Raw genomic sequence first — 137,653 nt, forward strand, 5'->3', positions numbered from 1 at the left:
TTAGATCTAGTAATCATAGGATGAACATTAACAGAAATGGGAAGAGGGCGTGGCACAGGTGGTGATGCATCAGAACTTGCAGGCAGAGATGCAGGTGGTGAGACATCAGGATTTGCAGTTGGTGATACAGCAGGACTGGCAGGCATAGAGGCAGGAGGAGAAGCACCTGGTGAAGAAAGAGACCTCGGGCTAGAGGAAGATGAAGTAGCAGCACCTGGATTAGCAGGTTGAGTAAACTTGCTAAAGTAAAGGTCCATGGAAGAAGAAGAAACTGGAGAAGCAGTGGCTGACCGAGAGTAATGAAGAGGCAGGGACTGAAAAGGATATGCGTCTTCATGAAAAATTACATGTCTAGAGATGTATACTCGGTTGTCAATAGGATCAAAACAGCGATAGCCTTTGTGTTGAAGACTGTAGCCCAAAAATATACAGCTCTTGCTCTTAGCATCCAGCTTACTATGCACATAAGGTTTGAGCCATGGGAAGCATTGACAGCCAAATACTCTGAGTTTGGAATAATCCGGCGGCTGAGTAAATAAAATTTCCCAAGGAGAGATTGGAAGACCAGAGATGGGCAGGCGATTGATGAGGTATATGGCAGTCGAGAAGGCTTCTACCCAAAACACATGAGGTACATGAGAAGCAACAAGTAAAGTACGAGCTGTTTCAACAAGATGGCGGTGCTTCCTCTCGGCACATCCATTTTGTTCAGGAGTATGCGGACAGCTAAATTGATGAAGAATACCATGTGTGCGAAGAAAGGAAGCAAAAGAGTTACCAGTGAACTCACCCCCTGAATCTGAACGCAAAGTTTGTATTTTATTTCCAAGTAAATTTTCTACATAGTTTTTGAAGATAACAAATGTAGAAAATACATCAGACTTTGCTTTCAAAGGGAAAAACCAGCTATATTTACTAAAATCATCAACCAGAAGTAAGTAGTACTGGAAACCACTACTAGATTTAACAGAAGCAGGTCCCCACAAATCACAGTGCAACAGTTGAAGGCTGCGAGTTGAAGTTGAAGAAGCCACTCCAAAAGGAAGCTTGTGGTTCTTAGCTAGAGCACAGTCTGAACAGAAGAAGTCAACCGAAGATTTACCATGCACTGCAAGCTTATTAGTAGAGATGACCCTGCGAAATATTGAAGAAGATGGATGACCTAAGCGTTGATGCCACACTTGGACAGGAGCTTTAACACTGAGAAAGGCAGAGTGTAACGAAGGAGAAGAGGTACTGGAACTTTGCAGGGGATAGAAACCATCTCTAACCGGTCCCCGCAAAAGCATCATCCCCGAAGTACGATCCTTGACAGTGGATCCATAAGGGTCAAGAGTTAATTCACAATCATTATCCTTAAGAAATTGATAAGCAGATAAAAGATTATGTGCCATGGAAGGAACATGAAGAACATTCTGCAGCTTAAAAGAATGATGAGGAGTATACAGAGAAGAGGAACCAACATTATGAATGGATAAACCTTTACCATTTCCAATATACACTTTGTCCTCTCCAGTGTAGGGAGTAGGAGAAGAGATGTTAGCAACATCATTGGTGATGTGAGATGTAGCTCCAGAATCAATTAACCAAGGCTGAGATGGTTTAGCAGAATGATGTACACACATGGCAGCAAGTTTAGCCGGAGGAATACGACCACAGATCTCGGGGTTCATGCGATCAAAGCAGTCAAGGGCCTCATGACTGGTAGATCCACAAATTTGACATTGAACTTTGAAGGTAGAAGAACCGGGATGATTGCGCGAGCCTTGATAAATCCGATTACCACGATTAGGATTGAAATTACCACGAGAATTGCGATTTCCTCGATTGGAAATGAATTGACTCCTGGGAGGCTTGCCACGATTGGAGTTGTACCGAGAGGCAGAGTGAAGTGGTAAAGACTGAGCAGCAAATGCCGAGGGAGTAGGAAGCAGAGGAGGCTGAGACTGCACAGAAAAAGCCTGAAATGGTTCAACCACAGATGCTGAAGCGACTGTCTTCCGTCGAGCCATAGAAAGCTCCTTGGTAAGTAAGAGACCGTGAAGTTCATCCAGAGACGTCGAAGACAAACGAAGCATTATAGAATCAATGAAGGACTCAAACTCATCAGGCAAACCATGTAAAGTAGCAGCAATTAGATCACGATCAGAGACGGAAGCACCTGCAGCATGTAAGGAATCTGCAATTTCCTTGATTTGCTGGAGATATCCCGAGATAGAATTGGAGCCTTTCTGTACCGATTGAAGGCGTGAGCGCAATTGATGAATATTAGCCTCCGAAACACCACCAAAACGCTGTTCAAGCTTCACCCAAAGCTCGCGAGAGGACGAAACGCCAACCGTGAACGGAATAATTTCTTCAGAAAGTGTGGAATTCAACCAGATCAGCAGATTTTGATCTTTTTCATACCATTCTTCAAAAGCTGGATTCAGTGAGCGATCAGCCAAGAGAGGCGGTGGACAGATCTCAGTGCCTTCAATCACACCGAGAAGTTTATAACGCCGGAAAATAGGAGCAAACAACGCTCGCCATGGAAGATAGTTGGAGCTTTTCAGTTTAATCGGCACCATACTACCAATGTTGTGAATCGTCAGAGAAGTGTACGAATTCAGAAAAGGAGGATTAGAAGAGAAATTAGGGTTTGGAGTCGGAGAAGATCCAATTGGGGACGAATCTGACGGAGAAGCCATGATCTCGAACAAGAATCAATCGACGAACAGAAGAGAAATCAGAGAAGAAAGAGTGAAGAATCAGAGTTGAAACACCAAGAGTCGATCAAGAGAAGATCGATCGATGCGGAAGATGGATACGATGCTGTGAAGCAAAAAGGCGAGATACCATAAAGAGAAACAAATCTTCTTCTGTAAGATTGTTTTTCATTGACTGAATAAACAATTACATGGATGTACATATATATAGCCTTTTGGCTCTTTACATTTATACCCTTAGCTTCCTTAACTAAACTTGTACAATCCTAACTAACCACAACTAATAGCAAAACTAACTACATTTAGTTTTTCCAAACTATTTATCATTAACAGAAATGGATGATGTATCATCTGTCCTAATATTTACAACTCTCTCTCTCTCTCTCTCTCTCTCTCTCTCTCTCTCTCTCTTAATTAGGTGTGCTCTGGCTTTTTTAATTTGGCCCAGCTATTATCTTAATTAATTAAAATGATGAAGGGATTATTTGCTTAATTATTAAGTTGACAAAAATGAAGGCCTTGAAGGTGCAAAAGCATATTTGAGCTGAAATGCAGTTATGGGAGGGACCAAATAAAGGCTCTGAGCCCCGAGCTTGAAGAGCTGCTGAAATACAGATACAACTTTTCTTTGCGCACCCATGTATATTTTTCCTTAATTAGACAAGTGGATTGTCTACATTATGCTTCAAAGTTGAAATTAATGGGGGGGGGGGGGGGGGGGTTAATTAATATAATTAAGCCGAATTAAGGCCCGGATGATGAGAAGTGGATTGCCTTTTTGAGTCAAGTGGCCTTATTTAGGGTGGATTGCCTTTTTGAGTCAAGTGGCCTTATTTAGAGAGAGAGAGAGAGAGAGAGAGAGAGAGAGAGAGAGAGAGAGAGAGAGAGAGAGAGAGAGAGAGAGAGAGAGAGAGAGAGAGAGAGAGAGAGGGGGGTGTGAGTGCATTTTTGCTCACCACCATGTAGTGTGGTGTATGCTCATCACCCTATTAATTACCGTTAGATGAGTTTGAATTTTGAGATTCGTGCTTATCCACTACACGAATCTCGAAATTTAAACTCATCTAACGGTAATTAATAGGGTGGTGAGCAAAAAGGCTCCCGAGGGGAGGGGGGTGCCTTCATATGCACTTCTAGGTTGAGTTAGGGACACAATTATATTGTGACGATATGTCAGACCAATCAAGTCATGTTATGTGTTTTAACTTTCCTACATGACATGCTTCATTGTTTTAAGATAACGCCAGCGTCCCATTTCTAGGTAATTACGTATGCATAGATCATTGTTCTTCTAGTCCAACTAACGTGATCCATGCAGATTCATTGTCATAAGGATTCGATGTAACTGTGGAGTGCCGGCTGTCGACTACCTGACGCCCTCCCCCTCCTCCTTTATCCAGGCTTGGGACTGGCAATGTAAGATAAACTTACATAGGCGGAGTTAACGTGATCCATGCAGATGCATGCAAATAATTGTACTGCATTAAACACTTATCTGTAAATTCTCGCGCCATAGCTGCATTCACGATGGTTGAATTTTGTTCATCAGTAATTAAGGGAAACATGTTTGGTTTAATACCATAAGGCATCAATATTGAGACAATAGTTCGCCTTATAAAAGAGCGATTTAGGTTGTGAGGTTTCCTACTCCCAAATGGAAAACGAAATTACATATATTGCGAACCCTCTTACGAATCATGAACCACGAACGCCACCATTTATAGAATTCGGTTGCATTTAACCCATCCAGATTACCTATCGCACATCATTCTATGTTGTAATATGCTAACATCATATGTGAACTCTTTTCCAATTGCTAGATTCATGGTGGTTGGATTCAGTGGAAAAACTGGAGCAACTTTGCAGCTTATAGTAATCAAGTTAAGTTTACAACAGGAAAAAACATGTTTATTAATGCTTAAGTAATAAACCAATCATCAACTTTCGTGTCCTTTAGTTTTCAAAATTTTGTTTACAAATTTAGTCTCCCTAGCATTACCTAGAAGAAAAATAGTGGCGTCTAGAAACCAATAAAAATAGCGATGCACAAGATATTTCATGCACTGCTGTAGATCGATGCTGGTAGATTTTCTTTTGGGCAATTAGCTGGAATGATCAGTTTTTGACATTAGAAAAACGAACCCTTGTTTCCTTTATTAGGATTGACGATAAGATAGACTTGCTCCTAAGTAATGTGTCTTTGCTGGTTGAGGTATCCATGGATTGTTTTACCATCGACTATGTCGACGGCCTTAGTCATTCCTTCACCCAACTCTCATGCTGTGTTTCTCAGCTAGACACGCTCATGATGAATATTTATAGAGGGGTTAGTATTTACAATTGATATATTTGTTTTTATTTTTTGTTGGATTATGCTATTACTCACCCTTTTGTTGTTTCTCAGGAATACAATGCTGGTCTTGTCTTTCCTATATTAACAAAACTCAAGCATTTGGAGTTGGTGGATTATGCAGATCACTGGTTGAGTCGAAGAAATGCTGTTGAACTTGTCATGTACTTGATAGAGATTGTTGTTGGCCTCGATAAAATTGTTGTAGATTCTGTCAAGCGGTGTGTTATTCATCCTACTGGAGTGAATAGGACACAGAAAGTTATGGAGGAGGAAGGAGAGCAAAAGATCATGCTATGAACCGGCTTAAAAATAGAGTGCCTTCGAATATAGAATTTGTATGCCTATCGAAAGTGGCAGCGCTTAATCTATCTAGAGAGTAGAGATTTGTGTCAACTCTCGTGTTCTAGACTATCTGATTCGTATAATGCAAATGTTACTATGATTTTCTCTGCGATTGAGCGTTACTGTAAAAAATATATCACAGTTTGAAGGTTACTTAAGTATGTTTGTGCAAAACCTGCATATCTTTCCAGTTACAGATTCTGTTAAAAACCTGAAGCTCCGTTGCAGCGTTTAGTAATCTAGTTTTTATAAGGAAAATAACCGCTTTCAGCGAATATAGTGAAGCAGATACATAATGCCGAAAGAATATGAAGTGAGAAATGATTACTGAGAATATACAGACTGAAATTTATTGATTTGGAATAAATAATGGATAATGCTGAAGATTGAAAAGAACTAATGGAACATGTTCTGCTAACTCCACAAATGAAATCGTATGACGAAAGATGGCATACAAGTAACAGCAGCGCCACCTACAAAGTTACAATTTTTCTTCCATGTTGAACTACAGGCTCGATCCGTCAGAGAAAATATTGCTGGTAGGAAGTGCTTTTGCCAGAATGCCATCGTCTTTCCATCTTCCAGATTGACCTAAGTAGTTTTTCTCTCTTTTCTTCTACCATCTCTCGTGCTACTTCAAACGCTCGGGCTTTTGTCGTGCAAAACCTGGCTGAATGGTGCGTAATTGATGATGTGCGGTCCAAAAAATATCACAAACCAGAAACATAGATAGGCAAGCTGCATCAGTTGCAGAACTATGAAACTTATACATAAAAGATTAAAAAGGTAGGAGAGGCCACGAGACTTTCGGGGGAAGGAGGCTTTGTTGTGAAGTTTCATACACACATGCGATTCTTTGCTACAATTTTCTTTTATCAGAAACAAGATGAAGGAAAGGAAGACGATGAGAACAATTAGATTACCTGAAGAAGCATGGAGGGAGCTGCAGCAGGTTCAGAAATGACATGGCTTCTAGTTTTTCTTCCATTTAATGTAGCAACTGATGGGCTGTTTGCAGTTGTTATGTCCCAAAAGCTTCGTTTTTTAGCTGTTGGGACTGGTGACCTGAAACGGTGACTTGGGCTCTTCAATTCACCAATGCTTGCCTCCTGTTTTCTCATGCTAGCTCTTGTAACGATCCTCTTTGTGCTCGGCTCCTGCGGTCTCAAGCTAGTCCTTGTCACTGCCCTCTTTTCCCCACCCTCCCTCCCTGCTCCTGGTGTTTTCTCACTTCCCCTCAAAAGCTCACGAATGAGATCATCTTTCTGCTTTAGCTGTGAAGTGTGATCTTTCTTCATCCTCTCTATTTCTGCCTCCAATGTCTTTACAGTCCGGCGAAGATCTCTAACTGCTTCCTCAGCCCCTCTTTTCTTGGACTCTGGTGTGAAGCAAGTCCGGGTCAAGAAAGAGGGTCTGGGTTTCCGCTTGTCATTTGCTTGGGCAGAAGTTGGAGGAGTCAAGAGGGATGCAACCGAAGAAGGCGTTGGAGAGGCATTTGCAGCGAAGGACTGTGCTTGGACAACTAATAGCTTCTGTTTCTGGTGTGCAAGTTGTACTCGCAGTTCACGATTCTCCTTCTGTAATTCAAGCAATAGCTTGGCTTGATCAGTATCAGTTTCCGGTAATTGCAGTGTCTCCTCATTCACCTCGCACGCCTGCAATTGTGTAAAATGACAAGGAAAGAGACATTATCTAGAGTTGCCATGAAAGTATGAAATTTCAAGGACAACAGAAACCAATGTCTGCTGACAAGCAAGTAATGCAGCAAAACAAAATTTCCAACAGCTTATGCCACTTAAAAGATTGGATAAGTTAGGAGGACTGACCTTAGTCCTGATTTCCTTTGCTCGATCTGCCCAATGAAGCGTGTTTTGGGTTTCACCAAAGGTGAGATTGCATGGGCTGATGTTCGCGATCATCACAGTGTTACAAGCTCCTCCTAAAGAATCCTTAAGAAGTTGGGTTAACTTTGAGTTCCTATAAGGTATGTGCTTCTTTCCTTCCACAAGAGCATTGATGCAGCTGCTAAGTGCTAAGAGTGACCGATTTATATTGGCACCCTCAAGAGATCTAGCTGTTCTCTGGTCCGTGGCAAGGGCTCTCTCTGACCCGGCAAGATCAATTAGTGAGAGCTTCCCTACTCGGTTGACCACATTCATAGAAGCATCTTTTACTCGGTATTCAATCACAACCTGGATATACAAGGAAGAAACAATCAAATTGAGTCAGAATAATTGCAAGTTTTCAGAACTCAACAAGCCATATCTCAATTGTTACCTGCAAAATGGCATGGGACCGTGAGGAAGTTTCATTAGCGCGAGTTGGTTCAGTAGTTCGGTTTTGGTTTCCTTGCTGAAGTAATGCCATAACCTGCCACAAACCCAGAGTACGACCGAACAATAGATTAACTTCTAAGCAAAGCATCTAACTTTTCAAACCATCCAAAAAGGGACTAAGAAATTACTTCATCGGCGGAATAAGCTCTGTATTGTGTAAGACCGGCTGCCACTATTCCCTGCAACACATTTGAACACAAATTGATTTTCACTAACATCATTAAGAACTTCACCACATAATAAAAATAAGACGCAGATGCGTTTGAGATACCCGTATAGAAACAGTATGTTCTAAGATTGGATTGGTCGAAATAATGCAGCTAGTTTCAATTTAAGAAACTACATAGCTCTTAGATTTTCCCTTCTACATGTTTTCGCATACACACAGCAAACACATACTATATATGACATTACTATTACTCTTACATCAAATCCATTTCCTTATGAGTTGTATGCAAAGTAATGTGAGATGCAAGATAAGAGGCAGACCTGTTTGTCTTCTCGAAGTACAAGAGGCCTTCCGGGGGAGAGCAGATCCCTCACAGTTTCGTTATAGACCTCAAGATAGGACAGATGAACCACATGGTTTCCATCACAGCTCCTCTGCCTTATCTTGGTGAAGAGGTCCTTGATTGCCAAAACCATCACTCCCGGATTCTCCAGCGTGCCGAGCATTGTGTATGTTTTTCCAGCTCCAGTGGCACCATAGCAGAACACTGATCCATTCCTCCCCTGCAGTACTGCCTCCACAAGCTCTGCTGTACTGAAAAAACAGATGACATACCGGTTTTGTTAAAATTTACAAATTTAAATGGAAAGGATTACTGAGACAAACAACATTAACACCAGTTCATTCACAATTCACAACATTGTTGGTTGCTCTTTCTGTTTGGTTACTGAGAAATTTTACGGGACACGAAAATTCGAAACTAACACCACCACTAGCATAGGCTGCAGAGTATTTTCCATTTCTTGGGATCCAATCCAGCGCAACAAGAACCATGCTTTTTCTCAGCAAACAAACACGAATATTGAATCAAACCAAACACGATTACGACTGTAATGATGAATTCGAACATTTTTATATGCAAAGTTCCAAGATTTTTTCAAGCAGAAACCAAAACACCAATTACATCCAATCAATCACTGATTAATAATATCCAATTAAACCAAACTCACGTGGTGGAATAAACTTCTTGCTGAGAAGTGGAATCAGGGAAAGAAGCATCGAACATGAAATGCCGTCCCCGCAGCCTCTTCAGCCGCAGATAATCGTTCTCGTTCGCAAACTCCGTCAGGTAAACATCCCGCCGGTTCACAATTCGAACGCAGCATCTGGAACCCGCCTCCTTTTCCTTCTTGGCCATCGGCCTCAGCCTAACAAACACAAGAATCCGACTCGTGGGTGTCTCCGAAACCGAAGGGGTCTCCGATTCTTGCACATTCCTAGCCCCCTCCGCCACCCCACTGGACTCCCGCGGCGGCCCCGGCACGTGCTGCACGTGACCTCCCATTGACAGCCTCCTCGCCACCGGGGTTGAAGCCTTGCTCTTTCTTGGACACGAAGTAAAGCTGAGAATCCGGTCATTTAATCCAGCCGCCGCCACGTTCTCCTTGGCGTGGGTCGGCGGCGGCTGTGGCAGAACGTAAGTTCTGGTAACGGTGGAGTTGTGCATTGCGTTGCTGTTGTTCTCTCTCATCACGTGGTGGCTCCCCTGCTTCGGTTCTTCTCTCTCCTCTTTTTTGCAAGAACCGAAAAGCTCGACGCTCGGGTGGCTCGCGAATCGGAGCTGCTCCGGATCGGATTTCGGATTCGGGTTCCTCAGCGCCGCCGCGGCCTGCTTCTGCTGCTCGTAGAGCAGCGTCAAAGCTCTCATCTTTTCCTTCAATCCATGATGTGGGTTCCTTAGCGGAAGATTCGCGTGGCTCGGTTCTTGATCTGAACCGGGTTTGCTTCTCTCCACTGAGTTGGTCTGAGACCGAGTCGACACAGGCATTCTGTAATTTTCTCGGCAATTTTCTCGCTATCCAAACATACCCAGAAGATTTTCCCGCAGACCCAATTGAAGAAACTGCTTAAATTGTCAGAAAGTACAAATCTTTTCGTTGGAAATCAATTGAATGTTCCTCCTGTTGAAGAAATGGAAATCGCGATCAAAGATTATGACTTGGTTATTAATTTAAACCTTGGAGGGTTTTGACTTTTGAGCCGTTGGATTGAGGGAGATGAACGGTGGGCAGTGTCAGCTTTTGAAAGTAGTTGTTACTTCCACTCCAGATTCTGCTTCTTGCTGGTCATGATAAAGTAATTTGATTTGAATTTTTAGGGTAAATGGGGGTGGAGGAAGCAATCAATGTTTAGGGTTGTTGCTTTTGAAAATTTTGAATCGTATATCGTAACGGTCAAAATGTTGTCAGATTTTGTAGCCGGTAGGAAGAGAGATGTGGGGTCCACTTTTAGAAATTTCATATTGCAAAGGGAAAGCCTTCTGCTTTTTATACGGTAAAATCATAAAGATCTTTTTTTTTTTTTTGAAAGGAAGGAAGGGGTAACAGAAGCATTGTCTTTCTGTAATTTGGTATCAATCATCATAGAATATTTGATATATCGAACGGTTCAAATGCCCCAATTAATAGATAATCAACATAAGATTAATGTGTAATCATCGACTAATAAAATGAAAAGAGGTCTACGACTCAAGATGATGCTTCAACTTCATATGTAGCATATGGTGAAATGGTGAAATGGTGAAATGGTTAAATGATGAAATGATGAAATGATCATTTGTCAAGTCATATTGCACGTCTGTTGACAGATGTCAACAATTTTTGAATGAGCATGTCGACTGATGCAATAGGTTTTGAGTAAGCATGTCGCTAAATGTCAACATATACCGACATATGCCAATAGATGTCAACATATGCCGACATATACCAATAGCAACGCAAGCAAAGGCTTAAGGCTAGCAGTTAACATGCCCAGCGCTCATAGAGGCAATTCATCGAGCTGTTAGAGAAAAACTTTCAAGCACATCTCAAATTTTCAAAGTGCAATACCCAGCTCTTCCGTAAAAGATTTCTAAGCTTAAGGGGTTTTTTTTTTTTTTTTAAAAAAACAAAATCTAGAAGCCCCACATGGAGGTTGGTTGGATAATGATAGATGAACTATATTTTTGTGTCAAAACCTAAAAAAATAGTCTATGTACTTTGCCTTTTACTAAAAAGAGAGACAACATTATAAACTAGTAATATATTTTTGTTCATACCCACATAAACTACTCTTACTTAAGGTTTCCTAACTTTTAAGTAAAAAACTCTTGACATGGCATTGTCTTCTACTATTTTATAAAGCATTGAACCACTAAGCTTCTACCATTGAATAATCAAATTAGGGCAGAGATTGTGACAATGCTCCCGTGTCCATAGTCTAGTCACAGGCCATCTGAAAACAATAACAAGTTATCAAGTTGAAGGATGATAGGCCATAACAAGTTCAATGAGTTACTTGCGTAGTAGAGACGGAGCCATGAAGGAATTAGGATGGTTCTAGGTCCATTTTGATTTTTTGGACAAAAAATTTTAGTATTGTTCTTATAATTTTTAAGGTTTTATCGTAGACTTAGGCTCTTAATCCAACTTTTTAACTTTAATTTCGTTGCTTGTGAGTTTTGAGGAGGACTATGATCTGGAAATCAATGGAAGAAGAGAAGAAGATGACGACGATGACATCATAACAGACCCAAACGATGATAGTCGGTTGCTCACCACATATCAGAGTCATTTTTGTAAAATCAAGATGACGTTTTGAATTGAAACTTTTGGATCATTTCTAGGCTAAAATTTTAACTCCGTCACTTATGCATGGAAGAAAGTTTGGATGTGAGTCTGATGTTTTCTCACAAGGGGCGGAACTCACATGCAGGAATCATTCTATGCGAGAGGACGGATGTATGTACTCGTACAACAATATTTCTCCCGATCAAGATGTAGTGGGTGAGACTCGATGACAAGGGTCACTTCTTGTATATATTTGATGGACAAACGGCGGATCGACCACCTTTTGCTGCATATTTGTGAATACTTTCTGTTAATTTAGCTTTATAGTCAATGAAATTTTGGTACACATGTTTTTAACTAGGATTTGGTGGAGTGAGTGGAACATAATTACACTCATGGATTATGATTTTGTTACTATTATTTTCATAAAATCTGCCTTCCAAGGAACGCCATCTGAGATCAAATCTTTTGCATTCATTTTGTTTTTTGTGATCTTTATTATTAATTGATACGTGTGTTAAGTTTATGACAACCAAGTTAATGACAGTTAAATTTATTAACAGGTGTCAACAAAGTTGAAGACATTTAAGTTTATTCACACATGTTAAACAATGATAAAGACCACATAGAAGCCACACACACAACGGGTGCAGAAGATTTGAACTCAGGACGTCAGGCAACTGAATTATGAAAATTCATGAGTATATTAAAGTGGGAATAGTAGGTCATAATCATATTTATATTTAGTAATTTGTGTGTAATTTGAATAGAATAAAATGATTCCCTTATGATTAAAGCATGGTTTGCTTTCAAACAAAGTACCATTATTTGGTGCGTTTTTGGTGCCACCACATTTTTCATATATGCATTCAACTTTTCCCCACCAAATCATAAAATGGTATGGTATGTTATGAATGTGCTAATTAGGAATAAGAAAATGATTTTTAACACGCTTTTTTCTCACCTTGTACACACTCTGTTAGTTTTGTAATCGTTCATAAAATCAACAATGAAGATTAATAGAAAATAGGCATAACGTAAAAAAAGGAGAACTTTAACGAAAAGTTTCATGTACGGTTCACTTTAACGAAAAACCACATTTTTACACTAAAAAATCAATTATAGTAATATTCACTTTACCTTTTATTTTGTCTTTACCGTTAAAACTCAAAGTTTTCAAACCATTTTTATTAGTTTTCTTTAAAAAAGGCTTATTGAAGTCACTATCCTACATATTTTATTTTTCACGAGTAAATTGTTGAGATGGCTAAATCTCAGTTAGTTAAGGCCATCTCCAACCGAATGGTCCATAGGGCCGAAAATAGCCATAAAACCGTCTTCAACCGAGGGCTAGGCCAGAGGGCTCGAGAATCTGGGAGGGCCCCACGGAATTTCAAAGGGCCAAAGGGCCAAAGGGCTGGCTGCTTCCGGTCAGCCAGCCAGCCCCGGGCTGGCTATTTTTTATTTTTTATAGTTTTGTTATTCCTGTCGGTTATAACCGACAGGAATACATGCTATTATTTAATATACTAAATAATGGTGTAATCCTGTCGGTTATAACCGACAAATTTTTTTTAAAAAAAATTCAAATGAAACGGCTACTAGCCGTTGCATTTGATTTGATTTTTTTTTTACATTATTATTATTATTTTTTATTTACAAAATTTTTCATATAACTTCTATTTCACAAAATTTGGTTCATATATTTTTTTAAATTCCATTTTTTTCCTATAACTTCTATTTCACAAAATTTGTTTCATATGTTTTTTTTCCTATAACTTCTATTTCACAAAATTTATTTCATATTGTTTTTTAAATTCCATTTTTTTTCCTATAACTTCTATTTCACAAAATTTGTTTCATTTTTTTTTTAATTCCATTTTTTTTCCTATAACTTCTATTTGACAAAATTTGTTTCATATTTTTTTTAAATTCTATTATTTCCTATAACTTCCTAAGCCATTATACAACATTAAATTAAATTAAGTAACATGAAACAACATTAAACAATATGAAACAACATTAAATAACATTAACCAACATAAAAATTATACAACATGAAACTTAAACAACATTTTAGTTGTTGTTTTTAAATAATAAATTATGTTTGGCCCTATGGTCCTTTGGCCCTCGGTTGGAGACGGTTTTTTGTGACAGGGCTAAAACGAGCCCTATGGCCCTTTGGCCCTCTGTTGGAGACGGTTTTTTGTGACAAGGCTAAAACGAGCCCTCTGGCCCTTTGGCCCTCGATTGGAGACGGAGGCAAATATGACCATGTACTGTTCATTAAAATATTAATATCTTGGAGAATCTTGGAGGGCCAGAGGGCTAAAACGAGCCATCTGGCCAGCCCTCGGTTAGAGATGGCCTAAGAGCTTTCGTTGGGTCCTTTTTGCTTCAAAACTTGGAAAGTTAAACACCGAGTGAGGCCCAAATTACTAGTTCTAGTAACAGGCTGAGGCCTAGGGCTTTTGGGTTTGTGGCTGTCCGAGTTGAGCGAGTACAGTCGCGGCTAAACCCTAAACCCTAAACCCTTAACAAATAGCGCCCAAACCCTACTGATATCTCCACGGATTCTCAACGTCTCTGTGCTGCGAGAGAAAGCTCGTCTTCTTCCTCTGCGCCTCCTGAAACTGTGAAACCCTAATTCAAACCCATATTCCTTAGAGAGCTAGTCGGCATGACAGACCCAAACCTTCACGCGCATTCGGAGGACGAGACGAAGAAGAAGAAGCGCAAGAGAAACAGAGCGAAGAAACCGTCGGAATCTGCGGGTGTGGAGAAAGAAGAATATACAGAGCCTCAAAACCCTAACGGCGAACCGGCTAAGGGCGAGAGTGAGAAGAAGAGGAAGAAGGTGAAGAAATTGAAGGGAGAGGAAGTAGAGGATCAAAGCCCCGTGGAGGACAAAGATGAAGAAGATGAGGAGAGGGAAGAAGCAATGGAGGAGGAGGAGGAGAAGAAGAAGAAGAAGAAGAAGGTGAATAGTGGCGGTGGAGGGACTGGGATTATGACCACAGAGTCGTTTGCTTCCTTGAACTTGTCTGAGAACACTTACAAGGCCATTGAAGAAATGAAGTTTCAGTATATGACTCAGGTAATTTGCCGTCTCGAATTCGATTCGGTAACTTCTAGCCTAATTTTGTTTATGGGATTTCTTATTATGAGTTACTTGATCGAAAAGTATGTTTTTTTTATACGAATTGAGAACTTACTAATTTCAGAGAATTTTAGGGTTTGTACTTGATGAGAAATGTGTGTGTTCGTTGAGATATCTTTCAGTTTTTAGTTCTAAAAAAGTTGTTGATGATTTGGGATGAGTTGAATTTACAATATATTACTAATGCAGATTCAAGCTAGAGCAATCCCACCGCTCTTGATTGGAAAAGATGTCCTCGGAGCTGCAAGGACAGGGTCTGGTAAAACTCTTGCTTTTCTCATACCAGCTGTGGAGCTGCTATATAACACACATTTTGCTCCTCGTAACGGAATGGGTGTTGTTGTGATTTGCCCAACACGGGAACTTGCAATACAGGTGAAAACCCCTGCATTTTGTTCTTTTTTGTAGTGGCATGTTAAATTTTCTTCCAATATCATGATGGAGCTTGGTCCAGTTCAAGAGACTTTTTTATGACGTCGCATCGTGGGATATACCATTGAACCCCTTTATTCGTCTCTGACTATTTCTCTTTTCCAATTAATTTAGACCCATGCTGTGGCAAAGGACCTTCTAAAGTATCACTCTCAGACTCTTGGCTTGGTTATTGGAGGTTCAGCTAGGAGAGGGGAAGCAGAACGTATTGTAAAAGGAGTAAATTTATTGGTTGCAACCCCTGGTCGACTTCTTGACCATCTTCAGAATACCAAAGGATTCATATATAAGAACTTGAAGGTGCTTCACATCTATTCGTCGGAAATATTGTTTTAGTTGTTCCAAAAAGTTTTTCAGTGGTTATTTTCTGAAATGGTTCTGATGGGTACAGTTGACTTTCTGATTCGAAGCAAATTCTAACTACTGTTTCCCTGACTTCGGAATATTCTGCTGTTGTTGTTAATCCTTTTACTGAAATATTGAACCGTATTTTCTGATCCTATTGCAGTTTGTGTTGTTATGTTAGAGAAAAGAATTAGCTTCTTGATGTGGTTAAGCTAAATATCTTTGATTGAGATGTAGCGCATCATGACATCACAGAAATTTGTCAATCTTTGATTTCATTGTTGTCCTGGACTTGCAGTGCCTCGTGATTGATGAAGCTGACAGGTTATTGGAAGCGAACTTTGAGGAGGAAATGCAACAGATTGTCAAGATTCTGCCAAAGGTAAATTTATTTAGGAGGGTGTATTCAATTGAGAATTTGAGAGATTTTAATGGATTTTTATGGAGTTTAATTGATTTGTAGAGATTCCATGTAAAATTTTGATTCAATTCCCTCGAAATCTCTTGGGGGGAGGTGAGATTTGTGAATGCTCAAAATACACTACGAAATCTCTCCAATTCCCTCTAATTCCTCAACTTTCTCAAATTCTTTAAAATCAAATTCTAATTGAATACACCTGGAATGTTATAAACTTCTTTAAAATTCTAATTGAATACACCCGGATTTCTAAGGATTTTCATAAACTATCTTAAAATCCTGATTGAATACACATTGAATTTCAGAGAATCACTTAAATTCCTGATTGAATACCCCTAGATTCATTAAAAGAATTAAAATCCCTCAAAATCCTAATTGAATACACCCCCCTTAGTTTTCTACCTCTTCTGTGACAAAGACTCGAGTGCTGCAATCCTTAGCTGTAAAGCAACATATGCTTCTGTTTTTTTTTTTTTTTTTAATTTTTTTAATTAAGAGGAGCTTGAAGTATGGTTAGTTGAGTTTGATTTTATTCAGAAATCAGCCTGGATATATTAGTTTTATGGTTTAGGTGCTATTTCAAAATGAGTTTTACTTGGTAATATGCGTTGGCTAATCGAATTGCTAATGGATGTGCAGGATAGGCAAACAGCTTTATTTTCAGCAACCCAAACTAAGAAGGTTAGTGTATTGTATCCTTATTGGATAGTATCCAATATCTTGCTTTCTGCATTGTTTTTAAATGTTTTTGGCTTAAACACAGTTAAATAGTTCTATAACTTTTGTTTCTTTGAGTCAACAAATCTTTGTGTGCCCATTTGTTACACGAGTGCTTTGTTCTGATAAATCTTTTCTTGTTAAACCTATAGGTTGAAGATCTTGTTAAGTTGTCATTTCGAAAAGATCAGAAACCTATCTATGTTGATGTGGATGAGGGGAGGTCAAAGGTAGGAATCCAGTTTGATTATGTTTTCCTCATTTTACATGCATTTGATGTTCATATCTGTTATGAATTAAATTTTACTTTGTACTCTCTCCAAATTTTTTATTTCTTGTGATTTAGCCCTAATCAGTGGAATGACGAGATTGTGTGAACTGTAGGTCACCAATGAAGGGCTGGAACAAGGCTATTGTGTTGTCCCAAGTGCTAAGAGATTTCTTCTCTTATATTCTTTCCTGACAAAGAATACATCTAAGAAAGTTATGGTCTTCTTCTCGTCTTGTAACTCAGTGAAATTCCACTCCGAACTTCTTAGATACGTTAATGTGGAATGCTTTGATATCCATGGAAAGCAAAAGCAGCAGAAGAGGACAACTACTTTTTTTGACTTCTGTAAAGCAGAGAAAGGAATCTTACTTTGTACTGATGTTGCTGCTCGTGGACTGGATATTCCTGCTGTGGTAAATTTCCTTTTCCTTTCTGTAACAGGACAGGATTAAACTTACGAAAATTATGGTTATCATTAGTTTTTTTTTTCATCATTCAATTATTTTATGTACCAGTACCGCAACGAGTATGTTTATTCATTTCACCACAATGGCAACATTCATCTTGATCTATCAGCCCCTTCCCAGACATCTCCCTTGCCCACTCCTCTTTATCCTATTAACAATATTTACAATTACGAATGCTCACGGTAATCTATGCTGCTTCTTTCTTTTCTTTTCTTTTCTTTGCTTGTAGGACTGGATTTTGCAGTTTGATCCTCCAGATGAACCGACGGTATCTATTATTCCTTCTTTTTAACAGATTTCTAGTAGTTTGAGTATCTAGCGATTCTTCATCCATGCTGAATAACAGCGTATCATGGGATATGTACTTGCAGGAATATATCCATAGGGTTGGTCGAACAGCTCGAGGGGAAGGTGCAACAGGAAAGGCATTACTTTTCCTCATTCCCGAAGAGTTGCAATTCATTCGCTATTTGAAGGTATGATTTGCAGCTAAAATGTTTTACAGAAGGTTGTAAGCAATATCTAGCTTTTGTTTAGGTTTTCTATCTGCGGTGTGATGCTTTTTCTCCATTTCAATCCATATTCATTTTTGTTTCCAGGCTGCAAATGTGCCCGTTAAACCATATGATTTTAATGAAAAGAAGCTGAAGAATGTGCAGTCAAAACTGGTAATTTCGTGTTCGATTGTTTTCCATCATCATGCAATAACTAGGTCCATGGAAACTTATGCATTGCTTCGACTGATGCAGGAGCAGATGGTTCAAAACATTCACTACCTGAATAAATCAGCAAAAGAGGCGTATACTTCTTATTTATTAGCATACAATTCACACTCTATGAAGGACATCTTTAATGTACACCGGCTTGATCTGCAGGTACCCGTCTTTTTCTTGATATGAAGTTGTTCATCTTTTCATCTAAACGTTTACTGTGTAAAGATAAAAGAGATTTTCGTAGGGAAACACGAATGTTATCCATCCTGACATCTCAATGTTTGATGGAATTTGGGCAGGCGGTTGCAGCTTCTTTTTGTTTTTCTAATCCGCCCAAGGTGCATTTGAACTTAGACAGCAGTAAATCGAAGTTCAGGAAGAAGACGCGTAAAGAAGGAAGTCGAAATGGATTCAGTGAGAGCAATCCTTACGGCAATCGAAAAGGCGGAGATGATAGACAATTCGTAAGGCATTAGAGGAGCCTTACGTGTGCAGCAATTCTGCTCCTTTCTTTTCTCTTGCAACAGTTTTGTTATTTTCTACCGAGGTTTTGAAGCCGAAACTGAGACTGTAAAACGCAATTTTGATCGATGGCTTCAATGCGCTTCGTCTTCCCGAGTTATTACTGTGTAAATTAAAATTGATGTTTTTATACATGGATTTGTCTTTTGACATGTTTTGATAGTATCAATTCGTATTGCAATCCCAAATCGTTTGATTTTTCTATGTGCGGTAACTTACAAGATTATTATTATTTTTTTGGTCAAGGGGATGATTTTATTCCAACCAAAACATAAACTTACAAATAGACAAAAGGCCCAACAAAACTTATAAACAACCAAAAAGGGCCTAAACGGAAAGAAAAAAAAAACAGAAACAGAGAATGAGCCCAAAAGCCCAAAACCAAAGAACATCCAAGAAGCGCCCACTGCCTTCTCCACCAATGTTCTAAGGAACTACTAGCTAGCCAATTCTCCGACCATCACCGATCATCTCCTTCACTGACGTCTCTTGCGCACAGCCATAAGTTAGAGGTAATCGCCATCCAAGCGAAAGAGGCCAATCACCAGGTGGAAGCTCATAACAAGTCCCGAGCAACACTGCCGCAAGTGGCAGACACAAAGGAGAACGTGGTGGTGTGGAAAACACCCGAGCCGGTGCAAGCGCCAGAACTCTACACATGATCTCGACAGAGGACATGGCTGAAAAACAAAGCAAGGAAGAATTAGGAAGAAGAAAACCCACGGAGTTGGAGGAATTGGATAGGCCGAATTGAAAATTGGGGAGAACCAACAGTAGATGTAGGGAGAAAAGAAGGAGAAAATGGAGAAGAGGACACATCACCTGACCCCAGTCGAAGCTAGGGTCGGTGCCACCGAAGAGTCTGGAAGAAGGTCTCACAGAAGCACTCTCACAGCGGAAAGAAAGAAACTCTCACAGAGGAGAAACTTTTTCAGCACCACCTTCAATCAATTACAAGATTGCTGTTGCAAGGTTGCAAGTGTTGGATTGTGGCTTTTCTCTCCGACTTGTCGAGTTTCGGGTTTAAACTCTCTCTTTCCTTTATATAGCTTGGAAGAATAATGTCGATTGTAATAAAATTTTGGGTAATCTCACTTTACTACTCGTCTTGCAATTCACACTTTGTTACATTTAGTTATTTTCGTCATAGTTTCATAGCTAAACTTTGATGTTTCTTAATATTTTAATACTTCCGTTAAGTGATGATACTGAATCTCTCATCACTTGACAAATATGGTAGACCAAAGTTATGTCACTTCATCAATTAATGTAGAACTTGACGGAAAACATAACGGAAGTACTAAAGTGTCAGAAACATCAAAGTTTAAGCATGAAACTGAGATGAAAATAAATAAGGATATCAAACTCCGAATTTCACGATACTTAAGGTTAATAAGGTGAGAATCACCCTAATTTTTTTTTGAAATTATGTGAGAACGATTGAGGCATCCATCAACATTTATCCTAATCTATGGAAAAATTATCATACTTCCAAAAAAAAGATTAAAATTCTTAAACCCAAATTAGTTCAAGTCTACACTCTTTTAATCTCAAAAGACCAAAATCTGATTAGGGGTACGGAAAAACACAGAAAATTAAAAACCATCACGTATCACTGCAACTAGAAGAAAAAGACCACAACAAATGACACCATGCAGAACACAAGAGTTGCTGCAGAGGAGATGGCCGCCGTTGCAGCCGAACCATGCTTCGGCTGCGACGGGTCCGTTGCGTTCTGATCAGCGGATTGAGGCGGGGTTGCCGGCTCCAAGACCTTGATGATCATCTTCTGCCCTCTCTCGCAGTGCCCGGCAACTCCGCTGATGAAGTAGAACAAACCAGGCCGGTCCAGTGTGAACGTAGTTGCACCGTTGTTGGAGTAGAAGATGGGATGGGCAGAGTGGCATTTTTCGTACTCGTCCTTGGTCACCACCATCACCGAGTCTTTCGTGTAATTGAAAGCTAAGTCCATGAAGAAAGCATAGCAAAACGTTACTTAAAACAAATTAAACAGGAATCTTATCTTGGCCAAGAAGCTTTAGATTTCAATAGAAGAAAACCCGACCATAGTTACTAACATTAGTTGCGCAAAACGAGGTGGGTAAAAGGCGCCTCAATGACCGATGTCTTCATATATACGATTCGCTTCTTTATCCATCTTATTATGTGCAACTAATGACAGTGACTATTGTCATTTTTTCTTGACAAGCAAAACGTTACTTAAGACAGATTAAATAGGAATCTTATCTTAGGCAAGAAGCCTTTGATTTCAATAGAAGGAAAGCCCGACAATAGTTACTGATATTAGTTGCGCAAAACAAGGTCGGTAAAAAGCGCATCAAGACTGATTTGTCATTGTATATACCATCTTATTCCATGCAACTAATGACAGTGACTATCGTCATTTTTTTCTGACATAAGTGAAGAGTGACTTACAGAGAGCGTCATCGACCTTGAACCGGTTTTTCGAAGCCCATTCGTTGTACATTTGTTGGCCGTTCTTCGATTTCGGGACCTCCCATCCACTCTTGCCTCCAACTTCGAATTTGATACCAGATACAAAAAGGACTTGGGATGTAGAAAGAAGAAAAAAGAAGAGAAATGCTTTGGAGGTTGCCATTTGGACTGTGCAGGGAGCTCACTCTTTGCCTATCAAGAACAAAACGAGCCGTATAGTTTGATGGAATGTGGGAGGGAGCACTGCAATTTATACAGTGCTGGAGTCAAGAAGGGGTGAGGCTCGGTAAATGGATAGCTAGTTTTTTACTGAGGGTGGGTAAAAAGTGAGGATTCTTGGGAGTAAAAAGTGGAGGTGCATGGATGTAGCGGTTTGAGTTTGAGAGGAAAACAAAACCCTTATCTCTCTATCTTTGACTTGGTACAAGTGTTTTTCAAATGGCAGCTGAGATGATGAGGCTGTTGAGTGAAACTAGCTTTCTTACCTTAATTCAAATTTCCGGATATATGGAATTGAATATTTTAGAATATCGTTTGTAAAAAGAACTACGAAAATGATGTAAGGTACATTAGTCTAGTAATGTAAATGAGTCGTTTTCAGTTAACACATGAATGCATCTTCCACCATTCAAGCCATGGATAGTACTTTAAAAGGTTGAAAAGGAAGAACGGAAAAAAAATCTTATAGAGATAAAAAGTCTAACTTTTATTGTTTGTTGATCTTTGTGTCATACCCTATCATTTTATAATATATAAAGATCTAAATATTTTGATTGCACTAGAAAGTAGTAAAAAAACATAAAGAGAGGTGCCGAGGGATGAACCTAAGAAGTGGTGGGATTCGAGATATCGAGCGAGACCGGATCAACTTGTCATATCACGAATGTTGCATAAATAACGTGTCACAAAACATACTTAAAATAGATACGTAGAATCACTTGGCAAGCATGCATATATCTCTACATTTAGCTCTCTATTTAACTGCAGAATCATAGTCAAATCTGATGAGACTTGTAAGTTATTTAGTATAATATTTAAGCCGAAAAGTAAAAAAATAAGTGAAAAATGTAAACATGTTAAAATGTATATTTAGTGCATATTTTTGTATTTTTTTTAAATTAGAGATGTTAAAATCACTTTTAATCTTTTAGGTGAGACTTTAATAAAAAATAGCAAAATTTTGTTTTGTTAATTAGTCTTTCAACCTCTTTTGGTTGACAAAGAGGATTCTATTAATATATAGTTTAGATTTATATAAAAGAAAAATTAAAAAAATAAAAGAAAAGTTAACAAAAATGTGAATTCTTGGGGTGGCAGAAAGTCACGCGTGACTTTATGTCACCCAAAGAATTTGAATCATTTTTGCCCATTTTTGTTAATTTTTCTTTCATTTCTCCTACCACTACAACAAACTAATATATTCATGTTTTTCAAAATATATTTTTCCGTACATGGAGCATGACTCGTTTTTTGAGCACTTGGGAAGTCGTCTCGTTTTGCGTGCCCAGCCCGCCTGGTCTTGTGTGCCTGGCTTCGGCTCATTCTGCATGTGAGGTGTCCACATCATTTTGCGTGTCAGAAGCCCACCCATTTTGCATCCACAGAGCCTGTGTCGTTTTTTGCATGCAAGGAGCTAGACTCGTTTTTCTTGTGCGAGCTAGCCTCATTTTATGTGCCAAAAGCCTGCCTCGTTTTCTATGAACAGAGCTCACCTTGTTTTGTATGCCATGGTTCACTTCATTCTACGTGAGCTAAGTCCGACTTGTTTTGTGTGCGTCGAGCCTGCCCATATTTTTTGACAAAAATGCAAATTTTTTATTTTCGCAAAATATTTTTCCTGATCATTAAGTTAAATTTTTTAAGGAATTTGGAAGCAATTTTACAGTTTATCGAGCAACAAATGTATGTTTAGTAGTATATTTGAGCCGAAAACTAAGAAAATAAGTGCAAAACATAATAGTGCGTCCCAGAACATTGTCAAATAGAGTTCGACACTCAAGAATCTCAACGGAAAGTCTCGTCTTAATTTTTAAACTTCACATTGAGGCGAATGTGAAAATAAATAGATTGAGCGGTGATTTAGGTACGAATTTGCAAAATCGACGCAAAAGCATATTTTGAATAGTATGAATACGATAGTTTGATGTTGTAGTAAGAAAAATAAAGGAAAAATTAACAAAAATGTACAAGATGGTTCAAATTCTTTGGGGTGGCAGAAAGCACGTGTGACGTTGTGGCTGTTAGAAAGTCACACGTGAATCTCTAGCACCCCAAAAATTTGAATCATTGGTTGCACGAAAAGCAAATCAAATTAATGAATGATTCATTATCATCATGCAAGATCAAAATAAATTGCCAAATGATTCATGAATTGTGTTTTTGCCCCTAAATTTAAATATTAGCTTTTGGAGTCCGAAAGTTAACAAATATATTGCACACCCTATTCGTCAGTTCGTGCAATAATTCAGAGACTATTTCTTCAATTACGTCTTTTTACTTCTTTAGTTCGTCAACTTTGCCCTAGCCATCATGGCCCAAATCGTATTAAATTGGATCATGTTCTACCCGCCCAACCCAAACTCTCCTCGAGGCCCAACGAGTCAATTACCGCTAAAAAATTGCGGAGATTTTCAATATGATCGGCACACGAGGTGGTACATTATGTGTCATTATACAAATTGTAGAATATGTGTGTTAAGAAGTTAATAACTTAAAAAGTAAAATTTTCCATCACTTACAAAAACCTCTTGTTCCGGTCACAATAAAAAATTTCTCAAAAGAAAGGAAACGATGTCTATCGTATTCACCCCACCAGAAAACGACGTCGTATCGGAGCGCATTGCGCTCACTAGGTTCTGAACTCTGAACTCTCTGAAACAAATTTCTCAGCTTCTTCTGGAAAAAAGAGAGAAAAAATAAAAAAATGTCGAAAGATTCAGAGAAAAAGTTCCACTCGATCATGGACAAGCTATTTTTCGCTCCCAAATCTACGCCTAGCTCCGATTCCAGGTTCGTGTATATATGTGTATATATAATCTATATATTTTTTTTTTCAGTTTTGCTCTTAATTTTCTCGCTCGTTTTCCGTTTGTTTCCCGAGAAAATGAGCTGCAAATGGGGAATTTTTATACTTTTGTTATTAAGTGCTAGTTAAATCCCTGATTATTTCATATAAATCCAAGATATTGAATAATATTACGATAAATCGAGTTTTCTGTTTCTTTTTCTTCAGATTTTATGGCAATTTTGATGTAATTAGTGGCCAAATCATGGAAATCTGGCTTTTATTTTTTGCTAACAGTTCATCTGGTGTACAAACTTCGAGAGGCAAAAAGCGAGCAAATCCCTCATCCGCATTGGCACTAGTAGAACCGAAATCGAGAGGCGATAGAATGGGGGTCTCCCGGCATTTTTCAGCTCCGGCTGTGGCGGCTCCTGCTCCGCTGTGTAGGCCGTGGGACCGTGGGGATCTTATGAGGAGGGTAGCTACATTCAAGTCCATGACTTGGTTTGCCAAGCCTAAGGTTAGAATTCTGTCTTCCAATATGACATGTTTTGTAATGTTAGTGTTTACTTGTTAGCTTGCAAAAATAGCTCCGAATAGGCGAATAAAAATGCGGTCTGGAAATTAGCTCCTGGTTAGTGAAATTTAGGGTAATGTTGAAACAACTACAGTGGTTTTATTGAGTCGTTTGCAGTGGAGCCGTTGTTTGATACAAAGCTTTAATCTTTTTGGATGCACAAACAATAATTTGCCAACTTTGAACAGGTGGTGAGTGCTTTAAATTGTGCCAGAAGAGGCTGGATCAACGTGGATGCAGATATATTAGTGTGTGAATCGTGCGGGGCACGCCTCTTATTTTCTACTCCTTCGTCTTGGAATCAGCAGCAAGGCATGTTATGTCTCTCTTTATGTGAAATCTCCCTCCAATTAAACCCATGCTGTAAAATTAAGTAACACTATATTGTAATTATCTTATATTCATAGTAAAGTAAACCGATTTCTGGTGTTTCCCAGTTGAGAAGGCAGCTTTGGTGTTTAGTTTAAGGCTCGACAATGGGCATAAGATACTCTGTCCGTGGATTGACAACGCATGTGATGAAACACTGGCAGAGTTTCCACCTATGCCACCTCCAGTTTTAGTTGATAAGTTTAGAGAACGCTGCTATGCTCTTTTAGAACTCTCAGTTCTCCCTGTGATTTCTTCTTCAGCCATTGAGTACATGAAGAGCCCTCAGCTAGAGCAATTTCTTGGACAGTCTTCAATGTTTTATGGCAATGGGTCTGGAGACATTTCTAGAACAGAACATTCTGACAATGAAGACAGTGCAGATTCTGCCAAGTTATATTATCAGGTATGTGCCTGTTTAGTTGCACGCCTGTTCATGTTCATGTTCTTTTGGATGTATTTGTGCATCGCTGTTTCATATCTTCTGACTTTAATTCTTTAACACTTTTGGATTTGTTTTTTTAGAAGTCTGTCTTATCAGTTTCTAGCATTCTTGCTTTCTTCATGTAGACCAATGACGTTTTAAAGCTTTTTTTTTTCAGGCACAAAAGCTCATAAGTTTATGCGGCTGGGAACCTCGTTTACTACCTTATGTTGTTGACTCTGAGAACAGACAGAATTATTCAGCTACCAACAGACAGAATCTGGGCATCAATGTGCACTCTGCTAGTAATGATGAACTTATGAAGTCACACAATACCAGTATACAGTCTGAACACAATTCTGTTGTTTTAGACTGCAAGCTTTGTGGAGCCAGTGTTGGATTATGGGCATTCTCTACCGTTCCACGGCCTGTGGAATGTTTCAGATTAGTTGGATATGCAGAAGTAAACTCTGAAAGTCGTTCTGGAACCCATGATTCAAACACTGAAAGTCACTGCGACAGTAGGATAGATATTTTAAATGCTGGCGTAGATGGTGCAACATTGTCAAAGGACAGATTCTCAAATTTAAATTTGACAATCGCAGGGGGTCCTCCACCTACAAATCAGAATTTCAAAGCAAAAATTTTGTTGCCTGTTATTGGTCGGAATTTAAGGGCTCGGATTTCATATGATACTGAATTGAGAGATTGTTTGTCTGTTGGCCAGGAAGGTATGCAATCTGATTCCCAGATGGAGAAAGAGGAAGATCACTACCGAGAAAATGCAGGGCATGGTGGACTGGAGAATTCAGAAGTGAGTGGCCCTGGAACCCCTGATGCGAAGATCACACATTTAAATGGTGAAATGGACAAAAGTGACTCACTTGTGATGGTTTCTAGCAAGGGAGACTTGTTACATTCAGGAACCATTGTAGAGCACAGCGAAGAACATGAGTCTCCTAGTGTTCCATCTAGCTTTGAAGCCAATGCAGATATTAGCAGCTCCAGAAATGATCCCCAACCCACCTCAAACCAGGAGGCTAGTGAAGGCATAGTGCAGATTCCTGCAAACAATGAACTTGTGGCCTGCAGTAGTGGTAAGCAACTTTCTTATTGAATGCAAACATTAACGTAAACTATATAGCTTTTGCATCTGTTATATTTGGTCCAACTATAACCTCAAGCTGATGCCAGTTGGCCAATTGGTCTAGATTTTATAATAAAAAATGATGTTAGCAGCCTGTAATTCGTATGCAAACATGCCCTCTTACTCTCTTGTCAGTGCTAGAATTCCCTTATGGTACCAAAATGTGTTTTAATAATATGCTTTGTCTATTCTTCCAGGGAAGGACCTAAAGCATGTAGTGCCTGATGGCAGGATGGAGTTTGATCCTATCAGGCAGCACAGATATTTCTGCCCTTGGATTGCATCAACGGGTAATGGGGCACCTGGATGGAAGCAAACACTATCTGCATTACAACGTCAGGAAGGCGGCTCTCCTTCATCCACATCCATAATTAAGGTATTCTGCAGCCCACTTCTACTGTCCTAGTGACATGCTAGGGTTCTAAATACTAAATAGTACCTTGTGTGCCTACGTGGCTACATGTTGATGGAGATGGGCAGCGCCCTTCTCAGCCTACGTTTTGGAACTCCTCTACCAGACTGGCACTTCTAGTTCCAGTTCCCATCATAGTGTAGCACACACTCGCACGCAACTTTGCACAATTGTAGCCTGTCTGTGTTCTTACACGTATATTTCGGTTTGCTTTCTGAAGAAAGTCATCATTTGATATTTGATCAATCATGCAGGTTGATGACCCTATCACTTCAATTAGAAATCTCTTCATGTCTCCATCTCCGAAAAGAATGAAGCCAACTGTTTTAACAACTCGAAGTTCGGATCAATAGATGGGTGATTTCTGGTTGCCTGTAAAATGGGACCCAAGCAGGTGCAGAATCGGTTGCTAATAGAGAGGTTAGACTGTAATGTCTCCATTCGAAAGTCCCTCTCGTGGCATTAGTCCCACTCGAGAGCTTAAAAATGTGGTATTTATAAGATTAGAGTGTAAGTTCGTTACGTTCCTTTATCGCTCAAGTGCAGCTCGTGCATTAAACTGTGACGTTCTTACAATTTTGATAAACATAGCATTTGAAATTTTGATGGATAGAATGGTGAAGGTCTCTTGTTACAAAAATGGAAAGAAAAAAAGAAATGCCGCGACGGAGATTCTGTTACATTATCAAGCCGCAGTTTGTGACAATCACCTTCGCGTAAGGCCGGTTGAATCCTCTTTCTGCCACAACAGCTCTCTTATCTCCGATCAGCTTGGCCACCCTGCCAGCCACCGGAAGGGGGTGGTTAGTGTATATCATCACAAATCGGGAAAGGTGATGCGTAACAGTACAGAGCTGTAGTACTCACCTGAAATACGGTGAACTAGTGTTCTCCTGCACGGTTTTTACCTGTCCCAGCCTCTCCACGACCTCCTTACCTTCTAAGACTGTTCCGACCACCAAAGCTGAAGCATCGAGCTCAGGCGAATCCTTTGTAGTGATCACAAACTCCGTTCCATTCGGGCCTGTCCCAACCTCCTCCTGATCAATCTCCAGCTTCCCTTTCCGCGCAACCAGCTTTATCTTCGGTGGTGGTTTCAACGGATCTCTCACGATAATGCTCACAGTTCCGGCCTTGTTCTTGATGCCCGGACACTTTTCGTTCAATCTCTCCCACTCTTCATTGAGACTATCAACTTCCAAATTGCTTCCTGTCTTCTTTGCGAGCTCAGCGTCTACACCGAAAGATCTCACTCCGCCGTGCTGAACATAGTTGGGCATAATCTTAACGAACTCTTTCCTCCGGTAGCTAGTGCCAGCAGCTCCACTGACAAGACTACCGAATCTAGCAGCGCCAACCGGAGCATTGTCTTCATGTAGCCCAATTATAATCCGACCAACAGGCTCTCCGTCGATGGATATATCGAGAAATGCACGCTTTGTCGGGCTTCTATCAATGCAAGTGGCACTCGCAGAAGCGTTTGAAGTTTCTGCTGCTTGTTCGTTGCTATTGGTGTCTTCCAAGTTCTCGGCTCGTGCTTTAGACGGCAACAAACCCTCTACACTCTGCGAGCCGAGGAGGAGAAGTAACAGAGAATTGCTTCGAATCGCGAGCTCTCTGCGCGATAATTTGCAGCATTGTTTGATGGAAGGAAAAGATGAGGAAGTGGATACGCCTTGGAGTTGTGGAATGGGCGGCGGAGGCGGCGGTGATGGCGTTGGAAGATGAAGGCATTGAGTGGAGGTCCTGGACGCTTGCAAGAATTTCGGGCTTGGTAACATCTCTGTTTTGGAAGAAGAAATCTTCCTACAATTTTCTTTATTCTCTTTCTTTTGGACGTGGAGATTTTTCGTGGATAGGAAAGACCCAAATCTTATCCAAATGCATTGGAAGGTCTGAATTTTGTGGCCTCAACATACGACCACGGTCAATCCGAAATACCAATGTGGGTTAGGCTAGTTCGTCAGGGCAGTGTGCCCGCCTTTTTTGCATCTATGTTCGGTCTCCTCCTCCGTAAATTATAGCATAGAATTTCACCTCGTAAAAAGAATGCAATCTAAATTTGGGCATGCCGAAACAGATTGAAAAGAGAGCGAATTGTTGAATCGGATTGAGAAGTTCAACAGCCTTGTTTGGAACAAGAAATCTCAATCTCAGCTACTTGAGATGCAACAGAAGAACGTTAATTACAAACGAAAAAAATTGGTCTTTCGTCGAACAAATCTGCGCCACAGGACAGCTTAAAAGTTAAAACAAAGCCTTTTAGTAGTAGCCAACACCTTTGAGCCCCCATTTTGGTGATTGCTCAGCACCATCACCTTTGCCCAAAAACACAAGGCGACCTGCGAATTACGGGCAATAGAATGTATCAACATGACGAGAAGTATAACATACAGATATTTAGGTCGAGTATATAAAGCGTATCTTAGACAATTGTAAATCGATAAGTACATACCGTTTCTGCGAATAGAAATCTCTCTAACTCGTCGAACAAGCCCACTAACCGGATCAGTAAAGATTTTAGTCTCCAGATTACCTTCCAAATATATAATCGAACTGCAACACATCAAATTTCAATATGTTATTGCCAATCGCAGAAACGATTATAACTCCAAATAACAAAACCAAAGTTCTGAACTTGAGGAAGGAGGCCTTGATCAAGATAAGAAAGAAGCAGCGGAGTTAAGTTATGACAAATTACTGGAAACGCAAAATGGAAACATACTTTGCAATGACAAACCAGAATGATATCAAACTGAAACCTTAAACCTCAAGCCTACGAATCGCTATTTACTTTCCTTCATCACGTCCAGAATTACGGCAGCTCAAACAACTCTTCTCCCATCAATTTGATGCATCCCAAAAGACACTATTCCCCACTCCCTCTATACGTCTCTACCTGGTCGCTATGTTACAATTTCGACTGATTCCAGCAAACCGTCCTTACTCCCTAATGTTCCATTTCGAATCAAATACCAAAAATTGCTCGTAACCCTTCCAGTTTCTGCCGATATCAACAATTTTCCTAGTCTCCTTTATACAAAAAGCACTACCAAATCTTCCTAATCACATAAAAGCTAGTCCAATCATCCATTTTACACACATTTGTACAAAAATGATTCATCCTTTTTTTCGAAAAACACGAACTTTTTCGAAAACATGGTCATATATCATACACAATCAGAAGAAGTAACACAAATTAGAACATGATAACAAGCTGTAGAAAAAACCTCTCACCCAGGCACAACATTCTTCATGGCAATCATGCTAAGCCGGTCCGGATAAACGCACACGCGGTGCCACTGGACGTTGCAGCGGTTCGCATACTCCACCGGGTCCTCGTTATCCAACGGCCGCCGGTTGTTCCGAATCCCGCCGGTCCCAATTGAAAACATGGTCACCGATGCCCCGCTCTTCAGCCTCTTCTGCAAAGGACTTTGCCCCACCTGCCCCACCAAAATCGCCTGCACATACACACCCGCGGATGCACACAATTAAAACCCTAAATCCTTAAATTCCGAGACTATGAATCATCGGAACGGTGACACTGAATCGAAATGTACCTTATAAATGCCGGCGTCGATGCCGTTCTCGAGCGGGCGATCGTAGATGAAGCTTCTTCGAACGGGTTCATCGGACGGGGGCGGCGGTTGGGAGGCGTCGCCCGGGGCTGACTCCGCCTCCGAATTGAGAGGGTTGGACTCGTCCGAGTCGGAGCTGTCACTGCTGGAGGAGGAGGTGCCAGTGATGGTGGTAGTGGTGGTGTAGAAGCGCATGGAGAGTAAAGTCCTGGAGTTTGCTTGCATAGAACGAGAGAGCGTCCTCGAGAGCGTGGCCATGGAGGAGGAAGCCATTTTTGGTGAGAGGAAAATGGTGATGGTGGTGCCTTCCCCTTTTGATTTTTGAGGGTTTTTGGTTGGGCAGCTTAAACCCTTTGCACTTCGGAGCAAGAAAGATTTTGGGTTCTAGATTTAAGCCCAAACACCAAGTTTAATAATGGGCCTACTTTTGTACCCAAATAAAAAGAAAAAACAAGAACGGTCCGGTCCCGGGATAATTTCCATAAACGGGGGTTTTTCTAAACCCAATTCTTGCACGTCACTGAGTATATCCCTCATCACGTGACAATTAGTGTTTCTCTATTCTCTTATCTGATAATGACATCACATTATTATATCGTACGAGATTTGAGGATTGTATTTGTTTTGTTTTGGAGGTAGGGTGCTCTATCAAGGGCTTCGGTTCCTCTTAATCGTTTTGGTGGGCAAAGGTAGGTTACAATAGTTGTTCAACGACTGAACCCATCATGTATAGTTTGGCTTGCCTAATCCTTCAAGCCAATGCCTTTTTTTTGTTCTTTAGTCCTCCACTCGCATTAGTTTTTCATTTTTACAAACAATAGCGCTAGTGGGTTCAATTGTTAGATGTTAGGGGGAGAGAGTCAATGAAGATCGAACATGCATTAGGGTGCATAAGTATAATTGTTTTTTGCCGTTGCAATAGAGCGTCATGACCTCTACTCATACTAGTTCATTCTCCATGTCGACTAAAAGAAAGTGCAAGATGTTACATAATACATGTCAATTCCTTAGGCTCTGGATACCATGTTTGGAATTTAGTGTTTGGTTATGTCTTTAGTTTCTGGATTTGCAAAGAAATTGAAGAAGGAATAAAGGAATGAGGAAAACTTTTCAGATAGGGGTGGGTACGGTTCGATTTGGTGTGGTTTTGAGTGAAACTGAAACCAAAACCAAAACTTTTTATGGTTTGGTTGGGTGCGGTTTTGAAACCAAAAAAACCGAAATGAAACCAAACCATTTGATTCTGTTTCGGTGCGGTTTCAAACGGTTTTGGTTCGATTTTTAAGAAAAATATACATTTTAAAGTTTACACCTATCTATGCATAAAACAGTTTCAAATAATGTTAGAGATGTGATGAGCCTTGGTGTTTAAATAAATTTTCTTCTCTGTCCAATTGGCTACAGAATTCCTCTTATGGTAGTGCTCCTACGTACGTACATTTTGGGTTGCAGCCTGGAGAACATATATCTACTCTAACCAAATATAGCTGGGAAGAGACCAGAAATTAAGATCCTTTATGTGTGGAATTTGGAATTCTATTATCAGGAGAATTAATCTTCTCACTCTATTAGTTAATTTGATATTCTGAGAGAGTTTTGAGAGAGAGACTGATGAATGATTATATTCTAGTGTGGTTAAGTTCATATTGAATGTATGGACTCTAAAAAACAACTAATTAAAACATGACATTTAATATGGACATTTAATTAAATGTTTATTAATATTTGCGGTGCAGTTCGGTTTCGGTACGTTTTTCAAAAGCTAAAACCGAAACCAAATTATTTCCTACACTGCGGTTCGGTTTCAAAACCGCAACTGTTTCGAAACCGCAAAACCAAACCGTTCCATACAGTCAGGTTTAGTTCGTGTTTCAGTTTCGATTTTCGATTTCAAATGCTCACTCCTATTTTTAGATATTTCTGTGTGTATTGTAAAACGAATGCGGCACAAATGCTCTTGCAGACCTCACATCAAAACATTCTCTTACACATTACACAATTTCCAATCCAAGCCATTCATACTAGGTCATCACTAATGGCATGACACTTGGCTATCATCTAAGACCTGTGAGTCATACAAAGATGGATTGAATCTAGACCGTACACTTGTTCTATTGACTTAAGTAGACTATGTAACTTAAATCAAGTAAAACCGAAGACATTTATGTGGTAGCAACATTTTAATGAATTAAAATTAGTAAGAACTTCTAGGTTGAATTCCTAGAACATGACTAGGAAGCTTAAATCCAATATATGACCCCTGAAGCTGCCAGCTTCCAATTATTGAGGTTCTTCCACCGGCGGCAAATGCAAGGCAGTACTTGTCGTGGCTCACAGCCATGACAACCTGACGAACGTCCAACTTCAACGGCGGATTCCTCACCTTAAACAAAAATTTAACCTATAGAACGGTAAATGAGTTAAGATCAGTTTCGAAATCTAATTGAAAATCAGTGTAACTCTTAAAAAAAATAGATGACTCTAACTATTTAACCTTGGGAACGAGGTCAGTCCACTCGTAGAGACCTTTCACATAAAAACAAGTGTCTAACTGATCTTCGCCGGGCGCTCGGGGCAAACCCTGAGCCTTGCGGATGAAGTAGTCCTTGAATATGTCATAGGCCTTCTCGGGAAACTTGGTGATTGTAGTCCCTGTGTCAATAGTCACACCCCCAACACCATCGGAATCAAATTCCCAGAATTCAGGAGGAATTGGAATTGCTACCTCGTTCATTTCTATCCCACTGAACAACAAATAATAACGGTCCATTCTGATGTCCAGAATTGCTGTACTCGAATGTCGAAACCGGAATTCGTCGTAATAATTCAAGTCCAACGTTCCACCGTCGGTTGTATTGTAATAAGGCAGAAAGAAGGTAAAATTGTTAGCTTGGAGTTGAGTCGGAAATGAATATCCACCCGGTACGAAGCCTAGGATTCCAGTCGCGGCCTCATTGAACATGTCTATACCTAATGAACGATCATGTTAAATTTTAATCACCAAATGATGCGATAGTTTATTTTTCATTTCTAATCCGAGCGTTAAAGTTAATATATTATATGTACCTGTAATACGACTTCCACATCCGAAAGAGAAATTGTTACTGAGATGCACACCCTCATCGGTAGATATGGTATCTGTGGCCATGATACCTTCGGAGACAGATCGATCTACATAATGAACGCTGAAACGACACTGATGCTCACCACGACGAACACAACCTTGTATGTAGAGCTGCTGTACATCACATGATCCATTAGAGCAATCAGTCTGAGTGTACGTGGATGACATGCTCGTATCAAAAATATGGTGTGGTGTTGAGTAGCATTGGGTGCACCCTGGTTGGCACTGCCACCATGTGAAGGGTGTGCCCATGTCTACAAGAAGTTGCACTTTTTGTGGTGGATTTCCCACTTTCAAAACGGTCACATACTCCCCGCCTTCCTCGAACACGTTGGTCTCATTGAAATCGACGTTTGGGCGTAGAAATGGAGCAGAATTCGAGTGCTGGAGATGACGCTGATGAAGGAGTTTGAAGCGTGCCCTATCCCGGGCCAATCGAGCTTTGACGAGGGAGTGATGGTCCTTGAAATGTGATGCCATGAACTTTTCTCTATGGTATAGAGGAAACCTTGCGACTCCTTTGTCACTTAGGGCATTCGTGCCCAAGGAGATCAAAACTACAAGCACAAGAAAAATATTTGGGATTAGGGTTTTGGCCATTGTTGAAGATAAATTTGAACCAGCAGCAAGCAGGTAAATTTAAAGAAAAATGAAATGGAGAAGGAGATGATTTCATATATTATATATATATATATATATATATACGATTTCCAGATAAGTACATACAGATTTTTTTTGTTTCGGATTCGGAAATTAAGTTTTATTTTTCTTGTTTTCTCCAAAGGCTTTCTGTACACACATAATCATATTACTTTGCAAATTTGCAAGATTTGCTTTCGATATATTTATATGTATATGGTAGTATGGATTTTCTTTTAGGTAATTAAGCTTCTGGTAAGTTTACAAATAAGCACAACAGTACAGCAAACTGGATCTTATATTCTACGAGTACTGCTATATTTACCACCTATTTGTATTATCATATATAATAATTTTTTATATCCTTCGCGTCAAACTTAAAAGTTTATTCTTTTCGTCACCTTAAATAAAAAGAGGTCTTATCCACCATTTAAAGTATTATTTATAGCATTTCTAGAAAAAAATTATTTATAACCTAAAAGTAATTATTGCCGTTACCCTAAGGTTTTAGCACTGAAGTTAAAAATCAATATTGAAAACAAAGAAAAAAACGTCTAGCTACCAAATAGCAAGCAAAACTTATGGCTCGAGATAAACTAGAAGAACTATTAGGGCAATTTGACCAAAATAAATAACATACAAGGGTGTGGTACGTGAGTAATCCCTTCGATTTTCTTTTACTTGGTAATTGGTGAAGACAAATATGTAGTACGTAGTACGACATTGGCCTAAAAAGTACGTAGATCGATAAGAAGATAAAAGGATAATTATAAAAACACATGCCTCCTCTTTTTTTTTTTTTTTTTTTTTTTTTTGGAAACAAAAACACATGCCTCATTTGGTATTAAGGATTGAAAGTGCCTCGTAAGGAGGTTGTCCGAGAAAGTCGGAGAGTTTTATTTTGCAGTTGCGGTGGAAACCTAAAGTGAGCGGCGGCTGCTAGGGTTTTGTGATACCATCAGTTGACTACTTTTCTGATGCGGGGTAGTACGGTGGATGGTGGTATGGCAGGGAGACAGAATATAGAGGGTTTGGCGGCTAAATTCGGCAAGAGTCTTTCACTATCGGATAAGGAAAAGGGTGGCATTAAGATTGAAAAGAAGGCAGTGGAGGGTGCGCTCCTGGGGTTCCATTACAGTGTTGTAGCGGAGGTTTTTTCTATGAAGCCGGTTAATGAGAATGCGTTTATTGATCAGTTCACAAGTTTGTGGAGAGGAAGAGAGGGGGTCTCCATTAGGGCTCTGGGTGGGATGCGGTTTATGGCTAGGTTTGTGGGACAGCGGGATATGTGTAGGGTTCTTGAGGCGGAGAAGCCATGGTTGTTCCGGGATGATTTGGTGTTGGTTGTCGATGGTGAGCGGCGAGGACGGTGGGCTGATTCTCTGCACTTCGTCACGATGTGGGTTCAAATACATGGTGTCCCGCCATTAAATATGACGAAGGCGGTTGCAAGGGCCATAGGGGCTTGCTTGGGACTGTTATTAGGGTGGATAAGGATGATGGTAGGGATTGTATTGGGCGATTTTTACGTGTAAAGATCACTTTTGACGTCCGGGAGCCGCTCATGAGGGGAGCAAATGTGGATTTTCCAGAGGAGGGCACTATGTGGACAGATTTTCGATATGAAGGTCTGCCTAGTTATTGTCTCATTTGTGGAAAGATGGGGCATGTTACTCAATGGTGTAAATCACATAGAATTGGAGAGGACGCATCAGGGGTTGAAGTGGAGGCTCTAATTGCATTTAAAGGGCTAGATGCTAAGTATGATTTACGGGGAAATTGGTTTATGGCAAAAGGAGGGGGACTGCAGAGGTTAGGGGGGCTGAGTGCCTCTAATATATCATCAAATGGGGGGCACTATAATGTGAGTGGGGGGGATGTAGGTGGAAGTCGTGCCCAGGAGGAAGAAGTCAAAGAGAGTCAAAGGGTGGAACGGGAGCGAGCTTTCGATGCAGGGCTTATTGGTCCTGGTGGTGTCATTGCACCGGCTGCAGGACTCATAGAGTTGGTAAGCCACCCGGACGAGCTTGAAGGAAATGGTGAGAGTTTTGAAGTCATACCGCAAGTGCGAAACATTGATTTGAATATGCCATTAGTGGAAGGAATTACAGAAAAGGTTGAAAGGATCCATGGAGAATCTGATGTAGGTGGGGGTGGGGAACAAAGATCTTTATCGCAGGATTCCGATCCATTTAATCTTCTTCCCATCATTGAGGTGGTCTCGACGGAAAGACTGAAAAGGAGTCGGGAGGATGAAGAAGATGCCTTTATTGTAGCAGAAGATGGTTTGGCTCATATGCATAAAATACAACGGTCTATTGTGGACCTAGCGGAGACTACCTATGAGGAGTCTCCGCGCTCGCAATGAAACTCAGATGTTGGAATTGTCAGGGTATTGGGGGGGACCTGACAGTTGACAATCTTTTGGAGCAAAATAGGCTCTACTCCCCCGAGGTTGTGGCTCTGTTGGAAACAAAAAATAATAGTCGAAGGTACCAGTTTTTGAAGCATAGGCTCGGCATGTCGTGTATGCATGCTATTGAGCCTAGGGGGATTGCTGGCGGTTTGTGCGTTTTTTGGCGGGATGCACAGGATGTGGTTTTGATTAAATATGGTGATTTTTTTATTGAAGTGCTGATTGAGGATGGGGTCCGGCATTTGAAGTGGAGATTGGTGGTGGTGTATGCATGTACGGATGAGCGTAAACGAGCTCAACAGTTTGAGGTGTTATTGTCATGAATACGTCGGTTTGAAGAGCCTTATTTGATAATGGGGGATTTTAATGATCTCCTTTTGGCCTCTGAGAATGATGGGGGGACTGCTCGATCTATGGCAAGTATGCGAGTGTTTCGTAACTTTGTGGTTCATGCAAGTTTATTGGATTTGGGATTTGAAGGATATCCATATACGTGGAGAAATAGACGGGAAGAAGGGTTCATTCAGGAAAGGCTGGATCGGGTCTTGGCTACACATGAGTGGGTTCATAATTACCAACAGGCAGTTGTGAAACACGTGGTGTTGGAGGGATCGGATCATGCTATGTTAGTGTTATCAACGGAGGTGGATCAACCTAGGCGCAAGAAACGGTTCATGTACGATCCGCGTTGGAGTCAGGACCCAAAATGTGATGAGGTTGTGCGTGCATGTTGGGGTGGTCTACATGGCAGACCGCATGCATATCATATCATGCAAAATCTTCGTATGGTCAAGCATGGGTTAATAACATGACAGAAAAATGAGGGACGGAATGAACAAAAGGAAATTTGTCGGTTGAAAGAAGCTCTCCGTGAGGCATATCAACAACCAGTGTATGATGGTAATCGGATTAGAAGGTTGGAAGAAGAGCTTACAATGGCTTTGCGCAGGGAGGAAATATTTTGGCGTACGAAATCTCGAGTACAATGGCTGAAAGAAGGTGATAAAAATACGCGATTTTTTCATGCTCAAACTTTGAAACGTCACAGACAGAACATGATTCGCGGCCTGGAAGCTGGAGATGGGACATGGTGTACAGATGCGACCCAAATAAATAGCATTGCAGTTGATTATTTTACTTCCCTATTTACTATGGATCGCCCTTTACAATTTGGGGAAATTTTGCAGTGTGTGCCGACTAGGGTGGGTGAGGTGGACAATGCTATGTTGGTTGCCCCAGTCACGGATGGGGAGATTGAAGCTGCTATTTATCAAATGCATCCAACTAAATCACCTGGACCTGATGGGTTCAATGCGGGTTTCTACCACCATCATTGGGAAACGGTTGGAGCTGTGGTTCTAGGTATGGTCAAATCCTTTTTTGTCTCGGGTAGAATGTTAGAAGGAGTAAATCATACTAATATTGTGTTAATCCCAAAAGTTAAGAACCCCAGGAACATGGGCCATTTTCGTCCGATTTCGCTTTGTAATGTGGTTTATAAAATTATTTCTAAAGTTCTAACAAATAGATTGAAGAGAGTTCTCCCCAAAGTGATTAGCCCAAATCAATCAGCGTTTGTGGCGGGTAGACAAATTTCTGATAATATTCTGGTGGTGCATGAACTTCTCCATTTTATGCAACATGGGAAGGAGGACGGGGTTGACTATATGGCAATGAAATTGGACATGGCGAAAGCTTATGATCGGGTTGAATGGGCTTTTCTGAATGCAATGTTATTACAATTGGGTTTTGATGATATGTTTTGTCAGTGGGTGATGGCATGTGTGAAAACGGTCTCTTATAATGTGGTTGTAAATGGTGAGACCACGGGCTATATTAAGCCTCGAAGGGGGATTCGACAAGGGGATCCACTTTCACCTTTTCTATTCCTGATTTGTGCCGAAGGGTTCACTTCTTTACTACATAATGCCGAGGAGATGGGGCGACTACGGGGTATGTCGGTAACTGAGAAGGCCGATCCTTTATCACATGTTTTTTTACGGATGATTCAGTTCTTTTCTGTCGTGCTACGAAGGGCGAGGCTCACACGATCAAGGGTTTGCTACAACAGTATGCGGTGGGGTCAGGCCAATTCATTAATTTGGATAAAAGCTCAGTTCATTTTAGCATGGGTTGTTCGAAGGCTTTGAAAGAGCAATTATCACAGATTTTGGGGATTAAACACCAAGAAGGGTTTGGAAAGTATTTGGGGATTCAAGTAGATTTTGGAGCATCAAAGAAGAAAGTGTTCGAGGAAGTGCGGAATAGATTGGATGAGCGAATAAATGGGTGGGCGGAACAATTTTTGTCGATGGCTGGTAAAGAGGTTTTGATAAAAAGTGTTGCGGCTGCTCTGCCTGTATATACTATGTCTTGTTTTCAATTGCCTATCCACCTGGCAAAGGAAATTGAACAAGTTATTGCAAGATTTTGGTGGAGGGATCAAAGGACAAAAAAAGGTATTCATTGGATGACTTGGAACAAAGTTGCTAAAAAGAAGGTGTATGGTGGTCTTGGATTTCGGGAGATTATCGATTTTAATTTAGCTATGCTTGCTAAGGTGGGGTGGCGGCTTATCTCTAATCCTGGTTCAATTTTGGCTCGTGTACTTCAAGCTAAATACTATCCTTCTTCTTCATTTTTGGATGCCCCAGTAGGGAGAGGTACATCTTGGGGTTGGAAAGGGATTTTACAAGGAAGGAAAATCTTAAAAGCGGGTGTAAGATGGCGTGTGGGGGACGGAACATGTATCCAAATTGGTAAGGACCCGTGGTTGCCTATACCAAGAACTTTTCGACCTACTTCACGTCATGAGGAGATGCCTATTTTTGTTGCTGATTTGGTGGATATGGAGGGTATGTGGAAGAGGGAGGTGATTGAATTATGTTTCAGTGAAGATGAAGCTAAGACAATTTTAAGTATGCCTATTAGTCGGTTTGGATGCCCGGATCGTGTGGTATGGCATTATACTCGAAATGGAGTATATTCGGTGAAGTCTGGGTATATAGTGGCGCAAGAAATGAATAAGAATTGAGAGCTCGGACGGAAAAGTGTGGGTCAATCTAGTGTGGATGATAATCGGGATATGGTTTGGCGGGATATTTGGAGTTTGAAGGTTCCACCTAAATTATGTCATTTTATGTGGAAAGGGTGTAAGAATATCTTGGCAGTACGTATGAATTTACAGAGGCGAGGGGTTCGTTTGGACATTAATTGTCCTTTTTGTGACAATGAGGTGGAAACGCAGGTACATATTTTCTTTCAATGTCCATTTGCCCGTGCTTTCTGGTTTGGTTCTCCGCTTCAATTAGATGTAACTAAGGTGGTAGGGGGGATTTTTTGGAGTGTTGGAAGTGGTTATATGCTAAATATAGTAAGGAGGGAGAGGCTAGTGATTTGTTACGATGGATGGTTGGTGGATTATGGAGGTTATGGAAGTGCCGTAATAGTTTGGTTTTTGAGAAGGTTGCCGTAGACCCCCTTACTGCTATACATTTGCTTAAACAACAATGGGAGGAGTGGGTGATAAGTGATGAGGCCCAGGTGCAGCCTTTGTCCCGTGGGCAGTTAGTGAGAGCTCCAGCCCCGCATCAGTGGATTAAGCCACCCTTTGGAACGCTGAAAGTTAATTGTGATGGTGCTTGGTGTAGTCGGACGGGTATAGGTGGTGTTGGGTGGGTGGCAAGAGATTTTGTGGGCATTTTTAATGGTGCTGGTGGTATTGGAAATATGCAGTGTGTTTCGAGTATCATGGCGGAAGCGGAAGCTTTGCGAGTAGCTTTGGTGGCTTGTGTGGCGAAAGGCTTTACATTTATACAATTGGAGACTGACTCTCAGGTTCTTGTTGATATGATTCATGGCCGTATACAACCAGAGGTGATCTTGGATGGTATCTTGTGGGATATAAGTATTTTGAAGCAACAATTTGTAGCTATTGAATTTTTATATACTCCTCGTGCCTGTAATAAGGCTGCACATATGGTGGCATCTTATGCCGTGCGTATGAGGGGTAGTCATTCCTGGGATGGGTTGGAACTAGAGTGGTTGTTTAATACTCTGGCTTCTGATGTAAACATTTTGATTCGTATTTAATTTTAATCCAACCTTTGACAAAAAAAAAATTTGGTGTTAAGGAATTATATAGATTTGATACCTCATCAGATTCAATGAATTTCTCATGGATTATCGCTAGCTTGCAATTGTACCATCTTTGTAGATATTTAAAAAGTTGAGTTTCAATTTCATGACTAATTTATATTTCACCTTCCCTTTGACAAAATAAGTAAATTTGTTTGTCGTCCAACATTCACTAAATCTAATAATTTATTTAAGGTTTTATAGCCAAAATAGTTTCTGAAATTTGCATAACTCTTCAGTTTGGTCCTTGAAATTTGAAATCTGTTTGTACCATACTTGACCAATCCCAAAACTACTGAGCATCGGTCAACGTTATACCGTCAAGGACCCAGAAGAGTTTCCCTCCAACCAGGAGGTCAATCACAGCGCGACATGTGTCGACATCAGAAGCCAATCATAGCGCGACACGTGTCAACATCAGAAGCCAATCACAACACGACACGTGTCAATGTCAGAATGAAACTAGAAACTCTCTTCTATAAATAGAGATCATTCTCTCACAATATTTCCTATTGTCATTTGTACTAAATCATTCACTTGTACTCACTAAAGGAGAGCTTGAACCTATGTACTTGTGTAAACCCTTCACAATTAATGAGAACTCATCTACTCCGTGGACGTAGCCAATCTGGGTGAACCACGTACATCTTGTATTTACTTCCCTATCTCTATCCATTTACATACTTATCCATACTAGTGACCGGAGCAATCTAGCGAAGGTCACAAACTTAACACTTTTTGTTGTACCAAAGTCCTCGCTGATTTTGTGCATCAACAAAATCAATACAAGTGGTATTTGAGATTATTCATCATCAATCATTTTGGTCATTCCGTGAATAGTTATGTTAAATAAATATTAACATGATAAAATTACCCTCAATTTAATAAACAATATGCCAAAATGATTTGACAAAAAATTAAAAGTATTTTTGTCATTTTATAGTTATTTAATGGAGATTTTTTACGAAATGATCAAAATAATTGATTATGGACAAACTCAAGGACCAATTCTATCGGTTTCAAATCTCAGGGACCAAAATGAAGAGTTATGCAAATCTCAGGGACCATTTTGAATAAAAAGCCTTTATTTAATTCAAGTCAATTCTAGACACCAAAAGAAACCTTTAAATTGTTCAACAAAATATCTGAAACTAAAATTGTTTCTATTTTGCAAGTGGCATTTTATCATAGTGGTGGAAATGTGTTGAGTTTTTGCACGATGGTGTGGGTTCGAACCATGTCATTAGCTAATCTAACATCTAATCTAATAAATCTCACTAGTACAAAAAACAGTTTGTGCAAAGCAGGTCCTTTGTCGTGCAAAGTCAAAAAACGTTACCTAAAAATCATATCAATTTTGGTAGCTAATTCGGCTTAAGACACAAACCAGCTCATGAGTATTTGTGGTTATAAAATGATTTCTTCTTTGTATCTGGCTGAAATTACTCTATGGAATAAAGACAGTGGTAATCCTAACAATTATACGTGTGAGGCTAAATAAAAAATGAATCTTCATATTAGTTATTAGTTAGCAAAAGGGAATTAGTTAAAAATAAAAAGTTAATTAGATTTAAATAAAGTTAATTTGCTAATGTGGAGTTAAAAATATTTTTTTTTGGAGTTCACACATGGATGTTTACTAAAAAAGACAAGAATGCCATTATTAATTTGACAAAGCCCACGAAGATTTCCACGTGCAGCTCAATATCTCTGAAGACCTGAGCATCTGACTACAATTTCATCAAGCTCTCTTCCCCATGACAAGAAGGAAATGTGGAAGACATTAAAAATAGGACTCATTACTAAATCCTATCTTTAATACTCTCCAAATGGAAGGACAACTCTATCAAAGAAGGAATCACAATCTTTTCCAATCAAAGATACTTCTGAGATAATTCCAAGATGTTATTTAATATTTTTTGGATTATTCTTTCCTCATTCATACTCCGGATGACTCACCTAGGTAATTGGAAAGCCGCCATGTGTATGGCAAAACCCTACCTCTTATGGCCGACCACCTCCTTGTAAATAACTCATATGCACTAATTTCTGGTAATTAAGCTTTCAGTACGCACTTAAGCCTAAACTCTCTCTTTTCAAAGAAATTGACTTAGGCATCGGATATTCATTGGCCAAACCCCCACCTCGTGGGCGCGTGGCTTTGGCGCCCTTGATCAAGTGTGTTTATTTGTTTTGTAGGTACAATTTCGTCAATATTGAAGACGACAGAAATTTACTACCATGTATAGAAAGTTTTTCTGCCGGTAGTCGAACCTGCTGGTATTTTAATTGAAGTTTGCTACGGCGGATGTTAATATTATAGTTGGCGTAAAAATTCAAAAAACGAAATTAGTGAAAAATAAAACTTATAAAATGAAAATGCTTTTCCGTCCCCAATTTCTTCATACTACCTAACATTTTTGACGACTGGTTCTTAACTTAACACTGTTAAGTCTAATATTAACTCCTAATTAACAATATAGTCAGAAAGCCAAGAGAAAATGAAGAAAATTAACGAGTTGAATATGATTAGATGCAAAACATGAACTGATTTGGCAGTTTGCTGATATGGATTTCATTTTCTTTGTTTTTATACACATTTCTGTCTTCTAAGATGCAACTAGGATTATGAATTTCATGCATATTTTAGGAAAGCAATTTTCACTACCCTACCTTTGTGCACTTGGAACCACAAAAACAGAAGAACCAAAACAAAGAGATCGATGCAAAAACACAGCGACAGAACAGTAGAATCAACTGATGATACGACCCCTTTTTCCCGTCGTTTTGTGATTAGAAAAGCAATGCGACGAAGCCCCCATGACTTCATTTCCAATTTATATAAATTTTTAATGTAAGTGGTGTATCAGCCAGAGGGAGATACTATTTTGATTTGTACTTTGTGTAACTAAGCATCCATGAAGTGCGTTAGAAAAACACTTTTTATTATTCTTTTTCCATAAAATAATTCATATTATGTGGGATTAGGGTTCTTATTTGTCATGTAATTATATAAAATAACAGGTGAATTAGGTGGCAAATAATTTTTTTAAATTTTCAGATATCCGAAAGAATTTATCGATTCTGTTTTATCCCTTGACATATTTTGTGCCCGTATCCGAGTTTCTGTTTTTCAATTATTAATTTAATTTTTGAAATGTTGCTGGAAAAGTGGAGCATAGTTTTGACATGGTTAATGTGGGGAAGAAAGTTTAAATGATAAAATTGTTTTAATTTTAAAATAAGATGCCAATTTTCTAGGTTTCAGATTCCAAAAGCACTAACTGGCACGATCCATGCATTTTAAAACTTCTAAAACAAATCAAGGTTAGTACCCAAAATCTCATCAAATCATGAAAAATAATCAGTCAAATAGTTAAGGGAATATGTAAGGCGGTTTGAAATAATATACTTATTTTTAAACTTGGAAAATAAATATTTAATTTGGCATCTGTTTATAGAGAGATTAACAATATTCTTTTACTCATGAAAGCATAAACTCTATATGTGAGTTTGAACTTCATCGGTGACTAATCTAACCTCTAATCTAACAAAATCTATCGTTTGCTACGGCGGATGTTAATATTACGCAATGTACAAATGCATATATTATGATTAAGTGGTTGACATAGTTATGTTTTATCGATTTGTGCATGGTACGTACTAATTAATAGTCATACGTGTTTGAATATAAATGCTTTGTTAACACAATATGAACGCATGACGATTACATCGAAAATTAATAAGCATTACATTGGTCCACATTTGTGACCTTTAACTCGTCAACCATCATAATTTATGTCATGTTAAATATAAATTGTAGAGAATATGTGAAAATTTATCTAAATAGCATAAATATCAATAATAGATATGATTAAACGATCTGTTTATGTCATCTTATAATTTGTGCACGAAAAAATAACTGAGGAATGTTGTACAATACCCTAATATAGTAATATTATTATTTGTCAAATTAAATATTGTGGTGAAGGAAGAAAGATGATTGACGTGTATATCAAACTCATTTAAAAGAAGCCGAGAAAGAGACTACTCATGAATGATCTGTGTTTAGAGAGTTTTGGCATATATTTCTAGGGAGAGAGAGAGTGAAGAGCAGGTGGGTGGCGGTAATGGATGTGAGGAGAATAGTGGTAGTAGTTGAAGAAGTGGAAGCAGCAAGAACAGCTCTTCGATGGGCACTCCACAACCTGGTTAGGTTTGGAGACTGGGTAACTCTGGTTCATGTTTTTCCAACCTCAAGATCCAGAAACAAGAACAAATCCAGGCTTCTCCGCTTGAAAGGCTACCAGTTGACCCTCTCCTTCAAAGAAATCTGCAACACCTTCCCCAACGTACGTGTTTTATGTGTGTTATAATACGGGTGATCAACGTATTGAAAACTGATCATCTCAGGAATTCGAATTTGAAAAACGATCATTTCGACCAATTTTCCTTTATATATTAACCTTACATTAATCGTTTTTCTCTACTATTAATTAACCTTTTTTATTTGTATATATGTGTGAGTTAATGTTGCTGATTATATATATGTATGTTCAAATTACCAGTGTATATGATGATGATTTACAGACCAAGGTTGAAATGATTGTCACAGAAGGTGATCAAGATGGGATGAAGATTGCAGCTTTGGTCAGAGAGATTGGGGCTTCAGCTCTTGTTCTTGGACTCCATGATCACAGCTTTCTCTACAAGTAAGTTTGCTGAGATTATTGGTTTAATTAGAACATTGCTTTTAATCTCTATGTAATTATGTGTTTGATTTTAATCATTGTGATGATCACGATGGGATTAAGTTCTTGATGGATATAATTTAAAGCATCAATTTTGGAATTGAGAGATAGGTAATGTGAGTTTCATTGTAAGAAGAGGAACTTTGATAAGATAGCTCTCAAGATAGCTGAGACTAATGTAGAATTCGGTGTACTTAAAATACGAAACGTTTCATGCTTCTGTGAGAATTATCCTATGTTCATGTGCCATACACAATTTTTTCTCCATTGGAGATGAAGGTCCTGCAGAAGAGAAGAGTCAACTGGCAGATATGGGTATCCAATTATTCATTACCTCATCAACTCTTTTCTTGTACGCCTTATTTAATATGTGGCGTCTGATAGAGCAAGCATGGCCGGAGTGGGTTTGGAATGGGACCATATATGGTTCAATATTTGAGTCATGTATGACCAATATGTTGCTATGCATGTGGCATGCTGGTGGAATAAAATAGTTAGCCTGCATACATTCGTGTGGGACCCTATACTCAGGAGGCTGTTTTTTTTTTAACGGTGTGTGATCGGACGGGTAACGTGTTATCCATACCCGACTAATTAAAGAACTTCTCCTACAATTGGTGTAGATTGGAGAAAGATTTCTTCTGGTGCGATGAGTTGTGTATCACTTTGTGCATATTTCTTCTCATGTCACCTGTAAACGAGATTAATAAAAGAAGAGAGATATACACACAAAAATCTAGTTTTTCTTTGTAGATTGCCTTTTTGGCTTTTGGACAGAATACGTGGTTCATCAAGAATCATTGGACAATAATTTAGAAAGACCATACCCACTTGTCCATCTTTTAGGCAGATAGTGTATATTAGTAAATAATGCCAAGTTTTCAAATGTTAATTAATGAGAATATTTCTTGAGGAATTTGAATTGAATCCAACAACTCCTTGAGGTTGAATAATCTTATAATGTTAGATAGTTTTCAATCATATTATTTACAATTGCAGATGTGGTCCTGAGTTTCCCTATCAGAATTTTTGGATGTTTCTTTTATTTGTTCTTCACAAATGATTCTTTCCTATTAATTTGAACTGATACATGGCCCCAAATAATATAACTTTTGGAATATTTCTTGAATATTTTTTGATACTCAAAATCATTATATCCATTTCATTTTTTTATACTAAATTATTTTAAACTACTGAAAAGAGAATTCAAGTTTATATGCAGAGGGAAGAACACATTGTTCTAGTCACGTCTTATATATATTGATAAATAGAGAAATGCTAAGGAGACTCTCTCAAAAGTTGAAATTTACACGGAAATTACGTTAAACTGTGAGGTGTAAGAGAACCTCACTTTAAGAGAGTCCCTTAACATTTCTTTTGATACATAATACATGCTAGATTTGACTTTCTTGCTATGCTTCACTATCATAGCGACATTGTTTAATCCAAATTCCTTTCATATTAAACTTGTCAATTTTCATGCACAATATATTATAAACACGATAGGTTGGATCATAATTGAGGTGATAGTGATTAATTTATAATTTGGTATAATTGGTGTGTATATGTAGGTTGGCAATGTCCCACAGCAGTACTAGTGTTGCAAACAACTTGAATTGCAGAGTTCTGGCCATCAAGCAACCACCACCTCCCTCATCACCATTAAGTAGTAATACCAGTGGAGCTGCCACACCAGCCCTCCTCGATAGTTCAACCAACAACATGGACTTTTCACAGATTAACATTGCTGGATTGCGGTAAGAATATTTCAAACCTAAATTTTTTACCTGCTTCACACACACACACAATGTGGTTAATTACAATGCGGTTAATAACTGCATCTTTTCAAAACCCGGATACTGTATGTCGTACATATGTGGTCAGCATGATATTGTTGATGCATCGACTTCACTTTACAATTGCCGATTTTAAAGTGTAGTTAACCACATTGTAGAAAGACCGATATTAGCGATTAATGGATATTTTGTTTTGTACATGAATAATATTGCAGTGTCCCTGATGTTACTCAACCAAAAGTTCCATACAGAATCTGCCCAAACCCTTATGCAATCTTTTGGAAATCAAGGAAGTCAAGGAGAAAGAGAAATACCTAGTTCTTCAAAGGAAGCACAAATACACATTTCATTTCAAATGGCATGGATTTTCCAACCTCGAAAATGTCCCATTTTGCAATTTTTTCTCGACTTTGAAAACATGATGGAGACTTACATGCACTCGTCGAGATGTTAGAGTGGGGTCTCGAGAGGTGCATGTAAGTTTTTCCCCACCAACCGACCGACGTATACAAATTTACAAACGAATTAGTTTTAATTGCAGCTGACATGATCTATGATGCAAAATTTGCTGGGTTTTATAAAATCTATTAACGTCATTTTTCTTGTAATTATAACGATTGTAATTATTGTCTACATCCCCTTCATTTACATTGCATGGGCAACCCGCGGTAGTACCTAAAGCTAGCCTCTCATTAAGTCAAGTTCAAGTATTTGGTAAATCCACTTCCCTAATTTCAGTGATATATATCAATATATATCAAGTGTGGCTCCAATGCTACTTATTAGTTAATGGTATGAGCGTTTTAGTCGTTAGATTTGATTTTCATAAATATTTAGATATTCTATTTTTAATCTTATTGGTATACAACATCGTGCACCTATTAATTTCTACATTTATGAGTAATGCTCTACTTACCACATTTTTCGTGCTATGTAGAGTCCATTAGAACATGTGAATTGCGTCTCTGTTAAAATGGTAGCACAAACGTGGTATAAAAAATGATAATTGTAGTATTTTTGTCGAGAACCATTGGCACAAGTGAGGGTAAAATGTACTATCATATTTTATAGGCCAAATCGGATCATAAGGTATTCAGAAGATAGTTATGTACTAAAAAAACTTGGATTTAAATCCTGTGGGTACTCCGTTAGCAAATTTACTCTCAAAGTAATTTTTTCTATTAAGTATCTGTTAATACATGGATAAAATTGTACTTCGACATAGAAAATTTCAGTCAGCGGTAGTATCCAGCAAAAGCCGTAGGCGATCCAACTCATCCATTGCGTAATCCTCCGAGCACTCCACAAACTCCTCTTTCCCCGAATCCTCCGTCACTTTGCCTTTATCTTCCTCCACCTGCTTATCACCGTCTGCTACCGATTCCGCCACCGGCCATGCTGACCCTAATTCCGGCAATTAAAACCGATAAACAAAGCTTTACTACCCGATCAAAATGAACTGGCACCGTTCAGCAAATTGCAATTCCAGAATTCTCCGATTACCTGATTCACCGGCTCGGCGATGTCGTCTCGAATTGCATTCGAATCCTTGGCCAACCCATTCGCAATTGGACTGCCTCGAATCGGTTGATCTCCCTCCGCCTCAGCTGCCGAGTCCTCCAGAACCTGCTTCAAGCCAGGTTTTTCAGACATCGGAATGGCACGCATAAACCAATCCCTCCTCCTCCGCCACAAGGCACGGATCCGAAATTCAACCCAACCGGATTATTTAATCCCTGTATCCCTAGAAATCAATCTTAGAGCTCTGAAATTGTAGCCAATTGACACCAAAACGGTTGAAATGTCCCACGTCGACCGTATCAATGAAAAAAGAAGAGTTTAAATATCATAACCTCACTTCAACTAAAACCGAGACCTTTTGTGATAAAACCTCACACCTGACGGATTGTGCAGGTGGTTAAGTGGGGACAATATCGGTGTTGTTGGAAGTGGGCCGTATGACCCATCTCTCTGATAATTCTACATGGTATCAGAGCCAGGGAGCAGGCCCGTACTGTATTGCCATGTGATGGGTGGGTCCCTCGGCCCCGCACGATGATGGTGGGTCCCTTGGCCCCGTGTGTAGGGTGAGTCCCCTTGGCTCCACGTGGTTGTCGATGTATGGATCTCCCACGTGTGACCCACTAATTGGGTCCCATATGAGGGGACGTGTTGAAATGTCACACATCGACCGTATCAATGAGAAAAGAAGAGTTTAAATATCATAACCTCATTCCAACTAAAACCGATGTCTTTTGTGATAAAATCTCACACCTGACGGATTGTGCAGGTGGTTAAGTGGGAATAATATCGGTGTTGTTGGAAGTGAGCCGTATGGCCCGTCTCTCTGATAATTCTACAAAAACCATAGAAATTTGTCCTGTGGATTCTGGTAGAGTTGAAAAGGTTGGATTTTGATGAATAAAGACCACCGCGGGCGGTGTCTCTCCGATCCTGCAGACTGTGGAGCTGATTGTAATTTTCCTACGTTACCCCCTATTCAGGAAAAAATGCGTCTTTTGCAGGAAGAGTGTGCATGTCAAAGTACAATTTTACCTATTAACGGAAAAATTATTTTTGAACTAAATTTGCTAATGGAGTACACTAAAATGGTTTAAATCCGAATTTTTTTTAGCACATGGACTATCTTCTGAATGCCTTTATCCGATTTGGCCTATTTTATATTATACTTTTCAAACATGATGGGTAACTTTTGAACAATCAAGTCGGAATTGGATCGTCGCCGGATCTAATTCATGGGGATCCTAGGGATCAACCCATATGGGCCGTTGATCAAAAATCGTGCGGTCGCAATTTTTTTCTCTTTTATATTTTTCACGCAAAACGAGATTGTTTTACTTTTAAAACATTTAATTGTGACCACACGATTTTTGATCAACGGCCCACGTAGGTTGATCCCTAGGATCCCCAGCAATTAGATTCGGCGAGGATCCAATTCCAATCAAGTCATCATGATGGGCAATTTTTTCCTTCCTATTCAACAACTGTTTTGTCTTGGTAAATTAGGATACATGATTATCTAACAGGTATTAGTTGAATTTAAGATGTTGATTTATAAGTATTATAAAATTAACAAGTTACAAAAAGACTGATCCAACTACTATAATAGTGTGCCTCACATAAACCTAAGTTTGAACTCCCCTATCTCCTATTAGATTAGACTAGAATATCGTCCAAATAAATAATTAAAAATTAAAAATTGAACATTTAATTCATTTCCAAAGAAAAAAATAGAGAAAAAGTGAACGTTAAATTTGAAAATGGGCTGGTGGAGCCAGACACTGAAGCCATAGATATATATGTAGCTTGGGCCTGGCCGCCTGGGGCTCAACAATTCCATATAATTCACTCAAATGTTAGCCGCCGCAAGCCCACCGTAACCAAGCAGCCAATGGCGGAGCTAGAAAATTTTTTATAGGTGGGCTAGCCAAAAAAATTATCCTAAAATCAAATGATTTTTATTTTATTTTTTGCTACATATATATTGCATGCAAAAATTTAAGTTTAACAAATTTGTATACTTAAAATTTACTTGGCATGAACTCAACAATATTTGCATTTGCAAACCGCAAATATAACAATGAATCATCAAATTTACATATATTTAGATGCAAACACAAGAAGAAGATAAAAAACTTGACATCTCAATTACAATCACACAACTAGCACAAATCAAAACAAGGAAAGTAGATGTAAAGGCAATCTTAAAAAAATTGATTGAAACTAATATAAAGTCCGCTGAATCAAAGCAGAATAATCTTGAATAAAATGGCATCACATTTTCCATGATAAATTTTATATTTCTAGTTGTGCTAAATACTCGCCGGGCTAATTTCATTAAAAAATAATTCTTCTTACAGTTTTTTTTTGTCTATTATATTAGATTATGCACTAATATATATATATATGCACACACACATATGCCACAAACTCTCCTTGGGCTACAGCCCACCATAGCCTTTGGTGTGGCTACGCCATTGCAAGCAGCCGAGCCCTCATCACTCTCTCTCTCTCTCTCTCTCTCTCTCTCTCTCTCTCTCTCTCTCTCTCTCTCAGTCTGTGAGCGAGTGAGCGTTTACTTTTGTAAGCCGTCGAAGATTTTGAGATTTTAGATCTACAGCTCGGGCGTCACTAGAGGCTCTGCAACTCCACAATCTTCGCTGTCTCTCTCTCCTCGCTCGGCTACGATCCGGCTCACTCTTGGCGCCGATCCGCTTCCAACTTCCATCTCCCTCCATTTTTTTCCCTCTCTCTCCTCATGTTTTTTTCTCTCTCATCACCTCTTCGATTCAAGCGGCTGATTGATTCTCTCTTTTAGAGCAGTTCCACAGTTGCTAAGGCCCTCAGGCTATTCACTATTTAATCCACCCAATGAATAGTAACTGTCATTAATGAATAGTAATTATTTTTTGCATCTCTATATCTACATTGAATAGTCCTGGGAATATGCAATAAAATATTAGTATTTTTTTTAAATAATATAAAATAATTTTATTTGTAATTTCGAATATAATTTTTAATCGGTCTTGTTGTACCACTTTTTATTAAAAAAATTATTTTAATTATTTTAATTTTTTTCTTTTCACATGGTGCAGCACACCATTCCAAAACCTTGTTTTTTTCACATATCCAAAACCTTTTTTTTATTATTTTTTTCTTCTTCTTTTCACATGGTGCCTACGCACCATTCCAAAAGCTATGTGTTTTTTTATTAATATTTTATATTTTTATTAATTTTATATTGTAGCTGACGTCGTCCTGACGTCAGCCCATGTCACGTTGCCCAGGACGACGTCAGCCCATGTCACGTTGCCTTTGGGCTCTCGGGCTGGCAACTCGTGTTGAGCATCTCCCTCAGACCTGCTCGGGCTCCCTCGCCAGCACACGCTGGGCTTGATTGCTCAGGCTCTCTGGCCCTGTTCCCTCGCCTATCCCTCGGGTTCCCGCACACGCTCAAGCTGCTCTTAACTCAGACCCAGGTGACTGACCGAGTCACTTAGTGAGGGACTGTTTGGGCAGCTGCCCTACATCCAAAAGCCTTAAACTTTTATCAATTTGATGAACTTCAGGTTTGTTGGGCAGCCGCAAAAGCAGCATATCAATTGAACTTGGCTGCAAACAGCGGTTTCGAAACCTTCAAAAGTACTTTCCCAAATCGCCAAATTTCGGTTTTTGTTGCTAAAGTTCTCTCTTTCTGTATGTTGGATTCAGTTTCCGAGCTGAATTTCAAAAAAGTTCAAGTTGAATTCATATTTTTCGTTTAATTTTGTTGTTGGATTGCAATGCTATGAGTTCATGAGCTGATTGCTGAAAGCACTTGCCGGATCAGATGAAAGTTTACGTTTTTCTTTTCGTTTTTCGATTCGAGATTGAAAGTGGTTTTGATTTGTTTCTTGGTGGATTAGAGGTGGAACCCAAATCAATGATGGACATGGCGATGATTCCAATCGTTGATCCGGTGGATATCCGTTTGGTCTCATCGGACCGGGGAAATTCTACCCCTTCAACCAAACCCAGAAAGAAGACTATGACATCGGTTTATCTCAAGTTTTTCGAGACGGCTTCTGACGGAAAAAGCCGCCGGTGAAAGTTTTGTGGACAAAGCTATTCCATTGCAACTGCCACTGGTTAACTTCTTTGTCCCCTCAATATAGTTGCTTTCCTTCTTGTTCTTGACGTGCAATTGCGATATTGTACGATACGTTTTCGAATAGCTTATGGTTTTGGTTGTGGTAATTCATTTTTCCTTCTGGTTGAAGGTAATCTGGGAAGGCACCTAAGTAATCGCCATCCCGTTTATGATACGTCCGGCGATGTTGTCACCAGTCCTGCACCACAACCCGCCACTGTATAGCGGAAACCTCAACCTCAATCTCAATCAAAAGCATCCCAAATGGATTACAAACCAGGAGTATGCAGGAAGTAGTAAGATCGTCGCTGGAACATGTTTCTTCGAAGGTCTCTATCACGCTTGAATTCTGGACTTCCTACGAGGAACTTTGTTATATGAGTGTCACATGTCATTGGATCGACGAGAGTTGGTCTTTCCAAAAGATGATGCTCGACATCTGTCACATACCTTGCCTTTTTGTTGGAAAATGCCGCTTGATACATCAACGCGGTGGAGTGGCGATTGTCAGATGCTAGATATTGTGTGCAAGGTATGATATGAGGATGTTACATTGCTCTCTCTCTCTCTCTCTCTCTCTCTCTCTACACTTCTATTGCGGATTAAGTGACCGCGATGTATTTTTTATGCAGGCTTCGAAGTCCATGGATGCTGTTATCAGGAAGTGTAAGACACTAGACGGTAGGATGCTGCTGAGCTCTGCAGAGAAGAATGCAGTCAGTCATGTGCATCGATATCTCGAACCATTCTACAAAACCACAAAACAACATGTGCACAGACAAGCTGCCCGCTGTTGGGCTGGTTCTCTTCTTTATGGATCACATTTCCGAAACAATTGCTGCGTGCAGAGATTCTCACCTTTACCCAGAATCGTTAAGAAATGCCGCTAAAGAAATGGCCGAAAAGGTTAGAGGTTACAATCACCAGGTCTGCAACATAATCATATACATGACAGCGGTTCTTGATCCTCGAATTAAAGGAGAGCTATTTCCCGAAAGCCTCAACTCGATAATTTTCTTGACGAAGTGAGAGCTCATGTCATCAGAAACTATTCGACCAGCCATTTCCCATCCGTGGCTGGCGGATATAGTGCTCAAGAAATGGAAGAGGGATGCAATGTCTAGTTTGCAGAGGACATTGCACGAAAGAAACGAAGGGCAAGCATGAGCAGCGCAACGGATGAGCTCACTCAATGTCTGTCGGATCCTCCAGCTCCACTAGCAACTGATGTTCTGGAGTGGTGGAAAGTCAATAGTATGCGCTATCCACAGCTTTCTCTGATGGCTCTGGATTTCTTGGCTGTGCAGGCGGTTTCAGTGGCACCTGTTCTGTGGCAAAGGCGACGAAATTTACAAGCAACGATTCTGTATGCCGCGCGACAGCACGCAAACTCTCCTTTGCATAAGGTCATGGCTCCAGAGTGGGATGAAATTGAAGTACAAAACAAGTGAAATGGATTTTGAGCGGTTGATGGAATTGGATTTGGATCCTCTCCTAAGCTAATGGAAAGGATCCTCTTGATCAGTTATCATGAGCCGTTGGATAAAAATCCAACGGCTATAATTATTATAACTTTAAAGGGACCCTCCTATTTGTAGCCGTTGGATAAAAATCCAACAGCCCATGATAACTGGTCAGGAGAATCCTCTCCATTAGCTCAGGAGAGGATCCAAATCCGATGGAATTGGCAACAAGTGCTGCTGCAGCTGATAATACTACTCATGGCTCTAAGAGGAAACAGAAACATTGACGGGAACACATGGCAACACATGATTGGCTTGGAATGTGGCAACTACAAATCCCACTTAAAAAGGGGGAAATTGTCATCTTTAGGCATTTGAAATGCTTTGTTGTATGTTAGACCTCAATTTCGTGTACAGTTTAAAATTATGGTACATACTAAATGTAATCCGATGATTTGAAAGAGTAAAAATTTGTTTTATTTCTACTTATATGAACAATTTTGCCCTCTAATTTTCCTCCATTACTGGTATAAAACATGCATTTGTATCGGTTTGCAACGTTCATGCTTAGATCAGTTTGCCCTCGGCACAAGGCCGGGCTTAGAGAAGAACGAGCTTTAAGGCGGGCCGTGGTTGGTCCACCTCTTGTCCTTGCTTTTTTGTATTGTTGGAAGACAATATTGTTACCTTTGCCCTTGCTTTCTATCAACGAGTGGACATGCTCTAAGTTTGGGTGCTCAAGAAATTAATTTGTTTAGACCACCAAGTCCTTTGTTGTAATTTTGTATGAGATATATGTGACATTTGCTTAAGATAAACAGCACAAATGGGAGGTTACCAAATTTACTAACAATTAATTCTTTTGGAAGAAATTATGGTAATTATATATATATCCCCAAGCCTAAGTAATATTATCAGGAGGTCCTGCGAAAAAAAAAAGCTTGACGCAAGAACGATGAAAAGCTTAACACCTCTTACTCTTATTACTTTTTCAATATGAAAATAAAATTTATAATGAAAGGCCGTCTTATTCAAAATTCCAATTCAATTATGAAATCCCTTCTCTCCCACTTCACAGCTCAGGATGCACACTCTTATATAGATAAGAGGCACTTTCACATCTTCTTAACCAGAAACAGCTAGGGAGAGGAATGGATATCCCCCAATTTTTTGTAATATCTAAAGAAGAAAGTAAGAGTTGAGGTTCCACCGTAAAATCATTGACAAGACGTGTGTGGCAGTGTACCTTGCCATACAAGTTACTCTCAATACGCAAGGAAATTTTCATTAATTAAAATTATCCCAAAAATTCAGGTTAAAAAGAAAATAACATATTCCCAAAAACATTTGTATAGAAAATTTGTAGACAAAAATGAAGAATTACATGATACGAGAAAGCAAAACCCCCAAAACTGTCAGGAGAGGCTGCAAAATGCACTCTTCACTGGGTTGTATTTACCAACAAAACTTCATTACCCTCCTGCTACCATCATGTCTTTAACATTTGCTTACCATTAACGTTTCGATTCGCAAAATCTCCCAATCAAATGTTCAAAAAATCGAGTTTTATTCTCTCGCGCCGGCAAGACAATCCTGCCATAGGACATGTGAATACTTTGTTCATACACCGTCGTCAGTCTACTTCGGAGTTCCCTATCACCACAAGTGCTCTCTCCCATATTCGCGGACAATGACCGGCACGCTTGTGGGTGGAATCTACAGTAACACCAAAAAAACAATATGATGAAGACTGATCGTCAGGAAAACTCTTACGGATTCTTAACACGAAAAGAAAGGAGAGATTACAAAAGGAATAATAACTGAGTTTCTTGTTTCACGGTTTCAAGTAGGAGCGTAAAAAGGACTTACCATGCCGTAATCTGTGACAATCATAGATATATAATCTGACGGAGTAGCATCATACCTGTTACACATCCAGAAGCGTATTAAGAATCATTCCAACTAATGTTGTTTTGTATGGTGAACAATATGAAAACTTACATTAAATTCAGAAGTTGCAGATTTTCCTTGTTCGCCCAATTATCTAGATAGTTTACATCCGTTCTTCCAGAAACCTTCGCAATAGCATTTGGATCACCTGCAAGGATTACGACAATGCTACTTAATCACTTTCACGGAAAAAATAAAAAGGAAAACTAATGAAAAGGGCTTGAAAACTTTGAGTTTTAATGATAAGGACAAAATAAAGAGTAAAGTGAATAGTACCAGGATTGACTTTTTAGTGTAAAAATGTGGTTTTTCGTTAAAGTGAACAGTACCGGGTGCTTTTCATTAAAGTTCCCAAAATAAAATGAAGTTAAGCAAATAAAAGAAACAAGATCAATACAAAAGCTCAGGGCCGCGTATGAGAACCAACGTACCTAGTTCGTTAGAGCAAATTGAATCAAGCTGTACCCTTTCGTGAAACTTATAAGCTTCACAGCAGATCAAGACTGGAACACAAAATGCATGAGCAACCATAGCAACACATGCAGTTCCCACTCTCGAATATACAGTTCCATTAGATAATACTGAGGCGGCTCCCAAAAACACTCGCGTTACTTCGTGCATGATATAAGACACGGCATTTATATGAGTATATGTACAACTCAGGCCCTTTGCGACCAGCCTATGAAGTAAGGCTTGGCCTTCAAGCTTTGGACGCGAGTCTACTACCACAACACGAAACTTTTTTCCGAGTTCATGGGCATATAGCAGAATCATCTCAACAACACATGATGATCCGTACGTGAGAAGAACATCTCCGTCCCTAACCTTTGTAGAAGCATGCCCGACTATCACCTTATCAGCAAGTATTATCTTTTCATTTATAAAACGGTCAATTTCTGAACAAAGTGTAGATTTTGCGTCAGACTCGGAAAGATTTAAGGGGAGCTTGGCAATACGACTCTTCAGAAACCTTACTGCATTTCCCATGCTGATCGAAAGTGGCCTGCATTCAGTGAAAAATGAGACATAACTACTGAGTTTTGCAGTTAAATCTCTGACAAGAACTTTCTTTGGCGGTGTTGAGTAGTCTCTAATGGCTTCTTGAAATGCTTGGAGCATTGCAATACAACGAGCATTACCCCCTGATACTTCTCCAGCCAAATACTTCAGTCCAACCTGACAAATGTCCATAATTGCATCAACGTTATTAGCCATGCAGATGATAATGTATAATGATACATTCATCCACTCCTTTTAGTTTTGAAACATTCAGGTAAATGTTATCAAATGTTCACTAGTAGAAAGATCTTTACCCTTGAAACGAGATAAATACTGGAACTCTTTCAAACACATCTACGACTGTCTAGATGTGCTCATACTTGTACGAAATGCTTTGAAAAAAGTGTGTGCACAGAGGCAACATGTAAATGAAAAAAACATACATTGAAAGCTTTGTGACGCGTTTTATTTCTTAACAAAAGTTTGACAACAAAATTTATTCAAAACGTACGTGATAGCTTACTTCTGTTGACCTTATTAGGAAAAGTTCCATTTAATCATAAATTGAAAAGTCACAGTTTGAATGACTATTTTGAATTTTTGCAACAAAAGCCCGACTGCATAAGCACAAACGATGAGCCAGCAATAACTAGTTTCCTAAAAGGAAATACCTTATAAATGGCAGGATGCATTGGATCAAGTTGGAAAAACTTTGATTCAAGATCAGGAAGCTGAGTTCCACGCTCATATTGAGGCAAATGCCGGAACAATTCAACTCTGTTTTTAGCTTCTGTTTGATGGACCACTGCACGCCTTTTTGCCTTCTCCACTCGGCTCTTATCATCAAACTGCATACGTGGAGGAGGAACATCTTTCTTCCTTTCCTTATCTGGTGGTCGATCACCCCCCTTTCTATCAGAAGCAGCCACCGAAGGCGCAACTTGAGAAGTATCCTTCTTTTGCACAGACTGCTTTGCAGACTTAGCTGCCTTACCAGTAGCGCCACCTCCAGTTACAGCAGCAGGTTTTTTACCCTCACCTGTATTTTTCCAAGGTTGGGGAACCATAAGAACAGTTAATACATGGATGGTATTGAGGGGAGCTCCAAACATACAAATAAACCAAATTGAAAGAGGTAAAGAAACAGATCAGTATTTCATACTAAATACACAATTAGACTCGATTTTACATAATCTTTGTTAAAATATAAAACATATAAATGATGTTTACAACATGTATGCATGCAATTAACAAGTAATTTAGTCGCTCCTTTGAGAAGTCGTCAATTGAAATTGAGCAATCATTAACACGTCAAATTGAGTGCGAGCCACGGTACAAATTACGGCATGTCTAGATTCACAAAAATCTTTTGTAAGTGACTTGATTTTTCGTCTAGAACACGCATTAATCTGGCAATAGCAGCTACACAACCAAAATACTGCGCGATTAAAAACGGATCACTTTCAAACCTCTAGCAGCGGCTTTTGCAGCGCGTTGAGCCTCTTGCAAGGCACGCCTTTCCGCTTTTGTGGTCTTGGCTGTCAAAGGTTTTGAATTTGCCGGAAGTTCTTTCTGCGATTCGGCAACCGCCTCTCCACTCTTTTCTGCACAGAATTGCAAGCTTTAACTAATTAGCACAAACACTATAACCAACTTAAACTTTGCATTTGCAATACTTAACTAATTAACGAAAATATCAGCATATAACTACACAATGCACTCGTACAAATACTCAAAATTTCAAATTGGCCCCAATGCAATAACTTCAATTCAATTTCTCAATGCAATTAAATTACCAGGAACTTCAGCAGCCGTCTTCAATGCTGCGGATTCGAATCCTACGCCGGGCAAGCTCGAGGCCATCTTTCCGGAGCCGCTCCGCCGATTCCAACGGGCCGAGGACTCATCGGAGAACTCGAGTCCATCCCCAACGCGACTCGAAGGCGAGGCTGACACCGGCGAGGTCCCTAACAACGACTCCAAGGGATTATAGCTGCCCACCGGCACGTCGCCGGATTCCATGCGCCGCAACGCCGAATCCGGTACCGGCACGGCTGCCGTACGGATCACGACTGTGTCGGAGAGGTGACGCGACGGGGGGATCATGACGGGAGAGAGGGAGTTGCTGGCCGGAGATTCGGAGAGAGGGGAAGGGGCTGTGATTGCCGGGCCGGACTGGGTCCGACACGGTGGGGCTTCGGCTACGGGGGTGAAGAACCCGACTTGGCGGACCTTGGGGTCGATCACGGTACGGGAGACGCGACGCGCGTCCATGGAGCGTGAGAGAGAGTCTCTAGGGTACGGATTTTGGCGGTGGAGGGAGAAGGAGGTGGCTGTTAAATTGTTACCGGTGAAGGCGGAGGAGGATGGGATGCCGTGGAGAGTTTTTCTAACGTGGACTCCGGTTTCGTATTGGTCAAGTTTTAAAGCTTTCTGTTTTTGACCAGTAGCAGTTAATAACTTTTCAAATTTTTAGTCTTCAAACTTTTTTTAATACAAGTGATATTATTATTTTAATTTATCCTACATTCTATTCTGATTCAAATTTTAAGACGTTTTCGTTGAGGAAAACAAGTTCTTTTGACGGATGATTAGTGATTTTGAAGTTATGAATCTGTATAAAAAAATAACATTAAACATAATTGTGAATATTTTTGTCTTCAAGAGAGCCTATTCTTTTAAGTTTTGAGTCCGCATACAAAATAAGCTCTTTTGAAGACAAAAAATATTTGAATAAAAACAAGTTCTCTAATTGTGTTCTCTTTTGAACACAATTTTCATTAAGTGACACTAATTATATTCGCATAAAAAATGGCACTATAAACATAATAATAAAGAAAAAGGACACTGAAATATTTAAAAAAGTTACAAACATAATCAGTATTAGTGGTACCCAAAGGTACTTAACAGTTCACATGCAATTATTTGCAAATTCTTGACCATTAGGATAAATGCATTTTTAGGTATATCGACAATGTGGTTACCTTTAATTATTCATTTATGGACCACCAAGGCTAATGATCCTTTTTTAGTCACTCATCAGTGTCATCACTTACCAATCCTTAGCAAAATAATATCCTTGTCTTCTACTACTACCTTTATTTTGATCTGATCTAATCTTCTGCTACCTGCTAAACACCATGGGACCAACAAATTAATTGGTGTAAAGATGAAGAATTGATTGGTGTTAACATATGGAAGACTTTGCGTGCAACTTCATGTCATTTGACGGTATTTTAAGTCAATTACATATTGTCACGTGATTAAGTTAAAACGCATGAAAATAATAGTGTGTGATTAACTTAGAGGAATGTTAGAATTGCGTTTAAGCGTCTTGGTGTGGATAGGTTTCTCTCGTTAAGATGTATCATGTAAGAACAAGAATTCATCTATCACATTCTTTCTATTTGCCCCCATCTCCAACAAGAAAAAAGAAGAAAAAAAATCTCAAGTATTAATTGTCTGGGACAAGATGAACCACTACATGCGGTCTTTACATATTTTGATGGTGAAATAAAACAAAAATTGCAGAGTTTCTGAGGATGTGCTAATCATAGTGAGCTTTCGGGCTGCAGCTACACTTGCAGCATTTGCAGTTTCTCATAAAAACTGCAACTCCACCAGGAAGCAAGTGTGCTCTGCTGTCAATCCTCCAGGCACCATATAAAGAGAAAACTGAACTTTTTTTTGTTCACATTGTTTGAACTTGTATACTTGTTCACACTGTTTGAACTTGTATAGTGTTCTAGTAGTTTAGCGGATAAATCGATCAGCTACACATTTTCTGTAATAACTCGAGTCCTACATCGGAAATACACTGAAAAGAGCTATGGTACTTACGCAAGACTCATGAGCCTAAAAATCACCGTCAGCTAGCACTTTTGGGTTAGACATTGTGTTGTTTACATTTTTGGCCCATCAAGCGAAAATGGTGGTTAATTTCTTGGTCAAGACCGGCTAGAGCTAAAGCTTCATTAAGGATTGTTTTGTAGAACTTTACGGGTTTAGGAGAATTGTTTTTGGTGTAAAAGTCTCAAATTTAGGATATTCTGCTGCACGGATTTCTTGAGAAACGAAGTCATAGTCACGTAAATATTTAGTAATTGATGTTGGTTTCTTGTACTGCAGAGAAAGATGACTCAAACTTCCACCAGCAGGAGAAAGAAGGAGAGATGGAACATGAGGAGGCGGCTGAAACTATTATCACAGGCGAACAATTGAACTGTGCGAAAGAAATAGGGTTGTTGCATAATCTAGTGAGGGAATTGCAGCACAGGAATCTGAGGATTGAAGGAAAATTGTTATAATTATGTGTTCTAAAAGAAGAGCAATCATACATGGCTCAGTTGCAAAGGAGTCTAAACGAAAAGGCAGCGGAGGTTGACATGCTCGATCAATGCCGCCGTTGCTTGTTTGTAGGCTGAGAGCCAGAGAGGAAGGTTCTTGTGGGAGATGTGAAGCAGTGTGGTTTGGTGAAGCAGCAGCTAGAGGCGGCCAAGAAAATGATAGCTGAAATGTAGAGGAAGATGGAATATTCCGGCGAGAGTGACGTGAAGGGGAGGTTTTTGGTGGTGGGAGAAGAAGTTTCTAGGTTTCCCAAACAGTTGAGAAGAAGCTGAAAGGTGTGAAAAATGTTGACTTGGAAGTATTGAAGATGAAGAGGAGGAACAAAGAGCTTGAGCTAGAAATTAGGGAATTGGCAGTCAAATCGGTTTGTGCACAAACCAGAATCACTACTTTATCTAGCATGAATCAGGTACATAATTCTTTATTTAATTAGTTTACAGTCTCTACAATAACTGCAAACATTAGTGAAGAAAACTTAGACTTCACCCCAACCCCCCTTCTTTTACTCAAATATTGATCTATTTCTTTCGTACATTTGTTTACACTATGTTTGGATGAAGAAATTTAAGATTACTAAGAAATTTTAAAATGACGGAAATTGAAATGAAGGGATTTTATTTTCTAGAATTTGTGAATTTTGTTGTTTGGTAACTTAAAAGAACAATGGAATTGAAAACGGAATTTGTTAATTTTAAACTCTCAATCATAGAAATTGGGAAATTACACCTATTTACATAAAATTTAAACTTAGAAATTGGAGGCCCCAAATTCCAAGTTGTTTTTTCCACGCAGAAATTCTAAATTTCTATGTTATAAATCCAAACAAGTGAATTGATACATATCAATTTATAAATTCTGACTTTTATCCAAATTCCAAGTTTATTTTCCTCATCCAAATATAGTGTTAGTCTATATGTTAAGTCTTTTGTTAATCGATGATACGCAGTGTTTTTGGCCCACCCAAATTTTCACTTTGCTATCGAAATTTATTTTGTTTCATTTTTGCAAACATAATTAGTTAAAGATTAACGAAAAATTAATTTAACGGATAGAATAACAGACATATAGAAAAGTAGTATGATTAAAAATTAACGTAAGCGAGATGAGAAAAAAAACCTTTAGGTACGTAAAGTAGGAAATTGGGAAATTTAAAGGTAGGAAAATGAGAATTACTACTATCTGATAAACATGCCATAATAAAGGGCATTTTGAGAAATAAGCTTCATCCGTTCACCAGATGCCATCTGTCCATCTAATATTCACCAAAAAGATTTGGATCAACTAGATTTCATCCGCCATCCAACTGTCACAAATCCATGATTAATATATATATATATATATATATATAGGGTTAAACTCTGTTTACTACCCTTATGTTTCGTAGCTTTCAACATTTAGTACATCAATTTTTTTTCATCCCAGAGTTATACCTAAATTATTAATTTTGGGAAAGTCTTATACATCCGTTAGTCAAACTGTTAATTTTCCCGTTAAGTGATGACGTGGCGCCCATGTGGACAATAACTGGGCAACACGTGTCATTAAATATTAATTTAAAAAAACCCATCCCTTTTCCCCCCAACCCAGAAGAAGAAAAAGGAAGATAGGCGGGTCGCGTTCACGGGACCCAGGAGGACGAACTGGGTTTGAGCTGCTGTTTTTTTTTCTTCTTCTTCTTCTTCTTCCTCTTCCTCCTTCTTCTTCTTTTTCTTCCCAAATTTGGTTTTTTTTATTCTTCTTCTTCTTCTCAGATTCGTTTTTTTTTTCCTTCTTCTTCTTCCCATGTTCAATTTTTTTCCATATTTGTTTTTTTTTTTTCCTTCTTCTTCTTCTTCTTCTTCTTCTTCCCAGATTCGTTCTTCTTCTTCTTCTTCTTCCCATATTCGTTTTTTTTTCCTTCTTCTTCTTCTTCTTCGGGAGAATGGATGGGTTTTTTTTTTAACTTTTATTTAATTAATTAATTTAATATTTTTAATGACACGTGGCGCCCAGTCATTGTCCATATAGACGCCACGCTATCATTTAACGGGAGAACTAACAGTTTGACTAACAAATGTATGAGACTGTCCTAAAATTAACACTTTAGGTATGACTCTGGAACGAAAAAAACTTGATTTACTAAATATTGAAAATCACGAAATATGAGAGAAGTAAACAGAGTTTAACCCATATATATATATATATGATGATGATGATGAACTAGTAATTAGTGTGATTAAAATTGATCTGGCTTTCTACAGTTTACCCACACCACATAGAAATGGAGTCCTCCACGGAATTCCATGAGCTTTGTGACTAAAGAAAAGGTCAAGAGTCTCCCACACACCACACTCATCTAGGTCTCACAAAAACTTGTTTCCCCCTCCACGTGTTCCCATGCATGTCCCCATACTCAAATCATCCCCACACCTGTCCCCCTCCACCCACCTTAACATCTCCCCCACATCTCTCTCCCTAGCATCACTATCTCTCTCTCTCTCAGAGCATCCATGGCTGACCGTCACCAAAACCCAACACAAACCCACCAGCAGCAGCCGCAGAGAGCTCCGAGACCCAGCCCTAACACCCCCACAAATTCCTCAATATTCCTACGTAAACTCCAAGGCCATGCACCCAACTCCACCCAGCTCGTCGGCTTTCTCACCCTCCTCGTCTCCGGCGCCATTCTCCTCCTCCTCACCGGTCTTACCGTCACCGCCACCGTCCTCGGCCTAGTCATCTTCACCCCTATCATCATCATCTCCAGTCCCATATGGGTCCCCCTCGGCGCCATCCTCGTCCTCACGGTCGGCTTCTTCGTGTCCATGTGCGGGTTTGGCGCCGCGGCCGTGGCTGGTTTGTCTTGGATGTATAGGTATTTCAAGGGGATGCACCCGCCCGGTTCGGACCGGGTTGACTACGCCAGGAGCCGGATTTACGATACGGCGAGCCATGTCAAGGATTATGCTAGAGAGTACGGCGGGTATTTGCACAGTAAGGTCAAGGATGCAGCTCCCGGTGCTTAAACCAAAGATCAAGCTAGAGGATTTGGGTTTTTCTCACCGGTCCGGTTTATTGTTGAATGTTGAGCCTGCAGATATGTTGGGCCGGTTTTGTTTCACCTTTACGTTTCACGTCTCTGATATTTGGGTTGTGTTCTTTTTTTTTTTTTTTTTTTTTTTTGTAGTTTAAAAAAAATTATTTTTCATTTTGTGCTCTGATTTTGAGGGCTTTTATCTAGTACATGGTTTGGGCTTTGGCTCTTTGTTTTGGACCTGGTTATGGTTTTGGTGGTGGAAGGAATCAACTTTTGCATGGACCCAAAAATATTCGACCTTTTCTTACCCTTTTTTTTCCTTTGATTTAATGGAATTCATGAATTAATTATTTTTTTTTGTAACAAAAAGTTTAGGGATGGGGAGCCACCCCGTTCCAGGGCTAGAGCATACCACAGCCCTCTTTTGACAGGAAATAAGGGCGAACAAAGGGACTAAAAAGATAGATTAGCGACCGGACTTATAGAGGGGCCTTAGCTCTTTTTAGGTTTTTACGTTCTACTTGAATTGGAAATGTGGAACAATAGAATAGTTTTGCTATAAGACCACACTCCACTTATGGTTGGTAGATACTAGACAAGCCCTATGCATAAAATAACAAAATAAGCAACGTTATAGAGAAAACGTTTTAAATTTATTACTTCATTTAGAAACAAATCCTGCAAATTAACTTGGTAAAATGGGGAAGTCCAATTTTTCTTCTCACTGACATTGAAAATAAAATATTTAATAGTTAGTAGAATAAATTTAACTGTTAAAAGATGCGTAGCACAAAGTACTACGTGGCATTGAAGATAGGTTTGGCAAATTGGTCGTGTCGTTTTTATGTCATACCTCGTTACTTGTTATGTTCGTGTCGTTTTCGTTTCATACCTGTTATCTTATCTTGTTATCTTAATGAGTTGTTAATAGATAATCTAATAACGACCCAATTAATTAACAGGTCGTGTCATTTTATATGAGTTAATGGGTTGTGTAAGAAATTGTTATACCTAATGTCTAGATTTGGTATCTTATTGGGGTTTCAACTGGTGACACTGTAAAGACTCGACTCGTTAACAGGTGTAACGGTCATACTCGTTAACATGTAGACTTTAAATTTGTTATTTTCGTATGATTTCTGGTGACATTGTAAATACTCGACTCGTTAATGGGTGTAACGGTCATACTCGTTAACATGTAGACGCTAAATTTGTTATTTTAGTATTATTTTGTGTCGATTCATTTTAATATGTAGATTCTAAATTCGTTATTTTCGTATTATTTCATATCGATTCGTGTCGGGTAAGGTTTCGTAAAAAATTGTTAGCTTAGCCCCAATCGAAGCCATACTCGGGAAAGTCATCAAATAAAAATTTCATAATTATTGTAAATTGAGGATTAATCAACTAAGCTATAGATTTGCATATTTCCGTTGAGCTATGGTATAATAAAATTGTCGGAACTTACTCTGAGTTGACCTTACGAGTCAAACCCAAGGACTTGGTCATTGAAGTGTACTTGCTTCCTATCTTTTCTCATCAACTACCAAAAATCAAAGTCAAAGAGAGAACCAATTATCAGCATGTCGCGGGTGTGGCACTAAGCATTCGTTTTGAACAATCGACAACTTGATTCTATTATCTACTACAAATAACTTGCATGTAATTCAATATTCAACGAAACCTTTGTTTTTTTGGAGATATCGGCAGACCAAAGTCATTTTTTACATACATAATTAAAGAATAATTAATTAAGTTGGAAAGTATTCCTCAAATTTATCGAGGTCGACTTCATATGATAAGTTTGTAAGAATCATGTATGTGATTTATATACAACCTTTGGGCAACTGGTGGCGCCAGTCTTTTGTATGTGTGTGTTCCGAGTACTTTGTAGGGCTAAAACTTAGGTCATTTTATGCCTTTTTATTTTTTCTCGTGACATTTCACGTGAGAAGAGATATCATGTGGGGAAGAAATAGCTATGTAATGTGCCACGTGCAAATTGTGAAGAGAAATAGGCATATTGTGCAGAGAAACATGCATAGAATAGGAGTACATGACATTTTACGTGAGAAAGAGATATCACATGGGGAAGAAATAGGCATGTTACATGGCATGCACAAATTGTGAAAAAAAAAAAAGCATAGAGATTATAGGAGAGAATCTGTCACATAATGTTGCACGTGAAAAAAAAAAGATAGGAGCACAAGGATATTTCATGTGAGAAAGAGATATCACATGAGGAAGAAGTAAGTATTTAACGTGCCATGTACAAATTGTGAAGAAAAATAGGTATAGAGATTACGTAGGAGAGAATTTTGTCATGTAACGTTGCACAAGAAAAAAAGAGATAGGAGTATGCACAAAAACGTTAAGGGTATTATGTGATGAGAAGATACACAGTCTCTCAATTTGTAGGTAACTTGGTTTGTATGGATTATTTGTTCGCTTCAAAGGTGGGATTTGCATATGTTGTTTGTGTATAGGTTTTGGTAAAGGATTCTTGAGGGTATATATGTGTGTGTATGTGTGTGTATGTGTGTGTGTGTGTGTGTTCCCCCTTGACATCACATTAGAGAGTAGAGATGATCTTTTGACCTCTTCTAATGAATGGTTATTTGTTGAATTAAATAATGTAGGATTAGAATATTGCACACTGAATTAAAAAACAAAAAAAGAAGGAATGTGTAACATCAGTATTTCCTACTTGCTATCATCTTTAAAAAAGATAATATATTCTGAGAGAGATTGAGAAGCCACCTGTGCACCATTAGTGGATCAAAATGAGGCATAGCTAAGCTATCTAGTGTTAGTGCCTCATTAGTCGATCGCAATTTATTCCAAGTGCAGTACTTGACAATATTGTGTTTGTAATTTGTTGGTTTAGAGTTTAGACCACACATTCATTTGGTAAGAAAGCCAATAAAGCAGACAGGTAAGCTAGTGGTCTAGAGTAGTGGAATATGTGCATCCGAATTTGAATTTCTCTAGTCGTAAAAGAGTTTCAAATATTACATTAGAAACGAATAAAAATAAAATACAACGGGATACTAATTTAAAGATGACAAGGTCATACATTCGGGGAAAAAAAAATTAAGTTAGATTACCTAACCAGCTAATTAATCTTAATTTGATGAAATAATTTCACGTTATTAGTTATTTGTCTCATAGACTTCTAATAAAAAATCTCTTGATAGTATCGATAACTATGCAACTGTTGTATTGTCGATATCAATATTATAAACGACATATACAATCAACAAAGTGTCAATATTGAATAATCGAGTCAGCCAACTGCTCAAGCATGTTGAGCAGATAATTAACTAAAAACCCACCAGCCTTTTTTTATTAAAATTTAAATTCACCCACAAATTTAAGTGGTTGCAAAATCCAAATGTGCTCAATATGTACACAAGGCTCCGCCCCTAAACACACGGGAGGGAGGAAGTTCGACTACATACTTCCGACGCCAACGACGTCGTACGTTGACTGTGGCCCTAAAAACACATACATGCGCCCACCAATAAGAATTCACATGCGTGACACGTCACGACACAACAGTTGCAAACCACGAAAACAAAACCAAAATTATACAAATAAAAAAATATTAAAAAAACAGACAAATTAACGCCGGAAAACATTTCGCTTTCTCCGACGAAACACTTGAAATTTATCAGCGCCGTCAGTTTCGGTTGACCCTTTCGAGGTACCCCGGCATCGGAGTTGCACGTGGGGACCGGAGGGGAGCTCCGTTAAGTTTCTTCCCGTTACTATCGTAGTAAATGGCGCCCGAGAAATCCAACGGCTCGCACTTATCCCCCATCAGGATCGACCTCTGCCATACCCCACCGTCCCCCCACTCCTCCTCCTCCGTGCCGTGGGCCCTACCATCCGATTCCTCGCCGATCTTTTTCAGGTGCAGGAAGGTGATGGCCTTGTTGCTTATGGTCGACATCAGCTGCTTCGGCTTTCTCATCATCGGCGACTTATTCGGCAAGACATCCGAGTGGTTGTTGTTTTTTATCAGCTTGGAGTTGGCGGCTTTCAGCTTCCCCGAGAGGCGGCGGCCGATGGCAAGGAGTGCCGAGATGGAGACCAGCATACGAGTTTTGGACTTCAGGTGCATCGACGAGTCCGAGTCGGAATCGGCGCTTGCATGCAGATGACGAACCATGTTAGAGATTTTCCAGTATGTCTAAAATACTGACGGAAGGAAAATCGGCGGGGAGGGAGGTGTTTGGAGGTATGACCGTATGGGGGTGTTTTGGTGGTGGTGGTGGGTGCAATGAGAGAGGTGTTTAAGTGTGGTGGTGGGTATAAATAGGATGAAGTATGAGTTTAGGTGACCGGTTATTGCCGGTGTATATTATTTTTTTTCTTTTTTGGGTGGAAGAGTTAGGGGGTGAACCGGTGGGTTTTCGGGTTGACTTCCACTAGGGTAAGAAGTTGGTGAAGAACTATCAGAGCAATGATAGGGTGTGGTGTGACACATTGATATTTTGATGTACTTCTAAAAAAAGCAAATAAATTTCCGTATTCTCATAAAATTGTGTAACTGGTGCATTGTATTTGGGTTTATGATTGTTTTCATATTTGTTGCATTTCCTTTTTGGCTTTTGGATTTTAATTTGGGTTGGAAATTAAGGAAATAAAATCTCAATTTTTGTTGGGGTTGAAATTTTTGTTTCCTATAGTATGAAAAAATTACCAACTTTCCTTCGGTAGATGTTTCTTACGACTTAAGTATTGTGTACTATTCTAAAGCATTAAAGAAAATTACAAACTTTCCTAAATGATATGAGTCGTTTATTCTTATCTAATAGATAGCAGATATCGGCAATGCTAGAAAAACAACAATTATAATTGCTTAATAATTAACAATCATATAATCTTCTTTTATTTTTTGTTGACAACGAACCATAAGCCTGGAAGAAAAAGAAAGATTATATAAGAATATCACGAAACTCCAGCTATATTTGCAATTAGCAACTGACGACAATAAGGAGGAGCTTACTAAAAAAAGATTGGACCCAAATTGCATGACAAAACCAAACGTGCCAAATCATCATCAAAAAAATTATTTTCACAGTAAATATGTCGAATTTTATAAAACCAACTTTGATCACATAACAATTCATTGCCAAACTTTCTAGAGGGTGATTATCTACTATAGCATTTAAAATCAATTGTACTACAAGTGCAGGATCCAATTCCACCATAATCTTCTTTATTATTTATTCTCAAAATCCACTTGTTTTCTTTCCTTTTATCTCATTACACAATGTTGTCCCTATATTGCTAAATTTAAAGTTTATATTTATCTACAAAGATGTGTTTGGTATATAAACTTTTTTTTTTTTTTTACACAAGTGTGAGTTGTTGAAAGAAACTTTTCCGATGAACTTAATGGAATATGTTCCAGGCACCTGAGAGCCACAGTAAATCTACTGTAATCCTGCTGAGTGCCGAGTCATAGTAATTAAAATCAAATTAACAAAAGTGTGCATCTTGCTTATGTAATATATCAAAGTGGAGGGCCAGGATTAATTGGATATATAATTACAACTTGTAACTTGCAGATGAGATGGGGTTCCACTTCTAGGGTCGTGATTGGTCCGTGTGGATTGAGGGCCATTTTGTTTTGGTCTGAGTAGATTGGAAGACCTTTTTACCTCTTCGCATGCAAATAGCTTAAGCTGAGAAAGAGAGGAGGACCAAATGGTTGTTGAGTCAACTCGCATTGCAAGTAGTTTCAGTGAAGTTTGCGATTAAAGACATAATCACGCCAAGCTTGTAACTTGTGGTGGAGAACGACCGACATGAAACAAAATTTCAAAGCGGCGGTCTTTTTCATCAATTATGCGACCGTATGTGAAAATTTTAAGAAGAAATTAGGTTCACATTCTTATGTTTGCTACTCCATTAATTAAAATCTTATTTATTTTTAATTTTTTATCAAGGTCCTTGGGTATTAGTAATATCATTAATTATTTGAATAATAAAATATTTTTATTTTTAAATATATTCCTTTAGAGTTAAAAATGTTACAATTAGTATATTTATATTTATGGTTAAATTTTTTATCATATATTTTATTTTTAGTTTGTACCTATTTTTAATTTGTACCAATTTTTTTTCTAATTTGTACCCATATATTAGTTTCTTTTTGTGCCCATATTTTTTAAAGTTTTGTTTGTGTTTGTACCCATGTGTATACCGTCATGTGACATTGTATATTTAATCAATGATAGAAAAATTGCATATGGTATATTTATATTTTATGCCTAAACTTTGTATCATATATTTATATTTTTAGTTTGTACCCACTTTTAATTTGCAACATTTTTTAAATTTGTAGTATTTTCTTTTTAGTTTTATTTTGTACCCATGTATTAATTTCTTTTAGCGCCTATATTTTTTAAAAATTCATTTGTACTCATAATTTTTTAATCTTTTATATGCACCTTTATTTATTTATAATGTACCCATTCTTCTTTATTAATGTACCACTTTGTTATATGTGAAAATGCACCAATTTTTTTTGTAAAATGTACCAATTTTTTTAACACTATGGATACATTCTTTTGCCATTTCTTATTTCTTATTTTTACATAGTTTTTATCCATTTATTCAATCAAAATGTTTGAATTTTTTTATTGTAACCATTTCTAATAGTATTATAATGAGGGATTTTAAATTTATAGGATTATAAATCTCATAAAATATCAAACAATTAATGTCAAAACTATAAAAATATAAATATTAATTGTAATATATATAATGAGGTGTACAAAGTCAAGGGACTTTGATCAAACTTTGAATACCATTAAGGTTTTAGTCAAATAATGTTAAGGATTAGGGACCGTATCCAAAGTATCCCAAATTTTAAATATGTAATGTCATGTTATTTGATTCAGAATACTACGATAACATTTTAAGAGTGTAAGCAAGTTTGTATCCTAATTGTGGTTGGAGGCAAAAACATTATAGTGAGGCAGCAAAGGATCCTTAGCGGCAGCAAACCATGTCTAAGGAATTCTTGGTGAGGAATAGTGCGGGAAGGGAGCGAGACCAAGCCGAGCCACTAGGAAAGTAAGCCCCTTCCGCGTGCCAAAATGAATGTAGCCTCAACCATAGAAATCAACCTGCGCCTTTGATTTAAGGATGTCGGCGACGCCAACAAGCATTAGCTCTCCTTAAAAAGGAGGTGATCCAGCCGCACCTTCCAGTACGACTACCTTGTTACGACTTTACTTCAGTCACTAGTCCTGTCTTCGGCATCTCACCCCTACAATTAAGGTGAATTTGGGCATGGCCAACTCCCATAATTCGAATTGAAGATTGATAAATAAAAATAAAAAAAGGTATATTTCCACGTTGTTTGGATTAAAAGTTAACTTTGGGCTCAAGAAAGGAGCTGGCCCAAAAGGAGGCCCGAAAGGGAAGATAGCTGAAGCCCAGTCGAAGCCCAGAAGGTAGAAAGGGCATTTTCTGACTTGGTGTAGCTCATGAAGACCACTTGCTTAGCTACCCAAAGGCCAAGTGGTATAGATTGATCAGCTACACAACCCATAAAGTACTTTATGATGACAGTACATGTAAAAATAGTTGATGAGTCATCATCCTCAAACCGCATTCGGGCAAGGCTGCTGCTACAGGAAGCCAAGCCGAGTTGTCTATATAAAAAGAATGAGAAACCAGAAATAATGACACTCAATCAAACAAACAAATGCACGCACAAACTCTGCTCAAAGCCAGATTTGCCTTCAAAACAAAGCTGTAGTCAGCCTTCATCCCTTTCGGGACAAGCCTTCATCCCTCTCGGGATAACCCTCTCTTCAACCCTTTGTAATAGCTCTGCTACCTTGTTCAACCTTGTTGTAGTATCGATTCATCTTTTGTAATCTCTCTCTCTCTATCCCTCTAAGCTTTCAGACCTTTGACAAAACTACAAAGATAGGAACCTGCAAGACGAGCAACCTTACCCGATAAGGTTTAACCTTGCCCGACCTTCTTTGCTTTGTTTTTGTCTTTTCAATATGTTGTATACTTCCAGTTATATGCAAGTTATTTCTAGCAATATGACTATTAAAAGGCTTTCTCAGTACTTGAATCCGATTTGAATATATCGTCAGTGTTCAAACCAGATCCAAGTCCTAAGCCCTCGGGCATGTAAATCTGATCAGTTAAAAGTCCTTGGCCTCAAGGCATAAAAAAGAACCTTATGTGGACTTAACCCATCCACGACAGTCCTTGATAAACGAGAAGTCTGAAGTTACTTGGGGCGCAAGTAATCAACCTACCCTCTAGTTTTCTTTCTATTATATCATGATTACCATAGAACGCTTGAGCATGGAATGGATTCTAATGGAAAGCCTCAAGGCCTACACCTAAGGCCCCACAAAGGCATCCATTTGGATTCATTCCGTTCTGCGATCTAAAGAGTCGAAGTATAAGAATGAACTCTGATGGGAAGCCTCAAGGCCTACACCTAAGGCCCCACGAAGGCACCTATTTGGGTTCATTCTACTTCTTGGACTCGGGTAATCAGAAGTATAATAGTTAGAAAACTCCGGCAATCACGAGAACAAATATGATGTGTTCGAGCACCGGTTTAGTTATTGATGGGAAGCCTCAAGGCCTACACCTAAGGCCCCACAAAGGCACCTGTTATAACTAACACGGTTTCTTGGATACATACATATATGCAACTAAAACACGACATCCATTTTACATCTGCCATGCTAAAGATGGCAGTGGCACGCCTGAGCACCTAAATGTTAACCTTGATTGTGAGCCTCAAGGCCTACACCTAAGGCCCCACAAAGGCACCTCTCAAAGTTAACGCTGTCCTTCTCTTTCAGCCTTGCCCGACAAGACTTGCCCGACAGCAGCCCTCAACCGGCGCCAACCTCCAGGGGAGCTGTGTGCTCGTCGGCCAGGAAACATCCCCGACGGAAATTCCTGACGCGAACACACGTCATATCAATAGTTAACTCACTTATCATAGTTAAAAGCGGCAGTTCCAGATACATTAGTGCTAAAGTCTTATGTTGGACTAATTATTGCAACTTGGAAATGTGTTTGCGTATCTCATTCATTTAGGAACCCACCAAATTGCGACCTGGCCTTGCACGGCCGCTTTCATACTTCTATTGACTTTTTTCTCGTATAATCTTCTGGCATCATCTCCCAACCTCTAATTAAGTAGTACTAGTCATGAAGCATTAATCTTGCTCTCGTTTGGGCACCACAAATATTAGCTCCCTCGATTTTCTACCATATATCTAACTACTCAAAGTCAGAAACTAAATAACTGGTCATCAGGAATTTAATATTTGGTGACCTCCATCACCTTACGAGCTAACTGTTTTTTTTTTTTTTTTTAACAAATCGATAATGTTTTGACAAAATTATAAGCAAGTCTCATTCGTCTCTTTATACTATCTATCAAGTACACAATTTATTAGCAAGACATTGTTGATTAAACTGCACAAACCTTCACAATGAAAGGAAAAATTGTATATAACAAATCTATTACTTGTTGGAGTTGTCTAATTTTGCGAGACAAAGCTAAGGGTTTTAGGGTGTAAATTTTTTATAGGCTTTTAATCATTTTAGCTAAAATTTAACTTGAAAATTGAGAGCATAATTAATTATGTTCTAGCACATTATAAATGCCATAAGATTATATTGGAGATTTAAGATTTAAGGGAGATTTAATTAAGTAAACATGGGGGTATAGTAATGACACACCCCGTCCCGAAGGAGGGCATGCTGGCCGTCACGTGAGAGTGACGTAACCATTTGCACAGTACGGAAGCTTTAAGATACAATTATAAGCTGATACACCCGAAGGTGAGTCCTAATTTTGTCCAATCTGTCAGAACACCGTCGAATTCCTCGTAGTCACCACACCTTTGTGATTCCTGAACCTGGAGGGGCGCAAAACCAAAATTTAGTGGGTCAGTAAAACAATTCTTTTCCAAATCCAAACATTTCTCAAAACGTTGTAACCCCTCTCCGTAAAACTTGTATACTTTCCCATAAATGTAAAATATAAATATACATATATATTCTCAAAACTTCATTTTTACTATCTCAACATTTTTCTTTATCAATCATGCCATGCCATGTCTAAGTCAACAGTTAAGTATGGATGCATCAACAATAATCATATCAGGTGCAAGAAAGTAATCAACCGGAGGCCCTCTAATAGCCCTGTACGGTTGAACCTAGAGCTCAAAATCTCATCTAACCGGAGTCACCAACTGTGACCTGTACGGCCATGCCGGAGTCACCTAGTATGACCTGTACGGCACTACACTGCACATAAGTCGGAATTACCTAATGTAATCTGTACGACTTAATGGTGTAATAATATGCTCTAGTGCTTTTCTCATCAATCATTTGTGCACATAATCTAAGGTCACCTACCAGTCGGAACCCCTCTAATGGTCTGTACGACTGGCATGTCGGAACCACCCCCGGTGGTCTGTACGACTAGCATCTACTTGGATCCAAGGTGAGCATGCGATGCGGTGAATAATAATAAGCACTAATACCAAGGTGCAGGTTATGAGCTCAATATATCTCAACATCATCATAGCAATAATAATACTCACCTGATACTCACCTGTGCGTCCACCGCACCAATTCATACATATGCATCATATCTCAATTCATACTTTTCATATCATTTCATGCATGGCAATTCGATTCACATTTCTATATACTTTTCATATACTTTCATGCATAGCGTTTCAATTCACGTTTTTCATATAATTCTATATACTTTTCACATACTTCTATGCATGGCAATTCGACTAATATATCTCATATACTTTTATACATTTTCATTTAAAGCATAATTTCATGCATTTTCAATTTCTGGGAAAACGGCAAGTATATATGTATACGGAAAACAAAACTGCCCACTCACAGAATACATCGACGTGTCGTAGGTCTCTGAGCCTCCCTTAGCCATGCCCAACATCCGTATAATCCTCGCCTATACGAGAAGTAACCAAATTGACGTTATTTAACGCATAATCCCACTCTTAGCTAATAACTCCTCATATATTGCTCAAATTGGGTATATGAATATACCACCGTGACCTACACAACCTCAGGATCATCCCCATATTTTTAAAATAATTTTTGGAGGTTTCACGCGCCCCCACGCGCCTGACGTGGCACGGACCTACGCGCCCCCCACGCGCGGCCACGTGCCAAGCACACTGACGGTGTCAATTGACGCCGTCAGGAATATTCCGTTAAACTTAACCGGATACCGTTACTGCCGTTAGGAATATTTCGTTAAAATAACGGAATATTCCTTCTTCTTCTCCGGTCGTCCCTCGCCGGACTCCGGTCACCGGAAACTGGGGAATATTTCAAATCCACTATTCTCCTTCGTTTTTCATCCAAATTTCTCGAATTTTACACCAATTTGAAGCCCTAAACATCTACTTTCACGTTGGACTAGTTTTAGGGCCTAAAAACTACGAGATCAAACTTTTCAAAAATTCAAGAAATCGGCCTACCTTTGAACTAGGTGATCCCGACGTCCAATTCAAGCCAACGAAGTACTCCGAGCTTCGTGGGAACCTCCTAGAGCTCCCTGTGAACTTATATTTCCCTATAACACAACATATTCAAAGATCATGAACAGTGCTCTTCACGGGAACTTTTAAAACTACGTTTTCCGAAGTAGAACTTACCTGAAATGGGTACCATTGTGTTCGTGTGGTCTTCAGGAGCACGATGGTGGTTTCAAATTGAACGATGGTAGAAGTTTTAAATGGTTTTGGATCTTGCCCGTGTGAGTTCGAAGGAGAGAGAGACAGAACTGAGAGGAATCGTGAGGGAGGAGAGAGAGAGAGACAAGGTACGGGAATTGGGGAAGGTTTTGAGGGATGTGGGGATCACACGTGTCCAACCCAATCCCAATTTCAAACTCTTAACATAGAAACCTAAGTATAAGTCTTGGTTTAGGTTTCTAAAACCAATTAATATTCTAATTCACCAAAGTTTAAGAACCTTAAGTAAAAACAAGTGTCCAAATTACGCACTTTAGTCTCGTTTAGGGACATTTTCGTAACTTCACGTCCTCGGAATTAAAAATTCCAGGACGGGCTGTGACAAGTAAAATGGTTATCAAGTGCTCTTTCTCCTTCTCCATTTCCATCCCATGGTTTAATCCACTTGTCATCCTCCATCTCATGGTACAAGAACAAAATTCGATTTGTCTTAGCCCACAAAGAAAAAGTTTAAAATATGGATTGATTTTTCAATGTGTTCAGAACACGGGACGATATGCCTTATGTTATTATATACAAGTGGAGGAAGTTTTATTTTTTTTAAAATTTTTTTATTATCCCTTCATTTGTACAATAACAAATAACGTATGTGCTCGTGTTCCGAGCAAATTGAAAAATCTCATCAAAATATGTGCATGAGCTAGGTTGGAATTAATAGGGAGAAAACACAAAACTCACAGGCTGTAGCCCATACAATCGTTTGGTCCCTGATTTCCGCATACGTACAGTTTTCATTTTAGGGTTTCATAAAGGTTTGAATTATGATCAGCAGTAGGATTTAAAATTGGAAACCCTAATATGAGCAGCATGAGACAAATTTGGCAGATTGAAATCATGCATGAATACTTTGAAGGGACATGTAGTGGTAGGCTACCTTCCATCTCTAATATTTGTGTGATGAATAATTAGCAATTTATAGAGTGGTTTATTAGGTCAGGTAAGGCTTATAAGCTATAATATATATTATGGTTCATTTGATAATTATTTTGTTTTTTATTTTTTGTGTGAGAAATAGAGAACAAATACATTAGAAAAAAAGTAAACTTTAACGAAAAGCTCATAGTATTGTTCATTTTAACAAAAAATCACATTTTTACACTAAAAAGTCAATCATTGTACTATTCACTTTGCCCTTTATTTTGTCCTTATTGTTAAAACTCAAAATTTTCAAGCCATTTTCATTAATTTTTCTTATAAAAATAAGGGATATAAAAGAGCGGATGAATGAAGAAGAAATGTGCAGAGAATGATCACAAAATAATGAAAATTTAAAACCAAAGACTATTTAAAATTATTTTCTCCCGACCATATACAACCCTTTCCCCTATAACCAAAAGCTATTTAAAGTTGTTTTCTCCCTCCCACACACAACCTTTTCCCTGATACACTTTTCTCTTGTCTCAGACGAAAAAACGTGAAAACTGAAAGCCTAAAAAATGAAATAGTAATTAAAAGTCTCATTTTATTCAGTTTCACGCATATTTCATGCCAATATTAGTCAACTTAGGATATGAGATATACAAAGAACTAATTAAGCCACACTTTTGAGTGACATATTAGTCCGAAGGGCAAATGTACCTCTCATACACAAGTCATTATAATGGCCACTAAGTAAATTAAGTGGCATAACTACTTGCGATCGATGGCGGCAATGTTGGAAAAGGATCCTCGCCAGATCCTTTTCCTAGGGATCTTGGGGATCCCGCAATCATATTCGTTCATCATATACCGTGCGATCATAAATAATTTAAATTTTAAAATTTTAAATTCAAATATAAATACCTAACGAAAATTGACCGAACGATGTATGATGAACAAACACGATTGCGGGATCCCTAGGATCCCTAGGAAAATGATCCGGTGAGGATCTTTTTCCAGCAAAGTTGACATGAAAGAGAAGGGTTAAATCAGATTATTTTAAACACTTAGATTTAGGTGAATATTTAGTCATTAAATTATAATATTTCAGTGATCGCGTAAACTATTTCTTTAATATAGTTTAGACTGATGTCACAAACTCACAGAGATTGTAGATCGATGCCAGTTGAGCTAGGCTTCTGACCAACATGTAGTAGGATATCAATTTTGATTTATAAACCACCATGAGGTGATTTAGTAGTTGGGGACAAATTTCAAGCACGTATTGCATATGACACGTTCTGAGTTCGATTCCTAGCGCGTGTGAACTACACGATGTTAGTCAGGGAGAAAATGAAATGCCTTTTGTGAGTCTTTTGGCCCCCAGAAGAATAGATTGATGTGAGGATGGGAAGGTAAAAAAGTCTCACATCGGTAAAATAATGAAAAACTTTGTAAGGACTTATCAGAGGTTGAACTACTCTCTATATTGCCAATGGTCTTATGGTGGAATCTCAACTTTCTTCATGGTATCAGAGTAGGTTAGCCCACATGTGAAGCTCAACGGCCACACATGCTCGACGTCACCCAATTTGTGTTTTCCACGTGTTTGGCTTGAAAATTCGTCATATGTGAGGAGTGTGTGTGAATGTAAAGGTAAAAGAGTCTTACATCGGTAAAAGGAAAAACTTTGCAAAAGCTTATAAGAAGTTGGGTTATTCCCTATATTGCCAATTAGTTTTATGATTTGAGAATTCTATTATGACGGCATCTCAAATATATTATACATTATTTACATGCCAATGCGTGCGTGATTAGTTTATAATAAAACTTCAGGGGAGTTCTTCTAATAATTTGATACATGTATGACCAACAAGTTTCATAAGTAGCAAATAACAAAATGTATGCCCCATCCCCTAATGACTTATCTTTATGTCAGATTGATTGTTGGGCACCTCTGCGGCTCACCCTGGGCTATATGCCATAAGAACCATTTTCTTAGGTTTTTCAAGCCCAAGGTCTATTAGTTTGGGCCTAAATTTAACAGTTCCCACCCAATTATTAGTAGGCTTGTATTCTGACAAAATTAGCCCATGCTTAAAATACATGAAAATTGATATCGAATTCGTCATTTAACGAGATTCGAATTTAAGATCTCTTACTTTACAAGTGAAGATGAATATTGTTAGATCTTAGTACTAAGTGGAAAGTGAGCAAAGGTTTGGAATCCCCAATTTGAGTTCAAACTCCCACGAATGCATTTCTTGAGATCACTGACTCTGTTTTAGAGTACCATTTAACCTGGAAGCCAAATGTACACTGCCATCTCATGTGGTACCGGAACTTCATGGAAAGGAGGATTAGTCTGCCCTTGATTTGTGATGGGATACCTCCATTGATTTAGATCCAACCAGGTGACAATGAGGTTGACAGTTGGTTCATATGGATATGTTATCCTCCTTGTAGAAGCTTCATAAAATACAAAGTCTTGTCCTTTCATTAAATTGGCTAGCCGGCCTTTTTTTTTATTTTTTATTAGTTGTGTTTTTTTGTTTTTTGTTTTTTTGGGGTGTCACCTCATAAGATGATATCATATACGAAACTTAAAAAATGTATTTTACTTTACACATTGCTGATCACTAGTACTTTTCTAATACAAATCGATCTCACATACATATATAAAACATCAGCAATATAATCAACAAATGTAATATTACAAGCAACGAAACCCTATTATCTGCACTTTTGTCGGTGGGATTCACTACTGGTATTAAAGTGGATATGTTATAATAGAAATAAAGTATACATAAATCATTTCTTAATTTCAGATTATATCCCTCATCTTTGGTGGTATGGCCACTAAAGACGAGGAAAGAGTCGGTGATCCCAAAAAATGTATTCGTAGAGTTCGAACTTAGATTGGGGATTCACAACCCAAAGGGGAAGATGATCATCTCCAGATCCACTTTGTAGGAATCCTAGGGATCGTCACATCTTAGCTGTTCATTATACATTGTGCAGTCAATTTTCGTCAGTTACTATTTGTGTTTAATTTTAAATAAAAAAAAAGTCAAATGATTTATAATCGCATGATACACGATGAATGACTAAGATATAGGAATCTCTAGGATTCCCCAATTCACAACCCAAAAGAAGACTTGGTACTTTTTACTAATTTCACACAACAGTATGAATCATCATTGACCAAAACTTTCATCACACATGATCAAAGGATGGGTCATTGGATGTCCTAAAGCCGAATGAGCGTTAATCACGTGTGAACTCCAGATTAGCCGCAATAAGCCAAAGTCTAATGGGAGAAGGCATGTGTGTTTAACATATTTTGACCTCCTTCTTCGCAAATACCAAACCCCATGTTGAAAAATTTGAATCAAGATCATAAAGTTCACAAAAACAAGAGGGTCCTACCCTGAAACTGAAAGTTTGATGATCCAATCAATATTGGGCATGTGTTTGCTGTCATTATTCAGTAGAGGAAGACTTTAACGTTCTCGTTTCACGTAAATCATTCTTCTATACTCAGAACTGTAGCTGGTGATGTTGGATGCATGATCTTCCATCAATTCATATCTTCAAATTTTATAGTCTTCAAATTAATTTGTGTCTTAAGTCAACCCTTTCTAGTAAGCCTTGCATCAGCCATGCATCAGGTAGTAGAAAATTAAAATCTGATTTATATATTTAATTTCGAATTGCTGTTTCAAGTCTCATCGTGCTGATTCATAGCAAAGCTCAATAATAAAATATGAATTCATTTCTGTTGCTTATATTTTGATTGCCGTGAAAATTGACATGCCGTGCCTTCACAACCACTCTAGTTGCTTTCATTTTGCATACCTAAAATTAATTATTAATTAGAGTAAAGACAGCCAAGAAATCATGTAATTGAGTGAGATCGATCGACCTTTCCTCTATTTCTGGTCAGAATATTCAATGATCGGTCGATCAGCGTGTTGGTTTTTTTTTCTTGTTAAAAAATGATTAATTGGTTGTTTTGTTACGACAATACACTTTTCAGTAGTTGGAAAAACTGACAACGCATTTCAGCTTTTCTGACCACCATCGTGTGATTTACCAGCATCAAAAATTGAATTTAGGACGTGCATGAAATTTCTCTCCAAGCACTATATCACCCATGATGATTAGCGTGTTGCACGGTGAAATCTCCGTAGTTAATTTTGAAATTTAGGTAATAAAACATTCAATAATACCAAATAATGCAAGGGTTGGCTAAAAAAAAAATGTTAAACAAGTATTCGTTCACATTACAGTCAGACATGCACATGATGATCATATGAATGGAGTGTATATGAAATTTTTTCGATTAATTTGGAGGGGTTTTCATGAATAATACAAGTAAAAAATTCGTGAAAACTCCTCCAAATTAATCGAAAAAATACTAGTAAAAAATTCAGAAATATTTCACTATATATTATGATATTTATTTTTCCTTTTGAAGAATATTTGATTACAAATTCATGAATAATACACAAAAGCTTATGGAAAAAATTAAAAAAAAAATGAAAAAACCTTGTGATCAATGGTGCAATGGGTTTGGACCAGTGGGAACAATGCGCATTTCGGAACCATAACGATCGATCTCCGTTCCGCCCGGCTCCAGCCGCACAGGCACATGTTTGTAAGGATGATGCTTCTGATGATGCCGGTGCCGGTGGACAAATGGGGAAAAGTCGAATTTAGAAGCCAGTAGTACTTTCCGGTTGCTCAAAGTGTAACGACGATCGGAGCTGCTGAGAGGATATGCTGCTGCTTGCGTAGGGTTTATGTGGCTATTTTTGGAAACGAGATGAAACCAACCGTGGACGGATAGGAAGAGCAATGAGAGCCAAAGCATGAGACTAAAAAGGTGAGGGATAAGAAGCTTGGAAGCCATGGAAGGGGAGAGAGAAGATGAAAATTAGAGAGTAGTGCATGGGGAACAAAGAAGATAGAGAATTTGATCTAAAATTGTGGGAATAAAGTAGCTAGGTTTTCTGTGTTTTTTAGAGAGAGAGAGAGAGAGAGAGAGAGAGAGAGAGAGAGAGAGAGAGAGAGGAGTGTTGAGGGTTTTGAAGCTTGACAGCTCAAATGTGCTATAAAATGTAAACCAAAAAGCTATCTAGCATAAGAAATGCTAATGTATATTGTACGAATGCTTGATAATCTGGTTGAATATTTCATTTTCTAGTATTTTAAGAGAGAGAGAGAGAGAGAGAGAGAGAGAAGAGAGAGATGGGTTTGTAAGGCAAGGCCAGTAGGTGCGAGGAGGGGGGCAGGATTGTCGAGCATTCTTCTACCAATGAAACTTCCTTTGCGTTCAAGGAACCAGTTAATTAGGCCATTTTTTTTTTTTAAGGGAATAGAGTTTTATTATAATCACTGTTCTAAAAATCCCCACCTAAGCGCTAGGCGGTTGGTCACCGTCCCGATTAATGCCTGGACATTTGAAAATTAAGAAAGCCCGCCTAGACCGCCTAGGCACCCGCCTACCCGTCCAGACCCGCCTAGACACCCCCTAGGTTGCGAACTTGCAACACACATTATATATTTGTTCTCCATGTTTTCATTGTGTTCTAATAGCTCATAATATATATGTCATTCTATTTTGTAATTTATGACGAAATCATATATATTTTAAATATAAACAAACAATTATTTACACGAAATATAATAGATTTAATTAAATCCGTCTAGTCTGCCTAGGCGGCCCGCCTAGATCCCGCCGCCCGACTAGAGTCTAGCGTCTTTTAGAACCTTGATTATAATATTTTACAAATTGATTCAAATATTAAAGAAGATAGAGGTTCTCAATCCAAATAAATATTAATAAAACATAAAGACCAATTTGGCCAAACTAATTGTTACCGTATTGGTGGATTTGAGGGCGAGACATGCTTAAGAATAAGCAAAGGAACACATCCGAGCCTTGAAATCATCTACAAGCAAATTTAGAGGACTGAGGCGGCACTCCATATTCGAAGAAACTCCATTCCTAAAGAAAGGGACAAGCACTACGCAAATTAGCATCAGAGAACTTTTAAGCAAAATTTTAATATAATAAACATAATGATACTTTTGACAACGAGTAGTGCCGACTCTAAAGAGGAACTGACAACAAACCAATTAGCGTCCATACCAACATGAATTTTGTGTGCAACACTATCAGTCTGGCCTTCGCTTTGATCACACACTAAGCTACTGATCAATCTGTTTGTTTCATGCTAAATAAACAAAACTGGAAGATTGACTTTCATTTTTTTTTCTATTTTAAAATGACATGAGGTGGTCTGCTAGTTTGATCTTATTGTCAGAGATTAAGGCGGTGCTATCGACACACCAAATTTTACCTCTCAAATACTCTTTGTTAATTTATGTTATTTGGTTTTCTCTAATTCATTCAATCTGACTGTCGAAAATTGAAAAAAAAAATGTATAAGAGGTAACAAATAGTGTGTGGATAGCACCATCATATTGTGACGAGAGATTGAATTCAATCTTCGAGTTTTCAATTCATATTCACACTGACACGCTTTGCTACGTAGATGCCATAAATATGTTAATGTAAACCAAATAATTGCATGGGAGAAAACACCTCCTTTACTCTTTCTTTTTTAATTACTCTTCGATATGTTTCTTTGGTTTTTGTAAATTTAGTCCTCTTTTGAACTAAACAACAAAAGTTAACTACAAGAAAAAAAAAATACAACTCAACTTTTCTTTAAATACCGGGTTGACTAATTTAGCGGAATCCAATTTTACTTGTATTTACCATTTTATATCACATAAAGAATATCAAATGACAGATATTTTTTTAATTTGAATAAATTTTTACATGGAGGTAAAAGATTATCAGTTAAATTATCAGAATATTATGAAATAAGCTAGAATGTATTATTAGCGTTGTATTGACCTAAAAATTAATTAACGATGTATTAATTTACAAATTAGGTAGTATTTAAGCACTGTTATTATGACGTGGAGTAAAAATGTCAATACACGTGGCTTTTTGGTTGCATAAAATGGAGTGGAATAAGCAATACCAATACAAATTTAGCAAGTTACACAAATATTGTAGTGTGTGCAAAGTGCAAACACGACCTCCAAAGGCATTATATCCCCTCTTCTCTCTCTCTCTCTCTCTCTCTCTCTCTCTCTCTCTCTCTCTCTCTCTCTCTCATTGGCATATCTTCCGGGGGTAGACCAATTCCATGGAGACCTTGCATTCAGATGGCCGGATCGTTGGCAAGCAAATATGTACCCTTTTACCTTCCTTTTTCAAGGAGAACTTTTAGTGTCTGATTAGGTTAACTCTTATACGAGGTGATACTAATGTGGAATGCGTGAGACCAAAATACAAGAAATTGGTTTGCTTTGCTAGAAGTGCCCTATGTGATCAGGAAAAGTTTTTAACTACAACTTAGCACACAAAATATCCCACCCAAACCTGACCTCTTCTAACCTGCACCACATAGTGTCCAGAGTCCAGATCCCAGATTCCTTTTTCTACTCATTTTTAAGACTAACTTACATAGCACCGGATATTATTGTTGTGTCGCTTGGCCACGTAAGTTCTTCACTTATTATCTACTCTGCCCAGTGTGTCCACCATCTGCCACATGGGTTGCCACGTGGCCCGCCACTTTTTATCTACTTTTCCTGGATGATATTAACCTTTTTTTTTATTTTAACTTTTTAACACTATTTTCCTTTCAAATCACAAAGTTCAAACAAGTTGTTGGCCATCTCGAAAATGATAATTACCAACTTAAAATGAAATTTAAAAAAGAAATTAATGAAAATGATTTGAAACTTTAAGTTTTAATCAAAAGGATAAAAATGTGTTGTAAATGAATAGTATTATAAATGATTTTTTAAAATAAAAATGTCATTTTTCATTAAAATAAACAGTAACATGAATGTTTCGTTAAAACTCACAATTTAAAAAGCAATCTACCCACTGTCAGTGAATTATGCTATTCCTTCAAAACCACAAAAATTAAAAATTAAAAGAAATAAAAATAATAAAATCCACCCAACACCTCTGCATCTTTATTTCTTAATTACCTATCTAATTCTCATCACGATAAATTGTCATCGTCGTCCGTGAAAATTGAATCCAAATTAAACTTCGAATTCGATTTACTAAAACTCCAAATTGAATCTCGAATTCGATTCACTAAAACTTACACAGAAACAGAAGAGGCACCAAATCCATCTTTTAACATATAATGTTTCAATTTGACATCCTTTTTCTATATATTTATATAGATTTTCTATTCAACAAAAAATTAAACCTTTTCATAAATTATAAGGCTAAATTAGCAAATTTATAAGCAGATTTTTGCTCAAGGGGTTATATGAAAGGCATGAGGGAGAGTTAGTGTAATCTTTCAAACGTGAGAGAATTTTGTGAAAACTCGACAAACCTCAAAGTGCTAGTGTAATTAACCCTTTTAAAAACACAAGAATGTCTACTATTTTCCGTAAATTACACTTAACTCTGACGTCAATAAACTTACAAAAGTTAGTCCTAAATCCTAGCAAAACGAACATAAATTTCACAGTATACAAATCCTTCAAAGGATAATTAGTCAAACAAAAGTATGTGAACTCTCGCATTTGTCACACTAAATCTGCCAGCAAAGACGAAGTAAAAATCAGCAGTACTCCACCTAATACACATGACAAGGGAAACTACACCAACGCTGCAGACCTAAAGTCCGTTTGGATGTATTTTTAAAATTACTGAAAACGCTTTTGATGAAAATATTTTTTTAAACAGTCCTTAGTAAAAATGTTAGTAAATCTTGGAAAAGCACTTAAATTGCTTCCTTGGTGCTTCTTGTAGAAAGCACTTAAAGTGCTTTTGGAATCCAAAAACATTTTCTATAAAAGCGCTTTTAGTCATTTTAAAAGCACATACAAACGAGCTCCTAAGCGCTGCTTTTGGTTACTTTGAGCCATTCAGATCCTCGAAATCCATACCGTTGGCTATATCATCCTCAATAGCATCCGCTTTGGCATTCGAATCATGTTCTTTAGCCTTCCTCCCAGTCTATATCGTCCTCATCGTCTGCTGTAGCATCAGCCTCAACGTTCAAGTCATGGACCTTATAATTTTCTGCATTACCTGTAGCGTGTATGGAGAAAAGATGTAAAAACGAGAAAGCTGTGCAGTATGGGAAAATTCAAGCACATCAATGAAGAATCTGTCACAATGCATTGCAAAATTTGAACTTCTATACTGATATGAACTGCGAATCAAAAGCTTGAATATGCACGCAAAATAAATCGACACATTCATTGGCTATAAGTGACCATCGTGTGCCATTCTCATTGTTCGTCAACATTAACTTAAGAGGACAGGAATACAAATTGAAGAACAATCTGAAATTGAACACTGATTGCCAAATAATAACATTTACCTGTAACTGGAGCCTCTTCCCAGTCTACGTTATCTTCTCCTTCATCCTCGCGCTTTGACTTCATGCCAACCTGACGATTAGGAGCCACTGCAGAGGGACCATCAGAGATGTGTGTTTCCTGTTCTTTCTTTGCTTCTTCTTCTTGCTGTCTTTTTATTAGAGCAGCATAATATGCTTTTAAATACTCATCCTGTAAAACAATGAGGATACAATTAACTCAAAATTTTAATTAATTTGTTTATTTATTTTGAAGGGGGATCTCAAAGCAAGAAATTATTGCACAAACCTGTATATTTTTCTCATTATTTTCAGTACTGAATTTTTTGTCTTCGGAGAACTCTGGAGCTGCTACACTTCCACTGCCATCCATCTTTTGCTCCTGCTTGACCTCTCCACGTTGTTCTTTCGTAAGGTTCATGCCTTGCTTGATCATCCAAGGTGGCAAAACTTTCAGGCTTGTACCATCAGCTTCAGATTTTATATCCTTGCCCCTTCCTTCAACCCCAGAGAAATCAACTTCAACCTGCAAACCGAAGATATTTCAAATACTTACAGCTGATTATATTTTTACCATATAATCATTACTGCCAAATCAAAAATAGTTATCCCAAACACACCTCAAGGTGACATGATTGGAAGTTTGGAGGGAGGGGGACAAGAATTACCTTTGTATCTCCAAGAAAGGGCATTGGCGTTCCACCGTATCCCATCCCATGGGAAGATTTGGAGGGATCCATGGCACTAGACTCACCATTCTCTGCACGTCTGGCAGCACTTGCTCGCGCTTCCCAAGCTTGGAGACTTCCAAATTCAGGAGGAGATAAGTCTTTAACTCTATTAATTTGTTCCATTAGAGGCTTCAGCTGTACCTGCATTCATTTCATTTAATTAACTCATAGAAGAAAGACAACGGTAGAACTGTAGAATACACAAATACAATTAAGTGCAACAATTTATGTTCAACGTTAACTTGAATGATGCAGAAGCATAAACACGAACAATAAGGAGTGGTAATGCTAGCATAATAGTATAGAATTAGCAATAAATAGTTGCCCAGTTGAAGACCGGCGTATTCAGAGTTTACAAATGCAAAGAATGAATAAAACCCTACACATGCCAAGAGATTACAATAATAGAATGAAGTAGAGACATACAAAACACCTAGGACAAGACCTTGCAACAACCCTCAGAAAATAAATTTCTTGAACTTTGACCACCAAAACCATGAGGTAAATTGGCCATGAACATCAGATTATTCACCCGTATAAATGTTCCCTTGCATTTTTCATATCCACCAATGTATGTCATAAGACAAACATATAAAAATCATGAAAAAGAAATGGAAACCACAAAATTATAAGAAATTTTACTATAAGAAAAAACAAAGCAAAAGCCAAACACACCTCCATCTTTTGAAGCAAGTCTTTTAATTTTTCACGCCGCCGCCTCCTTGCATTGTCATCTCCATCTCCTACCACTTCTTGCGAAGCTAGCTTGTCACTCTCAGCCACAAGTTCTCCATTACAATTTTCACAATGGAAGTACTCATCCTCCATAGAAACCAGTTGCAGAGCATCTAAAGCGTTGTATCTAAATATTTGTGCTTGCAGGCATAATTCAAGTATCAAAATGAGGAACACACAAAGAAACACACAGGAAAAAGAAGAAACAGTTGAGACCTTTTCCCACAGTTAGGGCATACATATTCCTGAACTGTGTTCTTGTCCTCCAACTCATCTTTCAGTTTTTTCCGCAAACGGTGCAGTCTGTACCTTACTGCATCGTATATCTGAAACACATTCTAGTTTAGGCCTTAAAGAAAAAATAGAAGCCAATATTTTATTCAACAACTGAGAAATTATTCAATCACGTCAAACCAGCAAAACTACCAACATCGGTTCACTCACCACCTAGTTATTGACCTAATTTTTTTTACAATTACATAACTAAAACAAATAGATATATACACACACAAAATATACAAAAGCAACCTGTGCATAGTCCAGACAGCAGTAAGAGTGAGTGTGCATCTTAACTTTCTCTTCCCCTTCTTTTACAGGTGGCCCATCTCCTGTGGCAGCAACAGCAGCATTATGCATCTTTGCACCCTTAGCTGTCTGCAAAATTTTTGATATAATGAATAAAAATACATAAAGGATTACTATCCACATCAGCTGGCTTGTTAATCCATATCAATCAACAGCAAATAGGAGCAAGATTTGTTCCATACAAATTACTAGACTTCATTCTTTATATCTAAGGGAAAGACTAATTCATCAAATAAAGCGCAATGGACTACTAGAACAACCACAATGCACGAACTATGAAACTTAATTGGAACAAGATAATCATCTACTATAACCTAAAATGAAATTCACAAAAAGCAGTCCCTCATTACATCTTCAAACATAAGATTAAAGGTGCAAAAGACCCTGAGTGTCCAATATATCAAAAAATAGTGTAAAACAAGAACCTAACATAAATACAGAGTAAATTTTATTTTATAAGATAGTGTAAAATGAAGAAGTGCAACAAGGTGTTCTGGCAGGTTTAAGCAGGTTGCAAGTGAAAAAATTGATTCCCTGCCTTCACAACCATATATAATTACTTTTTCTGAACCTGGTAAGGCATGGTATAATTGGTCCTTATAAACCTGATTAAACCCTTATATCTGAAGACTGCCTGGTACACCCAGGTTGACCTGCCTCGGGTTAATCAAATGCAGTCTAGTTCTTTCAGAAAAAACAATACAGCCATTTCTTTTTTGACTCGTTTATACAAGGGCCTTTCTTCCTAGCTTCTGGAATTCAAGAAAGGAAATTCTCTTCAACACACACGTGCGCACACTGGTGTTTATCTCTTTCTCTTGTACCTCATATTTTAAGAGATGTCATTTCAGAGTTTATCTGGTCACTGTTCTAGTAACATGGATTGGACTTGGATCCCTCTTTATGCTTTTATCATATGGTTGGGCCGAAGTAACAGCTAAGAGCCTAAGACCATTCACATATAATCAGCAAACCCTTAAAGCCATTAGACAATTTGGACCGAAGGGGCCTCGAAGCTCCACCATTGCTTTACAAAATCTTGGTTTATTCTATTTCTATTTGAAATGACTAATGTTACAAACTCGATTGAGCACTAGGATCACTTACAAGTCACAGATATCTAAAAAATACAGATACCTACATTGTTAATATCTTTCTTGGTTTAACCTTTCAAGCATGTTTCTTGTAAGAAACTTCTCTTTGTTTTCATATATTAATAATCATAAAATGAGTCAGAATGATACATAAAACTCATCAGATGGACTAAACCAAATAAAACACAATAACTAAGATCAAACAAATGACCTCTCTCCTATGATCTCTGGTGACCAGTTTTTCCTCCTCAAAGAATCGCAAAGTACGACGAAGTTGCTTCGAGTGCAGTTTCAAGTCCTTTGCCAAATCTTCTTCTCTTACCCATTGTCGTCTGGCATGAAAAAATCTAAATATTACTCACAAGCAAACAAATACAACAACAACAACAACAACAAAGCCTTTTCCCACTAAGTGGGGTCGGCTAAATATTAATCACAAGCAAACAAATGATGAACTAAAAAATTCTTGAGCACCTTCACCCTCACACACACAGACATACACATACATAGAATCACCCAGGTAATACACAATAAAAATCTGCATAGAAAAGTCTATGCTAAGTATTGTAGGGCCCGTTTGGGATTGCTTCTGGACCAGAACAACCAACGTGTTTTTAGATAACCAAAAGCACTTCTGATTACGAACTCATTTGGGGCTGCTTTTGTAGGAAGCAATTCTGCTCACAAGTGCTTTCGCTCAAAAGTTTAAAAATTCAAGAGCTTCTTGGAAAATCACTTCTACGACCCAAAAGAGCTTTTAAGTTTTTTCCGCCAAACATAGTGAGAAGCGCTGTTGGTTGTCAAGGTTCACTGTTAGTGTTTCTAGAAGAAATCCCAAACATGCCTACGTTTGATAGGAAAACTTAAAATGTTTATGGGTCTTGGAAGTTCTTTCTGGAAAGCAAGAAACACCAAGTATTTGCGAGTGTTTTGCAAGGAAGCACTTGGATTTTTAATAAAGATTTTGGCATGTATATAGTAAAGGTAATACTAGCAAAAGCAGTAATAAGCAAAAATTATTCCTACAATACGAGCCCGTAGTATTTGGCATGATCAAGTAATCAAATTCACACATGAATTCAACCAAAGTAGTTGCTCATAGCTCACTTCACCAGCCCCAATTCACATTTCCCCTCTCAATTTACTCATTCAATAATCGTAGTTACCAATACTCTAACACTCCACATTTCTTCGATTTTGGGTTTTAATCAAATTAAAAATTTAATCTTTCAATCTAAAAACGCTTCCTTTATCCAAAAAACAATACAATTAACTTCACAAACCTCGACAGAGCATCGAGCACCACCACCGCAATCCCCCGATTGTCGCTCCGGCCGGTCTTGGGCTGATTCTCCCCTTTCGCCGGTATGTCATCGTAGAACGCCCTCGCTGTAAGCTTCACCAACCTGAATTCCGATTGGAAACACCAAAAAGATAATAAAAAACCGCCATTTAAATTTCTGTAGTTTTCATGAGATTGCAAATTGATCGAATTAATCACAGAAACCCTAGGGGAGAGTTGAAGAGTACTTGTTAAACGGCTCGATGCTCATCGTCCACGAATCAATTTCCGGCGAATTTGTTTCGATTTTTGAATAATTTTCTCTCTCTCTCTCTCTCTCCGCTGTGTGCGCGGGTTCAGTTGGGATGCTGCTCAGGAGAGAGAGAGAGAGAGAGAGGTCTGAAGCTCTCTGGTAGGTTATGGAGGGACCTATGGTAAATGCCTTATGAAGTTGAATTTTCTTAAAAGGCCATTGAGAATATGCGATTCACGAATGCGGTCGCCAGGTTTTTGAACTATTGTAATACAACCCACATCCAATGATCCAAGCCACGGATTTTGTTTACTTGCTTTCGTAAATTCATGGTACGAGAATTCGAAATTGGAACATCTATGGTAGTAAATATTTGTTTGATTGACTAGTAAATTATATATTTATTTTTAAATATGTATGTTGTAGCGCGCCAACGCACGCAATATTTCTTTATTTATCGTTCGTAAATTTCTACCACTTGTTGGGTGATGTCTTTTCTTTTAACGAGCCATATGTGATTGAATGATAAACTTTGCCAACTTTTGCCTCTGACACGACCAGTATCTTGTTCGATTCAAAAGAAAGATTTGAAAGTGAGTGACAATGAAGCTCTCTAAGTGTTCTAATTGGCATTACAGTTATGAGACAAAAATTTTGTGCTTTGAGAGTTGGTTGACAATTGATAATATACGTCACGTAGATACTACATTTCTTCTATTCATAAAATAGTTTGAGATCATTATAGATATAATAATTGAAACAATGAAACTTAAAGAGATTTTTTTGTTTTGAATCACTTAACTTGCTATAATAGTGAGAGATTTCAATCTAAGACACTATCTGCATAAATGGAAATTATATTCATTTTCTGTTAAATAAATATGTCCTTTAAGTTGCTAATTCAAATGTCGTTTAGTTTAAGCATTGATTCACGGTACTTTAAAAAATGTACACTACAAGTAGGAGTCTTAAAAAGTATAATCCACCACCATATCAAGCATATAAGATGAAATTTATCACAATGTCTACGCTATGTCAACTATTTAATAATTTTGTTAACGAAATTGACGAAATAGGGTAAACTGAAACGCGAAACGAGAGTATATGCGGTAAGTGAGACACAATCGGCAAAGAGTATAATGGTGATTGCAAAAAATAAGCCGAAAAAGTATGATCCGCCACCATAAGTGGTAAATTAAGCATATAATATGAAATATATGGGCATTTCATAATTTCCAAACTTTGTAGACCTCACATAACAAATTAGGCTTCTTTCGATTGTATGATTGTATGATGTGACGCAATGCAATTTAAATAAATAGTTTTGTCGTCCCAAGGGTCCCACACATACAATCTGGACCCCACTTTGAATTCAACAAAGATCTTTCATCAGCCATTAGATCAGTATCATCAACACGTGTACGGTTCTGACGAGAAGAAAAACGCAGTGGTCGAGCTCCTAACGATCCTTCTCTCTCTAACTTTCTCTCACTAGGCCTCTGTACTTCCATGGCGAAGCCTCGAAAGCCCAAGAACGAAGACGCCAAGCCCGGCAACTCCGGGCCCGTCGTCCGCCACCAGAAGCTCTACCTCTCCATCGACGTCGATAAGCGTCGCCTTTACGGGTTCGTCTCTGCCCTCCATTAACACACAGACTAGGAAGAACACACTGTTGCATGTTCACTGAATTCGTGACGAATCTCTATCTATTTTGGGGAAATTCGATTGGGTTTTGAGATTCGGGGAAATTGTGAATTGAGCATTGTTTTGGTAAAAATTGATCGTAGATAAGCAGCTTTGGGAGCCAGAAATTGTTGCGATTCTGCATGGTTAGTGTTAAAGTTGGTTAATTTTGTTGAACTTTGATGGGATTGTCGGTACACTGAGTTGAAGATTGTGGTCCCAGAAATTGGGATTGTGGGGTTACACGCAGAGAATTTGGGGATTGAGAGTGTTTCAGTCGACGGTGAGCAGACCGAGTTCGAATACTACCCACAGAGTAATCATAAAGATGAGGAGAGCGAGAGGAGCTGGAGCTGGGTGACGTCGCCAAGCTCCGCTGCCGATGCGGCTGGGGTCAACATATATATCGGCTCTTGAGAGAGAGAGCTGGTCCCGAATTTACTGATCAATTGCTGTAAGGCTTCCAAGGCCGGAAGTGAACTGCAGGAGCAACTGGTTGGGGATAATGAGGTGCAGCATTCTTCTGGAGAAGTCAAGCAGGTTATGGTTTATTTTTGGAGTTGTGAGTTGAAAATATGTGGCGGGTTTTCAAAGTTCAGGATTGATCAATGTAAATGGTTAGGATGGCATTAATTTTCGTGTTTTGTATCGAATTTAGCTGGTAGGGATCATTGTGTATGCGCATATGGACTTACACGTTTATGCATTTATACTTGTACATATTGACTGAAAAAGAAGAAAAAAAGACTTACTTGTGCATGCTTCAGATTTCTGTTGCCCTGCAATTTTCTAGAATTTTCGTGGTGGGTTTTTAGAGTTCGTGATTGATCAATGTAAATGGTTTTGATGGCATTACGTATGTTTCAGATTTTTGTTTCCCTGCCCTGTGTAGAATCTTTGTGGTGTGTGTTTATAGCTTAATAGACGGTGAACGTTGATTTTATTCAAATAGTTATTAGGAAACGATCAGTTGGCGTGGTGTGTTGTGACTGTTTATCTTGTCTATGGCTTCTCATGTAGTTTGGTGTTGGTGCAGAATGCGAGGTTAGTTCGTATTGATTATTGGGTAGAAAAAGCAGAGACAGGAATTTATTTTCATGATGCTGTTCTACATACTGATAACCAGATACGGCGTGCACGGTGCTGGTTCCCTTGTAAAGATGACAATTCACAAAGTTGTTGGTACTAATTGTCTAATTGTGCTATTCTTTTCGTAGTTTTGCATATTATTGACAACACTCGGTTATTCATAATGACTATTACATGTTCAGCTATGATCTGGAGTTCACCGTTGCACAAAATCTTGTGGCTGTTAGCACTGGCAGCTTACTATACCAGGTGAGATCAACGATAGAACACGAGTCTATTCATGTTTAAGTGCCAACATATTGTGTATTTTTCATGACAGAAGTGCATATTCTGTGATTTTTATCCCTTAAAACAGTAGTTAGCAAACATAGAAAATTAATGTTTGAAGTAAATACTTCTCATAGAAAAGTAAGGAAATTTGTCACAAAAAGAAAGAGTTATTCAGTAAGTAATTACTAGACAAATTGTAAACCGATATATAGTTTTCTTATCTAGTCAGCATTTAAAATATTTGTGGAAACGAAATGTCTCATTTACAGTTGTTATTACATAGTCATAGGTACCTTTCTAATTACTTGACAAATTGTAATCCAATATATTTTTTTTTGTCTCTTCACCATTAGTCATTATGCATATAGAAGTCATATAACCGAGAAAAAAAAAACAAACTAATGTTTCTTCATCGGACAAGGATTGTCTGCCCTCCACTTCCGGTGCCCTTCCCGTGCCCTCCTGTTTTGTGTGGTCACGGTTAAGCCACGTCAACATTTTATATTGTTTTTTTATAGATATAATAAGATAAAAATAAATAGTAATATAAAATGTTAACGTGGCTTAACCGTGACCATACAAACAGGAGGGCATGGGGAGGGCACCGGAAGTGGAGGGCAAACAATCCTTGTCCTTCTTCATCATCACTTATTCTGGATCCTACAAATCCTTGAGGAAGGTCGGAACACCATTTTCCCTTATTTATTCTTTTTCTGTTTTACATGAAGTTTTTACTTGATTATGATTACTTTTCAAGATGACATTACTCAGTTTTTTCTCTTTTGCTACGTATGGAGTTCATTTGTTCTTCGTTAAAGCTCGATATTTTTCATTATTTTCTATTAATTGTATATGAACCGAGACCCATTTTCAGGCCCCCAACGCTATATGGAGTGCCAAAAGATCATAAACCATTTCATTTAGGTGAAGCGGAAAGCTTCCGAGAGCAGAAAAACATCTTTGCCGCTTTCATCCCAGAAAGTAAATATGTGGAACCACCTTCCGAAGCTCCAAACCTTTCTCATGGTGATTTAACTGTTCCTGAAACTTCCAGCGATGGGTTTGCCTTTCCAGCAGCTTCCAAGGATGATTTGGGTGCTCCAGAACCTACAACCTATGGTTTTGGTGCTCCAGAACTTCCCAGTGGTGGTCTTGGTGATCCAGAACCTTCTGATAGTGGTTTGGTCGCTGAAGAACCTTCCATTGGTGGTTTTGCTGCTCCAGAACCTCGGATTGGTAGTTTTGATGGCTTAGCGGTTTCAGAACCTTCCATTGTGAGCCCTAGCAATCAAAATCTCGAGGAAGTAAACTCTTGGCATGATCTTGGATCCCGGATGACTGCCAGCATTGGTAGCGCAAAACTTGCTAGTGATGTGGATGATACAGGAAAGGAATTACAATGCACTGCCGATTCAAGCAAAGTTTCTGCGCTGCCTCGGCCCGAAGATCCATCACCTAGCTTTATCCAAGATAACCGAGATGCAGAAGTACAGAAGCATGCAGGTCTCCAAGCTCTTTCAGTTCCTAGGAACGATGTTATTGGTGGTTCATCCGGAATGTCGGATTCTCTTCCTCGCGGGAAAGAAAAGGAGAAAAAGAAAGACGAGAAACGAAAGAGGGATGGCCATAAGGGCCACCGAGATGATCCTGAGTATTTGGAGCGGAAGCGTATAAAGAAGGTGAAGAAGCAGAAGGAGAAAGAAATGGCGAAGCTGTTGAATGAGCGCGCGAAAGTACCTTCCGCGGAGTTACCAAGTCCGCAACTGTGCAACTCAAACCGGTCGAGCCCAGTGGATCCAACAAGTTAGTGATCACAGGGGTTGAAACCACCAGGCCTGAGCCATCCGAAGGTACTTACTTCCGCCACTCCGAAGTTTCGTATTAAAACAAAGATCCGAACGTGACGAGGGTGGTTTTCCCTCATCGTAAATTTTCGAAACCGGCGAGGGTGGTTGGTTTAAATTTTTGTATCGTAGTTTGTTTTGTATCCGGCAGGCAGTGATATAGGTGTGTATAGTGGTGAATGGGAGACTAGCTGACACTAGAATTAATATTCTTTACAATTTTGTTTTTTTTTTACTGCCTTTAATTTAATTTTTGCGAAGTCAATTCTTTTAATAATGTGATTGTAACTATTTATGCCGATGTCATTTATGAGATAAGGTTTCGTTGTTGTTATTTACTTTGCGTCCCCCCAATCAGTTTCAATGCACACAATGGTGATATTATAATTTTCGTTCTTAGTCAATAATTTAGAAATAAAATCTTAATTTAATACACCTCACTGTCAATCGTTTTTTGAAAGTGGGAAATGTGCGCTTGATGCTTAGGGGTGCTAAACCTAGGTGCTGTTTACAGTTATTAGAGTGGTGGCTTTCTTATTGGGCTCATGGAGTATACTCTTTCAGTTTCAACAAGTGAATTGCATTTGGTATGCGAAAATGAATTCATAGAATTTTTCTAGAGGGAAGGAATGCAAAATTTCGTTCACATGTTTACAGTGGTGGATCCAGGATTTCAAGATCAGGAGGTCTCAACATAAAAAATAAAAAATAAAAAGTAAACTAATTTGGTTTCATATCACTATTTTCTATTGAATTTGGTTAAGTGAATAAGCAAGATTAATCTAAAAGGTAATAAAACCAACAAATTATCTTCAGCAACATAACACAATTAGGGGGCGTTTGTTGCGTCGTACTATCTCGGACTGGACTAGCTTCAAGGACTAAGCTGGACTGGCTTACACTAGACTAAGCTGGACTAACTTAGTGAAGCGTTTGGTGCAGTGTTGGACTAAGAAACTGGATAATAACAAATTCTAATATTATATTATTTAATATATAAATTATTTATATTTTATTATGATCTAAGTGATCGGAGATGACGAGGAGTCTATCGGGAATGGTCGTTGAGCATGACGAGGACGAGAGAGGATAGTCTTAGCTAGTCCCATGGTTATTGGGGGGTCTCGCTAAGACTTTTTAGTGAAGTGTTTTGTCCATGCTAGTCCCCTTTAGTCTCATTAATGTTAGTCCCAGCATGGAACAAACACGATATTGGACTAACAGCTAGTCCAGTCCAGTCCAGTCCCACTTAGTGAGGGCAAACAAATGCCCCCTTAGTGACTCTACAAAGATAAAATTTGTTACTGTACATATATATTATTAATTGGGAGTTGGCACTACAGTCTAGGATTAAAAAACTTAAATGAATTTGGAAGAAATAAAATTAGGCAGCAAAAAGCGGTGGAATGGCAAATGGTGGTGGGGAATAGGGTAACTTTGGTTTAAAGTTGGAAGGTTGCGATGATTTGGGCTGAGAGTTCTTAAATATAATTTGGGGATACTGGAAAAGACTGGGGTTCTCGAGCTCTGTAGAAAAAATAGAGATATTTTAGTTTTTAAATTTTTTATAATGACCTAGCTCAAAAATGTTGTCGTTTTGGCTAGATCTTTTAAAACAAAAATTAAAAACCTCTTCTTCTTCTTTGTTATAAGCACTGCTGCCTGCACATCCATGGAGGCAACAAGCCTCTCCACTGCACATGCCCAAATTGTTGGAGGGTCCCGAAGGTCGATCACAAGTGTTTCTTCAAGCTTTCGAAGGGTCCCTTGATCCTCCAAATCCCTATATGGATCTGCCAGTGCATGTTTGGTAACAATGGGAAAGGAGATAGGAAGTATCATATAAAAAAAAAAAAAATTGTTACTAAGGACAAATTTGTCATAAAAAGATAGTAATCAACGTATGTTAGGGTGGAGGGATTCACTCCCCCCATATTCATTTGACTTGCCAAACATGGGAAAGGCAACACTTTCCTTTTACCAAGCTCTCTTTCCCTCGTACCAAACGTAGCCTTGAGGAAAGTTTATTGTGTTAAAGGTTTATTTCATTATCGTTTTTCTATAAACTGCTTCTATGACTGAAAATGTTTTTGAATTTGTTGTCAAACATAATCAGAAACCTTGTAAGATTGTTATAAAACACTTTAAGCAATCGCAAACATGTCATAAGTATGAACCTCATGTTCTCGCGCCTCACATGTTTGCCCTAATTTTTCAATTTTCGATGGCATTTCTTTTTTGTTTCTCCTTTGCGGCTGGGGGTTGGGTTACTATTGCCTAGGGTTTGGAAGATGACGGTTTTTAGGTTTTCAGAGGGGAAGTAGCTAGGGGTGTGCAGCTAAATATATGAATGGCACTACTCAGTCAAAGTTAGATGTTGCTGTTGTGGATCTCTCACAGATCTTACTTGTGGCAGAAGGCAGAGAGAGAAAAATAAACAAGAAAAGAAGAGCTAAGCTACTCTGATCGAGTCTGTCTCTCACGCACAGGCCACAGCCCACACCGCGCAGCCACGAGGGGTCCCCCACGGCTACATGCAAGGCGAAAACCATGGACTGCCTTTACCCTTGCATAGCGAGTAGTATGGCCATGCTTTATGGCTCGTTGAAGACTGTAATTGATTGCTCCAGGCTTTGTGGTGGTTTGTTCTTACAAGTTAAGTAGTGTTTCTGTTTTGGTGTATTAACAGATGCAAGATTTTGAAAGGTTCGGTGCTCCATCGAGATAAGGGAAAAAGACATGTTTGAATTTCTGCAATTTCTGCAAGGCTTGAGTTTAGATGAATCTTCAGATGAACAAAAGAGAAAGATGAGGGAGTGAATGGAAATATTTACATTGTGTAACGAGGGCTACGTGCAAATCAATAAAAATATAATTATGACTGTATTGGAAGAGGAATGCTAATTGGATTCTCTCAAAATAGAACATTTCATGAACTCTTTGTCACTTATGTTTTTGGCACAATGTTTTGTACTGTTGACATATAAATTATGTTAAATTATGAGGTATCAGAGAGAGTCCATGAAGACTTTGGAATCAGTAGGGGTGGAAGTTAATGGGTGAAAATGCCTACATGGATTAACAATTAATAGGGGCGGAATAAGAGCAGTTCCAGCGGAGGGCATTTTGCCCAGCACCCAGCTGAAAAAACTGCCCAGCACCCTGTGAAACCCCTCCACCCGACCCAATTGACTGGCACCCAGCGCAAGCTGGTCTGTAGCCCAGTCCAAAATTGACTGAGGTGTTGCCCGGTACATCTGACTCATGCTGACGCCAGCCGGGTAATGCGGAGGAGGAGGAGGTCCATTTTTCGAGGAGCGTTGGTGTGGAGCACCTCCACGGCGAGATCCGACTCCGTGGGTGTGGAGCACCTCCATGGCGAGCTCCGGTGAGGAGACGACAACGAGGTGCCTGTGAGCGTTTATGTGGAGCTCCGGCGAGATCCCATCCGTTGGTGTGGAGCACCTCCACGGCGACCTCCCATTTTTGGGGGAAGAGGTCCATTTCAGGTGCTGGGTGCTCATTTGAAGAAGAAAACATGGAGAAAAAGGAGAGAGAGAGAGAGAGAGCTCACGGGAGTGAGCTGGAAAAGAGAGAGAGAGAGAGAGAGAGAGAGAGAGAGAGAGAGAATAAAAGGGTGAGGACCGGACAAAGAAAGGAAGAAAAAATAAATTAAATGATAAAATATTAATTGATATGAATAAAATAATATAATATTAGATGGGCTGGGTGCCAGTCCATTTTTAGGGGTGGAGCTGCTTTAGCCTATTACTGTTCATTGGGGTCTATTACTGTTCACTTGGGTGGATAAATACGCTGGGTGCTGGCGGAAAGTCCTTAGGGGTGGACTTGCTCTAAGAGAATTTCGGGTTCAAATTTTCTGCACTCAAAATCCTCTATGGCCTCTCTATGTTCTATCTACTCGAGTGACACGTTTCCTTAATTTATCTTTAGTTTTTTTTTTTTTTTTGGGGAAGAGTTCAATCTATTAAATAGGATTTAAATAAATAGCAAAGTGTTAACAAATGAGATAAGTCACATAGAGCCACATAAGATTTTTTTGGATAAATGATAGGATAATTACACTAGGAAATTGTTAATAACACTCCAAAAATCTCATTCTACACTCCAAATTTTCTATATTAGAAAAAAAAAAATATTTGTGAGAAGTGTAGAATAAGATTTTTGGAATGCCAATAACATTTTCCTTATACTAAATTACTTTAAACTATGAGGATTCGAACACGAGACCTTGAGTGCATAAGCAAAAGCTCTTAACCAATTCAGTTACAAGCCATTTGCGACCCACTTAAGATTTTAGATGCAAAAGATTTGAACTCAAGAATTTCCGCCTCTAATTAGCATTAGTGACGTCATTTTTATGGCATATGTGATGGAGAAATTTAAAATATGGAAAAACAATTTTATCAATCCAAAAGACTGAAGAAAAGTGAAGGCGGCTAGGTACGTAGGAACTGCCACGCCCCACCCAAGCTGATGAGACTGGGGACGTAAGAAATTGTTCGTCAGTCTTGAAATGAATACAACAAGTGCTAGCTATATGAAAAAAGGAGCAAAGAAATCTGATGCAAAGTTTTCCATATCAGGCTAAGATTTTCTTGTAAATCGATGGGATTTTTCAGCTGGAAACCAAATAAATCCCCATATCTATATATGTACTTGACAATTGTAGATATATGCAGTAGCTAATGAGTCAGTTCATTTACTGTTACTCACGTTGTTTAACAGTGCGGGTGGCTTCGATTGCTCAGCCTTCTTTCGATCAGCAACTTAATTATACCAGATGATATATGTCACGCAACACTCAAAATGTTTTTACTCCACAAGCAAAATTCAACTGCTCCAATATAAACAGAAATGCATTCGTCCAACAATGTTTATGTAAATATGGTAATCACGTCCGCGCGTAACATCCTACTTTAATTAACGATGTAATGTAAGGTTACAAAATAAACCGTGGTGGTTATACTGTAATTTTATTAAAACAAAGGGTGCCAATACCTTTTTTTTTTTTTTTGAAGTACCGTAGAATTTCCCTATGGTCAATTAGCACTTGTGATTAGACAAGAAAACATCCAGTAGACTTTAGGGTTTAGTTGGGACACTCGAAATACTCCATAGTCCTTAGTTGGGACAACTAAATCAAATACTTGAACCCAAATAAAAAAAGGGTTGCCTTGTTGAGTTTCCTTCATGTATGCCCAAGAGTGGTCCTTCGTAGAAAATGTGTTAAAGCATGTCACACATCGAAAATCTGATAAAGTTAGAACTCTGTAATATTAAATGGTTACGCCACTAATTACTAGATTATATCTCTGTACTGAAACTTTGACACTAATCTGTGATACTGTTGCTCTAAATAGTTTAGTATATTGTATTGTACAATCGTAGCTAGCTACCTCTATACAAATAGACTCTAGTTTTTGGAAATCCAACAACTACTACTGAATCTTTCTTTTTCCAGATTTGTAGCCTTCGGTTTCCCTTCAAATCTTGACATCGATCTTGTCCTACTCCTATCTGTGGAAACTGGAAAGCTAGCTCTATATCTTTACCTGCTTCGAATGATTACTGTGCTCTGGTCTACTACTATATGTGTCAATTAATCTTTTTTATTTATTTTTTCTTTTGGTCAAATGTTTCTTTTTCAATTGATTATTGCAGGGGACAAATATGAGCTTCAACTTGGAGTCTCTGCGTGGGACTTGGATTGTCTGTTCTCCCCATCCTATACCTTTCCCATCCTCTTCTATTTTTGTAATCACGATTAAGGCACGTTAACATTTTATATTGATTTTTTTTATAGAAATAATAAGACAAAAAACAATGGGAATATAAAATGTTGATGTGCCTTAACCGTGATCACAGAAATAGAAGGGGATGGAAAGGGTATGAGATAGGGAGGGCAAACAATCCAGGTCCCTCTGTGTGTGTGTGTAGGTGAAGTGTCAATTTAGTCTATGAACTATCATCTCAGTGAAAATTAGGTCATTGAATTATTTTTAGGTAAAATAAGTCTTTAAATTCATTAAAAATTGCTAATTACATCCTTATTATTATATTCAAAACTATTTATCCAATTTTTCATCAACTTAAGTCACTTGACAATTTTAGACTGTAATACCGTTTTTTTCTCGCCCATATGCCATTAAAATTTCATATAGGTTATCTAACATCTAATTTACTCTCCAAACTTACATACACTATTTGTTTATGTAAAATTACCAATCTACTCTTAAATGTGTATCACATGCAAGTAACGTAACTTAAATTAATGAAAATTGAATATAGTAGTTTCGAAAATAATATTAGGGATGTAATTGACATATTTTTATAATTTAAGAACTTATTTTTCTGAAAAAATAGTTTAGGGACCTAATTTTCACTCAGGCAATAATTCATAGCTAAATTGGCAATTCATCCTATATATATCCCTATATATGTGTGTGTGTGTGTGTATTTATATGATAATATTTGCGCGCGGTCCAAGAGCTTAACACACGCTGCAACTTCTTTTACATCTTCCGTTGTGGATATCGTCGTTCATAAAAGTAAGGTGAGTTTGCGTAAACTTCATGCACCGTATTTGCTTCTCTAATTATATGCTTCTCTTCCTAGCTTATATATACAGGAGAATTGCCATAACTTGCAGGCTGAAAAGCTTCTGGGAAATTATCTTGAGTACTTCAGAATATATTATTAACACAAAGGTACGTATACCATGCTCGATCGATCCAACTTTTGTGTGTCGATTTGATTCATGATATTCCCAGACTGATCATCAACTGAACAGTACATGTATTATGCAAGCAGTCTGGCTTCTGTCAAAAATAAGTGCCAATGGAATCAAGCGTTAATAATTCCTAGAAATAAAACGAAACTCCTACTATTTATCCATGATTATAGTCATTGAGCTGGACAGAATGAGGATAATTTCATGTAAATAGGACTCACAAAACTAGTATAACTTTGCTTACATTAAACAGTTTTCCATGGATACAATACAATACAATACAAATTTTAATTTTTTAGTTGGTAAAATTTTGTAATAATATTATTTTAAGGGTATATAGTTATTGGCACTTTAAGCCTACTACGATCCTCCAATTCTTAGAGTAAAACTCAAATGGTAGGTTCTAAATCCACCCAACTTATTTCAACTCTCGGGGCAAATATGAATTTGACCAAAAACTCATTTCTGGGGCAAATTTAGACGAAGATTCTCACTGGGTTAGTGGGCTGGCCCCACCATATATGTATATTTTTTTTAGTTTTATATTTATAGATTCATTAAATCCAACGGATAAAATCTAATATGATTAAATTCTAACGATAAAAATAAAGATTTAACAATCCAAATTTAAATCCAACTAAAATAATTAAAATTTTTATTTCATGTGTTTCATATTCTTTCATTGTGTTCCGCGAGTTTCATGGTGTCAGTTTTATAATTTTCCAATTTTTATTGGAATCTAAATATTTTTAGGTTAAAATGTTCAAAAAATTAAATTAGGATAGTCTACATAATTATTGTTTTTTAAAAGTTACTATAAGAAAAATAAAATCCTAAATTCATTTTTTAGTAATTTCAAGCTAAAAATTTAACCCATAAGGGTTGGAGCAAAAAAACTGTTTATGGATTAAAACTTTAATTTTCTGAGTTAAAAATTTTAGGTTTTAACCCAAAGTTATAGATGGTCTATACACCAAACTTTTTATATTTCGAGAAGAAAAATACTCTTATGAGAGTGTACAATAATAGAAACACATTCTTTTTGGTAGTAAATAAAAGAAGCACATTCTATACTTGTTTGGTAGTAAATACACATTCTATACTTGTTTGAATTATATATGTATCTTGTAAATTTGAATTTTACTAATAATGGAAAGAATATTGAATTATTTTTGGTAGACAAATGTGGTAATATGTGGTTTTCTTACCATTTTTACAGCACTTGATAAATTATATTATATAATTATTATCAGAAAATATGTTATAATTACAGTATTTTTTATTGCAGTAATTATGTTTTCTTCTTTGATATTTGATTGAGATGTAACAAAAAGGATGTACTGGTAAAAAGATGAAATATGAAATTTGAATTGAAATATGAGGTGAAAGATAATTGAGATATCACCTTAAATCCTCGATTGATTGAACCGAATAAAACTTTAAAACGAAAATCCTGTGGGAGATAAATTCCTATAGGTTAAACTTTTAGAAGAATCCCTCCATGTATAGCTTCCGTTGAGCGTGTCAGTTAATTAAAAGAATTAGTTGTAGTTGTTAACGGATTATGTGTCAGTTGTCACTGTGATAGTTGAATATTGTAGAATTCAAAAAGCAATCTTGTAACTGCAAAATATTGAATAGAGCATTAATTCAGTCCAAATTTTTTTCCTCAACGGATAAGGGTTCTAAAGCCAGCTAAGATACTCTGTAGAGCTTTGGTGTTTCTGACAACTTTTGATGGTCGGTTTTGACTATGACTTTGATCCACATACAATCTGTACACAATATTCTGGATTAGATTTTTTAATTCGATCGAATTTTCGCTCTTGAATTCTGGGCTAATTCATGTCTGTGTCATTTTCATTACTTACTCTGCAATCTTTGTGATTTCTGCTAGTTTTTAAATGTTCACGTCCGAGTTAACCGGATAAGTACTGTATATTATTTCTGCAAGTTTTTACATGCTCTCTCCGGAAGCCTCCCTTTTTCTCTCCAAAAGAAACCCTAGATCAGCAACCAGACTCAGCTGTGCTTGGGGCCGCTGGTAGCCTTTCACCGCATCCTCCGAGCCTCTCCCCCTCTTATTAATCCCCTTCCACGCCTGCTCGTCCTTACACCCTGCCTCCTCTTCTCCCCGACCAATCCTTCAGTGACCCTACCTTCTTTTTTTCCATTTTCTCTCCCTCCATGGTGCTGCCCTACAGTCTGCCCCACCACTTTCGCAGCCATTTTTTCATGGCTCTGTTGGAGCCTTCCCCTTTTGAGGCCTTTCCCTTGTTTAGGGGCTGAATCTATGAACTTGGGCTGGTTTCTTTGGTTGTTGGTGGGTTGGATCCCCTCTTATGATTTGATTTTTAGGCTGGAACCACCCTTCTGGATGGAATCGTGTCGGTGCCGCCTTATCTGGACGGATTGTGGTGGCTCCCCTTGCTTGGTTTGCGGTAGCGGCGGATCTCACATAAAAGGTAAAGTCACCAATGGTGACGAGTCAATCGGGTGGAGATGAGCCGATGGGTGGATTTCATTCTCGGATTAGTATTTAGTATAGGTTTTTTTTTTTTTTTTTAATACCGTGTCTAGTAGGTAATGTCTCTCTTAGCGAGTGATGTGGCCTTGTTTCCGTGTGATGGTTTGATGTGGTCTTTGCTGTACTTTTCTGCACAAATGGAAGCAAGTTCTAACAAAGCACCAAATATCAACATCGTAGGCAAAAACAAATAAACAAAAATCTCAAAATAAGAACACAAGGGATTAACATGATTTTGAAGCCTGTGTCTACGAGCGAAGCACAATGATGAATTTTTATTAAACTAACGCAGATTACAAAAGAGTGTTAACTTTTATAACCCAAATCCCTCAAATTACATACCTTAACCAAACGAGTAAAGAACCCAAAACAAACGAAGTAGTCTTTCCCAAATTTCTCTCTAACTCTCAAATGCACAAATTGACTCGCACAATGAGCTATTTGCCACACACAGACACTACTCCAAATGGTGACCTTCTCCCAAAACCCAATGATAGAAAACTCTCTAATTACTAATGGTGAGGCACACAAAATAAATTACCCCAAGGTCCTATTTATATTGCATGGGAATAAGGCCATAATAAGAATCCTAATCCTAATTAATTGGAAGTAATTTCAAATCCTAATCAAATAGGTAATTAACAAAATCTCTTCACCAAACAAGGCACCCAACCAAGAAGTCAAATCCAAACCCAAATAGAACACCAAAATGAAATAGGTAACACAAAATTAATTCTGCATCCTAATTTTGAGTTTGAGTCGTAAATCACAATAATCTTCACCTCGGCGAGAAATTTGCAAACTTCCAAATCAAATTTTAGACTGTGATACCAAAATACAAACGCAAAAGTGATCACCAAATTCTTCAAAAGACATATCTCTACCTTAACTTAAAAAATCCAAAAGTCTTCAAAATTTGAAATTCCCTCTAACACCTTCTCCAGCAAATTTCATTACAAAAACTAACAATATGAGCCACAAAATCTATGCAAAGCTCAAACAAATGAACTAAAAATGTGAATTGGCATTTCAGAAAAGTTTCATACATCAAACTCCTCCTTTTGACCATGCGAAGTGAACAAATGTTGCTTCAAAGACAACCAAATGAGATAGGTAAACAAGCTCTCCAATTTGAGCTTCAACTCCGATGCAGATTTGACATCAACAACAGCAAAATTGCTCTAAGTGGCTGCTCTAAGAGGTTTTTTTTTCTTTTCTCTTAGCACTTTTAGAATCCTTGTTGGACTAACACAACACACATCTTGAATTGCTAAATACCAAAGTCGTCCCTCCTGTCGATTTCTTCAAATATCAAATTTCTCCAATAAAGGTTCATCATGAAGCCCAAGACGAAACCTAGGGCTCTGATGCCAATTGTTGTACTTTTATGCGCAAATGGAAGCAAATTATAATAAAGTACCAAATCTAAATGTTGTAGGCAAAAAGGAAGAAACTAAAATCTCAAATTAAGAAGACAAGAGATTAACGTGATTCGGTACGACGAGAAATTTTCACTAAAAAACTGAGATTACAAAAGATTGTTTAACTCTCAAAACTCAATTCCCACAAATTACAAACCCTAAACCAAATGAGTAGAGAATCCAAAACCAAGGTTTAAAAGACGCTAGGCACTCGTAGAGCAACATGCTAGGGCTAGCGCCTAGGTGGGGGCCTACATGAACTAGGTGAATTTAAGTAAATTTATTATATACCTTTAGTATTTTGGTGAATTTGATAACATGAGATGAAAGTTCAAATGATTATATGACCATAATAACTTACGAAATATTTTTCAAAGATAATGAATTTATAGTGAACTTAAAGAAAAGAAAAAATTGTCAAATATGTGTTGTAGACTTGTAGTCTGTAGTAGGGGTGGGCACGGGCCGGGCCGGGCCCAATTTTGAAGGAACCGGACCGGACCTAGGTTCAAAGGAAACGGGCCAAGCTGGGCCAGAGATTACATTCTCTAATATAGGAAACGGACCTTACCCGGCCCGGTTGAAACCGGCCGGGTCCATGGTTCCCTTTTATTTTTTTTTTGGTTTGAAAAAAAAAATTGCACAGATTGCAAAAAACAATACATCCAAAATGATTTCATCCAAGTTCATAGATTAACAATACATCCAAAATAACAATATTACATCGTCCAACATCTAAGAATCAAATCAACATACAAAATATCCGAAAGTCCAAGACATCTGCAATAAATTCCAAACTAACATCCAAAACCACATCCAACGTCCCAGTTCCAACAACAATCCTCATTGAATCTGTAAACAAAAATAGAATATAAACATGACATTTTTAACATCCAACATCATATTATCCTCAAGAATTTGGCACCAACCTTTCCAATCCCAAAACCATGCGACTGTGAACTACAACACCATACAGAAAACCCTACATTTCAGATTCAATGAAATAAAAACAAACCAACACAACTAGAATAGAAACAAGCCACTAGGACATTTTTAACATTCATTACTTACTTCTTATCTTTATCTTCTTATGATGAATTGGATCTTTAATTATTTAAATCCCAACTGTACTAAAATAGATACCAAGCCTAACCCTATTGATCACCAAGAGCCATAGAAAACAGCGCTCTATGTTGGCCAAAACAAAAATTCAGGCACAAAAAATGCAGAAGCTATTAATTAAAAAAAGAAGAGCCTTCCCAAGTTGCTATACCTCAAAAAAGCACAAATAATGTCATTGCTCCTGCAATCCATACTAGAACCAGGACAGAAATGATCGAACACACAAACCACCAAGAATGAAAAAGGAAACAAATCACTTAATCACACACACACACACACACACAAGGACAGAACCAAAGAACAAAACCATAAAACCTTATACTTTCTAAGCATAGACCAGAAAAACAAAATTAAAGAACAAAACCAGATAACAACAACAAAATCCAAATATAGTAGTGATGTTGAAACTAAAGAATATGGCAAATTGAGAACCATCTGCATATATATAATTGGTACCATACTACACACACACACACACACACACACAAAGATTGGTCCATCTATAATACGACATTAACAAAATCCAATGATAATTAACTCAACCATTACACAACAACTGATCCCAAGTGAGAACCACCTGTATATATATAATTGGTACCATACTACCATTAAAGTAGAACACAGTTCCTGCAAATTCATCAACAATACATGAGTTTGTATATTCATCAGCAATACATGAGTTTGTATGAATGTAATTGTGGCAATAAAAATTTATGAAAACACTGTTAACCTTAATATGAACATTTAGAGTAAAAATTTAATACAAATTCTACTTCTTCTGCAGGTACTAAAATTCAGCTCAATTAAGTATTACCTCTGAAAACACCTACTTAAAAATCAGAAAATCCACCAAATCAGCAAGAACAAACATGAACATTCCAATAGATTGAGCACAGATTACATACATCCCAATAAATCAAAGTTCAAACTACAAAGTTACAAACATCAGAGGTTAAAGAACCTATAAAAAAAATAAAAAAAAAGAGGTTAAAGAATTCACCTGAACTGGTGACGGTGGAGTGTTGGTGATCGCGAGTCGCGACGGCGATGATTTCGTCGGGAAGGAGAGAAGGAGAATCGAGAAGATGGATGGTGCATGTGCCTGGGTTCTCTAGGTCTAAGGTGAGATGTCGTCGAGGAGAACAATCGAGAAGAAGATCAGCAGTGGTGGTTGTCAGGGCCCAGACTCACGACGACGGTGATGTCGGGGGTGGACAAGGAGACGACTGACGGGGTGACGGAGTGTGGGTGGTGGAACCATGGAAGGGAGGGGCTCAGGGGAGGGGACAAGGTCACTAGAAACGGAGAGGTCGAAGGTCGAGAGAGACTCGATCAGATTCAGAGATATTAGGGTAAAAACCAACGGTCATGATTGGAAGGTATGTTTATTTTCAATATGGGCCGTCCATTTCAATTGCAAACGGGCCGGTCTGGGGCCCCGTTTTTCTATACATCTGGAACTGGCCCGCCCCACCCATGTCATTGCCTCGGCCCGCCTCGGCCCATTTCCCCTATTAAAAAATAGGAACCGGCCCGTACCCGTATCGAACCTTGATTACCCGCCCCGACCCGCAGATCCTGTAGCCGTTTGCCCACCCCTAGTCTGTAGAGAGTATTTCTTAAGTGGGATACTAGGCCACATAAAGGGAGGTGGGGTGCCACCACACCAATATTTAATATATGTTAGATGTCCCAATTCAATTCATTGGAAACAATTAAAAAAACAAAAATGGTGGAATGGTCACGTGTGTTACATGGATGGGGAGAGATTTTTCAGTGTTTCTTTCACACGAAGTGGTACACCACGTGTCCCTATATAAATGGTGGGTTATGTGTGTTAAAAGGTTAATAACTTAAAAATTAAAATTTTCCACCACTTGTATAAAAACAAGTGGTGTACCATCCGTGTTCCCGTCATAACTAAAAAATTTCCTATGGGTGGGAATGGAAGAGATAGAAACTCATTTTTCTCTTCCTCTTCCTCTTGTCTTCTTCTATGGAACATCAAAGTTTGAAACATAGAATGCATAACGCAAAACTAGAACTAGAACGCAGCTGCTCTGCAAAAAAAAATGAATCTGAAATGCCCAGACTGCCTAGGCCACTCAATCACCCAGCTAGGCTGCCTTGGTGTCCGCCTACTCCTTTTGCTGATTTTCTTCCTGACTATGGGTTAATCGCAACAGCTGGCCACTATGTAGCACCTAGACGACGACCTAGGCCGATTTTTAGAACAATGACAAAAAATAAAGGGAGTAGTCTCTTACTAATTGCTCTCTAACTCTCTATCACAAATTGACTATCACCAGATTGCCAAACGAATAAGCTATGAATTTGCCATGCACTCTAGCCTCCAATTGGTAACCTTCACCCACATTCTAATGAGAGAAAACTCTCTAAAGTAATGGTGAGACACACAAAAAAAACTAACCATAAAGTCCTATTTATAGTGCATAAAACTTAGGTTACAATGAGAATCTTAATCTTAATTGGAAGTAAATTCAAATCCTAATCAAATAGGTAATTAATAAAATCTCTTTACGAAGTAAGGAATCCAACTAAGAAGTCAAATCCATATAGGACATCAAAACGAAATAGGAAACACAAACCTAATTTATGCATCGTCTTAATTTTGAGCTGTAAATTACAACAGTCTCGCATGTTGGTGGTGACATTACATGTGGCTAGTTTAGATTCGTTGCGTTTGCCATATTTATGGCGGATCTAAACCTGTATGGTAGTGCTTGTGGTAGCCAATTAATTAAGAGATTACCTTTATGCTTGTTTGTGTAAATTATCTTCATATTTGACTTGGTCACTGAAGAATGTACCATGTGACAACCCTTGTATTTGTTCTTGTTTGTTAATGAAATCACTATCAATTCTTGTAAAAAAAATATAATCATAAATCTCCAATGTATGTTTTCTAAGCCCGCAAATATATGCAATCCGATTTCTCTTTCGTTAGATCGAACCAATTAGTCCTGTATTCAACGTTTTGTTTTGTCTGCCCGCAAACATATGCAATCCGATTTCTCTTTCGTTAGATCGAACCAATTAGTCCTGTATCAAACGTAGACATGATGCCATTTAAGAAATGTAAAATTCGTAGCACACCTCGTAGAATTTCAATGTTTATGGTAACAATAATTTGTTCGCAATTGAGTAAGAGATCAATTGCTTGTACACCATGTAAAATTATTGGGCTGGTTTATCACAGTACGTATGTTGTTAATGACCAAATAAGATGTAAATAAGGTAAGATTATTGGGATGGTTTATCACATCATGTAATATTATTGGGTTGGTTACTCCTTTTTGCTGTAAGTAGTCAAATAAGATGTAGACAAGGTAGGATTTTGCTTCGATATTCAATCCCTTATAGGTGAGATTTAATTAAGTGTGCTTTGCCCTATTGCATAATTGTTTGTGCCATTAGGGTGAATTATAGAGAGTGGGAGACTTTTTCTATTGGTGCAAGAAATGACTTCATCGTCATATAATCCTCAATCCTTATGCTTTTGTCAATTTGGTTTATATTGATCTTGTAATCCCATTGTCATTCTTGAATTAAGTTTATGTGGATTGATCCTACACAACATTGATGTTTACTCAAATAATGTCCAGATTTGGTTATTCAAGTTCAAGAAGATAATCAAATTAGTTAAGGCCATATAGCTGATGATGAAGATGCTTAATCCAAGGTAGGTCACCTTAATTCCTTCCGTTTGTATCTTAATTGATCACGGTTAGTCTCAATAATATGGTCTCTTCGTTCATGCTTAGTGCTTAATCAACATATGAAGCATACTTAAACCTAATTTAAAATCTAACTCGTGGATCGAAAAAAAAATTGAAAACGGGATATATTGCTCCCACAGTCCGACAGTTGGGTCTTGTATCTTACGTTGCTCCCATAGGTGCCTCTCCTTTTTAGTATTAGATGACTCCTTGAAATCTTAAAACAGGGGAAATACTTAATTTTCTGTAGAGTGACTATAAAATTTGGTTTAATTCGACTCTTTGCTGCTGAGGGAAACACTAAATGTACAGATCGAAATAGATTAAACCGAAATTTAATGGTTAACTTAGTAGTTTGCTTTTACTATGTCTTTCAACCTTTTATTTAGCAATCAATTATCCAAGTAAACTTCAATTTTATTTGTTTTTTTTATTCAAAATGGTCTCTGAGATTTGCATAATCAATATAAATAGTCCTTGAGATTTCAAATCAATAGAAATGGTCACTGAGATTGTCCACCATCCATGATTTTAATCATTCCGTTAAAAACTTTGTTAAGTGTCCCCGAGCTCTTGGCCTGAAGTTTGGGCAATTTTCAAAGCTTCGTAACTCAATCGTTTCTTAATCAAATTCGACCAATAATATATCAAAATGAAGATAAGAAAGTTTAGAATAAGATTATACCTATTTGGAAGCCCAATAGTCGCTGGAGATGGTCATAAAATAGCCTCAAAGTTGACTGGTCCGAGGGAAAACTGAAAAATTCGCCGAAAATTGGGTAAACTTTAAACGTTCATAACTTCTTCAATATTCAACAAAATCAAGTGATTCAAAAAAAAAATCATACTTCTTGACGAGACGAAGAGAATTGTACCTTTTTCAAAGGCTAACTCGCCGTGTTTTGGCTGAAAAATGGCTCAAAAGTGGCTAACTGGAGACCAAGACAACCACTTTCAAGCTGTTTTCCGGCCAAATCACGGCGAGTTAGCAGTAAATAAAGATACCATTCTCTTCGTCTTGTCGAGAAGTATGATTTTTGTTTTTGAATCATTAATTTCGTTGAGTATTGAAGAAGTTATGAACGTTTAAAGTTTACTCAGTTTCCGGCGAGTTTTTCAGTTTTCCCACAGACCAGTCACCTTTCAGGCTATTTTCCGGCAATCATTGGGCTTCCAAATAGGTATAATCTTGTTCTACACTTTCCTATCTTCATTTTGATATATTATGGGTCGAATTTGATTGAGAAACGATTGAGTTACGAAACTTTGAAAATTGCCCAAACTTCCAGTCGAGAGCTCTAGGACACTTAACGGAATTTTTAACGGAAGGACCAAAATCATGGATGGTGGACAATCTCAGGGACCATTTCTATTGATTTGAAATCTCAGGGACCATTTTTCTTGATCATGCAAATCTCATGGACCATTTTGTATGATTACCCATTTTATTTTTAATATATATTGCATATATGTATATAGACTGTTGGTACTATGTTTCATCTGTTCTGCTAGGGTTTGATTGTTTCTGGTAGGAAGTTTGCTGGCTTAATTACTTTCCTTTTCGCCACGGTTCCTTAATAGAAGTTTACCTAGTTAACTAGCTAATGACATCCTTTTTATTGCCAATTTTCTTGAATGATTAGGCGGAAGTGTTGTTCCACTTAATTTCCAGTACCTACCGTTGTTAATTCTGTGATGTTTATGCAATTCTTGCTTATGAAAGCCCCTTTTTTTATCTCTCAATTGACTTTTGCTGTAGATGGTCTGCATTTTCTAATATCTTTTCATATAAGGATTTATGACGAGTGGCAGAAAATAATGGAGGACTTAAAGCCAACGAGAACAAAATGCACAACCATGTCAGTTTTTCGGGCAAATTAATGTTTGCCAAAGACGCTTATTTGCACAGGTCAATGTGAGTAGTCCTTGGCACCTTCAATTTTCTTCTTAGCCATCTTTTGAGAAATTTTCCTTATCATGAAATTAATATCACGACCACAAAGTTTGATTGTTTGACATATGATGGTGCATTATACATGTAGTTAATAGAAATAATCAACTGCTGAAATGTAATCAAGATTTGCTTGGTTTAATTCTAATTGACACTTAGTACTACGGTCTGATAGTATTCCTCTTTACTTGAAATGTGAGAGGTCTTAGGTTCAAATCTCTTGGATGACAAATTCGATACCAAATTAGGTTAACCACTGTGTAGCTTAGCCAAACCCTCCTCTCAGTAGTGTAAAAATATCAATATACTAAAAAAAAATTCAAATTAATTGATAGCATTTGCTGACCCAAATTTTCTCTTTTGATGACATGAGATAAATTAGTTTGTGCTAGTGCTTGAGATTAGCTCCAATATTGTTCATCAGTCCGTTCCAATGATCTTGTGCATATGGATACACGCTTGAGATTAGCTCCAACATGATCTTGCACATCATGTAGACTTGACAATTTATTGCACATCCGTTAATCTAATACGAAACGAGACGAGTTCGGATTAGGTCATATTATCTATTTATTTTAACGAATTTGACACGATATGATCCGTCAAAATATTAAGTATATTACGAAAACGACAGGCACATGTCAAACACGACACAATCACTCAGTCTACGTAGACGGATACATGACCAAATGTGAAGCTTATCTAATGTTTTGTCGCACTTCACTAGCTTTTTAGTGTTTCTTGTCAACTTTTTTTTTTCATGGTAGGCATCTCGTAAAGTAGTTGCGGCTAATACTTTCACGGTTTCACCCAAAAAAAGATATTGGTGGATAATACTATGTGTACATTACTCTTTTTCATTCGTATTTTCTTGTAGTTGATCATGAACGGTCTATTTTTTTAATTTACTATTTAAAGATCCGTGTTGTAAAAATCTATCTAAACAAGAAATCGTTTAACTGTTTGTTTGATCAATAACGTTGTAAAAAATCAGTGTGTTAACTTAATAAATTGATTCGTCTTTTTTATACCGTTAGATGACTATACAATTCCATATTTAATTAATTCTTGACAGAATTTATTTTTCAAGGAACGTAAAAAATATAACAATAACAATTCATATCATCGCGCACCAATTAAAGATTTAAAGAAGAGTGAAAAATTCGAACAATAAAATTACTAGCATTCCTCTTAGAAGATAATTAGGGCTATTTAGGTTTCCGGATTCGGTGGGTGTAGAAAAAGAGGGCCGCAGTGGTGTAATTATTTGTTGCACTACCGCTAATAATGGGTTAGACAGGCCACCCCAAAAGAAGGGTCATTTCTCATATGTGCAAGAGATACTTTCTTCACCTGCAGCTCCCCTCATCAGTCAGAAAATGAACCTGATTAGGTGTTTCCCACTTCTACATGGTCCAACCACTCAAAGACAAGCTCTTTCTCCCTTTCACAAGTAGGGTTTCTCAGGTGTCTCATGCGCTTCTGTTAGGGTTTCAGCGTTTAGGTTGGGAGAATTTTTTCTTTTCTCCTCTCCTTCTATCTCTCTCTCTCAGATCGATGTTGGAAGAGGAAATTTCTGATTAATATTATGATTTTTCCCTGCTTTTAATTTGGGAATCTCATCCTAATTTTGTAAGATCTTAGTTTTTCTTTTGCATTTTTTTTCTTTATTTTGGTTTTGTGTGGCTCTGCATCAACTTCAAGAGAGAGCACAGAAGGTGAGAGTTTACATGCTCAAAATTAGAAATAGATGTACTTCCTTTTAGGGTTTGTTGATTTGCCGTTTTCCACATTTAATTATGAAATAAATTAAGAAGATGTTGAGGGAAGAGATCTTGTGGCCGGAGCAATGCTATGAACAGCTTCCGGTATCCGATATTCCTGAGTTCCTCCACACATCTCTTTCGGTTTTTGCTTTTGTCTATATTTTTTCAAGATCTCTCTATTTGGGTATGGGGCATATATTAGCAGTGTAACATACAAGATCTGGGATCTGTGTGGCTTCGATATATCATTTATCATTAATGTTTTGTTCTGATAATCTTTTATAGTAGTCGATCAGATCTGATCAAAGTTTACATGGTTTTGATATAATTAATCAGATTTTTTTGGGCAATAATTAATCGGACCGGTAAGTCTTCTATGATTTATGTATATCATAAACCTTTTTCTTTTATGTGAAAATATATATATATATATATATATATATATATATATATATATATATATATATATATATATGAACGTGTGGTATCTATTTCTTTACTTGAAAAATAGCCTGTGGAATCTAGCTATGGTGCTTTTTAACATTCTTTATTTATTTTGAGAAAAAAAGCATCTGTTCCCAAAAAAAAGAGAATCTAGATGGGATGAGCATACCGAATTTTGCAGTTTTCTATCTGCCATCTTCCCCTTTTGTCCGGGTCAAACTTACAACAAAAATGAGATAAAGATATATCCAGTTCACCTACAAGGCTCGGTCATTTGTTAGTTGCTGTATTATGATTCCATTTCTGTTAGCCTTATTTTCCCTTTTTCTAAAGGAGTAGTATGAATTGATGGCCATGACATGGAATCATCAGAACTTATGTGGAAAAAGAGAAAACCAAGATCCGGCATTGTGCAATATAACAGTATGGATTAGGGTTTCGGTAAATAGGCCAATTAAGAAATGATTCAATTTTTCATGAACTTTAAGGAATGTACAAAGTGAGACTTGGGCATATACTCTTAAACCTTAATTAGGAAAAGAAAGAAAGAATTAAGTAAAAGACGGAAAAGGAAAAACTAAGTTATGACCAAACCACACATACGATGCATATTAGCACACGTACTTTAGCCGGTCTTAGCCGGATTTACCATATCGCACCTCCATTCTCACCTCTAGACCGAATGATGTGTTGCTAGGTTACCCTTTTTCTGTGTCTATTTTTAACTTGCAAGGCCTCTGAAATATTTCCATGACGTATCTGCCATCCACTATTTTGGAACTGGATCCTCTCCTAAGCTCAGGATGGGGATCATTCTGAGAAGTCCATCTGGGCCATTGAATTTTAATCCAATGATTTCAAACAGAGGCATTTCTAAAAGTTATAATAATTACAGACATTGTATCAAGTTTGAACGGTCTAAATAAGCTGCTCATGAGGATTCCCATCCTGAGCTCAGGAAAGGATCGAATTCCCACTATTTTGGCACCTTCATTTTATTTTTAGAATTTTCAAGATAGGACGGCTCTTAAAATCCAAATGGGACGTACGGATTCTTTTGCAACCAATCAATTATTCCACGTGTATTCGTTGTCCATTCTTTGTGTACATAGGTTCTTGAATTTTCGTACTCGCTCTCTTGAGAATTTTGTTATTGATTTAACCATTAGTACTGTCTTCTTGCTCATCGTACCTCTTCCCTAAAATATATTTCTTCAAAACTTTTGGACTTCATCCTCAACGTTTTCAACTTTTTGTACTTCGTTTAAAACTAAACTTGGAAAAGTTACACCACCATGGCACTATAACCTGTAAAAGTAAAAAATGAAATTGGGAAATTGGGAGAGGAGAAGAGGACACTTTTTCGAGATACATATATATATATATATATATATATAGTTAAATTAGATAAATATGGATAAAAATTCGTATAGCACATATATTTTGCTATTGTGAAGAGAAAAAAAGTACTTCAAAATGCTTCGATTTACCAATCGTGCCCATATCCAAAACTTAAATGGTAATTAGCAAACAGTGAGTCTTCTTGTTATTTTCAGCGCTATTATACGACAAATTATGAGGAAAAAAAAAACGTATTTCTGCTGAAGCAAAAAATAAGACATGTTTTCTTTCACAGACTAATTGTTTTATGAACCATATATGATAGCATGTGGTGGATTGCTCTGGTGGTTAAAGTAAGTGGCGAATTATTCTGGTGATCAGGGCATTTCTCTTCAACTGACAACGCTTCGAGTTCAACCCCTCCCCACTCCCCTAGTGTAGATTATTGCCTAAATTCGCTTGTAATTATATATATGTTACTAGTATAAAGGAGTGAAAACATATATAGTTAAGAAATTTTCACTGTAAAGTCGACCACAAATTCCTCATATTTTTAGATAACCTTCCATCCCATTAAATTGACCCTCAAGGATTTTTCATTTTACTTTCCTATTTTCTTATTTATCCTCCCCGAACTATCACGAGTCACCTTATAGATTTAAAGGATACACTGTTGGAGGAAGAGGAGGAAGAAATTGATATAGGATCCTCTTTCCAGTCTTGATAGCTTATTTAAATTAACATGGGCAATTCTGTGGACTTTTCATAGGTACTATAAGAATTTGTACTATGATCTAGTAATATTCTTTTTCACTAGTAAGAAAGGTTTTAAGTTCTATTTTCAACAAATATTATTATGGCTAGCCAAATGTGAGGCTTAGTCCACTCTTCCACCCCCCAATAAGTGTAGATATTATCGTTTGTTTAAAAAAAAAAACTGCATTCTTATCCCTAATTACCACCCTTAATTAGGATCGCTCTCTAAAAAAATATCGTTGTTATTATTCTATATTTTTTTTTGAATAAACGATATTATCTACACTAAAAAAGAGAAGGTTGACTCAACTTTACAATGGACTAGCAAATATGGTTCAAATTCGTCTTTGGCGAGAATCGAACTTAAGACCTCTCATTTACAAGTGAAGAGGAATACCACTAAACCATAGTAGTAAGTGACTATTATTCTATATTTAAAACTCTCACTCCATATATAACTGTTATGAAATTAAATACATGCTCTCAACCACATAAATACATAGGATTACTTCAAAAATTTCACAGGTGTATTTTACTTGCATAGATGTATATTAATTCAAGTTCTTTTGATCATATGTTTAAACAAATCAACTACTAGTATTTTCCCCAACAAAAATTTCCATATGTATAGATAATACCTGCACTGTCTTCCATTCAGAATTCATGACAGCATGAAAGTGATGAAGGGAAGGATCATTTGTCAGTTGATATTTCTCCTAATCAGGCCTCAATGGACTTTTGGAAGCATGCATATGACTTGAAATATTGGGAATTAGTGGATCACTCAAGTGTCTATTCAATCACTTCTAAAAAGATAAGCTGATGATCAATAGCCAGAATTCATTGACTGGTATGCACTTATTTGAGAGTTCAGCATACATATGGATAATGCATATTATATGCATGAGAATTGACCCCATACTAAAAAATATCTAGGGCTTAAAAAAAAAACCATACAAACATATTCCTCGAAGTGGAAAATTATGTTGTTATAGACTTTTATTTAACTATTTTTTCAATATAGACCTCTACTCCAAAAAAAAATTGTGCTGGATACAATATATACTATATCAACACAAAAACATAAGCAAGGAAGCTATTTTAGAGTTTAAACCGAAATATTTCCATAGTTAGGGCAAAGGATGTACATATTAATAATCATAAAAAAATTGTGCTGGATACAAATATATATATATACTATATCAACACAAAAACATAAGCAAGGAAGCTATTTCAGAGTTTAAACCGAAATTTTTCCATAGTTAGTGCAAAGGATGTAGATATTAATCATTAATTTACGTATACTAGTTTAGAGGAAAAGTGTACCATGATTGAAAATTAAGATACTTAATTTGCTATTTTACATTATTCCAAACAGAAAGAAACACAATACACAAAGCTAATCAGAATGTTTTTCAGGCACTTGTAATTGAGATTTAATAATTGAGAGAGAAACTTTCCACTTAGAATAGCTTATGAGTATTGTTGTAGACGTCCCACGGTTTGTCAAAGAATTGAAAGTCGGCAAACTGTTGGTGCTGCAAATTAAGAGTTATGTGGTGTTGTCAGAAGTAGCTATAGCAAACTAATACTTATAAACTTAATTATCTTGGACATATTATCTGTTTAATTATATGTGCACGTTTGTTATATCATCAAATATTTTCGATTGAGTACGTTTTTTTTTCTTCATAATTTTCATATACATTTTATATTTTGTTGTGAAAAAATATACATTAGAGAAACTGAAATGTTGTGGGAAGTTAATTACCTCTTGGGAAATTCCAGTATTTTGCTGGAGAGGAGTGAACACTGAAGAAGGGCTCCACTTTCCCATTACCACCATAGCATCATGAGTAGTACCATGATCAACAACCATGTCTTGAATATCTCCGGCTAGGGAGCTGCTTAATGGTTCTTCAACCCCATCGGGGTAAGGTCGCAGCGCCACCATTGAATCAGGCTGATCGTTAGTAGTATTGTTCATATTGTTGTTGTAAGCTGATGATTCTTCCCCACTTTCAAATGGGTTCCAAGAATTCAAACGGCTTAGTTTTGCCTGGTCATTACTAGGCTTCTTTGATCTCTGCATCTTTTCTCTTGTTCTTTCCCTAGCCCTTGCCCTTGCCTTTTCCCTCGAAGCCTTTGCAAGAGGGTGAAATGCGCCCTTCCTTGATTGCCTGTGGACAATCTTTCTCTCTTTCGCTGAGGGTTTGATCCCGCTGCTTCTTACTTTATCATTATCATCGTTGCCACCATTACTAATGTTAATGTTTGTTGGAGCCTCGTCTACGCCGGATAGCATTTCACACGATTCCGAAGTGGCTGGAGATGTAGTTTTGGCACATCTCACCATGTTTTTGTAGTTGAATTTCCGATGGTGATCTCTTGATAGTTTCTTGATTTCGGGTTCTGACTGAATGAGCAACCACTCCACGGTTTTGCTGGCCTTGTCAAATTCCAACACATCTTGCAAGCCGAAGAACTTACGGGCAACTTCTAGGGACAATCTCATTCTCCGGTCCCTGGGGCCTCGGGCAGTGTTGATCTTGCTGTGGCGATCTCTCTTGCTAGTCCTCCTTCTCGGGATCTGCGGCTGATCATCCATGTACACGTGATGGCCATTTTTGTTGGAATCCCAGTCCACCATTTTAATGTTAACACTTGTAGTAGTAGTCTTCTGATGATCAACCCCTACGACGGTACCGGTGTTGTCATCAGCGGCAGTGGCGGCAGCGGTAGCAGCAGCGGCAGCGGCGGCGGCAGTGGCGGTAGCCGCAGCAGCAGCTTCCTTCATAAAATAAGGTGGTACTTGAGACTCGTGAAGCGAAATCCCAATATGGTCAGGTTCTTGGTGATGGTGTTGCTGAAAGAGTAAAACGTCGTCGTCTTCAAACGGAGAGGGGAAGTAGAGCAAAGACAAAGGAGGGTGATGATGTTGTTGATGAAGGTTTTCTTCTCCTCCTTGTTGTTGCCCGGAGTTGGGATTGGGGTTGGAATTAGTAAAGAAATTGGGGGTTACTGTAGTAATGTCATGGTCAAATGGCCGGCTGTGGAAAAATGGTTGATCGACATGAGGATAAGACACGGGTATTAATTCGTTAACATTACTGGTGTTGTCTGAGGGAAACATGTTATATATCTCCCTCTTGGGCTCTTTGCTTGTTTGGTTGCTTTGAATTTTCAATGAAATTGCACACCACTAACCCTAGCTAGCTAGCAGCTAGTGGTCAATTAGTACGCTTGGGATATCGGTCTACTGATGATCGAGACTTGCGCTTTTATAACGGCTTGATGAGGAAGCGATTGCCACTGAATGTGATTTCAGTGCACTTGTTTTTCACCTTTTCTGCAAGATTAGTAAATGAAAATTAAGGGAAGGTATAGCTTTGAGAAAGACAGCTGTGTGTTACCGTATTTACGGCCAGCTGAGCTTAGCTTAAGAAAGACAGATGCTGCCTGCGGTGCTACTCATATATACCTCTATATGCTTGTACATATATGTATATATATTGTACGTATATGTATATATGCACACCTTTACTATATGTACTGGATTTATTTAGTTTCTTTTTGTGTGTGCGCGAGAGAGAGAGAGAGAGAGAGAAGGCTAGCTAGCTAGAAAAAGACAGACAGAGAGATCGTACATTTACCATCGGTCGTCATCGTAGGAAATAGAGAGGTTCAGAAAGACAGCACAGCAAGAACACCATATGTCCATGGGGGTTGAACTCTTGAATCACAGGGGGAGAGAGAGAGAGAAAGAGAGAGAGAGGGAGAGAAGCTAGTAAGGAAGTGGTATGGTAAAGAAGCAAAGGAGGGTAGGGGGCAATTTATTGATGAGTAGCTATCTTTTTCTTAATCTTTTCATCAAAAAGTTAGCTCTACAATTTAGAATATCACTGTGTGTGAAAGGAAGCGAGTGGATAGGAAAACACCTAGTATTTGGCACCACCACTTCACGTGGTTTGCAGGTCGCCCGGTATAGATCAATTCAATAACCTAGCTTCTCTCTCTCAAAATATAAAGACCTTGCGTAGACACACAGTAGCTAGATAGTGTTACACATACATGGAGATGGAGAGTGGATTTTGGGGTTTGTTTTGGGAAGATTCAACTAGTATTCCATAATTAAGGGCTCGTTTGGATGTGCTTTTAAAATAATTAAAAGTACTTTTAGAGAAAATGTTTTTGAATTCCAAAAGCACCTTAAGTGTTTTATGCAAGAAGCACTAATTATGTGCTTCTTTCAGAAAACACTTTAAGTGTTTTTCCAGAATTTACTTGCATTTTTACTAAGGATTGGTTCTAAAAATATTTTCACCAAAAACGCTTCCAGTCATTTTAAAAGTACATACAATCGAGCTCTAACACTTATTCTTCTTCATTGAATATTGTATGTGGAGTGATGTCCCACGTCAAAAAGTTAAGCGATCTTGCATATCCTTATAACGAGCAGGGTTACTCTCCATATTGCTAATTAATTTTCTAGTGAAACCTCAAAATTCTTAAATGTTATTAGAGACAATTGGCTCACACGTGAAGCACAATAGCCACACATGATTCATGCAACCTAATATGTATTGCTTACGTGTTTTATTTGACCATTGCCACATGTAACGGGCATGTGAGAATGTGATGTGTTGTCCCATGTCGAAAAATTAAGCAACCTTACAAATTCTTAAAAGAAGTTTAGTTACTCCTCGTATATGATATTTGTTTACAGTTTCAGTTTTGATGCATATCATCATACAAGTCACATTGTTTGCATCACTAATTTTCACTAGTTAGAATAGTCCTTGTATTAATCATACACAACTCACATGAGAAGTCAACAATATCAAAAGCTAAGCAAAATATAAGAAAAAATCTGTATGTGTTGCTCCAAGCATAGCTAGGTTTTCTCTTCTCTCCTTCTTTTGTCTTTTTTGTTATACATAATGATACTAATGTATGAAGTATGAACCTCCCCGTGGCTGTCCAACCCTAGGAAAGGACAATTATTTAACTCAAAGGGGCACACCAACTGTGAGGCATGCCCTCTCATAGGGCAAATACTCCTTTGACTGGGGCATCTCCATTCATGTCGCTGTCACCAAAAGGGAAAGAAGCCTCATCTCTCTCTCTCTCTCTCTCTCTCTCTCTCTCTCTCTCACTGAGTACGTATGTCTATCTAAGAATGTTGTCTCCCATCCCATGCGTTCTTATCAGCTTAAGCTTTTTTAACGAAATGAAAGTTAAAAAAACTCTCTCTCATTGTCAAGAAAAGAGTTGCTTATGCTAGCACTTGCCATTGCCCTATAGCAAGACCTTCTAAGAGCCCTAGCCAATGAGGAAAAGACACACACAACCTATCCCATCATTTTATATGAATATACCAGTAGTCCTATCGATAATTGAAAGCCCTCTTTGCATATATATATATATATATATATATACACACACACATGCATGCATGCATACATACATACATATATATATATATAATACCCTACTATTTCCCTTTCTTTCTCAAATTTTATTTCCATTTTCACATGCCGTTCTCTCCCCACTTATATAAGGATTAGGATTATCTCCTATTCTCTTTCCATCATTTTCCATTCCTTCCTCTCACATTTTCTATTTTGTCTTTATCTTTTTATAAAAAATTAATATAAGATGTTAATGTAGCTTAACCGTGACCGTTGAAATATGAGGGGAAGGAAAGGGAGGAAAATAAAGAGGGGAGATAACCCTACTTCTTTATGGACATTAACCACATCTCTCTGTCCCTCTCTCTGTCTCTCTAGCCTAGTTTTAGCTAAAGCCTGACCTCTTTAGACTGGCATAATAACCAGGACCACATAATGTACCGTGGTTGTTCTAAGGTTGCTTTCAAGGAGAAGATAACTATGAAAGTAAAGGGGTGATGAGTGTACCACTTCTTAGAGTGGGTGCTATAATGTGAGTGTACAATAAAACCCTAAAAAGTCCATGGTTACATTGGTTGCTAGTCTAAGTGCTTTCATTTCCTTGCGGGCGAGGCTCTCTGCCCTGTCTGTACCATGTTCAAATCTGTGGTTCAAAAATTACCACCTTAGCTTCCATCACATGAGCTTGCTACTCATCAGATTCATTTGGAATATTATGTGAATGTGATCCATCATTTGAGTTTTGTAGGGGATGCACCATTTGCCACATTTAGCAAAGGAATTTGGGGGCCCTTGTGTGGGACAAGTTCTTGTGCAGTGCCTATTTCTGGTTATTACACCTCACTTAAGTCAATTTTCGGTCTATTTCCTGGAGTTTTCTTGTCCCGAAAGTAGTTTGTTTATGTCTAATTTGATGTTGTAACAGCTAAAGCATTTCAGAGGCACCCACATATATGGATGATGGGGAAAGAAAGTCCACATGTTCTTTTTTATCCTGATTATGCTTACTACTGATATTATCTTTCTACTTCATGATTTCCGACTTAATATAAAATTAATGATTAACAACGTTTTACACCCTTGAGGTTTGGGATGACCTATTTATAATGTTTTTAACCCTAGAAATTCCCTAGACATCTAAATAGAAAAGAGAATAAACAAATAACAAAATATCAAAATTGTACTAAAATAATAAAACCCCATTTTTGGCAATTAAAAGTTGGAATTCGTCAAATTCTAACTGGACACGTTGTTGTGTCAATTTGGACAACACAAGAAGTCAACATCCAATTTCGGGTGAGTTACTAATTTTTCATTTATTTTTCTTGATTGCTCTAGTCCAACCTCTTATAAACTTATCTAAGGTCACTCATCCTATCAATATACAACTTATTCTCAACAAGCTCTTTCACATGTGGTGAATTTTCAAGTTAACACGTAGATAACAGAACGGGGTGACGTGAAGTCTATGTGACCATTTGACTTTATACGTGGGACAATCTGCTCTAATACCATGAAGAATTTGACGTTTCATCATAAAACGAATTGGCGATATGGGGAGTAGCCCAACCTCTTGTAAGAGCAATTCCACCCCTAAAAAACAAGTTGGCCCAAAGTCTATTTAATCCACTCAAATAAATAGTAATTGGCCAAGTGCATCTCCATCACTAAAACTAAATAGCCTAGTCCATTTTATTAAAATATTATTAATTTTCTATTATAAAATAATTATAAAATAATAATTTTATTATAAAATAATTTTATTTTTAATTTCTGACAATTTTTATTTATAAAAAATATTATTAATTTCTGACATTTTATTTATTTATTTATTAAAGTTTTTTGGCTGAAAAATCTGCACCGTTGATCTGAAAATCGAACGGTTCAGATTGTGCCATGTCCCCGTCCCAAATTATTGTACTTTTTGTCAAATATTTTTGTGTTTCGTCCCTTACGTTATTAATTTACAAACTGTGGGACCCACATGGGATTTTTGTCCCCTTTTTGGGATTTTCTTATCCCTTTTTTATTATTTTAAAATCTCTCTCACTATCTTTCTTTCACAACTCTCTCATCATTCTCCCTCTCTTCACCCCCGGATCCCCTCTCCCCTATGCCTTCTCCCTCGGAAAACTCTCCCTCACCTCTCCGTGACTCACTCACACACACACACACACACAATGACCCCAAACCAGTGCAACGAGGACAGAAGAGCTTCAGAAACCCCGTGACAAGCTGAGGAACCATCTAGCAACGTTGTCACTGTTCATCATCTTCCCCGACATGTTTTCATGATTTTCGACGTTGGTAAGCTTCTAGAAACTCTTGGGATGTGTTTTAAGGTTAGATTGAAGCTTGTTTGAAGTTGTACATACATGTAAATAGTAGAAAATAGCTCAAAGTAGTTTTTCCAAACTTTCCGACGAGCACCGCCCCTTTCGAGGAGATTTTTGGCCAAACTACAGTGAGTTAGCTGGTGTGCAAGGTATCAATCTCTTCATCTTGTTTAGTACTACAACTTTGGTTTTTGTATCACTTGATTTGGTTGAGTAACGAAGAAGTTACGAGTGTTTGAAAACTAGCCCAAAAATTGGCCAAAGCGTGGCCTAAAAACAGGTCAACCCGACCCAATTCCCTCAAAACCAGATTCGGACCCAGGTTGGGACTCAGCCTAACCTTGCAACCCAACCCAAATCATTGGGTCCAGCCCTTAGGCCCGAACCCAGGCCTTTGGCCTGACCCAAAACCAAAACCCCCAAACTTTTGGGCCGGGCTTTTAAGCCCAAGCTCGTGTGAGCCCAAACCATTAACCCCAGTCAACCTAAACCCTTTTGGACCCAGGCCTTGGGCCGTTTGAACTTGGGCCTTAGGCTTGATAACCCCAAACCCAAAACCCGGTTGGAATATTCCGAGGAATATTCTTGTGTTAGCTTTTTCGAAATTTACCTAGGACCCTTCTTAGGGTAATTTGACGTCCTGAATCTGTTTTTTATGTCCATTTTCCCAAATTCAATCATTTTATTAGAGTTTTATTAATTGGACCCTTTATGTGCTTAGGAGTGTTTATTAGCGGTGATTCATTTCCTCCTATTTCGCACGGTTCTTCAACGACGAAGTATCTGTGAGTGGACTTCTTCTAAAATTCATGTTTTAATAGTAGAAATGCATACATGAAAAACATGATTTAATGGTTACATTTATGAAACGTTTTAGGAGTAAATTAGATTTACACTTTATGATTATCATGCTTTACTGAAAATATTTTAGGATGCCATTCTTTATCAAATTTATGTTCTTTGCAGTGTATATGATGGATAACTATATACTATTTATGAACATGTTTTTACACTCTTTATAGTATGTATGATGGATGACTATATACTATGAAGATGCTTTGAGATATATGTACTTATGTTGGAAAAATTATATTCAATGTTTTTGTGCGTATAGTGGTCACTATTCTGCCTACGAGCGATAATACTTATATTGGCTTTGGCCAGGCGTAGGTTGGTGGCTTCTGCCAAGAGATACTTATATTGGCTTAAGCCGGGTGTAGGTTGGTGGCTTCGGCTGGGAGATACTTATATTGGCTTTGGTCGGGAGATAGTTATATTGGCTTTGGCCAGGCCTAGGTTGGTGACTTCAGCCGTATGACACTAATATATGATACCACTAGTTAGCACATTATACGATATATGTTTTATGAAAGTTTTATGGCATGCTAGGGTTTTCGGAAAACATATTATATATTACACTATATGAGTTTTCATAAACTTTGGGGGTTAGTACGTTGTTGAATAATTTTGTTCGTACTATTCATATATCAACTTGGTATATTCATGTTTGTATTGCACCCCCTCAAGACATAGGAACGAGGCATACGATCCGAGCTATAAGGCATTCCTTTACCAGTGACATCGTGCCATCGTCTCTGCTTTGACATCACTTGTAATAGCACATTCCGCTTATATTCTTAAGTAAATGTATGCTCTGAACATATTATGCATTATCACTATCATTATCATTGTTGGTAGTTGAATATTATTATATTATTTTATAAGGTTTATGTTGGAATATTATATTGCGTAGTTCGCGTGAAATTTACATGCATGTTTCATATGGTCTTAGCATATACATTCATTAAATGGCTTGTGTCACCCTCAGGTGTCGGCCAGCACGCGGCTATCCCAATGTCCCTTGGACATCGGGATCGGGGCCTGTCAGATTGGTATCAAAGAATACTTCGGACTTCATTCTTCCATTTGGTAATCATAACCCTTCCTGTGGCCATAATCTTTCGTCCTTCTAAATATTGTTTGCCTCTTATCAAAATCATGGATCCTACTGGTGGGAATGTACCTCGACGACCTCGTTCTGGTCTAATGGGAAAATTCAGCAGTTGACTTCTACTCTACAAATGTTTTTCCTGGTAGTAACAGGCCGAGTCGGACATATATGGAGATTGCTCGTAGCCACGGCGTTACGGAGCTTAATGTTGGAGCCTATGAAGAGGCTGAGGATTGGTTGGAAAAGATGGAGGACACCTTAGAGAGTATGAAATGCCCAACATTTAAATGAATGAATACCGCTAGTTACTTCTTTCAGGGGAAAACGATGAACTGGTAGAAGTCAGTGACGGGCTCTCGCCCACGTAATTCCTTGATGACTTGGGCTACATTCAGGAAACTTTTCATCGCACACTTTTTTAGCCCTAGTTATCAGCTGAGGAAGAGACAAAAGTTCTTAGAGTTTCGCCAGGGCAATCTGAGTAGTACAGAGTTTGATAGAACTTTTCGGTACTTGTTGAGACATTATGAGAGAATCTATGGGAACCAGTGGGCGATGATGATACAGCTGTAGATTGCCATGAATCAGGACATTTGCGAGCTCCTGGCACCACAGAGGTATGCCTCCTACGAGGAGATGATTGGGGCAGCTTTGAGGGTCGAACAGACGAGGTGGAATAGAATTAACTAAAACCAGCCTCAAAACCAGAATAAGCGGGGTCGTGGATTCCTATCCCGCAGTATGAGGGAGCCTTCTACTTCTTCTAATTCCTTCGGCCCTAGACACTTTCAGTCGTTCATTCGACAGGGGTAGGGTTCAAGATCATCTAGTGAGAGCTCATGCAGTAAGTCGACAAGGCGAGCTTTCAGCCACTTCAGTCTGGCAATCGCGGTTTATGCGCGTTGTGGTTTTCGCTATCAGGGGAATTACGTTGTGGTTACAGCCACGTGTCACATGTGTGATGGCACTGGGCACTATGTCCGTGATTGCCCTTCAGTGCCACCACCCGAAAGTTATGCTTTTGGTTTATGTTACGGTGGGGGAAGCAACCTAAATACTTAGTGTCATGCCCCGATCCCGACATACGTCCATGATCGACACATGACATAACCAAATTCCCGTTTCTCTAACATACCTCGCTTTCGGGATATGTACAAGCCTAATTCAATCCTCAAATTGTGATGCAATTTTTGTATACTTTATGGCTGCATCTAACCTCCTCGTTAGACTGCCTACGTACTCTCAATAGGGATCAAGCCATTCGTAGTTCACCATTCAAAAAATCAGACATTTATCCCACTGAGTTCAAGCAGAAAAGCATAACATTCCTCAATCATTTAATATAACCTGATAGCATGAAATTCCTAGGCTCAGGCTACATAACAAACCCTCATGAAATCATGATTTCTCTTCCATCCAACATATAAATCATTATCACAATTCACAACATACATCATATTTAAGAACCGACGAAACACAAAATCATTCTCTAGCCACATTAATTAATTAATTTGATCAAAGTAATAAAATCATTCCCATATCTTCTAAATTCATACCTTATGAAATCATAATCGAATCGTAGAAAATCTCGAAGGAGTCACCCAGACGTCCAACATCTTTTCTAACTCAATTCACAAGATTCTCGAAACTATTGACACAAATATATATAAAACTAAGGCTAGAGTGACACAGTTATGCCAAGCCTACTTCTCCAAATAATGGGATTTCATACCACTCTACGAAATCCAACAACCTCGGGTTCCAAACCACTCAACAGAACCAAACTAAATATGATCGCCTATCAAATGTACCAAGTACAACTAATCATCATCACCTTTAGAATGTGTATGGTCCCCCATCGTGGATATACCAAGCAGAACCATATGCATAATCTCATCATGCAGACAGTGATCACCTATCGCTGATATACCAAGCATGATCACCCCTAACAGTCCCCCCATCGCGGATATACCAAGCATGACTGGTTCATATAACTCTAGGTAGTGATCACCCATTGCGGATATACCGAGCATGATCACTCCTAGCATACGTATGGTCCCTCATCGCGGATATACCAAGTTGGACCATCCATGTACCACTACTACATGGTGCGGTCTCATCATCACACATTATACTCAATTATACGTATACACGTTATTGATTCCACATATCAACCAGCATCTAGTCATATGGAGCACAACACAAGGAATTCCCCTAATTACTATTCCTACTAAAAATCTAATAAAGTACCTAACTCATCTCCTGACTTTCATCCCTATCACATACTAGGTAGTAATGCCAAGTTCAAATAGGTATTCAGTTGGCAATCATATCCAAATAATTATCAAACAATAATTAGATCTCATAATTGTCATAACATTCATCATAATTATCATTCACATTATTAAAAAGATAATTAAACACATATATATCACAAACATCATCAGTACACAAGCCAAATCATATGTAATAAGCATAGGTCTATGGCTAAATATATAAAAATCACATTTCAATAGAAATCAAATTTATAAGACCAAATCATATTCACAAATAATACCAATATAAGAAATTAAGATAATAATCATATGTCATATATTCAAGTCACTATCTAACCAATGTAGGCCCATTAGACTTCAATTAGTCCTGTAGTACTAATTTTATTATTTAGAACGTTTCGAGATATGTTGACCACAAGTCAACTCTCGGTCAATGATAGGGTCCACAACTCTACGTAATTCGATCTTGAAGATCCGCACATTGGATTTCTGATCCATAACTTCCCAAAGTCCACATCATGCTTCTAAAATAACATACTAACATTTCATTATGATCCAACGGTTGGATTATCGTCAATCACACAAACAAGTGGCGGTCCAATTTGATCACCATACCAAACAATTGAATTTCGGGAAACCTAGCTAGACATAGGCTCACAGGGTTACTAGAAGGTATTTGGTACTTAGACAACACTCGTGGATGGTCCCACGCACCGCCACACGCGGTGGTAGCCAAGGTGGAGGGTTTTGAAAACCCAAATTTTCAACATTAACTAAATGAGCTCAAATTTACGTGGTAGCTAGATCTCAATAAGGGAAACACTTTTCACAACTAGGCCGACGATCAATTTTAACAGGAAACCGTCCAAATTCACCGGAGAAAACCAGATTTCTAGGGTTCTAAACACCCAACACTAAAATGAATACGAAAGCACGAACCAAGCATACCAACTTGAAGATTATGAAGAGTAGATGAAGTTTCATACCTCATTCAAAGGAAATGGTTGCTGGAATCATCGGAAAAGTGATAAAACCACCGAAAAAGTCGTGGGTTTTGTGGCTTTGAACTGCAAATATGGAAAATAAAATGAGAAATCTAACACTACAGAGTTGTAGGGCTCGTCAAGAGCTTTCCATGGACACCAAGATCGCCCAAAATGGAGCTCGAACGGAGGAGATACAAGCGGGTCAAGTTGGTGGGTTAATGGGTCAAATCCCTCCCAAAACGGGTTAGAATCAAACCCCTCCCTTTCTTTTTCCTTTTTTCCTCCTGGTTCCTTGTTTCCCCTTCCCTTTTTTTGAATTCTGATGGTCCACTTAACCCCATATTGATCTGGGCCTCTTAAAGTGGGAGATAATTAATTCCTAAAATCTATATAATCATAACTTCAAACGTCCGTAACTATACCGTTATAATCCGGACTCCCAAATGGCTTTCACCTATGTGTTCATGGTTTTGAGATTTATTCGAAAACATTACTTGTGACCTCGAAAGGTCAACGAGTAAATAATAATTTTCAAAACTTCACTCTTTGTAACTAGTTTAATTGAAATCTAAATTCAAATAAATTAATATAAATTCTTGAAAAATAATATAAAATCTCAATAATACAAATACGTAGATTATAACAGTGAAATCCAGGAACGAGATTTCACACTCAGAGTTACAGCGGTACTCAGAGTTATGGCAACAATAGTAGTCAGAATACCTATTTTTCTACTCAGAGGCAGCCATAGTTTTCTGGAGTAGCTTCAGGTAGTCGTGCTTAGGAGAACCGAGCAGACCGCAACATCCAGGGCCCTAGGACTCGAGGCGGCCGTAACAGTGGTTCAAGACGTCAGGTCTGTTTGAGTATGAAGAATGAATGATGAGGATTGGGCCACTTGTTAGTAATTGGAGGGATAGATTGCACTAGGCAGTTATAAAGGTTGTTAGGCTTAGTTGTAATGGATAATATTGTAATAGAATGATAAGGTTGTTGTAACAAAATAAAGAAGGACATAAGTGTAAGATTGTACACTGACGAAATACGATTGATGATTTTCTAAGTATCTTCTTTCAATCTTCTCTTTTAAGCTTTCTCTCTTCTGTCTCTATTTTCTTTTCTCTGTTTTCTATATTCTTGAGTTCTTCACTATGCTTAACAAGGTCCACGGGCGTATCAACGCCATGACTCAGCAGAAGGCGAAGTAGGACCCCATAGTTATTACTGGTACGTTACTTGTTTGTGGTAATTGGTCTCGTGTACTGATTGATTCGGGTGCCACTTATTCATTTATATCCTCACCATTTGCACAGGTTGTAAACCTGCAACCTACTTCCCTCGGGTTTGATATGTTCATTCAATTGCCGCATATAGATCTATTTTATGCATAATGAGAGTTTAAGGATTGCCCAATTATTGTCGAATAGGAAATCTTGAAGGTCAATTTGATTCCCTTCAAACTTGTGGAGTTCAATGTCATTATGGGAATGGTTTGGCTATCTAGGCACAATGCTTATGTTGGATGTATGGAGAAATTCGTGACCTTTGATTGGCCTGGATGACCAGCAATCACGTTTTAGGGTGAGCGACAGATCCTCCAGAATAGTATTATTTCCTTCATCTAGACGACTAAGTTATTACAAAAGAGCTGTGTGGGATTCTTAGCCTACGTAGTCACGCGGGATTAATCTTCTCTGTGTGCTAGAGATGTGCCAGTGGTGAATGAATTCACCGATGTATTTTATGAGGATTTGCCAGGATTACCACCTACAAGGGAAATCGAGTTCACCATTGATTTACTTCCAGGTACCAACCCCATTTCCTTAGCACCATATCGAATGGCACCAGCTGAGCTGAGAGAATTGAAGATTCAATTTCAGAAGCTCTTGGATAAAGGCTACATCCAACCCAACATGTCCGCTTCTGTACTGTTTGTCAGAAAGAATGATGGGTCGATAAGACTTTGCATGGACTACAAGCAACTAAATCAGGTGACGATGAAGAACCGTTATCCCCTGCCTAGGATTGATGGTTTAACCAACTGAGGGGTGCTCAGGTGTTCTCTAAGATCGATCTTCGTATGGGTTACCATTAGTTGCTGATCCAGAATGAATATGTACCGAAGACTGCCTTCCGTACTAGGTATGGACACTATAAGTTCCGTGTCATGCCTTTTGGGTTGACGAATGCACCCACAACTTTCATGGATTTGATGAACATAGTCTTTAGACTGTATCTTGATTGGTTTGTAATTGTGTTCATTTATGACATCCTGATATACTCTAAAAGTAATGCCGAACACATGAAGCATTTGAAGTTTGTGTTGGAGAGGTTGAGGAAACATCAGCTGTATGAGAAGTTCAGTAAGTGTTAGTTTTGGCTAGACCATATCAGTTTTCTCGGGCATGTGGTTTCCGCTGAGGGAATTAGTGTGGACCCTCAAAAGATTTTTGTAGTGTCTATGTGGGAATGGTCGAGGAACATTACTGAAGTAAGGAGTTTTCTAGGACTGGCTGGCTATTACTGACGTTTTGTGCAGGATTTCTCAGCAAACGCCCTGCCTCTTACTAAGTTAACTGAAAGAGGGTCAAATTTAAGTGGGATGAGAGTTGTGAACAAAGTTTCCAGGAGCTTAAGCAGCGTCTTACTCATGCCCCTATTCTTGCTATTCCGGATGATAGCGGTGAGTTTGAAATTTACAGTGATGCATCATTGTCGAGATTGGGTTGTGTTCTAATGCAGTATGGGAAAGTCATCGCCTATGCTTCCAGGCAACTCAAGAATCACGAGAGAAACTACCTCACTCATGATCTGCAACTCGGAGTAGTGATATTTGCTCTAAAAATCTGGTGACCTTACTTGTACGATGAGAAGTGCTACATTTTCATCGATCATAAGAGTTTGAAATATGTCTTCACCCAGAAGGAGCTAAATTTGAGACAAATGAGATGGATGAAACTCATTAGTGATTACGATTGCACTATTAAGTATCATTATGGTCACACAAATATTGTAATGAACGCACTGAGCCGGAAATCCTATAGACAACTTGCCTCCATTCGAGCTATCCATGTTCCGCTACTGTTTTTTGACCGGCATTGCAGTGACACCAGATTCACATGGAACATTGTTAGCACACTTCTAGATTAGGCCTGTTTTGGTAGATTTGGTTCGGGAAGCTCAGAAGCTCGACCAATAGTGTGCAGACCTAAAGGAACAAGTACAAAATGGTTCTAGGCGAGATTTGAAAATCTAGGGAGATGGAGCCTTGGTGATGGGGAATAGGCTGTTTGTGCCTAAGGACAATGAAGTGGTGAATAAGGAAATTCTTAATAAAGCTCACATCTCTGCGTATGCCATGCATCCGGGAAGTACCAAACTGTATCACACCATTCGTCTATTTTACTACTGGTACGGGATGAAGCGGGGTGTGGCAGAGTATGTGAGGAGATGCATTATTTGCCAGCAGGTGAAAGCGGACAGACAGAGACCTGAATGGCTAATGCAAAATCTCCATATACCTGTATAGAAGTGGGAATACATCACCATGGATTTCGTGTATGGTTTGCCGAGCACACGGTCAATGTTTGATGGCATATGGGTGATTGTAGATTGACTCACCAAGACTGCTCACTTCTTACCTGTTTGACAGACCTACTCACTGGAGAGGTTAGCACGATTGTTTATTGATAATATCGTTAAACTTCACGGTGTGCCCATCATCATTGTTTTGGACAAAGATCTAAGATTCACCTCCAGATTTTGGAGAGCATTCAATGACGCCATGAATACTCAGTTGTTGTATAGTATTGCATATCATCCATATATCGATGGTCAATCTGAGGGGATAATTCAGACATTGGAAGACATGTTGAGAGTGTCTGTTCTCATGTGGAAGGGTAATTGGGATAACTATTTGTCTTTTATCGAGTTTGCCTATAATAACAGTTACCACTTCAGTATCGGCATGGCACCGTTCGAGACACTGTATGGGAAGGAGTGCCAGACACCATTGTGTTGGACTGAAATCGGTGAATGGTTGTTAGTAGGGCCAGAAATTGTCGATACAACTAATACTAACATCCAATTGATAAAGAGGAATATGAAGCCGGCTCAAGATCGGCAAAAGAGTATCATGGACCGACATTCAAGGGATCGTGAGTACGAGATTGGTGACTTTGTATTTCTGTAATTGTCACCTTGGAAATGTGTAGTTCATTTTGGTAAGCAAGGAAAGTTGAGTCCTCGATACGTCGACCTTTACCGGATCACATAGAGAATTGGTGCGGTTGCTTATAGATTGGAGTTACCACCAGAGTTGTCACAGATTCACGACGTATTTCACGTTTCTATGTTGCAGAAGTATGTATCAGATCCCCCATCCACGTTATTTAGCCAGAATCGTTAGAAGTGAGTCAAGATGTGAGTTATGTTGAGGAACCAGTGGCAATCATCAACCAACAGGATAAAACCCTGAGCAACAAGGTTATTCCGTTAGTGAAGGTGTTATGGAGGAACCATGCAGTCAAGAAAACGATGTGGGAAACGGAATAACTGATGAGAAATCAGTATCCGTATTTGTTTGTTTGAGTTCGTAATTTCAGGGATGAAATTCTTTTAAGGAGGGTAGATTGTGAAACCCCGTCCCGAATTATTGTACTTTTTGTCGGATATTTTTATGTTTTGTCCCTTATGTTATTAATTTACGAACCATGGGACCTACATGGGATTTTTGTACCCTTATCCCCCCACCTTACCTGGATCCCCCTTTCCCTTTTTGGGATTTTCGTATCCCTTTTTTATTATTTTAAAATCCCTCTCACTCTCTTTCTTTCACAACTCTTTCATCATTTTCCTTCTCTTCATATGCGTACCCCCTCTCCCACGTGCCTTCTCTCTTGGAAAACTCTCCCTCTCATCTTTGTGACTCACTCACACATACACATAACAACCCCAAACCAGTGCAACGAGGATGGAAGAGTTTCGGGAACCCCGTGACAAGCTAAGGAACCCTCTAGCAACGTTGTTACTATTCATCATCTTCCACGACGTGTTTTCATGATTTACGACGTTGGTAAACTTCTAGAAACTCTTGGGATGTGTTCTAAGGTTAGATCGAAGCTCGCTTGAAGTTGTACATACGTGTAAATCGCAGAAAATAGCTCAAAGTAGCTTTTCCAAACTTTTCGGCGAGCACCGCCCATTTCGAGGTGAGTTCCGGCCAAACCATGACAAGTTAGCCAACATGAAAGATATCAATATCTTCATCTCGTTGAGTACTACAACTTTGGTTTTTGTATCACTTGATTTGGTTAAGTAACGAATAAGTTATGAGCATTTGAAAACTAGCCCAGAAACCGACCAAAGTGTGACTTGAAAACGGGTCAACTAGACCCAAATCCCTTAGGCCCAGATTTGGACCCAGGTTGGGACTCAGCCTAACCTTTCAGCCCAACCCATATCCTTAGGCCAAACCCTTAGGTCTGAACCCAAGGCTTCGGCCTAACCCAGAACCAAAACCCCCCACCTTGGGGCCGAGCTTTTAAGCCCAAGTTTATGTGAGCCCAAACCCTTAACCCCAGTCAACCCAAATCCCTTTGGACCTAGGCCTTGGGCCGTTTGAACTTGGGCCTTGGGCCCGGTAGCCCCAAACCCAAACCCGGTTTGAATATTCTCTGGAATATTCCTGTGTTGACTTTTTTGAAATTTACCAAGGACCCTTCTTAGGGTAATTCGACGTCCTGAATCCTTTTTTGATGTCTTTTTTCCCAAATTCAATCGTTTTAGTAGAGTTTTATTAATTGGACCTATTATGTGCTTAGGTGCGTTTATTAGCAACGATTTCGTTCTTCCGATTTCGCACGGCTCTTTGACGACGGAGTATCTATGAGTGGACCCCTTCTAAAATGCATATTTTAATAGTAGAAATGTATACATGAAAAACATGATTTAATGGTTACGTTTATGAAACAATTTAGGAGTAAATTAGATTTACACTTTAAGATTATCATGTTTTATTGAGAATATTTTGGGATACCATACTTTATCAAATTTATGTTCTTTGTGGTATATATGATGGATGACTACATACTATTTATGAACATGCTTTTACACTCTTTATAATATGTATGATGGATGACTATATACTATGAAGATGCTTTGAGATATATGTACTTATGTTGGAAAGATTATATTCAATGTTTTGTGCGTATTTAGTGGTCACTGTTCTGCCTACGAGCGATGATACTTATATTGGCTTCGGCCGGGCATAGGTTGGTGAATTCGGTCGGGAGATACTTATATTGGCTTCGGTTGGGGCATAGGTTGGTGGCTTCGGCCGTATGACATTGATATATGATACA

At 38.2% G+C, this 137,653-nt stretch overlaps 16 protein-coding genes and 1 pseudogene across 20 annotated transcripts; 7 read left to right on the forward strand and 10 right to left on the reverse strand.

Moving 5' to 3' along the window:
- Nucleotides 1–5,727: 5,727 nt before the first annotated feature.
- Nucleotides 5,728–10,082, reverse strand: LOC126599431 (kinesin-like protein KIN-8A). Of its 2 annotated transcripts, none has more exons than XM_050265807.1 (7): nucleotides 8,919–10,082; nucleotides 8,229–8,502; nucleotides 7,868–7,918; nucleotides 7,681–7,773; nucleotides 7,230–7,595; nucleotides 6,327–7,058; nucleotides 5,728–6,069 (listed from the first exon to the last, which is right to left on the reverse strand). In XM_050265807.1, the coding sequence occupies exons 1-7, from the start codon at nucleotides 9,734–9,736 to the stop codon at nucleotides 6,040–6,042; spliced, it is 2,364 nt and encodes a 787-aa protein (XP_050121764.1). In that variant the 5' UTR covers nucleotides 9,737–10,082; the 3' UTR covers nucleotides 5,728–6,039. The 2 variants fall into 2 exon arrangements, with proteins under 2 accessions (XP_050121764.1, XP_050121763.1); XM_050265806.1 differs by having other exon boundaries at nucleotides 5,728–6,073; nucleotides 8,919–10,081.
- Nucleotides 10,083–14,021: 3,939 nt separating this feature from the next.
- Nucleotides 14,022–18,765, forward strand: LOC126599434 (DEAD-box ATP-dependent RNA helicase 51-like). The gene is made up of 12 exons (XM_050265810.1): nucleotides 14,022–14,613; nucleotides 14,866–15,051; nucleotides 15,223–15,408; nucleotides 15,752–15,835; nucleotides 16,511–16,552; nucleotides 16,741–16,818; nucleotides 16,973–17,272; nucleotides 17,556–17,594; nucleotides 17,698–17,802; nucleotides 17,926–17,994; nucleotides 18,076–18,201; nucleotides 18,339–18,765. The coding sequence occupies exons 1-12, from the start codon at nucleotides 14,197–14,199 to the stop codon at nucleotides 18,513–18,515; spliced, it is 1,809 nt and encodes a 602-aa protein (XP_050121767.1). The 5' UTR covers nucleotides 14,022–14,196; the 3' UTR covers nucleotides 18,516–18,765.
- A 1,266-nt stretch (nucleotides 18,766–20,031) lies between these two features.
- On the reverse strand, nucleotides 20,032–21,223 carry LOC126599442 (mavicyanin-like). The gene is made up of 2 exons (XM_050265818.1): nucleotides 20,998–21,223; nucleotides 20,032–20,523 (listed from the first exon to the last, which is right to left on the reverse strand). Exons 1-2 carry the CDS (start codon nucleotides 21,179–21,181, stop codon nucleotides 20,183–20,185), a joined length of 525 nt encoding a protein of 174 aa, XP_050121775.1. The 5' UTR covers nucleotides 21,182–21,223; the 3' UTR covers nucleotides 20,032–20,182.
- A 2,637-nt stretch (nucleotides 21,224–23,860) lies between these two features.
- LOC126599433 (uncharacterized) lies at nucleotides 23,861–27,566 on the forward strand. The gene is made up of 7 exons (XM_050265809.1): nucleotides 23,861–24,027; nucleotides 24,320–24,542; nucleotides 24,788–24,911; nucleotides 25,037–25,374; nucleotides 25,571–26,489; nucleotides 26,737–26,915; nucleotides 27,206–27,566. The coding sequence occupies exons 1-7, from the start codon at nucleotides 23,942–23,944 to the stop codon at nucleotides 27,302–27,304; spliced, it is 1,968 nt and encodes a 655-aa protein (XP_050121766.1). The 5' UTR covers nucleotides 23,861–23,941; the 3' UTR covers nucleotides 27,305–27,566.
- LOC126599436 (peptidyl-prolyl cis-trans isomerase CYP26-2, chloroplastic) lies at nucleotides 27,528–28,876 on the reverse strand. Its single transcript, XM_050265812.1, has 2 exons — nucleotides 27,819–28,876; nucleotides 27,528–27,731 (listed from the first exon to the last, which is right to left on the reverse strand). Exons 1-2 carry the CDS (start codon nucleotides 28,730–28,732, stop codon nucleotides 27,629–27,631), a joined length of 1,017 nt encoding a protein of 338 aa, XP_050121769.1. The 5' UTR covers nucleotides 28,733–28,876; the 3' UTR covers nucleotides 27,528–27,628.
- A 154-nt stretch (nucleotides 28,877–29,030) lies between these two features.
- On the reverse strand, nucleotides 29,031–30,864 carry LOC126599440 (single-stranded DNA-binding protein, mitochondrial-like). The gene is made up of 4 exons (XM_050265816.1): nucleotides 30,515–30,864; nucleotides 30,189–30,415; nucleotides 29,407–29,507; nucleotides 29,031–29,293 (listed from the first exon to the last, which is right to left on the reverse strand). Exons 1-4 carry the CDS (start codon nucleotides 30,803–30,805, stop codon nucleotides 29,214–29,216), a joined length of 699 nt encoding a protein of 232 aa, XP_050121773.1. The 5' UTR covers nucleotides 30,806–30,864; the 3' UTR covers nucleotides 29,031–29,213.
- A 1,862-nt stretch (nucleotides 30,865–32,726) lies between these two features.
- On the reverse strand, nucleotides 32,727–34,256 carry LOC126599178 (protein ASPARTIC PROTEASE IN GUARD CELL 2-like). The gene is made up of 3 exons (XM_050265510.1): nucleotides 33,599–34,256; nucleotides 33,027–33,502; nucleotides 32,727–32,933 (listed from the first exon to the last, which is right to left on the reverse strand). The coding sequence occupies exons 1-3, from the start codon at nucleotides 34,254–34,256 to the stop codon at nucleotides 32,727–32,729; spliced, it is 1,341 nt and encodes a 446-aa protein (XP_050121467.1).
- A 5,863-nt stretch (nucleotides 34,257–40,119) lies between these two features.
- Nucleotides 40,120–40,803, forward strand: LOC126599180 (uncharacterized). The gene has a single exon (XM_050265511.1). It carries the CDS (start codon nucleotides 40,120–40,122, stop codon nucleotides 40,801–40,803), a length of 684 nt encoding a protein of 227 aa, XP_050121468.1.
- A 4,104-nt stretch (nucleotides 40,804–44,907) lies between these two features.
- On the forward strand, nucleotides 44,908–48,043 carry LOC126598648 (uncharacterized). Its single transcript, XM_050265010.1, has 4 exons — nucleotides 44,908–45,200; nucleotides 45,439–45,560; nucleotides 47,171–47,356; nucleotides 47,611–48,043. The coding sequence occupies exons 1-4, from the start codon at nucleotides 44,979–44,981 to the stop codon at nucleotides 47,711–47,713; spliced, it is 633 nt and encodes a 210-aa protein (XP_050120967.1). The 5' UTR covers nucleotides 44,908–44,978; the 3' UTR covers nucleotides 47,714–48,043.
- Nucleotides 48,044–48,441: 398 nt separating this feature from the next.
- Nucleotides 48,442–51,654, reverse strand: LOC126599181 (uncharacterized). Its single transcript, XM_050265512.1, has 3 exons — nucleotides 51,615–51,654; nucleotides 48,899–48,997; nucleotides 48,442–48,799 (listed from the first exon to the last, which is right to left on the reverse strand). Exons 1-3 carry the CDS (start codon nucleotides 51,652–51,654, stop codon nucleotides 48,627–48,629), a joined length of 312 nt encoding a protein of 103 aa, XP_050121469.1. The 3' UTR covers nucleotides 48,442–48,626.
- Nucleotides 51,655–52,373: 719 nt separating this feature from the next.
- On the forward strand, nucleotides 52,374–55,006 carry LOC126598677 (zinc finger BED domain-containing protein DAYSLEEPER-like; annotated as a pseudogene).
- A 761-nt stretch (nucleotides 55,007–55,767) lies between these two features.
- On the reverse strand, nucleotides 55,768–59,905 carry LOC126600647 (uncharacterized). The gene is made up of 7 exons (XM_050267248.1): nucleotides 59,254–59,905; nucleotides 58,927–59,061; nucleotides 58,129–58,496; nucleotides 56,890–57,634; nucleotides 56,510–56,606; nucleotides 56,378–56,432; nucleotides 55,768–56,224 (listed from the first exon to the last, which is right to left on the reverse strand). Exons 1-7 carry the CDS (start codon nucleotides 59,729–59,731, stop codon nucleotides 56,165–56,167), a joined length of 1,938 nt encoding a protein of 645 aa, XP_050123205.1. The 5' UTR covers nucleotides 59,732–59,905; the 3' UTR covers nucleotides 55,768–56,164.
- Nucleotides 59,906–64,203: 4,298 nt separating this feature from the next.
- On the forward strand, nucleotides 64,204–65,045 carry LOC126598490 (oleosin G-like). The gene has a single exon (XM_050264855.1). The coding sequence runs from the start codon at nucleotides 64,294–64,296 to the stop codon at nucleotides 64,807–64,809; it is 516 nt and encodes a 171-aa protein (XP_050120812.1). The 5' UTR covers nucleotides 64,204–64,293; the 3' UTR covers nucleotides 64,810–65,045.
- A 3,094-nt stretch (nucleotides 65,046–68,139) lies between these two features.
- Nucleotides 68,140–69,119, reverse strand: LOC126598533 (uncharacterized). The gene has a single exon (XM_050264899.1). It carries the CDS (start codon nucleotides 68,992–68,994, stop codon nucleotides 68,503–68,505), a length of 492 nt encoding a protein of 163 aa, XP_050120856.1. The 5' UTR covers nucleotides 68,995–69,119; the 3' UTR covers nucleotides 68,140–68,502.
- Nucleotides 69,120–85,944: 16,825 nt separating this feature from the next.
- Nucleotides 85,945–91,786, reverse strand: LOC126600318 (uncharacterized). 2 transcript variants are annotated; one of them, XR_007615420.1, is made up of 11 exons: nucleotides 91,619–91,786; nucleotides 91,372–91,494; nucleotides 90,300–90,420; nucleotides 88,938–89,063; nucleotides 88,626–88,735; nucleotides 88,350–88,536; nucleotides 87,612–87,815; nucleotides 87,233–87,469; nucleotides 86,947–87,136; nucleotides 86,507–86,651; nucleotides 85,945–86,154 (listed from the first exon to the last, which is right to left on the reverse strand). XR_007615420.1 is itself a non-coding variant. In XM_050266900.1 (10 exons), the coding sequence occupies exons 1-10, from the start codon at nucleotides 91,639–91,641 to the stop codon at nucleotides 86,560–86,562; spliced, it is 1,413 nt and encodes a 470-aa protein (XP_050122857.1). In that variant the 5' UTR covers nucleotides 91,642–91,786; the 3' UTR covers nucleotides 85,945–86,559. The 2 variants fall into 2 exon arrangements, 1 of the variants encoding a protein (XP_050122857.1); XM_050266900.1 differs by having other exon boundaries at nucleotides 85,945–86,651.
- A 1,273-nt stretch (nucleotides 91,787–93,059) lies between these two features.
- Nucleotides 93,060–96,843, forward strand: LOC126598329 (transcription initiation factor TFIID subunit 2-like). Its single transcript, XM_050264685.1, has 4 exons — nucleotides 93,060–93,846; nucleotides 94,343–94,488; nucleotides 94,578–94,644; nucleotides 95,540–96,843. Exons 2-4 carry the CDS (start codon nucleotides 94,404–94,406, stop codon nucleotides 96,471–96,473), a joined length of 1,086 nt encoding a protein of 361 aa, XP_050120642.1. The 5' UTR covers nucleotides 93,060–93,846; nucleotides 94,343–94,403; the 3' UTR covers nucleotides 96,474–96,843.
- A 22,796-nt stretch (nucleotides 96,844–119,639) lies between these two features.
- On the reverse strand, nucleotides 119,640–122,207 carry LOC126598516 (transcription factor TCP18-like). Of its 3 annotated transcripts, none has more exons than XM_050264884.1 (3): nucleotides 121,985–122,207; nucleotides 120,103–121,680; nucleotides 119,640–119,869 (listed from the first exon to the last, which is right to left on the reverse strand). In XM_050264884.1, the coding sequence occupies exons 2-3, from the start codon at nucleotides 121,462–121,464 to the stop codon at nucleotides 119,795–119,797; spliced, it is 1,437 nt and encodes a 478-aa protein (XP_050120841.1). In that variant the 5' UTR covers nucleotides 121,465–121,680; nucleotides 121,985–122,207; the 3' UTR covers nucleotides 119,640–119,794. The 3 variants fall into 3 exon arrangements, with proteins under 3 accessions (XP_050120841.1, XP_050120840.1, XP_050120842.1); XM_050264883.1 differs by having other exon boundaries at nucleotides 121,979–122,207; XM_050264885.1 differs by lacking the exon at nucleotides 121,985–122,207 and having other exon boundaries at nucleotides 120,103–121,807.
- Between the last annotated feature and the right edge of the window lie 15,446 nt (nucleotides 122,208–137,653).

The sequence above is a fragment of the Malus sylvestris genome, chromosome 14 (genome assembly GCF_916048215.2).
Source record: "Malus sylvestris chromosome 14, drMalSylv7.2, whole genome shotgun sequence".
Taxonomy (NCBI): Eukaryota; Viridiplantae; Streptophyta; class Magnoliopsida; order Rosales; family Rosaceae; genus Malus; species Malus sylvestris.

Excerpts from the sequence above, each read along its gene's own strand:
- LOC126599431 (XM_050265806.1), bottom strand. The coding sequence starts at position 9,736 with ATGCCTGTGTCGACTCGGTCTCAGACCAACTCAGTGGAGAGAAGCAAA. Across the intron at positions 8,503-8,918 it reads CAAGAAGTTTATTCCACCAC|TACAGCAGAGCTTGTGGAGG; the intron begins GTGAGTTTGGTT and ends CTGTTTTTTCAG. Across the intron at positions 6,074-6,326 it reads CTCCCTCCATGCTTCTTCAG|CCAGGTTTTGCACGACAAAA; the intron begins GTAATCTAATTG and ends CGCACCATTCAG.
- LOC126599434 (XM_050265810.1), top strand. The coding sequence starts at position 14,197 with ATGACAGACCCAAACCTTCACGCGCATTCGGAGGACGAGACGAAGAAG. Across the intron at positions 15,409-15,751 it reads TCATATATAAGAACTTGAAG|TGCCTCGTGATTGATGAAGC; the intron begins GTGCTTCACATC and ends CTGGACTTGCAG. Across the intron at positions 17,803-17,925 it reads AATTCATTCGCTATTTGAAG|GCTGCAAATGTGCCCGTTAA; the intron begins GTATGATTTGCA and ends TTTTGTTTCCAG.
- LOC126599442 (XM_050265818.1), bottom strand. The coding sequence starts at position 21,181 with ATGGCAACCTCCAAAGCATTTCTCTTCTTTTTTCTTCTTTCTACATCC. Across the intron at positions 20,524-20,997 it reads CAAGGTCGATGACGCTCTCT|CTTTCAATTACACGAAAGAC; the intron begins GTAAGTCACTCT and ends TCATGGACTTAG.
- LOC126599433 (XM_050265809.1), top strand. The coding sequence starts at position 23,942 with ATGTCGAAAGATTCAGAGAAAAAGTTCCACTCGATCATGGACAAGCTA. Across the intron at positions 24,543-24,787 it reads CTTGGTTTGCCAAGCCTAAG|GTGGTGAGTGCTTTAAATTG; the intron begins GTTAGAATTCTG and ends AACTTTGAACAG. Across the intron at positions 26,916-27,205 it reads CATCCACATCCATAATTAAG|GTTGATGACCCTATCACTTC; the intron begins GTATTCTGCAGC and ends TCAATCATGCAG.
- LOC126599436 (XM_050265812.1), bottom strand. The coding sequence starts at position 28,732 with ATGTTACCAAGCCCGAAATTCTTGCAAGCGTCCAGGACCTCCACTCAA. Across the intron at positions 27,732-27,818 it reads ACTAGTTCACCGTATTTCAG|GGTGGCCAAGCTGATCGGAG; the intron begins GTGAGTACTACA and ends GGTGGCTGGCAG.
- LOC126599440 (XM_050265816.1), bottom strand. The coding sequence starts at position 30,805 with ATGGCTTCCTCCTCCATGGCCACGCTCTCGAGGACGCTCTCTCGTTCT. Across the intron at positions 30,416-30,514 it reads TCGACGCCGGCATTTATAAG|GCGATTTTGGTGGGGCAGGT; the intron begins GTACATTTCGAT and ends GTGTATGTGCAG. Across the intron at positions 29,294-29,406 it reads GATTTCTATTCGCAGAAACG|GTCGCCTTGTGTTTTTGGGC; the intron begins GTATGTACTTAT and ends CGTAATTCGCAG.
- LOC126599178 (XM_050265510.1), bottom strand. The coding sequence starts at position 34,256 with ATGGCCAAAACCCTAATCCCAAATATTTTTCTTGTGCTTGTAGTTTTG. Across the intron at positions 33,503-33,598 it reads ATGTGGAAGTCGTATTACAG|GTATAGACATGTTCAATGAG; the intron begins GTACATATAATA and ends ATCGTTCATTAG. Across the intron at positions 32,934-33,026 it reads GGACTGACCTCGTTCCCAAG|GTTAAATTTTTGTTTAAGGT; the intron begins GTTAAATAGTTA and ends ACCGTTCTATAG.
- LOC126599180 (XM_050265511.1), top strand. The coding sequence starts at position 40,120 with ATGGTTGGTGGATTATGGAGGTTATGGAAGTGCCGTAATAGTTTGGTT.
- LOC126598648 (XM_050265010.1), top strand. The coding sequence starts at position 44,979 with ATGGATGTGAGGAGAATAGTGGTAGTAGTTGAAGAAGTGGAAGCAGCA. Across the intron at positions 45,201-45,438 it reads TCTGCAACACCTTCCCCAAC|ACCAAGGTTGAAATGATTGT; the intron begins GTACGTGTTTTA and ends GATGATTTACAG. Across the intron at positions 47,357-47,610 it reads ATTAACATTGCTGGATTGCG|TGTCCCTGATGTTACTCAAC; the intron begins GTAAGAATATTT and ends ATAATATTGCAG.
- LOC126599181 (XM_050265512.1), bottom strand. The coding sequence starts at position 51,654 with ATGGAGGGAGATGGAAGTTGGAAGCGGATCGGCGCCAAGA. Across the intron at positions 48,998-51,614 it reads GAAGCGGATCGGCGCCAAGA|GCGGAGGGAGATCAACCGAT; the intron begins GTGAGCCGGATC and ends TCGGCAGCTGAG. Across the intron at positions 48,800-48,898 it reads TCGCCGAGCCGGTGAATCAG|GGTCAGCATGGCCGGTGGCG; the intron begins GTAATCGGAGAA and ends TGCCGGAATTAG.
- LOC126600647 (XM_050267248.1), bottom strand. The coding sequence starts at position 59,731 with ATGGACGCGCGTCGCGTCTCCCGTACCGTGATCGACCCCAAGGTCCGC. Across the intron at positions 59,062-59,253 it reads GACGGCTGCTGAAGTTCCTG|AAAAGAGTGGAGAGGCGGTT; the intron begins GTAATTTAATTG and ends AATTCTGTGCAG. Across the intron at positions 56,225-56,377 it reads TTGTCACAGATTACGGCATG|ATTCCACCCACAAGCGTGCC; the intron begins GTAAGTCCTTTT and ends GTGTTACTGTAG.
- LOC126598490 (XM_050264855.1), top strand. The coding sequence starts at position 64,294 with ATGGCTGACCGTCACCAAAACCCAACACAAACCCACCAGCAGCAGCCG.
- LOC126598533 (XM_050264899.1), bottom strand. The coding sequence starts at position 68,994 with ATGGTTCGTCATCTGCATGCAAGCGCCGATTCCGACTCGGACTCGTCG.
- LOC126600318 (XM_050266900.1), bottom strand. The coding sequence starts at position 91,641 with ATGAGCATCGAGCCGTTTAACAA. Across the intron at positions 91,495-91,618 it reads AGCATCGAGCCGTTTAACAA|GTTGGTGAAGCTTACAGCGA; the intron begins GTACTCTTCAAC and ends ATCGGAATTCAG. Across the intron at positions 87,470-87,611 it reads CCTTTCTTGGAGATACAAAG|GTTGAAGTTGATTTCTCTGG; the intron begins GTAATTCTTGTC and ends TTCGGTTTGCAG.
- LOC126598329 (XM_050264685.1), top strand. The coding sequence starts at position 94,404 with ATGATGCTGTTCTACATACTGATAACCAGATACGGCGTGCACGGTGCT. Across the intron at positions 94,489-94,577 it reads GACAATTCACAAAGTTGTTG|CTATGATCTGGAGTTCACCG; the intron begins GTACTAATTGTC and ends TTACATGTTCAG. Across the intron at positions 94,645-95,539 it reads CTGGCAGCTTACTATACCAG|GCCCCCAACGCTATATGGAG; the intron begins GTGAGATCAACG and ends ACCCATTTTCAG.
- LOC126598516 (XM_050264884.1), bottom strand. The coding sequence starts at position 121,464 with ATGTTTCCCTCAGACAACACCAGTAATGTTAACGAATTAATACCCGTG. Across the intron at positions 119,870-120,102 it reads ATACTGGAATTTCCCAAGAG|CACCAACAGTTTGCCGACTT; the intron begins GTAATTAACTTC and ends CTTAATTTGCAG.